Source organism: Ixodes scapularis, unplaced genomic scaffold, assembly GCF_016920785.2.
Source record: "Ixodes scapularis isolate PalLabHiFi unplaced genomic scaffold, ASM1692078v2 PGA_scaffold11__112_contigs__length_91849675, whole genome shotgun sequence".
Classification (NCBI taxonomy): domain Eukaryota; kingdom Metazoa; phylum Arthropoda; class Arachnida; order Ixodida; family Ixodidae; genus Ixodes; species Ixodes scapularis.
The window spans coordinates 37,629,952-37,774,130 of NW_024609837.1; the positions used below are offsets into that span (position 1 = coordinate 37,629,952).

General features: G+C 43.7%; 3 protein-coding genes across 3 annotated transcripts; 2 read left to right on the plus strand and 1 right to left on the minus strand.

Moving 5' to 3' along the window:
* Nucleotides 1–14,890: 14,890 nt before the first annotated feature.
* Nucleotides 14,891–91,554, plus strand: LOC121835050. The gene is made up of 3 exons (XM_042288970.1): nucleotides 14,891–15,403; nucleotides 16,014–16,184; nucleotides 91,426–91,554. Exons 1-3 carry the CDS (start codon nucleotides 14,891–14,893, stop codon nucleotides 91,552–91,554), a joined length of 813 nt encoding a protein of 270 aa, XP_042144904.1.
* Nucleotides 91,555–94,337: 2,783 nt separating this feature from the next.
* LOC120849196 (tubulin beta-4 chain-like) lies at nucleotides 94,338–95,158 on the minus strand. Its single transcript, XM_040221363.2, has one exon. The coding sequence runs from the start codon at nucleotides 95,151–95,153 to the stop codon at nucleotides 94,338–94,340; it is 816 nt and encodes a 271-aa protein (XP_040077297.2). The 5' UTR covers nucleotides 95,154–95,158.
* A 33,288-nt stretch (nucleotides 95,159–128,446) lies between these two features.
* On the plus strand, nucleotides 128,447–130,738 carry LOC115320519. Its single transcript, XM_040215912.2, has one exon. The coding sequence runs from the start codon at nucleotides 128,447–128,449 to the stop codon at nucleotides 129,599–129,601; it is 1,155 nt and encodes a 384-aa protein (XP_040071846.2). The 3' UTR covers nucleotides 129,602–130,738.
* The last annotated feature ends 13,441 nt before the right edge of the window (nucleotides 130,739–144,179 follow it).

A 144,179-nucleotide genomic window follows, 5' to 3' on the forward strand; every position in this document is an offset into this window, starting at 1 on the left:
GAAGATAAATTATCGAACAGGACAGGGATACATAGAAAGAAAGAGTGTGAGGGAGAAAAGAAAGGAGGGAGAGAGAGATGGGAATGAGCGGAGAGCGTCGTTCCATCTTCCCCTGCCTACCTTCTGCGAAGGCTCACACCTACCATTTACGGAAGGGGCTGGGTCCTTCGAGCGTGAGATAGATATAGGCCTAGTTTCCGTGTCGCTAGCATGCTCGTGATAATGGGCCCAGGCAAAAGGGCGCGGCCGGCTTTTGAACGGCGACCACGATCCGCCCTTCTTCACCGCGGTGGTCAATTGCACCCCCCCCCCCCCCCCCCCCCCTTCCCGCCTTTATCCACGCTGTCCGCAGCACACCCGGTTGTCTGAGAACCCTGCTGGATAACGAAATGTCCCCGGTCCTTGACCTGCGCGAATCTCATTACAGATAGCCACAGATGGCAATTCTGAGTCTAGAGATCCGGTGTCCGTGCTTTCTGCGTTGACTAACCTTTAAGAAAACGCGTACCCTGCACTTTTAGCGCGTGCTGCAAAAAGCAAGCGTGGTAGTTCCAAGAGATATCATAGATCGCTTTGAGTGCCAAAATGGAAATTCTGAATTATTCGTTTTTCGTAATGTGTTAAAGGAGCGGTGCAATGATTTTAACACTGAACGAATGTGCAGCTAGTATTTTTTATATTGTTTACTTCGGCATAAGTAAGAGAAAAAGTGCCACCATACCCCGAAATACCTCTATTTCGCTGCGTAATCGTAAAATAAAAAACGCTTTTTTTTTCCCAACCTCCGGCCACATGGTGGCCGCAAATGGAACCTGTGGTGTGATGTCATTCGGAGTGTTTTTTGTAAGTGATAGTGTTAGGCAATTGTAAGCTTGATTTAAGGTTAAGTTTAAAAAAATCTTGTTGTTTAGGCATGCAGAAACGCTTCAAAAGAATAATATTACCGCTAAAAAGGTGTGAATTATTTGTGGCGCCACCTACCGCAAGTCAACAAAACCTGCCGTCGCCGTCATCCGTCGACGCCCTAAGCGCCTACGGCGGCTACAAGAGCAACTCGGACGTTTTGTCTTTCCCTCGCTCGACTGAGTGCGTTGGTCGTGGTCCGTAGTATCGTGGTATCGTTATTGTTCCTGGTGTCTCGACCTCGACTTCGACTTCGACTGCCCGCCGCGTCGCAAGCATCTTACGCTCGACGTCGCTCAGGCCGTCCGCCCATGCCGCCATGTTGGCCGGGAATCGGCGGGAGAGCGGCGAGCCTGGCGAGCCGGCGAGCGCTGGGGAAACGGAAGCCAGAAGAACCCAACCGGAAACCAACGCCACTCCGAATGACGTCACAGGCGAAGCTGGTGCCGCTTCAATGTTGAGTTGAGGGGTGCCAGAGATACCATTTTTTTTCTTTTTTTTAATGAAAACTAGGGCAAGCAGGAAAGAATAGTTTTCGGTCCTTCGTTTTATATGCGGCCGGGATCAATTCCCGCAACTAATTAGCCAAAGTCCGCAAATTGTTGCACCGTCCCTTTAAGCAATAGCGATGATTAACCGTGCTTCTGCAATTGGGGAATGTCCGCTAGTGATAGATACAAAAGTTTCAAGAACGACAAAGGTATGAGGTTGCACATGACGTTAAGATTTTTCGGCACATCTGCAAGTGCGAGTTTCACAGTGCTCTTTGAATACCCTTCCCCCCCCCCCCCCCCGCCCCCCAAAAAAAAAAAAAAACTATGCCATGTGTCAGTGTAGCAGTGCTGTGCCCGTTACCGAAAATAAGTAAAGAAATAACGATACTCGTTAACTTGGAAAAAGCTGACGCGTTACCGAGCTCCGTTACCATTTCTCAAATGTAACGAAATACCAGTGTCGTTACTTGCCATGACTAACAGACGTTAATTTTACGTTAGAGTTTCCTTGGGTTTCACTGTTAATATATGACAGCTGTTTGTAATAAACCGCCTTATAAACTTCTGCAACATTACACTTGTTCAGAATGAATATTTGTTTATTTATTTATTTGAACTCTGCATCGCCGCAGCATTACAGCAGAGGAGTGGGGTAACCATCACATTTATACTTTCGAAACTCGCACGAACAGCACAAGCCAGTAACCAACAATATAAATAAGCAATTCAAAGAAAATTTCAAAATTTCAATCACGCGAATTGTACTAACAAAGAAATTCACATTGCATTGATCAGGTTAATGAAAGATTCACTGCCGGCAGGATGTGTAATGTACATCCTCGAACACGTGACGCTTCGCGAGCGGGATTCGGCCAACTGTAGTGTATATTCTCAACGCGTTTAGCTAGACCATGCTTGTTTGTCTGGGCTCGCCAGAATGTGTAATTTATATCCTCGAACACCTTCGCGAGCGCGATTCGGAGAACCGAACCTTGCCTATAGCACATGCTTGGGAAGAAGAAACCGCTCTGAAAAGAACGACCGGATGCACGCCACCTAACAGACGCAAAATATACCGGGTGATTCAAGGAGACGTCAGGCTCTTTAAATCGACCGGAAAATTCGGTTTCTTAGCCTATCGCGCTACGACTTTCTGCAGCGTTGCCCACAGATGGTGCTTTGTTTTTTCTGTAAAATTTGCAAAGAGCGAACTTACCTGAGAAAAAAGTAAAGAAAGAAAAAGGCTTAGCTCCTATGGAAACGCAGCGACGCCACCGGTCTGCAAACAACACGGCGCCGTTTCACACGGGAGACAAGAGATGGCGCAAGCGGTCGCGACGCCAACTGCCGCATACGAACGAGCAGACGACACCGAGAGTCGGCGTATTTAACAGACAAGGAACTGCAGTTCCTTGTTGTTACCGCGCCTGTTTTTGCTTCTGCGACTGTCGCCGCCCGCGGAACGCGCTCCGCTTTTGAGTCGAAAAGATTGTCTGCCAAAGACGCTGGCTCTCGGCGCCGTATGCTCGTTCGTTGGTGGCGTTCGTTGCGCCATCTCTTGTCTACCGTGCGAAACGGCGCCGTGCTGCTTGAAGACCGGTGGCGTCGCTGCATTTCCATAGGAGCTAAGCCTTTTTCTGTCTACTTTTTCCTCAGGTAAGTTCGCTCTTTGCATATTTTAGAAAAAGAAAATGCACCATCTGTAGGCAACGCTGCACAAAGTCGTAGCGCGATAGGTTAAGAAACCGAATTTGGCGGTCGATTTAAAGAGCCTGCCGTCTCCTTCAATCACCCGGTACATCTACGTCTTTATATATTCAATTTAATTTGGCAAAATGGACGTCCTTCTATTCCTTCATAAACCACCGTCGAGTTCCCAATTAAAGGGCAACTCCGCTTCATTTTTGGTTTTGACAAAAAAAAATGCAGTCCTCTTCACTATCGCCTAGGAAGACAGACAACACGTGAGATATTACGACGTAGTTCTGTGTAAATGTTTTTTCAACGGTCCGGCAATCTTTGCAACTCGCCAATTTGCCGAAATCGGCTGACTCAAGCCGGCGATTTTAGGCGCAATTAACAGCGCAGTCAAGACTACGGCATGGGCGTAGCCAGCATTGAGGTCAACGTCATCACCATTGCCCCCTTTTGCTTGTTTCTACTTTTCCGGGTGAGCGTAGCGCATGTTAGGTCACTCTATATACAGGGTGAAACAAGGAGATACCAGGCTCTTTAAATCGACCGGAAAATTCGGTTTCTTACCCTATCGCGCTACGACTTTGTGCAGCACTGCCCACAGATGGTGCTTTTTTTTTTTTTTTTTGTAAAATTTGCGAAGAGCGAACTTGCCTGGGGAAAAAGTAGAAAAAAAAGCTTAGCTACCATGGAAACGCAGCCACGCCACCGGTCTGCAAACAACACGGCGCCGTTCGACGAGGCAGCATTCTATTTTGCCCCCACAGGTGTGTTGATCATCCAAAATTCTGGGGTGGACCGATGGTTTGACATTGCAGAAGACATAAAAATGAGTGATTAAGCTCCTCGAGCTCAGTGGACCCCTGATACCCCATGGCACCACAGGTCTCTTCAGCTCCTTTGTGTTGTGCTACCTTTTTCAATGCACTGAATGCACCTTCTTTACATTGAAGGAGCTATCCCCGCTGTTTACAGCGGCTTTGAGGAGCGATCGTATTCCCAACAGAGGCGACTGAGAGTTTCAGGGAACATTTTTGCACATCCGATACGGTACGACGGGCCCTCCGGTACGGACTGCGCATGTGCGAGACTTCTGTGGAAGCGCATGCGCAGTGGGTACCGGAGGAGCCACCGTACCGTATGAGATGTGCAAAAACGGTTTCCTAAAACTACCTAGTACCAGGGTTACGTAAACAAATTTGAAACAATATCTTTTTTATATAGCGCTACCAGGACCTTAGGCAGACGGCCTCGAAAATATTATATTTGCATTCCTCGTTGATACGTTTGATCCGCCCTAATGAACAGTTGCTATACCTCTTCCTTTCTTAATAAGGACAGTGTTTTTATTCTTGCAAATATGGTCAAGGTGCAAGCGTTGTTGGAATATTTATTTGTGAACGTATTTACTTGCTCAAGTAGCTGACTGTTCAAGCTTAGTGGAAGAGCCCTCTTGTTTCCAGTGTCAACGATTACACGGCCCGGAAAGCAAGAGCTAATCAGATCATGCATCAATAACACTATTTGTGGGAGTATCTTCATCGATGTCTGCTACAGTATTTCATGAAAAGAGCAGTCAAGGCAATTCCCAACTGTGATCATGGTATATGCAAACTTTACTCAAAGTGTGCATGTTTGGGCTCCCATTGCACGAAAACAAAATTTGTGAACATTCTCGAAATATCCGAGAACAATCGCACATTGTCTTCTTTTGTTTTCACAAACGACATGACAGGAACAACTACAAAGATTTTCCTTCGCCTAATGAGCACAGTTTGTTTCGTCTTTGTTTCGCCCGGATGCGAGAAGTGCTCATTATCACGCCGGTACCGAATTCCGCGTTACCCTTTCTGTGTTGACGACGTGTTCTGGAGTACATTAACACCGCCGTGCTGAAAACGGCTCCCAAAAACAATTCTAACGCGGCGCACAAAGACTGGGGCTCAGATTGCAAACAATCTTTTTGTCGTCGTCGCACCCGTCCAAGTTATTTTTTTTCCTGCTTCCATCTTGTATACTTAACCTAAACCGTCATTTCGGAAGTTTGCGCAACCCTCTTTCCGCATAGTCAACATTCTAGTTTCCATAAAAAGATAATGCAAAAAAGAAACGTAATCAATCCAGTGAAGCAGTATCTCGGGATTTTCATGCTTGTGAGATGAAGACGCTAAAAGATATACTCACAAAAAAAATTAGCAACGCACAATTTAGTAGGAGCATAAATACTTCGCTTTCAAGTCATTGCAAACATGAGTTTTCTTTAGTCTCTTCGGCATCCTTCATTCCACATCGTTCGCGAAGTAATCTAAGGATACATCTTTTCTTATTGTGTTTTGCGGGTTTACGTTTTAATCCTTCACCCTATGCGTTCTGAAATGCAGGCTATTCACGGCGACGCAGAAGTCACGCCACCAAAGCCTCTTAAACCTCGCCACAGCATCGCATACCTGATTTCGCTGCACGTCCAAATCAACTTCCTCCGGATCTTTTCTTTTTTCTCTTCGCCCGTTTACATTCCTTACTTTTCTTGCCGTCGCCTTATTCTGGTGGGTGCCGTATCTGATCATTTGCCTCTTCCGTTTTCGACAATGCCGTTGTTTGAACGTACGCTGTCTGCGTTCCTCGCTAAAACAAGGAGTATATAAAAAGGCGTGCGCAAATTAAAGACACCATAGTTGAACGTGCCGAGTGCTTCACAAGTGAAGAAAATAAGAAATAGGAAAAGGACCAGACACAAATGCAACCTGGTTAGATAAAGGCGAGAAAACGTAGGGTCATGACTAATTCCAGTTTAACATTAATGATGTCGGAATTAAAACTAGGCGAGTGCTGCGGCAATACCGCATAAATGTTTGTACAATATTTATAGCTTCTTGAAATGCAGTTCAGATGTAAATCCCACATAAGCTAGCGCTGGCTTCTGCTGGAGACTGGTTATTTGGGCGAAGGCTGTCCATTGCGGCACGTTTAATAGATGACCAGTTTACTCCAAGCAGCAAACGTGCAACAAAATTCCAACAAGTTTACACACCAAAGACGCCACCGCGGTGACGCGAAAACGAGCTCGAGAGAAAGAGAAAGAGAGAAAAAGAAAGATAAAGGAACTCTTCTTTTTTTTTTTTTTTGTTATTCGTTGTTGCTGTCCGATGACACCGTAGTCCGGTGATAATCTTCTGTAGTTTGTATCACCGGACTACGACTACGAGGTCTGGATAAAATTTATGACACAGTATATCTCATAATGCAATCTAAATTTTCTAAAAAGAATAATTTATGAAAACCAAGCAAACTAGTTGTATTACCGTCTGCATGGGCTTTTACACACCTACAGATTGTGTTAAAGTATCTATTAAATATCTGAGAAATAAAACAGTAACTTTTCGTATAAATTGAACTAGCGGCCATCGTTTTCTTGTTTCTGTTGCTCAGTGTCATTGCTTTTGCAATCAATTTTTTTCTGCCCTCTTTATCGCAAGTCTGAGGTTGAGAATAGAAAGAATACGTTAGTCTTATTTTTTGGTTTCTTTTTGGTGTCTGCGCAGTTATACCGGGGTACGAAAAAAACTTTAACTAAAGGCTTCCGAACGAGAGAAGCAGAGTATTTTCCCGAGAGTTTTGGCATAACTCGCGTCTCCGGCGACGTTTCCTTTGTCAAAGTTTCGCGTATCGAGTCCCACTAAGAGCACCGCCTGGCTTCGCACCCATTGCACGTTTCCGGCTCCACATGCTCGCGAGCAACATTTTTAGACAAAGGAACAAACCCTCATGCACCGAACAACTAGAAACACGAGAATAAATAAAAATGCTGCAACACGCGCTAAGGATTGAGAGCAAAGCAGGATGACACTAGAGACGTGCACGTGCAAATATAAAAGAGAATGCGACCATGATGAACGCCCGAGTAAAGGTTTTTTTTTTGGTTGTTTTTTTTTGAGCACCTATGTCAGTGTTTGTTTACGCGCTTGCGTGCGTTTGTGTGTGTTTGCGCATCCGTGTACGCCTGTGTGTATGCCCGCGTGTGTGTCTGTCTTTTGTTCGTGTGCGTCCCTGTATGTGTGCGTGTGCGTCTCTGTGTGTGCTTGAGCCTGTATTTTTGTAAGCACGTACAAACTCATGACCGGGCTTAAAGGAAAACACACAGACAGGCACAAACACATCGCTCAGATACATGCAATTACGCTGTCAGGACTGGAAAAGTATAAGGATGTTTGCCTCTTCAGTTTAGGTTCACGCAGCATAACATTCTTCAATGGCAGTATATTCTATTGTTCTGATACATACTAAGATCAAAATTAGGGCAGTGAAAGAGCCACAATAAAGGTATAAGAAGATGGGAAATGACGCCGAAACGGAAAAAAGTACCACACCTCTCTTTCGTATTGAAACACAGCTTCTGGGGAAGGTATTTCTCTTCCGGCCGAATTGTCTGGGCAACCCCTATCGCTGGAGCACTCAAATACGGCGACAGCCGAGCTGGAATCACAGTAAGTGACCATCCAACAAGAAAGCCTACTTTTTTAGCCGCCGACGTGCATATTGTGTGAGATCTTGGGCCCTAATATAAACAGCGGGACCTAGAGAGACCCAGGGGCCGTGACATTGCCGCCTGCGGCGATTGGTCGGCGATGCGGAGTTGGCCAATCGCAGCAAATGGCGATGACCTGGTCCCTTGGTCCCACTTCGTCCCGCCGTGAAGAATAAGGCCCCGGTCCACGACGGCCTCGGATAGTGTTCCAGCGGATAAGACCCCTGAACCTAGAAGGTTTCATAAAACTCACTATAAAGGCCATCCGCTTAGCTAAGCACTACGGATTATGGCGTACCATCGGCAAATGGCTGGCGATGATCTTTTGGATATTGGACAAAGAGTGGCGATTCATCGGTCAATGTTAAGCCGATGGCTGATGATGGCCAGTGATCATTGGCCAATGGCTGGAAAGCGGCCAGGCATCGGTCAGCCATTAAGCAAATCTGAATGACCTAAGTGTGTGTTTTTTTTGCAAGAAAGTAAGCAGTTTTGTTTCTTGGAACCAAGAAAGGCGGGAAGCCCAAGAGGTACTACCTTCGCAACATATCAGCACTGTACTAAATGATTCTCATTGCATTTTGTATTTTATGTTGTTCTGTATACGTGTTTTACTTTTTCTCTCACTTTCCTTCGTTGCCTACTCTTTATTTTTTCCTCGTTTATTTTAGGATAAATATACCTTCTCATTTCCATCTTTTTTAGATATCAGCCAGAATTCCTATAATACATCTTTCTTTTACACTCCCCAACTGCCCCAATTAGCACCATAGCCACACCTTCTAATGACGATTAGCAAAAACAAGACAAAATTATATCGATGCTTTAAGCATGGCACTCCGTATGGGCCAAGTATTTACAAAAAAAAGAAGACACCAATCCACACTGTGAAGGTGGTCGGACAGCGAAGCTGTGGTATCACCTGCAGCGATTGCCCACTACACTATATACTCGTTTTATGGTAAACGCCACCAGGTGGTTCTCTAGCCTTTGACGTCCCAGAGAACTTCTGCTTTATAAAAATAATGAAAGAAGGACACCTTCATTACCACCGCTGCTTGAAATGTAGATGAGTCGTTTAACCATTAATTTTCCAGGTGAACGCCAAAAGAAAGGAGCACGAGGTCTGTAAAAATGTTTCAAGTATTCTTGTAAAGCAACTTGCCTCCTCCAAGATATAGTACTTTTCAGTCGAAGGCGCTGGTTAAATCTCCAACTTTGTTGTCCGTGAAGCATTTATGCTTTCTTGCACTGGTGACATAAGCAAGCTAAACAGGCTTGCAAAAAAGGTGCGGCCGGAAGCCGCTTGGGACGCAAGCGGCAATTTATGCCTGTAAACTGGAAAATGGTGCATACCAAAAGATTTACGAAAGAAAAGTTAATGCTCTGAATCGACACTCTTTCTTATATATATATATATATATATATATATATATGACAAACTTTGTACGCTACCGTTGCCGCGGTAGCTTATGCAACCTCAATCTTTACCGTGAAACTTATGCGGGGAGCGCTACGTGCTTATCATCTGTGACGTGGTTTTGACACTTGTCTTGTGGTCTCATTATTAAAACAAGCGTCAAAACCATGTGATAAGAGATATGGTGCGCGCGCTGGTTTTCTGTCGACAATTTCATTTGTCAGCTGCTGTTCTGTCGACTGACACAAAAAAAAAAAACGACCAACGAGTCATAACAGCTTCGCTATAAAAACCCACCATATCAGCTGTGATGAATCGTTTCCACTACTTTGTTTCAGTAAACGCATCGGCAATTGCCTATCTCTGTTGATTACGAAAACACGTGCCGCAGTGGCGGACGACCATACGGCAAACACTGGAACTCCAGTAAACATTCTGCGGCCTTACTATAGCATGTCGCAAATCTTTTTGATGTGAGTGGAAAAAAGTTAGGCCTAAAAATCCTTTTTTCCTTATGCGCTGAAAAAAAAGGCACAGATTACACGGTGATAATCCAGTATGACACAACATAAGACAGAAAAATGTCAAGGCTTCTTTGAGATAAAACACTTGAAAGCAGAAGCAGCGTCGGCCAAAGAGTTTTTGCCGTTTTGCTCACTGTGAATTAGGAAAAAAAAGTTTTTTCACGTTTAAATGTTGTTTTCTAATATCTACTCTCGTAAAGTTTGAATACGATAAAAGCACCAGTTAAAGACACCTTAATAAAGGGTTTCAATGCACTCCGTCGGTTTGGTTTATTTATACAAATATTTTCTTGAGCGCAGCTCTTAGGCGTCCGATTCCGGCTTGAGCGGCGTTGCCATCGCCGTCGTCATCGGCGTAACCGTGAGCTCACGTGACCCCCCGCCCCCCCTCCGGTTTCATGTGACCCCCACTGAGGTCACGTGACCTCCATAAAAGGGGGGTATTCCCTCCCCTCAGTACCCTTCCATCCTCCTCCTCAAGAGCTGCGCTCTAATTCGGCGTTAAAGGGAGTTCTAAACGGCTTTCATATTTGTTTTTCGCCAAAATAGCGTTCAGAACAACCCTATAATAAAGAATGAAAAAAAACACAAAAAAACATCAACAGGAAACTGCCTAATTTATCGGGGAGTCACGTTTTCTCTCTCCTTCATTTACTCAATCTTGTTTTCTATCTCCTGTACTGTTTTACCGTTTTTCTTTTTACTTTTAGAACAACGAGATGCCAGACTTAATAACGGTTCGAGCCTGACCGCCCGATTCCGAGTCAAGAGGTCCAACGCGTCAAGAGGTCCAACGAGTCAAGAGGTCCAATATTGGACCTCTTGACTCGTTGGACCTCTTGACGCGTTGGACCTCTTGACTCGCCGTGGATCTCTTGACTCGTTGGACCTCTTGACGCGTTGGACCTCTTGACCCATATTGGACCTCTTGACTCGTGCCTGAATGTACGTGTCAAGAGGTCCAACGCGTCAAGATGTCCAATACTGGATATCTTGCCTCGTTGCATCTCTTGGTGTGAAATATGCACAGGCAAAGGGTGTGAAATAAGTACAAACAAAGAAAAGAAAAAGAAAAAAAAACTACGAGGGCACCTTAGCTTTTTGCTATAAATGATGTGAGAATGCGTGAGGACAACCTCTGCTCGAGTTATGTTGCCGCAACGGCTAGCGTGCTAGTAGCATGGAGGGCCTAGGTTCGAAACCAGGCAGAGCATGGTTTTGTGCTCACGTGTCTAGAAAGATCACGTGACCAGAGTTTTTTTTTTCGGCTTGGTTACGTTACCAGAGAGGCCACGTTACCACAGATGTTTTTTTTTTAATTGTTTTTCGGTTTGGTTTCGCGACCAGATAAGTAACGTGACCGGAGTTTTTTTGTTTTTATTGTGTTGGGCAAGTTACAAATATATCCGATGGCTTTTTCGCTGATTGAGCCAGGTAATGCTCGCGCATTAAAAAAGCAGAAAACAGAGATGCTAACAAAATGTCCCTAAGACGACTTGCAGGCGAAAGCCCAAACGCCGATGCATTAAAGACAGACAACCTTCCTAATGTGCTGAGTCACCCTTCTTAATGTGCTGAGTCGTCCTCCTCAATGTGCTGAGTCATCAACTCAATTCGCTTAGTCATTCATTGCTTCCAATTCGCCTGAGTGGTCAAGTAAACGTTGTGGTACCTTTCGTGTCGCTGACGTGCTTTCACTCAAGGACTTTGAAGGTCGACTGAACGATGGGACATATAAGGCTTTCGCCTTAATAATGCTGAGAAGAAAAATGTTAGAAAAAGAGCAAAAAGTTAAGCTGTGAAGACTTCCACACGGCAGGGGAAATCTCACGAACACGGGTTGGATACATCGTTTCTGTCCGGTGACGTAATCAGTGTTCGTGTATGACCCGTGATTTGCTTGGTTTCTGAAGCTACAGATACGCGCGCGTTGGGCTGTGGAGATTGCATACTGGACACTGAACTTTTATATACCGGAAATCTTTGTTGTTATAAACTAACTATAATTATATATATATACATAATTTTTGTTACATCATTTTCAATAATTGTAGTAATTGTTTTAATTTGTTCACGTCCCGTCAAAATAGCTTCATCGATATTTTGAAGTCCTTTGTCTTCGAGGAGCTTGAAGAGACAATTAGGCCTGGCGCAGCATGGCGTGTAAAGTTAGTCATTTTTCCGTTCGCCGTGGCCTAGCACTGGACACACCAGATCTATCGTCTTCAGAGATCGACGCGCATTCCGACACAAACAGTTCTTCAATCGACTTAATCTCTATTATCCAATTTTCTAAAAATGATTGAGAAACTAACCCACCATCTTACAATTCCACCCGACTAACACATCGCGTAATTTTTAAACTTAAAATAAATGATATCGAGAAGCAAGTGTTCGGTAATTTGTGTCAAAAGTGCTTAATCATAAAAAAGTTCCGTTTCATGGTTTATTTCACGGCATTCGCAAAAATAAAACTCAGCAAAGGAGTTACATATCGCTAGCATAAGCATTTGTGGCTACTCCGTGTTTTTCAGAAAATCGACGGCCCAAAATAACCCTTCTAGCTTGCACCGGTCATAACGGGTTCCGGAAAAAATGTCCCCGGAAAAAACATCCCCGGAAACAAATGTCCCGGGAAAAAAAGGCTCCAGGTGAAAAGTGATTCGGTGAACTCAGTGAATAAGAACTATAAAGCATAAAATAGTAGCGCATCATATTTTAATTCAACACGGCAGAAAGCTCAATCTACGACACGGCGTGTTAAAAGAGGGCGCGGCTGGTAGCGTTTACGGGAGCCAGAGTTGCGCGTTCATCTCCGTAGCGTCGTCTTTCCTGCACGGCATGTTGATCCCGCTCGTCACGTGACTGAATTCGGCGAATAGCGGCGCCGCGCTCTATTTGCCGAGATCCGATCACCTGAGGAGCCGGATCAAGAGCCATGCAGGAAAGTAGACGTTGCACGCGCGCCGGCGTACATTCCCCTGCTTTTGATCGCGCCGCGCGCTTCGAACGCGCGGCGCCACAATTCGCCGAATTCAGTCACGTGAGGAGCGGATTCCGCGCGCCGTGCAGGAAAGCCAGCGCTCCGGGGGTGAACGCGCAACTCTGGCTAACTCTACGTTTCACCATAGCCGTTTATTGGGAGAGTTTCTACCTCGTTGGAAAGTTTGGCCAATAGGTGGAGCAAGGGCCGCCGCCAGCGCCGAATACTGTCCCCGCGGTTAGAGCGTAAACTAAAAGGAGGACACAGCGTCGACCACTCAGCAGACTGCGACATCACAATATTGCAAACGACATTTAAAGCGTGAAATAGAAGCGTTCGATCTCGGCGTCTCGGTGACAGTTTGCTGTGGGCCGGCTTGGTAGAACAGCGGCTGAGATGAAACTAGCTGAAAGAAAACAGTGTAAAGGCTGGAGCGCGCGAGGTTCGCAAGAGCGAGCTAAATATAGTTTGTCATGCCATGAACCAGCGTTAATATGTAGGCAGGTTGTTTCTATTTAGCTATAAAGCTGGAACTTATAGACAATGTTTCAAACGTGCGGAATGGGGACTGTGCAGTGCCAACGCTGCGCTGCCCTCGTGGCGAAGTTTGGACTATAATAATAAATGTCTTTATTTTGCCAACAGTTTACAGTTGGAAGGTGAAAAGGAAAAAAAAGCTGTAACACAGCTTGACTCTTTCTTCGAAAGGAACTCTTTCTTAAAAAAAAATTGTTTTATTCATTTTTAGCGATCTAGATGTCGTCATGACACGCACCAGCTCGTTTTTTACGCGTTCGCTTGGTGTTGGCGGGAGGATCCGAACAATATGGTCCCGGACAAAATGGTAACAATCGTCACCGCGCCTGTAAATCGTCCCTAGGCTGAGAAGCAACCACACGCGCCCACGTGGTCCAGATCGAGAGTCGTCATAATAAACAGTCAAAAATCTATTTTGCTGTCCTAGTCGTGTCGTGGAAGTGCCGCCAAAAATCTTAAAATGACATACTCAGTTATTTCGATGCTATGCGTCGAATTAGTCACAACTCTTCCGCTATTGTCGTCCGCAGCCACGTGGTTTTCGTATTTGAGGTGCGCTACAAGAAACAAAAAGTGAAACCTTTGAGTCGGCAGAAGGTAAAACGTTGCAGACCAGAAAAAAGAAAATTTTGGCGGGTGGACTTAAACGTGAACTACTTTCGATGGAGTATACCGCAAGCAAAATTATGCTTTCCCGCATACTGGAAGTGGGCGTGGCGAAATTCAAGATGGCAGAGCCGTCGTGAAAGAGATGGAGGCAAAGAGGCGTGGCACAATCGGGGTTTGCAATCCCAGTTGCAATTATCAGATCCCGTTGGCTTTATGAGGTTGAACACCATAGCCGTCACTTCTGTTGCGATTGTATAGCTTATCTATTTCCCTCAAGTTTGCACAAAGAAGCTTTGTCGCTTGGAGAAAAAAGGTTCAAACCTTTTAGCGCTGGGACGCCGCTTGTGTTTGTATTCATATAAAAAAGCTTCGGAACCTCGGAACGAGGATTGTTGTATGTCCGGGCTGTTGGTTCTTCCGGGTGAGGAAAAGTTCGGCCTTAACTTTGCGTTTCTTTGTTCAAACTGTCACCTATCACTTGAACGATAAGGGCTGTCCCATATTCCTTTTGTTTGTTTTCGAAACAGGAGCTACGCCCCTGGGTTTTCTGGCAGAGGTAATTTTTCTGATACTTTGATGAAACAAGGTTTTTCGTGTTTTATTTTATTCCTCTTCTCTATTTTCTGGTTTGTGGGGCTGGTTACACCTCGTGCTGAGTGTTGTCGTTCGCTTTGACCATACTCAATAACGACCACCGCCAGCTTCATTGCCGAACCGTGAGTGAAACCCTCCACTGCTATGTCGCGAAACTTTGGATTGCCTTCGTTTGTACCATCGAATCACCGTTCCAAGTGGCCGGTTATTCAGTATCAAAGTCGTTGATGGGCCAACGTCGTCTTGGAGTTTTCTTTCAAGGGAGTGAATCCTAGAAACCCCGAAGTCAAGTACTACAGGTGCCTCAGCTGCCACCGACTCAGCAAAAAGAAAGATTCTGGCGAGAAGATTCCCATAGCACACCTGACCCTTGAAAATGGAGCAATGATGACGGACCCGGACTACCCAGCCACACCCCACAGCTGCCACCCGGAAATTGACGCGCCAGTGGCGAAAGTACTTGCAAATCGCTTTATGATGGAAGTACGGACAGAGATCAGACAGAACCGAAAGCGCCCGCGAGAGTCCTTCGATAATGCAGTGCTGTCTGTTGAAGAAAGGTTCAGCGAGCAAACCTCTGAAGTTCAGGAGGCCGTTAGAGGTGAAATGGTGACTGGTTACGGCTTCGCATCAAAACGCCGCGCTTTATCAAGAAATCGCCAATTCTCCGTGCTCAAAGGCAACACAGTTGACACAATTCTCCCAGAGCTGCAGATCACCAAGGACCTGAGACCCTTCCTCCAGCTTCAAGAAAACACCGACGGTCGGCGGATGCTAATATTTTTCGCCGACAAAGACGTGGATGCTCTACAGAACGCCCAGTATGTGCTAGGAGACGGCAACTTTAAGTACAACTCAAAGGAGTTCCACAACCCGGGCCAGCTCTACACACTCCATGCGGTCGTAAACGGCGAAGCGCAGCCAATCGTGTACGCGCTCATGCAGGCATTGGATGTACGTGCGTACGAGGTGCTACTAACATGTTTGAAGGATGCCATGATACGAAGGTTTGGGATCATTGGGGCCCTTGCGACCACTACAACTTGGATCTTCGACTACGAGGCAGCGGTGATCATCGCAACAAAGAACGTGTTTAGCACGACCTCTAGCACACCAAAGGTTAGTCTTTTCTTTTGCTCTAACGTAAAAAAGAAGCACCCTTGTATTTCTGCATAGATTTAAAACAGCATTAGAGAGTCAGTGCATTACTCGGAGCGAGATAATTGTTGGTACTTTAACAGTACCACTAATCGAAGCGGCAGCGGTAAACAAAGCGGTCAGGCGCATTCACACTTGCTGCGAGGCGCCAATATGAATGCGTCTTAAAGCGGACGGCTTAAAGCGGACACCGGTCAGCAAAGTATCAAATTAATTGCATTGTTGGACTACAGTGAAAACGTCGAATTTTGACTGCCCCCCCCCCCCCCTGTTTTTTTATCTACTACTTTTTTTTCTTTATTATTTCTTCCGGTGGCCACCTTAGTAATATTTAAGTGCCAAGTATGCTGCTTCATTCTGGTTAATATTTAAAATTATGCACTGGTATTTTTGGTTGTTTCTATCTCATCTATCGCGCTTCCTACCTTCCGTTGATTGGTGATACAGGTACGCAGGATAGCTTTTTAATGAATGCTTGAAAAGTGAAAACTACCGTTACATTTTGAATGTAGCACCATTAAATTTTAAATATAAGCATGAAGTAATCTGTGATGGTCTTTATTTTTTTCAGATCAGGGGTTGTGCTTTTCATTTCGCAAAAGCCATCAACACGAAGCGAGACGAGCTCGGCCTCAGGGGCCTCTGCAACAGCGACACAGCGGTCAACGAGTGGCTGCGGAGGGTGCGCCACCTGCCGTTCATCCCAGACAACTTCCGCCTGGAATTCGCTGCGGATTTGATCGCAACGAGACCACCGCTGGCACCACTAGACGCTGGGCGGCTGCAGCAGTTTGCGAATTACGTAGACGGGTTTTGGTTGTCAAGCCCAGTAGTGAAGGATGTTTGGGGGCAATTTGGGGCACAGGGTCCCCGCACCACTAATATGGTCGAGGGGTGGCATAATGGCCTCCACGGTCGGCTGAGCGCCTACCATCCAGCCCTGGCTGAACTCATTCAGTTCATTCAAGTTTCCCAGTTCACGTCGCAGAACCGAATTCAGGCCCTCTTGAGGGACCCCCTTGCTGTGGCATCGGCACCATCGAGACAAGTCCGGGAAAGGAACGAGAAGCTGCGAGAGGAGATGGCCCTCTTCTCGTTCCTATGTTTCAGCAACGGCCCCAACCTTCCAAGACATTATAAATTATCTAGATAGAGTTGCCGCGTTCGGGCTCCTCGTGCAGTAATTACGAACAGTTCAAAATATAAGATGTCTGTGCATATGTACTTAAGTTGTTTCCTTCTCAACCCTGTGCCTCTGTTCGTCGAATATCTGTAACTGTGCGTTTCTGTTTCAATAAACATTTCTCATAACACCTTGGTAACGTAAAATAACGCCTAAACAGTACCTAACCGACAAGTTATGCCTGCCTTGTCGGACATACTAGGCCGAGACTGAATTATTTTACTTTACAGGGACCAAGAAACTCGTATGCTCTGTTACGCATTGAAAGAAAATTAATTATGTTTTGGGGACTATAGCATTCGGCAACCATTTAAAGGAGCGCCTATCGGTACCTATGATTGCAAGTATTTTTAATAGAGCATACGAGAAGCCGGGACTGGACAAAGTTACCCAGGGAAGTATTTGCGAATACAAATACTGAGATACATTAAAGGGAAGGCTAAACGCGAAATGCTGAGGTACATTTGTATTTTAGATGAAGGGAATTTGATAGCCACTTCTGTAGAAATGGCATAAATGTGTTTTATAACCGAGAAACGGGAAGACAGATACTAAGTTCTACAAGTCCAAAAGATGTCGTCAGGCACTATCCAATATTTAACACTCAAATACATACTGTAAATGACTTAAATTTCGCAAGGACCTAATTTTCGCGGGTCGCCTTCAATTCGCGAAAAAGAAGTACCGCGAACTATTCCGGTAAAATGGAAACACATTGGAGACTATATTGAGATCCCCCCGCGTCACGGAAATTAGAACCCGCGTATTATTCCAAAACTTCAGCTTTCACCTAAATCGCGAAATAGTGAGCCCGCAAAAAGTAAGTCGTTTACAGTATACGTTGTTGAAAATAGTATATGTCTACTTGTCACCAATAGCTATGTAGCAGTTGTATTGTCCCAAATCATTCAAATAGGTCAAACAGTCAGAAACTGTCACAAGCAGCCATTAATAGCAATATAATTATAAACAGAGAAGATAAAACATAAGGCTCGATGGACCTCTTGACGCGTTGGACCTCTTGACGCGTTGGACCTCTTGACGCGTTGGACCTCTTGACACAAATTGGACCTTTTGACTCGTTGGACCTCTTGACGCGTTGGACCTCTTGACTCGAATTGGACCTTTTGACTCGTTGGACCTCTTGACTCGGCTGTCACGTGGCTATTGGACCTCTTGACTCGTTGGACCTTTTGACTCGTTGGACCTCTTGACCATAAGCGTGACCGCCCCACCTTTCATCTGTTGGGGAAGGGAAGGGGGGGGGGAAGAGCTGGTGCTCGTAAATAAGTAATAAATACTGTTCCCGCTGTCTTTAGTTTTCTATCTTATCGCCGCGTCGTCTTTGTTATATCTGAACATTTCTACTCAAACTCTTCCGTGTTTGTAGAGGCGTGGTAAAAAAAAACAAAAAAAAAAACACTTAACTCAAGCAGCGCCTTTTAACCGAGCAGAAACTACCGCTTCATTAATGAGATCTGATTCGGTAAGTATAAGCGTCAGCAAGAACATAAACACGAAAACACAAAGAATAGAAAGGGACATAAACGCCGCTGACTGACAACTAGCCTATAAGTCCTATTCTTCGTCTTCTGTCTTTATTACAATAACGTGGTTCCTGCGAAAGATCTCTGAAAAGGAAGTACTTAGGGTTAAAGACGAGGAAGAATTAATTTAACCTAGTTGTTAGCCAACGGTGTGTACATTCCTATCTCTCCTTCGTGTTTTTCGTGTTTATGTACTAGCCAATGCTCATATTTAACATGTACCAACTGGCTTCACCTACGACTGCTAGACCTGATTCGTGAGTAAGGCCCAGATAGTGCGGTCACATCATATTGTGGTTTCGACAGGCGAACGGTAAGCCTTGTTCGGACTGATGAAATGTCTTACGAAAGACGCTCAGCAGCCGCTCTCTGACACGTGTTTCTTCCCTCGTATGGCGATTCTTTCACGCTGGTCATACACAAATTATCTCTACACACGTTTGAAGCATACATAAGTATGAAGCAGACATGCCGCGAGCATCTTTGTGGGGCGTCTGAAGGTTATTCTGTCACCATGTCTGCAGCGTTCAACGCGACTTTTATATGAATGTTTGAACAGTGTGGCTGCGGCTCGGGATTGTCTAAAGACGACATACGGCGTCTGGCGTCTGCGCTGTGCAATGCGCGACACGCAGCGGAGTAAAACAAAATCATAATTTTTCTGTTTTAAAAAACAACAACAACATAAATCAGATTTATTGCAGTTCAATCAAATATATTCGATTTAGATCAATTTAATTTTACTCAAATCAAAGTACTTAGCTTGAAAATAGCAATTCTTCAAAACTAGCTATATAATCTTTTTTTAGCATTGCAGGTTGGTCGATCGATTCGTCCGGTCACTGATAAGAATGCGGATCAAATGATTACTGTCATTGTAGAGTACAGTTTATTTAACAACTTTTTATTGCTGGAACTTTCGCCATACTAGAACGAAAAGCTTAATTTGTTTTGTTATTTCCAAAATGATTGTTTGATTTTCTTTTAAAGTTTTAACTTGATTGCAACTGGACAATGTACTCTTCTAGTTTTTCATTCTTTCTTTTTGGTTCTGATTTCTTGAAAGACGTCACGTAGCTGACGAAAAAAGTGGAAGGTAGAAATCAAGCCCAAACCTTAGATTTGCTCAAAAGATCCCTTCACTTTGCTCTTGTTCAGCCTTGTATAAGTATTTCTTGCTTGATGCTTCTTTGATTTAAAGTCAAAACAAATGCACATAGCAGGCATGAAATGACCAACAAACGGTAAGTATGAAAGGGAAAGGTTGAATTTAAATCATCATCTCTCGGATATTTGCGCCGTAACCTCAAACTTGCTACACCCTCCGTAAAACGACCAGCGTATGCTGGTCGTTTTACGGAGGTCTTATAAGGTCAAAGCTAGAATACGCCTCATCTATATGGTCTCCATGGCAGTCCTACTTCGCAAATAATCTAGAATCCGTCCGAAACAGAGCCCTTTCTTTTATTTACAGCAACTACTCACCATATACCAGCATATCAGGATTACGCCAAGCACCTAACCTTCAATCACTTTACCCTCACCGCCGAGTATCACGCCTCTCTCTTCTCCATCGAATTTTTTATCGCAATAGCCACCCGAAAGAACCACGGCTATTACCTCCCCATCGTATTTTCCCGCGTCTAGATCGCCTATATAAATTACGTCCAATTCGATCATCAACTGTTTCTCACCAGACTTCCACACTACCATTGGCCATCGAGGATTGGAATTCACTACATCACAATATCGTTTCTATTAATGATACTACTACATTTTTTGAAGCTATTACCCTCTCTTTATCTAACCTACCTAACTACCTTACAATGTTATAATATTGTTTAGTGTTCCATACTTTTCTTTTGTCCTATTGCACCCCCCCCCCTCTCCCCTTGTGTAATGCCCCACGGGCCCTCCAGGAAAATAATGATGATGATGATTATAGTGAAACTGGTTGGACACATATCGCGACTTATATCATAATTATATTCATTCGAATTTTCATTATCCGCCCCAAACACGGCTAGAACGCGATTCGCTATTTTTTTCTGTTTTCCTTTTTAAAATGAAAGGATGCGGCAAAAACTATTAGTGTGGCGGGGAGTGCAAATGTCGGCCTCTAGCCAATAAGGGGAAAATTGAAAACGCATCAGTACTCTGCCAGAGAAAGTGCATTAACGTGCCGATGCCATTTCGCGCGAACCGTAGCGTGCAGTGAGCAGGGACCTATTGTACAGAGGAAAGATTGCCGAAAGACATAGTATGGCAGTTTATATAGGTAGAAAGATAGTGGGAGCAGGGAGGGGGGGGGGGGGTTTGACCCTATCGATGACACGTACCTTCACAGTTTCTTTTGTAAGTTTTTTTTTTTTTTTTAAAGAAGTGGCATTGAAGACAAAGACACACCATAGCCAACAAATATGTGCCCCAGAACGCGTGACCCCAGCCACGAACGCCAGCGGCATCCCCCAAGACCACATTCCCGGCGAAGTCCTAACCAAGTTAAATGCATGCGCCGCAGTTGCGATCTCCTAACGTCGTTGGCCATTTCACCTCTTCTTTGAGCCGCTAAAACGAACGGGGGCTTGTCTTTGTTTCACTTAGCATCAAAGAGAACATTAGTGGATTGCACAGCACGCTGCCGTGATATCGGCTATTGTAGCAGACCTACCTCATAACCTACATGAATATTCGATTCGGCTAAAGTGAGTTGATGATACGATCACCCTCATATTACAATCACATCATACTACCAAATCACCGTAGTAGCGATTCTAGTCAAAGCTGTCTGTAGTCAATATTTTTTGTTTATTAGAAATACTGTTCTAAACACGTATGAAAAATCGAAAGTTAACGAATCGCATGCCGGTTTAGATGCTGTAAGCTGCATTAACTATAGATGGCGTAGGCTCAAAATTCACATTCATGTATAGCAGTTCTTCTAACGAGTATTGCATAAGCGCTCCAAATTCATACCGGATTTTTCGCACCGAAACCTAGCGTTCTCTTGACTGGTTCGGCGTTACCAACGTTGCTGGTGTACAAAACACCTCACAGAATAAAAACACAAACGCAAAATCTTCGGACGAGTGCAAGTGCAACCTTTCTTTGTTGTTTCTTTGCATCGCTCAGTGGCGGATACCGTTATAATAATCACATTGAGTACTGACGTTTTTATGTGCATTTTGTTTTTGCTTTTTATGTGAACGACGCGCAACTGCGATTGAATTGTTTGCACGGGCGCGCACGAAACTTTTGTGAAAGTTTACGTTTCGTATCACGCCACGTTTTTCCAAGAAATGCAACGCAGTGGAAGAACAACTATTCTGTTGTTTCAATATTATTTCGTTATTTATTCCGACCAAATTTTGTAATCGAGCCATTCCGCCTATTTTGTTTAATTCGCAATGTCTTTTTTTTTATTCTTTTTTTTTTAAATGCATGGCCGAACAATCGTGGACGCGTCTCAAACTGAGCGTGGCGAGGCGGTACGTAATATGTGCTTCCGCGCTCGCACGTACAAAAAGTACGCTCTTTTTTCTAGAAACTTGGTGCTGCTAAAAAAAAAATATAAAATAAAAATTGACATTTCGTCCAGGAGTGTTTTTACTTTTCTATTTAAAGGTTCGGTTTGCGATTTTGAAGCGCGTTCTGCAACACATCCCTTTTTGTGTGATCTAGAACAGAGCCATCGAAGTACATATTTGGTTTTAATTTGGGGCTGAATTACATGATCCGGCAGAAACCACCATTGTAAACTTTAGCTGCTTTACAAATAAGTTCAGACTTATTCAATACTTTATATTTTCCTATCGGAGTACTGGTGCACGCAATTGCCACTAAAACAAAGCTTGTCGTGAAAGCTTGTTCAAAAACCAAACAACGCCGTCTTTTGTCAATTTGGACGCCAGTACGTATAACCAATAACTTGATGCTCTCGGCACTTCATAATTTGAGGCACCACGTTGAAATTCGGTCAGTGTTCTGCCACTGTTGCTTGCAAGTATTTTTTAATGTATATGTTAGTCCGCTTTTGTAGGCAGTAAACAATACAAAGCTCTTGAATTTATGATTATTATTAAACAAATTAAAACCAGAATTCGCCTAAATGCATAAACACACAAGCGCCCACTTTTCAACCATGCGTTTATATACGCCAATATTACAGCCTCCTTCGCATAATTCGCCTCTTGGGAGCACGCGAAGTCTTATAGGACTTCATCATAAAAAGGTCTTGAGCTTCAGACAGGGCGCACAGGAAACGTAGGCCAGATGGAAGCGGGGCTTCACCGTTTAGCTTCTCCGACATTTTAGAAGTACATGAATTGAATAAAAGTCGGGAGACAAATCTGAATTGGTGAAGCGAATTTCCTACCGGGATTGCCCAATCTTGAACGAGGGATAGCAGAACACTTGTTGAGAACCTCGGCAAGTGTTAGGAAAGTTCAACCAACGTCGCTCTCGAAATATGTGCGTGCGCGTTTGCCAAAAAATAAAATAAAAATAAAAAAACATTATATTTTATTTTGTTTATTTATTTATTTGTACTCTGCCGAGCCGAAGCATTACAGCAGAGGAGTGTATGTGCATTCACGTGTTTTGCTTTGGAGCAGCGGTATGGGGTTTGTGCTTGCGCAGTAATCGCTGATGCTTTATTGAGGAACTCGCCTTCAGAAGTGCTTTCGGACAGTACTTGAGTGGCCCGCAAGAATTCGAGACTTGCGTTTTAGACGGTTTAATTTAATTTCTGCAAGTTTTCTTTCAAAGCCTCCAACCTGATTTGCAGGGAATAGCGGTTAGATTGAACGAGCACTTCTTTTGAAAACGGAGCTCTTACCCCTACTCTGAAAGTTGCGTAAGGACACTGACGCGACTGTAAACAGATATATGAAGCAGCGTCAAAGACGACAAGGGAAAATGTTTAAAATAAATATTTCGCGAGTGTTCTAAGACATGACGAGGACTGTCTTTAGGTGATCCTGTAGGTCTCACCTGGCCATCCACCTTAAGCTCTCACGTCGAAATGAGATAAATGGGCACCTTCGCGGACTTTCGGATTTCTCGTGGAATTTGGTGTGATTAAGAAGCCACTAAAGAGTTTGATATATATTGTGGCAGCTGAACTTCAAAAGCAAACAATATACTGAAAATGTTCTTTCAAACACGCTTGCAAAAATATTTCTCCACTTTCTACAAAATATTTGTATAGAATAGTGTATGGAGGCTATAGATATTCTAAAAAAAAGTATACACCTTTTTATTCAATATTTATGCCTTTTCGCACGTTGTTTTTTTTCTGCAAAAGTTTTATAAAAATTAGTGCAAAGAAATTGCATGAAAAACAAATAGATTCTAACGACATTTTTGTCCTTTTTCAATTGAAAACTGGCGATATTTTCTAGGAATAAGAGTCTGAACATTACTTTTATGTTAATCCTAATACATTCTTACATTCATTCGGAAAAGCAGCCTCCGCAAGGAGGTTCCAACAGGGTGTTATGTCGCTTCTCCGTATTTCATCTTATTATTCTATCACGTCTAAACTATACAATTTTTGCAGACATATGGCAACAGTAAATCTATACAGTCGTGGTTAGACATATGGCAGCAATAAATCTATACAGTCGATAGAATGTGACTGGATAGAAAGTTAATAGTTGTTAAAATGTGGATAGAATTTTTATAGACTGCTTGAAATATATTTTTGTAAGGGTGTGTAGGCATGCTATTTTCATAAACGCACGAACGTCTAAAATTTAAGAACTAGAAACACAAAGAACAAAAATATCGACATACAAAACTGTGGTGAAAGCGAAGCAACCGCATCAAGGAAAAGGAAATCATTTATTAAAAGAGGAACTCACTGCATTAACCATTTTTACAACTCCTCTTTCTTGGGGAAGACGATGGGATAAATTAATTCGTTGTCAATGAAGAAACGGTTAAAGTGCAGGCGAGCTTTTTTAAGTTATACATGCTGACTGAAACTTGAGACTGTGGTTTGAAAAACTGAAACTCGTGAAGGAGGAAGAACAAGGGACAGACAACGTCTTAAACGTTGTCTGTCCCCTGTTCTTCCCCTTTCCCGAGTTTCCGTTTTTCAAACCAGTTTCAGGTTTCAACCATCATGTATAATTTATTGTATACTGCATGATATTGTCGACAATTCTAGGCTATTTATAACGCAGGTTTAAGAAAGGTTTGGACATAAGAACTAACTTCTCAAAAATAGGTAAACACACTGATGTGAAGTTTATTGGGCAACACATTTAACCAAAGTGTTAAACTACACCAGTACATGCGGAGTACATAGGAACTTTACAGCACACAAATATGAGCAAAACTCTTCTCTTGTGGATTTTTTTTTTTTCATTTTGAAAATGAATTCGACGCTTTTTCGGGCACTCTGATTCCGCTCCTAATTTGGTAGACGAGCGTGCGACTGTACTTTGTTTCAGCTGAAATCCACACGTGCGACGCCATGAGGGGATAGCTCCAATGAGGCAACGTAAAAAATGCGAATCCCTCGGCCTTCTCTGTTCATTGTTGATTCAGCAATTATGGAACACTCCCAAAAACATGACTAAGACCATAATGGTGAGCTTTGAACTTCCCTAATTGATCTCATCACGTCTTTGCGTAAGCTGCATCAGGGATTAAGGTGAAACAAAATATGGAGGCAGTGGGTTTTACTATGGCCATAGTTATTTGATGGCTGAGGATTAGAGTTTCTCGTAATCAGATCAAAATTAATAACCAAAAACACAATCTACACCGACAAAAATTGACAGAACGAAGTAAACACCTACACGTCACGACGACTTAAAAATTACGTGCAATTGTATATTCCGCTATTTATTAATTTTTACTCGTTTAAGCGCCATTTGGCGCATTGGACGCGCGAATGGCGCTGAGTTTGGATCAGTGCAGTTGCTGCTCCGCCCCGTTTTACGGCAGACAGCAATATTTGCGCTGCTCATCGTGCTCTCGCCGCTTCCACTGTAAGTGCCTTAATGTGCTGGCCGAGGAATGCAATGTCTTCACGCAATCCGGAAAAAGAAACTACAAATGCAGCGATTGTTCAAGGCTCCGCGATCCTCCGTCGACAAAGCTTGTCAGCGAACAAGCTGTTGACAGCGGAGCGACGCCCACCGATGGCGAGACAGGATTCAGCATCAACGGAGGGGACAGCGCTAACACTTCATAGGCTGCAATTTCGTCAGAAGTTTATGGCCTGCTGCTGAGGCTTTCGTCTCGGCTAAATATTTTGACAGCCGAGATCAAGCTTCTACGTGCGGACAACAGTGCGCTTCGGTTGGAGATCGCCCAACTTCGCCAGGCGGTCGTGAACCAGACAGCTGCGCAACAAGCAATCGCGGTTTCCCCCGAGGACGCGACACCCGCCGGCTCGCCGCCGGCGAAACCATCTTATGCTTCTGTGGCGTTAACTCCCCGGCCCCCGGCCCCTGGCCCCGCCTTGGGGACAAGCCCGCGATAATCCTGGGAACGTTGGAGCTCAGAGGGCACCGTTCTTGTTGGCAACTCCAGGCAACGGTGAGTCTACAAGCATGGCCCACAACGCGGGTTTCCTGCGCGCCGACCAGGAGCGCCGTCCAAGGCCTCAGGCCTCATTTGGGCAAGCCAAGAATTGCACTGTCAGAGCGGTGCCTCGCCCACCGCCTTCCAAATGCTTGTTTGTTTCCCGTCTAAACCCATCCACTAGCGTCAATGACTTCGAATTTATAGTATCAACTGTTATCGGGGACAAACCAGTGATCTACACGCAACTTAAAACAAAATACCCCACGTATAACTCGTTCCATCTTGCCGTTGACGAGGAGTCGTTGCAAGTGTTGAGCAACTCGGACGTCTGGCCGGATGGCTCTGTTTTTCGCCCTTTTTTTTTTTTTTTGAAGGTTGCCTAGTTCCCGGCATTACGTGGTTGCAGCGGAAAGTTTAATCGAGGGTACTCGTGGCTGTGAATCTTAACGCTTATTATCAAAATGTCCGCGGCCTTAGAACAAAATCGGATGAATTTATGTCTAATCTGCTAGGTACCGATTATGATATTAGCATATTGTCAGAAACATGACTTCATGACGGCATTGCGAATAGTGAATATATTACACCTTCCTTTAGTGTGTTTCGTAGAGATCTTGACTATACTTTTGGGATAAAATATGGAGGTGGTGTATTGATAGCTTGCAAACAATCACTGAATGCACATAGGCAAAATTATTTAGAAACCTATCAAGAATCCGTCTGGCTCGAGATACCGTCTGGTTACGGGTTCAACTTTCTAATTGGAGCATATTATTTCCCTCCGGCTTCAGATGCGGCTCTATTTGTAAGCCACTTTAATTTTCTTGAAAATGAAATCGACGTTACTGAATATCGCGTGCAACAATACGGGGATTTCAATCTACCAAAAGTTGACTGGAATAATGGTCATATTAACAGTGAAATCTCCTGCACACGTCAAAACGCGTCTTGTTTGTTTAACTTCATAAATTTTAACGATTTTACGCAACACAATACGTTCGCGAACTGTTTCGGTAACATTCTTGATCTGGTTTTATCTAACATTCCTTTTTTGAAAGTGGCTCGTGTAGACGATCCGCTGGTCACCCCTGAAGCTTATTATCCTCCCCTTACGGTTTCGTTTTCTATGTTTTTAAGGTTAAGGGTTTCGTCTCGTGCATTACGGTACGCGTACGGCGCTGTCGATTACTTTATTTTATACAAATATTTCGAACAATATGATTGGACTGATGTCTCACAACGCTCTGACGTAGATTCCGTGGTGGATAATTTTACGGCGGTAGTCAATGATGGCATGAACTTGTTTGTTCCCCAGTACACCAACCGTCCAGAGAAGTACCCTAAGTGGTTTTCCAAAGATTTACGATATTACTTGAGATTAAAATTACATTACCACAGATCATATAAAAAAACGAGGCTCGGCTTATGGTATCAAAACTTTAGCATCTGTCGCGAACTAACACAAAAGCTTCTTGCTATAGTAGGTTACAAGTCAAGAAGATAGCGGCAAATGCCCCTCAAAGAGAATCATATATCCCTCCGCCACCTCCGCATCCAATAGCGTCCCGTCGTTTCCGTGACGTCACGGCGAACGCGCGAGGAGGGTCTTGCCTTTCTTTACAGATTTGCTTTATCTTTCGACTTTGACTTAGCATTGTGGAAGCCACGAGAGGGAGGTTAGAGTTTTCCCCCTCCGATGGAAATAAATACGACTTACGGGGATTAGCTTCCCTCTCCGATGGACCAAAGGCTGCTTTCAGGGGCTCAGTTCCCACTCCGATGAATTCAAAGGTCGCTTTCTTAAAAAGTGGGATCGGAGATAACTTGGCACCACTGTGTAGACAATATCTATCCATTGAAGCGGAACAAAACGCGTTTTCAGTGAACTCTTCTTTCGACTGCGGAGGGATTTGAAAACGGCGCATCACGCTTGTGGGAGGAGCTTCTCCTACCTTCTTAACTTGTAACCGATTATAGCGACCAATATCACTACCGCAGGCAGATGGAGCGTAACCTGAACAAGCGACCAGAAGAATTCTGGCGCTATGTAAAAAAGCACACCACGCAGGACTAACAATATAACGCTGAGAAACGGGACAGTTAATGAAACGTCCCCAAAATCTGTTTGTGAGTTGTTTTCGCATCATTTCAGCTAATATTTTTCCAATGTCAACACCCCTTTACCCGTGACATGTAATACTACTTTTGATGACTATTTACCCTATACTAGATTTACAGTTCACGAAGTGCTTTTAGCTATTAAAAAGCTGAATTTTAAACTGTCCACAGGCTCAGATGGTATTTCCAACTTCGTTGTAAAAGGATGTGCCGAACGTTCGGCTCCTGTTCTTAAAAAAGTCTTCAACTTATCGACACAGAGTGGCATCTTTCCAGATAAATGAAAATATTCGATAGTCGTCCCGATTTTCAAGTCAGGTAATTCTGTAGTGTTGACGATTGGGCTAGTTGGTCATTCATATTAGCGGAAAACAAACAGCGCAAGGGCAAGGACAGAGTAGAAGGTGGTGTGTCTACAGCGCTGTGTGTGTCTACCACCTTCTACTCTGTCCTTGTCCTTGCGCTGTTTGTTTTCCGCTAACAGGTAATTCTTGTGATTTTAGTAATTACAATCCTGTTTTTCTTCTCAATGAATTTTCATAGGTTTTTGATACGCTGGTGTACAATCGTTTGGATAATTATTTTAAAAGAAAGTTTGTTTTTGTACAGCACGGTTTCGTTAAAGGCAGATCCGTCGAGACAAATCTGTGCACATTTTCAAATTTTGCTTTTTCCATTTGTTTAGTGTCGGGGCCAAGTAGACACAATATATCTGCATATGTCCAAAGCCTTTGATAAGGTTGATCATGAGTTGCTATTGTTGAAACTCAGACTATGGCCTCAGTCCTGAGTACAATACCTGGTTTAGGAGTTATCTTCACAGAAGGCAGAACTGTGTAAGGGTATCTGGCTTCTTGTCTCGTCCATTCATTTCTATGTTAGGAGTGCCTCAGGGCTCAAACCTTGGGCCTTTGTTGTTTCTTATTTTTATAAACAATTTGGTGTCGTCCGTAAAACACTCTCAATTACTTTTGTTCACAGATGACGTGAAGTTGTTTCGGGAGGTCACCTCAATCACTGACTGTACTTTGCTGCAGGACGATCTTCGTTCAATGGTAGAATGGTGCAGTTCTAACAATCTTTTCTTAAATCCGCGCAAAACAAAAGTCGTGTCGCTGTCGAGAATGCGTCACAATTTATCCTATGTATATGTTCTGGAAATTGAAACGATCTGTCGGACCACGCAGATGCGAGACCTAGGTGTTCTTGTGCACGACCACCTTTTTTTACTTTCTCATGCAAACTTCATTATTAGTCAGTCATTACGTACGCTAGGAATAATGCCTCGCTTAACTAGATAATTTATCACTCATCACTGTCTTTTGAGATTATAAAGTACCCATGTGCGTTCGAAACTAGAATTTGCATCTGTAGTGTAAAACTGCATATCTATAACAGCAAGGGAAAGTATAGAACATGTACAAAAGGAATTTGTGCGCATCATTTACGACAGATATTTTAGAAGAAAGTGTTTTTATGAATATAATTCGATTTCAGCAAAATTAACGTTGGGCACCTTAAATAAAAGGTCTATTCGGGATGTTCAGTTTTTACATAAGCTAATTCATAATGCTAGAGGGATATGTGTCGGCGGTGGTCTGTAGGTTGGATCAGGGAGGTGTTAGTGACCAAATTTAGTAATTTAATGTAATTAATTAATTTTATTTAGTATTTTATTTAGTATTGCAATGTAAGGACTTAGGGTGATTCATTGGCATTACTTTAAGTGTGAATCTTTGGGTCAAAGCGATGAAGAAGAAATATAAAGTCTTAGTTGATAGTCAGCGGTGTGTATGTCTCTGTTTCTCCCTGTCTGTGTTTTGTCCCTATCGTTCCAGCTGACCATTTACCTAAATTATGCGCCAACTAGCTCAACTTCAGCCTGTTATTCAGTTTCTTTTTAGTTATTTGAGCTCCCTTTTTGTATGTTTTAATTCACTTGACCCACGGACTCAGGGCCTTTTGATCGCCACCACAACCTGCCGGGCGAGGATGCTTTCATGCAGCGTCGATAAGAAGATAATGCTCGAAGATGTTCGGCAGTTTTTCGGAGCTGTTGCACCGTCGCAAGGACACACCATACGGGTGACAAAGATACTCCGGTCAGAAACGTGGCGCCAACAACGCCTTCTCAGTGATTTCCTGCGTGCTAAGTGCCCTACTCACAGCGTCTTCAGAAACCAACTGGCGATGGCAAGGTATTCCACAGAAAGCCAGTGGAAATCCTGGTTTCTTCCTGCCCTGGAGCAACATCTCGAACTGCTGAAAGAACAGGTAAAAAGGTGGCCACTCCAGACCCTTGGTGATGTCCATCTCTCAGAAAGGACAACATCCATTTTCGAACAAGGACCGAAGTATGCTGCACCACCACAGCTAGAGGCTGTAGACAAGGTTGCCCTTGTTCGCACCATTGCGTCCCGAGCTCACGAAGAGCAGAAATCACAAATTATCACTGAAGGCATTGAGTGCTTCGCAAGCCAAAGGTGCCCGGCACTTTCAGGCTTGGGCTTTGGCAGCGCGGTTCAAGAACTATGAAGTAAAGATCTCCGGCTTTGTGTCTCAGTTAAAGAAGGAGGTTTCGTAGTCCTTGATACTGGGACCTACGGAGAGAAGGCCAATGCTGCCGTAGCAAAAACCTTCATCCAGGTTGATGGGAAACGAAACAAAAGGGAAGCTTGCCGTTAAGCGGCTGCTTGAAGATCACAATCTAACCAGACTGGGCACCAAAGTGAAAGCTACGAAGGGTGGACACCTTGACGTTTTCTTCTCATCCAAAACACATAAGGTAGGGGTACCGTTTCGTGCCATTGCCTTCGAGAGGAAAACCTGGCAAGCTCATGTGTCAACCTATCTTGCAAAGCACTTGTCTCAGGTGCATTGCGATGACCCGTACAGAATTTCCAACTCAGAAGAGCTTATTGCCTATCTTCAGGAACATGGATCCCAGGTAGTATCTGGATTTTCCATCGACATCCAGGACATGTACTATTCTATTCCCCACGCCAGCCTCATGCCAATTCTACGAGAGACCATCGAGGAACAGGGCGTAACGCCTTTTCAAACCGCAGCAGGGATTAGCATAGACGCCTTCTTGGAACTGCTCGGGGTATATTTAACGGTGACCGTGATCTCGTACGAAGGTCTAGACTACGTCCAAAAAAAAAAGGAATTTGCATTGGATCTAAGGTTGCGCTACATCTATGCGATCTGTTCTTGGCGGCGTGTGGTAGACACATCCAATCCACACTGAACGATGCTAGAGTCAAAGCCATCTTCAGATACGTGGACGACTTCCTGATCTTGTGCAGCACAGACATCGAAAGTGAAGAAAACGGATGCAGGAGCACGATCATGAAAACCTTCCACGAATGTTGCCCCGACCTGCTCTTCGCTCATGAACTACCCGTGGGCAAGTCTATTAAAGGGATACTGAACCAAGGAATTTGGTGTCCATAATAAGAGGCGCACGTTCTTTCCACGAGCCAGCAGCCGCCGGTGTGCTCGAGCACACGCAACAAAAATGACGTCACAGACCTCCATTCGTGGTTGAGATGACAGTGAAATGTATGGGCTTCGGACCTAAGGAGAATAAAGACAAGTTTTTCATCTACACAGTGGTGCCTGGTGTAAAAAGTAAGCGATGAATTGGTCTAACAAGCACGTAGCTTTCACTTGTAGAGATGAAAAGCCTGTCTTTATTCTCCTTTAGTCCGAAGCCCATGCATTTCACTGTCATCTCAACCGCGAATGGAGGTCTGTGACGTCATTTTTGGTGCGTGTGCTCGCGCACACCGGCGGCTGCTGGCTGGTGGAAAGAACGTGCGCCACTTATTATGGGCACTAAATTCTTTGGTTCAGTATCCCTTTAAGTTCCTGGACCTCGCACTTGAGTTTAAGGATGGACATGTGTGCTGGAGGTACGAACCTCGTGTAAGTAAAGGTTTTCTTCCGTTTGCATCTTGCCATTCGAAAACCGTAAAACGAAGTGTTGCCAACACGACACTCGTATCAGCGCTGCGCAAGTTATGCAAACATCAAGCTGACGCTAGCTTTCAGAAGCAGATGGCTTGGATTCGTGACTCTGGATACTCAGGTGTCCTCCATGGAGCCGTATGTGAGACAATATGCAGAAAATTCTCAAGAGGATCACCAAGTACCGAGCGAAATAGACAGTCTTCACGAGAGAACTTCGCAGTAGTCTCCTACATCCATGGTTTCACCCACCGGCTCAAAAAGATCGCTGCACGACAAAATGTCAGGGTGGTGTGCTCGGCACCGAACAGAGGGAACTCTATGTGCCGCACAGTAAATCAGGCCAAGAACCGCCAGTCAACCTGCAACACTGCGCACTGTACTAAGTATGCCATGTGCGAGACCGGTGTAGTGTACAAGATTCCAATGTCATGTGGGAGCTGCTACATTGGGCAGACGGGACGCTGCGTTAATGACAGTCAGGGAGCACGCGGCGTCTGTGCAAGGCACGGGAGCTGGGCACCTCGCAGCCCATTGCCGCACGTGCGGGTGCAGGCCAAGTTTTAGCAGCGTCTTCATTATTAAAAGACACAGAAATGCCTTTGCGCGCGAGATTCTCGAGGCCCTGGCCATTGAGCAAGCCGCCGATGACTGCGTGAGCGTGCCCTCCATCACGGTCAGCAAGAAAGAAAGGCAGTTTTTGCAGTGTGGCACGGCCCCGTGAAAGGGAAGAAGAGGGATATGTGCCGGCGGTGGTCTGTGGGTTGGATCAGGGAGGTGTCAGTGGCCAAATTTATTAATTTAATGTAATTAATTACTTTTATTTAGTATTTTATTTAGTAGTGCAATGTCAGGATTTAGGGTGAGTCATTGGCATTAATTAAGGTGTGAATCTTTGGGTCAAAGTGATGAAGAAGAAATATGAAGTCTTAGTTGATAGTCAGCGGTGTGTATGTCTCTGTTTCTCCCTGTGTGTGTTTTGTCCCTATTGTTCTAGCCAACCATTTACCTAAACTACTCTCCTCACCTGTGTTCACTTTTGCATTCCACTTAGAGCGAACTCTAGAAATCCAAGTGTATTTTACCCAGACCTCATTCGAAACGCATGACCGGTTTCGCGTATCCAACATGTTTTAAACACGCAATTTACTGATGTCGATATTTTTAGTACAAACCTGTCTTTTGGAGAACGATCATTTTGATGCATGTGTTTTTAATTGGCATGTATACACGTTTGTGTGCTTGCATGTCTTTTTTTCACAACTCTTTATTTTGTCAACTCTGTATTTTTTGTGTATTTTAAGTGTGTGATTAACCCAGTAGGCTTTCAAGCTGTTGGTTAGCAGAAGAGAAAAAAACCCATTGATTTATTGATTGATAATTGACACCCCAACTAGTAAACTACTCTTCAAATGCGCTTACATGCTCACAATAAAATAAATCAGTGCTGCCAGGATTATCTAAGGAATGATGATAAAAGTGTCCCGATATTATTTCCCCAGTTGTACATCCAGAAAATGCAAAAGCGCGTGCAAAAAAAAAAAAAGACTTCAATATGCGACAGAGTTGACGGCGAAATGATATGAAGATGGGATGGCTGAAAGAAAGATTATTTTTTCCCTTTCAAAGTGAACGTGATTAAGGTGACTCGTAAGAACGGCAGAACAAGATAACGACAGGTAACATGTAAAAAACAGGTAGTAAAAAAGGTGGGACGTTCAATGAAGAGCACGCAAATATTCATTGAGAAAATCCACTCCGGTTAAATATTTTTATCGGAAACGCCTTATACGCTCACAGCGATCATTAATGAGTTTACGCGGGTAAGTCAGAGGGTTGCTTGGCAAAAAAAAAACAACAGAAAAACCTATATTTATTTTCTTTCATTCGCTGACCTTGCATCGTATAGGATAATTTTCCAAGCACGCGGGCAAACGCTAGTAGCCTCGAGCACGTGGAAGTGGAGAAACGAAGAGGTATATATGTACAAAATATTCGCTAAAATGTAACCAGAAAAAAAAAAAGAAAGGAACGAAAGGAGGTGGGTCTTTTTGCGTAAAGACAATACAAATCCATGAGTTGTGAGTCAGCGCCGAGTGAGTGTATATTTATATACTGTGTGTGGGTTTGTGGGTGTTTCTCTTGTTGTGCGCTGTTACGTTATTCGACACAACACCCCCTTGAATTGTTGACAGGCCATTTTCATTTTCATACCAATCATTCTTGTCGGGAAACAAAAAGGCGCCTTGTAAATTATGACGGGATTCGGACTAATTCTTGTCTCCGGATGTGGGTGTAATTCGGTCGATCAGCGGACGACAAACTGGTCGATCAGCGGACGACAAACTGACCTCCTCCGCCCAGTTGGTCTCTTCACACCGTCTTTTTCTTTATATATGTTTACTATATTGTAGCCTACTTTGAAGCTGCAATATTGTAGCTTACTTTGAATCGACAATAATCGGGCAATGTTGGTGAAGTTAGGATATCGTCTCGTTTCTCCTTTTCTTTCTATTACTTTCCGTTTCATTCTTCCTCACTCACTTTTTTCTTGACGCCGATATTCAGGAATAAATTACGCAACTTATTCTATAAAAACAATTAGACAATATTGTACCCCTTAGTGGTAATCACTCTTTGTAATTATAGGTTGGGGAGCAATCAGGGTGCGATATTTTGTTTTATTGTGCGAATTGCTGTTCAGGACATCCAAGCAACGCAAGTGAATGCGTCAGCACTTCAACAGATTGTAATTATTATGTAACGCTTCGGTCCGCAGTAATAAGAAAGAAAGTATAGTAGCGCATCAGCAATAGAAGACGCACTTCAACTTAAAACACTACTCTCAAGTATGGTTCATACACTTCCGACGGCTTCTGTCTGTGTGACTAAATACCTCTTAAAGTGCCTTTAGGTGAAAAAACACGCTTGTGAGATCTATCGGACAGCGGTGGAACACTTGACATTTGAGTATACTTCCCCCTTTTTTTTTTGCTCATCGTTCTTTTCTTCGTCCTTTTGTTGGCTTGAAACCTTATGACAATGTTACAAACGACACTTTCTAATGAGAATGGCAATCTGGGCTAGTTGGTTCATGATAACTTTCAGGGCGCCGAAAATACACAAGAACAAGATACAAGAAAGGAGACGTGAACAAGGCGCACTCGCAACTAGCGTTTTTGAAAAAACCACTCTCTTATATACTCATGGAAAACAACACAGTCATACTACGTCCGGTGTAGCCCCCTTCGTAGAAAAGTGTGCTCTTTTGCCGATAGTGACACAGACGTGTCACTAATGCAGTCCTTGCCCTTTTCTTTTATTTCGAAGGCCTCGTGCCTTCGATCGCTTAGAAAGTTGACACTTTCTAAGCGATCGTACCTACATATGATCACGTTAATACCTCGAAAAACCTTCGCTCCAGTGAAATGCAGTTCACAGGTCACCTCGTAGATGGCGCCAACGTAGCAGTTTTGTTTCTTGTCGTAAGAGACCGAAAGAACTCGGTCATAAGCAAAACGCAATTTCTTGTACGCAATTCCTTCTACCACGTCATATAAGAGTGATGTACCCTAAGTTGATGCGTTTATATTCAGCTGTTTTTTATTAAGTTACACACTGCAAGATGAACGTTCTAGGCATGCGCGCTTTAGACAGCTTTCATTTTAGTAGTGCACGCAGTGTTTCAACTAAAAAAAAAAAAACAGGGCACAGAAGACTCCACTTATAGCGACGTCTAACCCGGGAACAACGATTGTGACTATACCTGGAGTTGACCGTACGAACACAACGCTGAAAACTTTCTGTGCGTTTTGGAGTTTAACAAAAAACTTGCAGCATCCTGAACCGATTCGGAAACAAAGATAAGCCGATCTGTCTCGACGGCGGCACACAAGCTTTTTAAGTGGGCCTTTCTTTCTTTGGTGCTGTTGTTACGCCGTTTATTTTATTTTATTTTGTAGGCGCCGAATGAAGTTCGAGTTTCTTGCAGATAATGAAGAACGTAAAAAACTTCGTTCTGAGAGAAGTTGGCAACGCCACTAAGAGCGGCCTCTCTTGCTTCCACCTACATGCCGCTCTCAAGATGAAGCCGATCTCAGAAGCCTTCGACCAACAACAAACTCTAAAACAATAAATAAAACACACGAACCCTGAAAGAAAGAGGCAGCCAAAAATGATTCCAGTTGTTCCGGCGTGCGTCGGCTGCCGGGTGAGATGAAACCGCTTTCAATTATGAGAAGAGGGCAAGATACAATGAAGTGAAACTCAACAAAACAAATATGTAACGAACGCGAAAGAGCACCTGGGTACAAAGCGTGAGCTACAAAGTGGCAAAATAAACCAGGTCTCGGTCGGATAAAGAGAGCTTTCCATCCGACGCCGCACCGTGCTCTCAAAATTGATTCTTCGATTGTGTTTTGGTAAAAAGCAGCCCCCTCCTTTTCCTCGCTAAACTAGTCTTCAGAATTGCTCTTCGGCGCAATGCCTCAAACTTTTTTTTAGATCTTAACTGAATACAATATATAATCCACAAAAAATGGATCCGAAAAAAAAAAAAAAAATCAACACGTACACATTTTTTCTGCCCGCCCCCGCCCACAGAATAGGACATTTTGTTCGATTTTACGCAAATATCTGCGAAAGAGCAGGAATATTGGGCGGTAAATAATCTAAAAGAGCGCAAAACGCGCTACAGCATCTACGCACAGCCCGCAGTTTAAAATATTTTAGAAGGTGCCTGCATGCCCAGCAACAGACGGGCGTGGCGTCTGCTAAGTTATACGGTGAACGCTTCGAGCTCGACGGGCAGTATGCGCCAGTGACACTTAACTCATTGGTGTATAATGGCGTTCTAGAGTTTGTTTTCTTAGAAACTACTTGAGTTGTAGGTCACGCGATTGGAGCTGAGATGTACTCAGGTTCGAGATTCAGGCACATTGTATACAAAACTGTAAATAAATAATTGAAAAAAAAAAATTGAAAAAAAAAATTCTTTTTTGCCTGTGCCACACGAGGTATAACAGGTTGCACATTGTTTACAAATGAAATTTGCTGCTGTTAACCCCAACCGTAGCGAAATTACTTTCCAGTTGCTTCCCCGAGTTCCGATCATGCTGAGGTAAAACCTGATTGAATTGCACTAAAATAAATTGAACTAAAGTTTAGTTGAATTTTTACGGGGCAAGCCCGGTAGGAAGGCTGAGACAAAAATGCATTTTTGCCTGACTGCGGCCCCTAACCCCGTAGCTTCCAGCAAGTGCACACAATTGTAGAAATAATGCAAAAACCCAAAATGCGAAGTGTATACTTATTGCAACGCGTGAATGTACCGATTAGACCGCTATACTTTGTCCCATATAGCTCTAATACCGCTCTACCGGAGCACGAAAAAAAAAAAAAAACATTAGTAGAACTATTATTTCGCTATTTGTCCTCTTATAAACCATATAGTTATATTGTTGGTGCACTTTTATGTGTGTTGAGCACTTCAATGAAGACGTCAAACTTATAACCAACTCTTTATGTAAAACAAACAAGGAAATCTTGAAGCACTCAAAATTGTTAATCAAGTTACACGCATTGACATTTTCATTCGCCGCCGCAAAGCAATTCGCACACGCCGCCTTGACCACACAAAGATCTAGCACACGCATTCACACTATACACAAAATGACGCATATAAACAAAACTCGTACAAAATACCGCACAAGCGCGCAACTACGTAGATAATGTAGAAATACTTTTGCTGTGAATGTTGCGCATGCACACACACACACACATTCAGGACAAAAATGAGAAGTGATCACGTCCCAGCAATTAGCGGAACGCGGGACGTCCGAAGGCGAGCTTCTCACTGTCCGGTCGGATGTCTTTTAAATGTCTTCCTCGCGTGCAACCAACCATTTCAAGGGCAAGGCGGTGCCAGAACATGAAGCACCGGTAGCGCTTCATCCCGCTTCCTGGGAGTCAACCGACGCGTGCCACGTCCCTGGCGAAGATTATGCCCTTCCTGCCATAAGCCTGTTGCGAACGTGAGGGCTACGCGCCTCTTGTCCAAATCAGCTTTCAGCCAGGTACCACCTTACCGTCCTCTTCAACGGTATGTACAAAACTGGCTTTTAGTGCATTCGGGTGGCACGGAGCTCAACGGTTCATTGGTCGGTCCAGGATCGTGGACTTGGCCTGCTTGGTTTAGGAAGAGTACGGCAGGACGGTAGAAGGCCCTAACTAGCCGAGAGCCCTTCCGTGTCAGCCGACTCTCAGGACCCGGCAGTATGGGGCTTGTCAAACTCTGATCGAGCCGCCATTTCGGCCCGACTGCCTTCGGGCACACATGCAAACATCCGCCTCCGGTTCTGCGATCCAAACATCACAGTCTGTTGCAGTGATAAAAGTGATAAAAGTGGACTTCATCGGTTAAACCGATGGAGTGCAGATAAATCGTGCAGGACCATGGCGCCTTCACTGTGCGTGATTGATCAGCGGGAATGTCAAAATAATGGCTGGAATCAAATAGCGCAGCGTTATTCCCAGCATCTACATATACAAAAATAACCGGTAAGTCTTGGTTTCGCCTAGCGTAAATGACGCACGGCTATTGGATTAGAACCACGTTACGCATACCCCTATTGATTAGCAGGGTTGGGTGGTACAATGAGCTGTTTTATGACTTGAAACTGAAACGGAATATAGTTCCGCCCAAATCAATCTCGCTTCGCTTCGTCCGGCAAAGAAAGCCGGGCGGATTCGACGTTGATAAAACTGTCTTTTCTGATCGTGGCCGCATGGTAGCTGGCGACGGAGGTAGCTGATTTTAGAATACCCAAGCAAAGCTTGGGTATTCACTTTGAACAATAACGTAGGTAATACCAAAATTACAGTTTTGTTTATTCGTGTAAGGATGAGTTTTTTTTATTCTGTATTCTGAGCTTGTGTGCAATCAGAAAGTATTGCTTTATATTGTCTAAAAACATTTAAACACCTCCCTCTTTACATTGACATTAGAAAGCGCCTCTTAAAAAAAAAACACACCTCTGGAAACCCCCATCTTGTTATCTAACTTGACTATTTATACATTATTTCTACGCTATCCGATTTTTTCCAATTTTCGGCATCCTTCCTTCATCAAACCTGGTTGTCGCTTGCTCCGCATAGCTTTCAACTAACCGTTCTACGTCACATCGATCTCTGCTGATTTTACCGAGCATTCCCTCAACTTCAAAGCAAAAAAAAAAAAAAAAAAAAGACAGAAAAAATTAAGGACGCTGGCCTTATTTTAATATATCTGCTATTTTTATTTCTGGCTTCGCTGATTATCCTCTGTAAATCTTTTTTAGAAAATCTTAAAAGACAAGCAATCATTTGTTTTGTGCAACTTCCTCTTTCCTTCGTTTTGTTTCGCTTACTCGCGAGGGCTGTCAGCAAGCGCAAGCTTTTTGTCGGCGCATGGGGCAGGCACCGGACAGAAGAAATGTACAAATGAACGGAACGGACATCGAAACAAAGAGAAAGAAACTAACTGTTATGCGAGAGATTTTCAGAGAGTACAGTCGTGTCCGCCGCGGGTGGCGGGACCTCGGAAGGCACAAATGCCGATTCCGGTCAAGATAGACCGTGCGACAACTTTTCATGAGTAAGTCCTTGCTGTCGTGTCCAGCGGACAGTTTTAATCTTTTCGTAACGGGTTTAATACTAGACAGGTTCGTTTCGTGTGCGGTGATTCAAAAACCTCAAACACCCTTCTCGAATTCGCGTTTACTAATGCTTGTATTTTGCTTCGTTCATTGTGGCAGGTGGGGGCGTTTTTCGATGTGCACGGTGTCGCCGTAAACAAAAATTTACCATTTTGTTTTCGCCAGTCCAAAATAATTTACACCTTGCCGTTCTCCGCCAAAATGTAGCGCAAGCAATCCGTACCAGACGCTAAAATTTGAAAACTGACCGTTAACATATTCAAGGTTATAAGCAATCTTCGAAACACTTTAACCAGGCAATGGTGACTGAAGAAGCTCACGAATAAATAAGAATGAATGGTGTCCACTACCGGCAACGGGCCCTATTTCTTTATTGAATGTTAAAAATCACATAACTTTGGGATAAGATAACCGTTAGCTCTGAAACTTTGCCACCTTGTATCTTGAAACTTTCGCCCAAATGAAGCAAGCGCTTCATTTGGGCGAAAACTGAGCGCTCGGCGATACATGGGTTATGTTAGCGGTAAAAAAAAAAATAAACACACACACAAACACAAAACAACGCTGTGAATATGGGGGGGGGGGGGGGGGTCGCTACAGAGCTTATACTCAACCCTGAGAGGCTTGGATAGGTAAACGTGAAAGTGTCAACCCTTCCATGTCGAGAAAAATAAAATAAATACTATTTCTCGTGGCCAACGCTGTTTTCAGTACAAAGTCGAGGCCCCATAGATGTAGAGCCTTGGAGCAAAAGTTTAAGAAACGCTGAGAGTAGTTTATAAGGATCATCAGTTCTTGTTTCGTGATTCGCCCTTTGGCCTTTTTGACGTCTAATGCCACAATCTAACTTGTTGTGAAGCGGTAATAAAATGCCCGAAACTAGTCACGCCCCGGTTTTCTGAAGTTGAAACTTTCACGGCCCATGGGGGGCGCACTAAGTTCCCCTCAAAGCGGCTGTCATCTGGATGATCGTCGCAGCACTGCAGTACGAGGTTGGATCTGCCAGGCGTAGTGCTTTTTGTTTTGTCAAATAAGAGCGTTATAATAGCCATACCTTACGCTTCCACGTCGGGAAGGTGTCAAGCGAGCACTCTCATTCCGAAGCAGATCGCCCGGGAGCTATTAGGAGCGCAATTTTCACACCGCGGTAACCATCATCGCTGAAAGTTACGAATTAGCTGGACAAATATCCACAATATAAAATTCCCTCCAGAGCACGCCACGGGGTGGGACTTCGAGTTAGGGAGGCCCGCGTTAGAGTTTCCCAAACAGCTCGATAGGAGTCACGTGGTTTATGGCCCGCGTTTGCAACACGAGCTGCGAGGAGGTGAAGAACCCGTCGGTCGTCTGCTGGTGCGTCCACCTTTTTGCCAGCTTTCGTCCCCGCCTCGTGAAAACGCAGCGCATGCACACTTGCGACGAATTGTCGAGAGAGGCGTCCGCCATTAAATTGCAAACGCTCCACCAGAGTTTGAGACGAACCCTCTCTACAATGTAAGCTCTCTAGTTGGAGTTCGCTGAGCTAATACGCAGGTCGTCACAAGGGAACTGCCAGCCGGCTGTGCAAATCTGGGGACGGAGGCAGTGGAAGTTGACCTCAGACCGAGAGACGTGACAGCGACGCTTGCCCGGTATACCCGAAGCCGCCACCGGGAGCAATTAGTGTCCTGCGACGGGGAACGGCCGTGCTCCGGGGATTAACTCGGTTGCTCGTCGCGCCGTGGTGGCAGGCACCGAAACCAAACAAACCTGATCAGGAGGACGAGTGATAGAAAAGCTCGCCAACAATTTCTCCGGTAGTCGTGAAGCAAGTGAGCTTGTTAGCTAAAAATACCAAAGGGGGTAGGGTAGCATCCGGCAAAAAAAAATTAGTGCACCTCTTTTGACTGTTTAGTGAACATTCTACTGGTTGTCTGCGTAAGCCTTCCATGGATCGATTTTGGCAGCCTGGATTATGGTTCTAAACTTCATTTTACTTACGAGAAACTCGTCCCATCTGCCACCTGTTTTCTAAACCATCTGTTTTTCTCCTGCTTGCGAAGTTTTCGAAGCGAAGTTGGCTAAATTAAAGGACTCTTCATAGAGTGCGTCCCTAATGTGATTTCTTTCTTGTTCTTGACAAACAACCCTAGGGGAATTAATTTGGTTTCCGACTCTAATAAAAATATTTCTCCAATCAATCTTAAGCATGGTAACATAAAAAACAAGAAAAAACAACAACAACAGGAATATGAGCAAGAAGATGTTGGCTATTTAATGCGAGGCCGATATCGACCACTCTTTTAAGCTATATTTAGCCGTTGTAACGTAACCAGAATTTTGCATAGATTTATTTTGTCCATATAAGCAGACTCGATCGCATTTGTAGTTTCAGTGGCCAATTAATAATTTCACGAGACGAACAAGAGGAATTGAAAATTGATTTGTAACAACTGGTGCCGTGGTCGGCAATTTTTCAACTTTTGGTATACTCTTTTTTTAAACATGTCAAACACCCCCCCCCCCCCCCCCCCCCCGAAGAAAAAAAGAAAAATAGATTGATTTTAAGTGTATAAATTAAAATTTTCCCGAAAAGAAAAAAGCGGGGCTCTGTTTTTTCGTGTTTCTTTTTTTTCCTGCAAACTACGAACAAATGCGGTATCATTACTTTTCTTCTGCAAAGGCTATGCTCAGCTGGTTAAAAGGCGACAAACCCTTAGGCACGTAACTAAAAGCCAAACGTCTCCACATTCTTATTTGATAGTAGAACGAGCCTGTCTACACTCAATTGCACAAATGTCTGAAGTAAACCCAAATGCACAGGTTCGTGAGCATAGTTTATCAAAGTGATTTCGTTTGTCCGAAAACTCGTACAAAAAAAAAAAAAAAAACACTTTCCAAAGCCACGCGCTCCTTCCCATGCCTTTGTCTGTGCAGCTTTAATGCCGGTTCTCACATGCAGCGAAGCGCTGATGTAGCGCGGCTCAAGTGTTGTCAGCCACTTGTCGTCTGCCATGAGCAACTGTATTGACGGTGCGATACAAAGCTGATGAGCGCTTCCGTCAGAAGGTGCTTAGCGCAAGGTCAGCGCTATGTTTGTAGCGCTCCACTGCATAGGTGAGCAGGCCTTTAGTCTCCTATATAATGGGAAGCCCGTCATACTGACGGCGAAAAAATAGAGCGCCCGGCGGCTGGGAAAGAAAGAGGAGAAGCGGCAGAACGAAGAACGCAATTGTAGCGCAGGAAGCGAACTCCCATCAGTGCCAGCGGGACTAGCGGCCTCCCCTGAAAACGCTTATGTATTTTCCTTTCTTTTTCACTTTATTAGGCACTTTTAGTTGGGCGTACGCAGGAAGCTTGCGTACGCAACCTTCGGTGCGTTGCGTACGCAGCAAGTGGCGCGTCCACGACACTTTTAGTTCGACGCGTTTGACGTGCGTTAGCGTTCTTCACACTGGATATATAAAACAAACTTGCAGATGCTTAATAGTGTATTTTAGCGCCATCTAGCGCTAGAGGAAAGAACTGTTTTTTCAATCTTTCAAGTGTTGACCGAAAGTAGCCAAGCCAAGCCGTAGGCTTAGCCGGTTCCTTCGTTCTGTTGTACGGTGATTTATCGCAATGCCTCCAAGAGGTATCTTGTCAAACCCCCAAGTTGCCTCTATGTTGACGTGATCGGAGATCGACGATCTTGTGACGCTAAACGTGCGACCGCAGTTACGCAGCTATTTCACGCTGGACGAGTTGGAATACAAGATGAGGTGCAGCAGGGAGTCCGAACTCCTCAGGTACCGCTTGCCTACCCGAACCGTTGGTGCGACCTCGAGCAGATTTTTGGACGGCATTCGTCCGTAATGTCGAGTGCTGTCAGCAAGCTAAAAAGTCATGTCATAACCACCTTGAGACACCTCATCGACGACTGCAATATGCACAAGGAGCGGCGTCGTTTCCACAGCCGTTTCCCGTGGCAGCGGCCATCTTGAAATGCGCTCTCGTTCGGCCGAGATCTCGCGAGACCGTCCCGCAGTGGCCCGCGGGACCCGCACGCAACGTCTGACTGCGTGCGTACGCACGCCGTCAATCCAACGTTACGTTACGTTCTGCGCAGGCGCACTCGCGGCCCGCAACGTTCCTGCATACGCAAGCTCGTTGCGTACGCCCAACTAAAAGTGTCTATTATCCTTTCACAAACACGGTAGTGTCGAGGCAATGTTGAAAGAATGCGGCAATGATTGCATGGAGGAAGAGGAGAAAAGTGCTCGCCGCAACACATTTCTTCTCTCCGAAAAGAAAAAAAGAGAAGAAAAGTACAGGAGTGTTTTTTTATCTCACCGCTCGCGCTGTGGTGGCGCCACCAAGAGATCCCCTCCGTGACGCTTTGGGAATCTTCTTTCATGTCTCTCCTCTCCCCTTTTCGTGACAGCTTCTTTTAGGGCTCTGACAGGCTTTCTAGTATAAAGGAGGCTATGGCACTGTAGAAGTTTGTGAGATGGAGTATAACTCTTCTGTTTCTAGCGAAACGCCACCTTCTTTTCTCCAGTATCTTTGGCACGTCGGGCACGGCCATACAGGGCACGCCGCCGCTTCTGGTCACGTATCTCCACTTCAGTTCCTTCCTATCTCTTGAGAGGAAGCAAGGGAATGCCAATTAAAATAAAACAAGAAAAAACAAGCAGAACTTTGGATGGCGGAGTCTGGTTTAAGCTACGCCACATCCCATAGGGTCATTCTGCAACATGAACTTCAAGTAAATATAATTATAAATTGGAACTTAACGAAAAAGAAATTCTTAGATAGCAATACAGATCATACTCAAAATAAGCGCATAGCTTGCTTTATTTTTTCACGTTAAACCGCAGATGCAGTTAGATTAAGAAGACTGACCGCCCCGTCCACCTAATATCTGCAAACAGAATGTTTTCTTTGACCGCAATACAGAAAGCAGGTTAATGAAAAAACAGTGATGAATGAGCACAAGTTATATATAGACAAGCAAAACCAGGATACATCGAAATAGAGTTAAAAATAAATCTCAGGATTTCTTAAACAACATTTCTATATTGTTTTCGTAACATTCAAACATCAACAAAACATTTTCGGCACGAAGCAGTTTTAGGCATATAAAATGACATAAAAAGGGAGAAATAAAATAAAAGAGAAAGACAGCAATACGAAAAATAATTCGAATGAAGATTAAGTGTGGCGTTTAGTTGTTTTGGTAATCTTTCCCAAAGTCCGCCTGTAATTAGCCATGCCTCCAATAAGAGATTACACCGAGAAATCAGACGAGAAGCGATGAGTGGACGATAATCATAATAATTATGGTAAATCAATAGGCTGCCTTTTGATGAGCGTTCACGTCGTCCCCGGAGTTTGACCTTCAAGCCTCGCATCAGCAGACCTCAATAAAGTCCACTCAGTACACCAGTTCCTTACCAGGGAAGTTGCTCGATATCCGATGGAACAGATCGTGCCATTAAGCCCATGCCCTAATCGAGTGCTCCACCCGCTCGTCCACGCGTAGGTCCCGCCTCCTTCGTCCCGACGTCCCTCGAACCACCGAAACCCTCCCTCGGTTCGTCGACGCAGTCCACCCCTCCTCGGCCCCCGAGGTTTCGACCGATAAACCCCAGCACGCCCCAGTGACGGCCTTCAGAATCCAGACAGCGCAGTGCCGCGGCAGGCATCAGATCCCCCGGACAGATGAGAGGTCCACGATCAATCGTGGCACGAATTATAACCTATCCCTCCTGCGGACACCACCACAACCACCGTCGGTCATTCCCTTTAAAAAAAAAAATGTTTACAAGTTTTTTTTTTTTTTTTTTTTTTTTGCGTTAAGAGGTTATATATTATTGCTTTGACAATGCCCCCTAAATGAATGTGTTGTGACCTATTTACATTTATCCGTTTTTTTTTTCATGGGGGTTGACAAGTACATGATAATTGAAAACGAGCGTGTTGGTGAATAAATACAAATACTTGAAAGGATAAAACATCGAGGACGGAGAGGGAATCAGGACTTTCAACTTCTTTTAAGATGCTATTTTTTTGGTCTCCGTCCTCGTTGTTTTATCTTTTCAAGTATTCGTAAGTATATGATGCTTATATATAATCTGATTGAAGCCTGAGACAATAGCGCAAAATAGAATCAAAATTGTTGCAGTTTCGAGTTACGTAATTCATTGTTTTTCTCTCTATAACACTTAAAAGGAACCCCTTGGAGCCTCACAAAGGCAACTAAGGTGATGTTTATAGGCGTCGCTTTACACTAAACTTAAGACCAGTAAACAAAATCACATGCAACCTTATACAACCTGAGTTTTATTATGAAGTTAGTTGACCAGCTTGCTTATGTTTAATATAACGCGAATTAGTTTTGGGACACCGTACGATTTAAGCTTTTAAAAATACCTAATTACGCGCCGAACGTGTATTTTTTCTATAATGTTAGGACTGCCAATAAGCTATATTTAATATTAATGCCACAAAACATATCTTGACCCCCAAACCTATTCGGTATAAAACCATTAGAAAAATTTTGGAAATTCTTGTTTTCACGTTAGAGATACCTAGGTGTTTCTATTCAAGAAATCATAGTTCACTAAGAGCGTGTATTAAAATTTCATTAATCTTTCGTACTTGATTAGCTAAAAAAAGAAAAAAAAACCTTTTAGGCGTTTTTGTTTTTTACGGAACATATTTTTGTTATTAAAATGAGTGTTTTTCGTTAATATCTTTTGAAAATTTTTATATTGAAGATCTCCGGGGACGCAAGCAGACGACCAAATAGCTTCCGCACACGGTAAACGGAAGGATGTCTAAAAATAGCGCGAGCACCTTCTGGTCATGGCACTTACTGCGTGCACTTGTAAATAAATAAACAGATCTCCCTCTGTCCTTCGACCTTGATTAAGGGCAAGCTCGGCTTTCGCAGTGGGGTCCACTCTAAAGTCTGCGACAGAAGTACGCCCTTTGTGACTCAAGCCAGTGTGACAAGACGAAAAGAAAACAAATGTAGGACGTCAAAAAATCAGCTTTCTCTTTTCCTTTTTTTTTTGGGGGGGGGGGGGGGAGGGGAGGGGGAGGGGGGGGGGGCTGGCTTGCTAGTATGAAGGGACGCCTTGCCAGATACTCAACAAAGAGTGAGCTGCAGCGATGAATCAGGGCCCGCAGATCGGCATGCAAATAAGACGAAATTAATCCCTGGATAAGGGGAACAAGAGAGACAAGGAACATACACAAATCTCAATATACAGCTAGATGACTTGCGCGCGACATAAAAAGTCCGCTAGGTCCGACCTCTCCATTTTCATGATGCGCTCTACCAACCAGCTCGCTTGCACCTTTGCATTTAATTGAATAATAAACAAAAGCAAATAAGCATGGTCGCTCCGACCCTTTTTTGAAGCCCGCATCATAAGGGTGGTATAAATACCGCCATTTATGTTTATGCGAGTGCTGAGGTTTAAGTTCTTCTTAGTTAATATATGTTGCTATTTCGAAACTTTCAGGGGGTTCCTTTTTTGCTTCTTTTTCAAGATTTAGTTGTCTTTTGTTGTGCTTTGATAGTGTTTTGTTCCCTTAAACAAATCCAGAAGTTAGGCAATAAGACACACAAAAAAAAAACATTGTTCAGTGGAGTGGATTCCGAATAGAGAGACTGCAGCGCATTTCAAATAAAAATGTGATATTTCAGTTTAGTTGGAAAGCTCACAGGCAGTAGGCTTTGGGATCGTTTAAGTGGTAAGCGTCCGATGATACAACTCGAATTATCGAAACCTTTGTAAAAAAAGGCTATAGAGTTTTATAATAATAAAATGACTCCCTTGCAAAATCGGTTCTTTTCTACGGCTCTTAGACAGGCCTTTCAAAATACAATAACAATATTAAAATAATCAAGTAATATAGACCTAAATATACAATAAAACGGCAAGCTCTGGAAACACTTAGAAACTAGAAGCTCAAGTGAACGAATAGCATCATGCAACTGACAGGCAAAGCCGTTGCTGCTGTTCTGCAGATACTTCGTCGTAGGCATGATTCAGGAGATATCACATCAAAGGCGGAAATACGAAAAAGAGGGGAAAACACGGCACGGAAGTCTTAGAGTGTCAAGGTGTTGACTGGTACCAGGAAATAATTGGAAGTTGTTCAACCGGGCCGCCTGGGGAACGAAAAGTCAATTAAAACACAAGATTCATGAATTTTTTTGTTTGTAAATTTCGTAGAAAATTGAGCGTTGTAAGTCTGCTGAGTATTCGTCGTTAAATTTCGGAATAATGGGGAGTTGTAGTAGACAATTTCCGCAGCCCGGTAAGCACCCGGTTTGCCCTCCGTAATCCGCCACAAGACCTTGAACTAGGCAGACAAGGCTGGCGGCGCATATGCGCAGCGGCGGCATTTTCTTCACAGATACCGTAGCGGAGGAGAAAAACGGCATACTACAATTCCCTAATATACAGGGTGTCACAAAAGAAAATTTACACGGTCTTTTATACCGCAAAAATAAACTAGGCATCACCGAACGCTAATTCTCCGCCCAAAGGTAGAGCTAGAGGTCACAACCAGATGCCAAAGTTTCAGCCCGATCTGATGACTTAATCAAAAGTTATAAGTTATTTTCTGAAAATTTCAATGGGAAAATGGCGGCCGACGGAGTTTTCAAACACATGGGGCTCTATGGCACCAGAAACCGAAAACGGGCAAAAATGGGCACCATTTTCCCATTGAAATTTTCAGATAATGACTTATAACTTTTGATTAAGTTATCGGATCGGGCTGAAACTTTGGCATCTGGTTGTGACCTCTATATCTACCTTTGGGCGGAGAATGAGCGTTCGGCGATGCCTAGTTTATTTTCGCGGTAAAAAAGACCGTGTAAATTTTCTTTTGTGACACCCTGTAGTAATAAGCCCGCTGACGCTTTAAACTCCTCCCATGAAGCCTCAAGACCAGCGTTGCCAACTCAAAAATTAAGAACAGGCAAAAGAATGCCGGGAAACCACAAAAAAATGATGCATATCTTTCGCAGGGGAAATATCACGTCTTAACCCTATTTACTGGTATAATTATTGTGGAAACAGCACGTTTATAGAAAGAATCTTTAAAAGGAAGCTCTACCTTTTTACTCTAAGTGTTTCCATGCATAGGGCGATGTTCACTGCATGCTCGCACTCTTACCAGGTGTTACCAGGTGTGTTGTTTGACTTGATATGTCGATGCACATTTTCCTAGTTACGATATTTCATCAAATATTTTGTGGCAGAGTAAAGCTTTAGTGATTAACTTCACATGATATGCAAAGAGTCATGTTTATAATTTGGAGTTCCTTATCGAAACTCTATGTTTATTTATACCGATTAGAAAGTTAAGTACACAGTGGTTTTCAAAACTAAATTGTCGTAGACAATAAGTATTTCAATAATTTGACCTTTGATGGCGGGAATAGAGGGTCAGTCCTAGTTTTATTTGGTGCGTAATATTTATGGCTACATGTTGACCGTTGAATTTAGAAATTTTACAAGGAGGATTAGAACGTTACTGAACTCACGTCCTCATTGAAAAGTTTGCAAATATAATATACATTTAATCGTATCCGATATTTCTGCCTGTCATATATTCATATGCCTAAAAAAATGTAAACTTCTTTATTTTTTTTTTTACGACACGATTGTGTGTTTATTGTAGATGCTTCAAGGCATAATTTTGTTCCTTCACATAATCGATCCTCAAATCCAAAACAGTTTGCTCATTGAATACAAAGAATTAATTTCAGTTTTAAATAACGATTTCGTACTATTTACTTCTCTAATAAATGATTACATCAATAAAAAATAAAAAACTTCGTCCCCGTTCGTCTCTGACTTGTTGCTGAACACTGTCGTAATTAGAGTATTTCTAATATAACACAGTGTATATATAATATAAAGAAAAAGTAAAATAATATATATTTTTTTCAATAAAATAAGAAAATTAATTTTATTATACGGGTATGTTCCACTGGTTAGAATAGTCAAAACCAAATAAGAAAATTCTATTTCAGAAATAAATTTCCATAAAATCTGAACTTTCTAAGGTTGGCTTCTCCTCAATAAGTCTCATTCCAAGGCAAAGAACGGTCTCCAGGAGCGGCCGCCAGGCTCCTCAAGGAATGCACAATTATTCCCGGTTGTTCAGTTTCCCCTTTATGAAAGAATGTGAAAGAAAGAACGCAGCAAAGTACTCCCATATGTTGCAAGATGCGAGTATACTACTGGAAAAGTATTAAAATATCCAATAAATTCCACACCTATTATCGATTTCAGTTTTAAATATTATCCTCCAACTGCATAATCGGAACCCTATACTTAAAAAAATAACCCAGTTCCAAATGTCGAGAAAAAGAAAACGCTCACACACGCAACGTTTTGCTTCTCGAGGTTGCTGTGTAGAAGAAACAGAATATCGTAAACATGAACAGTGTTCGGTGTTACAGGGAGTTGTAAACGGCTTTCACTTTTTCTACACTCTTGTGGCTCGTTCGATTTGGGTTTTCATTACCCAAAACGTTTTTTTGGGGCTTTTTTCCTTCAAAAGAAGAACACGCTCTCCCTGGACGATTGGTGCTCTCGATCTCTTTATTTTTTCAAGGGACAGCGTTTCTGGCAAGATAGAACATTCTAAAGCAATTTCTGGTGATAATGATTTTTTTCTTGACGTAAAGAACAATTTTATTTGTGATAGGCACCTCTTATTTAGGAGAGTAGGTTTCTCCCGCAATAAATTCGATGATGCACTTCATAATAACACTCAATTATTCTCCCTACACTGTGACATTTATGGACCATGTAGGCAAAAAATGCAGACCTGGACCTGTGGATATCCGCATCCGATCCGCATCCACAGCCCCTGTCACCCGAATACAATCCAAAATCCACAAAATCTTATTTTTTTCTCTTCATCTCCCACTTTACTGTGGATATCCGCGAATGATTCACTGGTGATCCGAGGGTATGCAGGGCTCTACTTTTTTATTTCATTATTTATTTAATAACTTTGCAGTATCCGCTAGGGCCCCGGCAGGGGTGTGGGCGTATAGTACTTAACTCAGGACATAAAAAAAGAGAAAAATTCAACACAATGAAACAACACTTTAACACCAAAAAATAGCAAAAAAAAAATATATATATATATATATCAAACCGTCAGTCTCTAGAGCTCGTAGCTGTCCAAGAAAGTAATTCGGTGATGAGCTGTCAACCATATCTTTAGGGAGTCCATTCCAATCAGTTATTGTTTTTGGAAAACAAATTAGTTTTTGAAAATGTTATTGTTATTGCGATATGGTTCCAGAAGTCTAGCGTGATTGAATCGCGTGTCACGACGTAAAACAGGTATTAGGTAGAGGGAAACGTCACCCTTTATGTGTCCACGGTAGAAAAAGTATAACAATTAGAGTCTCATGTGTTTTCGACGTAAATGAAGATAATCTAATTGAAGTGTGTCTAACATTTGTGATGGACTGTCTAATCGCCGGAATCTATTGCAAGTAAATCTTGCTGCTAGTTTTTTTTTTCTAGTTTTTCGATGTTACTTTGTGTGTATTGGTCCCAAAGCACGCACGCGTACTCTAAATGTGGCCTTGCTAATGTTCTGTAAGCGCTAAGTTTAACGGAGGGCGGGGCTAACAGTAGCTTTCTTAGAGACCACAGAGTCTTGAGTGCAGTGGAGCACACATTGACAATGTGAGTGTCCCAACTCAAGTTTTAGTAATTGCCACACCGAGGTATTTTACTTGCACTGATTCCCAAGCCTAACGCTGCCAATTGAGTAAAGAAATGTTTTTACTGTCTTTTTGTTTGTCGCTCGGGACTGTACATTCATCCAAATTTAATGGTATTTGCCACTCCTCGTTCCACTGGAATATGTTTTGCTGTGTTCCGTTCAGTTTAATTTGATTTTCACTAGAATATACTTCTTCATAGGCCACACAATCATCAGCAAAAAGCCGCATATTAACGTCTTAACCAGCAGTTACAACTATGTCATTTATATAAATAAGAAATCGAATGGGTCTGAGAACTGACCCTTGCGGGACGCCCGATGTGACCGGCAAGGTACCTTAAGAGTGGTGGTTAATTTCTACATATTGGGAGCGATTCGTACTGAGAAGATGGTGGTGTTTGGAGTAAAAAATATTTGTCATGTAGGTAAAAAATTACGCAATGTGATACCAGCTGATGTAGTGATTGAGCACAAAATAAAATTACAAAAAAAAACAAAAAAACTTTGAGAATAACTGATTTTTACGTGTGCCCAGCAGTTCCACACTAAAATGCTTTTGCTTCTTACGATAAGGTTGGGAGACAGACCAGGCGATGATCTTTCTAGTTCATGACGGCGGCCAGTCGGAAAGGAGAAAGAGAGAGAGGGAAGGCATTCACCGTGGTCTATGCAGAATAAATTAATTAAGCAATTAAATATGTACCGGACACAAAATTACGTTGTTCACGTCATAAAATAGAAAGTGTAACATCCTGTAGAAAAATGTGTTTCCTCTTTCAGCGGTTTTTTGGAAAACGGCAATTGTAGCACGCTCAACAAAAGCCCATTTTTCGTGAGGATTTTTTGAGCCGCTTGAGTAGGTCTTTTTACACTGCGTAATATCTGAAAAATTTCACGTTAATCGGATTATCAACTACACTTGTTTGAAATTAAAATGAGAAGAAAAAGAGAGAAAAAGAAATAGATAGGACATTTTTATAGTAATACATACGTCCTTTCGGGCGCTCGAGTTTAAAGTGAGGACATAAACTGCTTCTCAAATGTAAACAACTTGGAGAGTGGAAAAAAAAGGAAAATTACTGTTGACGGAAACACCTAGAAGGAGGACATTACTTTTTCTTTACAAGAACGTATATCCTAGAATCAGCGTTCAATAGACGTTCCGAGCGCAAAGATTATTGGTTTTGAGGAATATAGTGTAATTTTGGGCCCGAAGGACCCAATATAATTTATGGAAGTAGATGTTTTATTTCCCAATATTTCATTTTATTGACACATTTTCACTAGAAATACTATATAACCATCGGTACAACTAGGTTCAGCGCTATGCTAGTTTAATGCTAATATTGCGCTAGCCACGTCGCAGAACCCGTTTGAGCAGATTGTCGTTGAAGCGCCGTTTTACTCAGCATCACACTTCGACATAGTAAAGCAAAACACATAAGAAAAGACAACGTTGCTCATTCATTTGTGGAAAAATTGCAAAATCAATTAGCCGCTCGCTCAGACGAATTAATAAACTGGATCTTGCCCGATTTCGTTTTAGGGCACCACCTAAAAAGATCGCCTCTGGTACCCTACGTGACCGTAATTGCTTCTCGAGGAACGTTCTCCTGATGGCAGAGTTCTTTTTTGTACCAACACAGAGGTTTATTTTCAAAAAAAGTATTATGACGCAACCGAATTGACAGAATTACTCCCGTCGAAACACCCACCCACCGAGGAGTAAAGCAAACTACCCGAAAGCCAGAGGTGCTACAAAACGGCGCCTTAAAAGCAGTCAAGAACCTAAAGTAAATGCAAAAGGAAACGAAAAGACAAAAGGTGCAATGCACTAACCGTGCTCCTGCGACACCTTGACAAGGGCGATTCACATTTCGGCCCCATTATACTATTCGTTCGTTGACCAATAGGGATATGTAACAGATGGCTTTCAGTCTGCCTTCGTAATTTTTTGCTATTTTATCTCCCTAAACATCTTATTTTGTTTCATTAAACGCAGCTCGATGGCATCCGCATTGCTGATCTGTTTTCTGCCTTGGAATCATTTTTTGCTTGCTTTATCCCATATTTCTGTTTTTGTTGCTTTTATTTACTCATTTGGATTTCTTGTCACTCCCCAAGCCCTTTGTCCGCGTTTGTACTTTAATCCTGCACTTCCCCAATGTCACAATCATCCCTCACTTTACGCACACACGTCCCTGTGAAATATTTCTCTCTATGTTTGCGTTACCCGCCCCTTTCCTGTATTGCTCGTAGTTAACATTTTTTTTTTTATCGCAGCTAGTTTTTACATCTGCGTCTTACATTTTCTGAGCTGCAAATGCACTCTCTTTATCTCCGCGTTTCGGGTGCTTTATTGCCCACGCTTGACGATCGCGCTTTCCATTTCCTATTTTTCTTTATCCTACGTCTTTTTTTTTTTAATCACGACCTGTTTGATGTCACTAAAGCTCCCGTTGGTCTATTAAAAATAAAGAAGCGAAGCTGCTACAAAAAGAAAAAGAAAACTAGAAAAATATTTAAGAAACCTCACAAGAAAAACAGACAATGGCGGATCTCTGAATAAGTTGGATAGAACCGGCAGCAAAGTCACGAAATGACAAACGTGTTTTTCCTTTCGTCTTTCGCGTGAAAAAAGGAAAACTAAGTAGAAAAGCAAAAAGGCTGCGCATTCGCTCGCGTTTTGGGCGGATGTGCGACGTATTCTAAGTAAATTCACACATCTTTTTCGCCCAAGGTTCTTGTTTTACAGTTCCACTTCCAGCATTGCCTTTCTGCTTTTCGCAGTGTCGTTTGTCCAGTTCTTTCGGTCGGAATCCTTACTGTTCACATTCTTACGAAATATTTATTTTTATCGCGGTCGGCCCAGCTTATTTGTATGTCACACTGACACCCTTTGTCTTCTTTGGCCGTTGTTTGCCACACTCCGCACAGAAGGGAAGGCTACAACACACTCTCGAGACGCTTTGCAGCACATCACTTAAAAAGTACATATGACGGAGCTCGCGGTTTTTTGCTTATATGTAAAAGATGCTTTGATCATGAAATCTGTCCCAGAGAGAAACTTTCTCTAAGCTTCAATATGCTGTGAGCGTCTGCTAGCTCTTCAAAATACACTGGATGTTGAACTTAAGTAATATTTGCTACGCGAGAGAGTGCGTCAGCAGCAGTGTTCTCCTGGCCGCTGACATGTTGGAGATCGACGGTAAACTTTGAGATAAAGGAGAGATGCCGGATCTCACGCGCGGTGTAGTCGCTGTGGTTTCGATGAAATACAAATGTCAGGGGCTTATGATCGGTCTGAATGTGGAAGTCCCGGCCCTCGATGAAGTGACGAAAGTGTTTGATGGATAGATACACTGCTAGAAGTTCCCGTGCGAAGGTGCTATACGTTTGTTCGGCCTCTCTGAGTTTGTGTGAAAAAAAATCCAAGCGCCTGCCAGCCAGAAACGTTTTGTTGAAGAACCGCGCCAACAGCTACGCTTGATGCGTCTTTGAGGAGTCGGAGTGGTGCGTCTGGGGCAGGAAGAGTGAACATCGCGGCGTCAACAAGTGCCTGTTTCGCTAACGAAAAGGCAGACGCTGCACTTTCGCTCCAATTCAGAGATTCCGAGGCTTCCGTTTTGGTGGCGAGAAGGTCAGTTAGGGCTTTTAGTAACTCAGCACACTTCGGCAGGAACCGACGATGGAAGTTTAGTAGGCCCAAGAATTCACGCAACTTTTTTAAAGATGTTGGTTGAGGAAAGTCACGAATGGCTGTGGCTTCGGTCTCTAAAGATGTGATGCGTTGTAGGGTGATGAGGTTGCCCAGGAATTCAATGCTGGTCACGCCGAAAATACATTTGTTGGGGTGGATGACCAAACCGTAGTCGTCAAGCCGGTTGAAAAAGGCGCTCAGATGTTCCTTGTGTTTTGTCTTCGATGCGCTGGCGACCAAACTATCGTCTAGGTAGGCGAATACGAAATCTAGGCTCCGCGTCACGTCGTTGATGGTGCGTTGGAAAGTCTGAGCGGCATTCCGCAAGCCAAAGGGCATTCTCACATATTCAAAGAGGCCAAAAGTTGTAACGATGGCGGTCTTTGGCATGTCTGCAGGCTCCACCGGAATCTGGTGGTATGCCTTCACCAAGTCGATCTTGGAGAAGATCTGGCATCCAGCCAGATTCGCGGTGAAGTCTTGCATGTGAAGCAGTGGGTATCTGTCAGGTTGAGTCTCGGTGTTCAAGGCGCGATAATCACCACATGGTCTCCAGCCGCCTGCATCGTTCTTGGCGACCATGTGAAGAGGCGATGCCCAGTTACTCGACGATGGACGAACGATTCCAAGTTCGAGCATGTGGTCGAAGTCGAGATGAGCGATGGCCACGCGTTCTCCAGACAGTCGAGGAGGACGCGCAAAAACGGGAGGGCAAGAGGTAGCGATGTAGTGAGTGATGGTGTGTCCGACCGGCGACTCTCTTTGTGTGCGGTCTTGTGATGTTCGGGAAATTCGCAAGAATTTTCTTGTACTATGATGACGGCGAAAACGCGCAAATTGCTGTCGTCGCGGTGGTTGAAAGCACGCCATTCAAAGAGAGATGTGTGGTCAAGTCAATGATGCGCCGTGAATGGATGCCTACGGCAAGGTCGTAAAAGCTGAGGAAGTCGGCGTCCAGGATAGCCTGCTTGATATCGGCGACAATGAATAGCCACCGAAATGTGCGCCGCAGTCTGAGGTTGAGTGTGACGGACCGCTGACCGTAGGTGGCAATAGCTGAATTGTCGATCGGATGGAGCGGGGAGGTCTTTTGATTTCGTTGTCGGTCCAAGGAAGAGGCCGGTAGTGCGCTGACCTCGGCTCCAGTGTCGACAAGGAGGCGATGGCCAGCTATCCTGTCTACGACGTAAAAGAGGCGACTTTCCTGTTGACCGGTGCCATTTTTCGCCGCCAGTGCCCTATCATCTAGTTTCCCGCCCTAGAGCAAGGTAGGGTGCCCTTGCGGGCAGCGTTTCCGAAGGTACGATGGTTCCAGCGCACACCCGAGGTACTGTTGTCCTAACCTGTGTTGGAGGAAGTGCGCCCCAGGGAACGGAGGGGGAGAGCTCGAGCGTCGATGGGAGCGGAACAGTGGTTGGCGATACCGCTTCAAAGGAGCTAGGGTAGTGAGTTGACGGCTTAGAGAATCAATGCGGCCTTCGATACGAGAAAAGCTTGAGTCTTGCATAGTTGTTGGTGACCGAGGAGTAACGGTGCTGATGCCAGGGGACCTCGAATAGTCTGCGACCTGGTCAGCAAGCTCAGCGAGCTTGTCTAGTGATATGTCTTCTGCATCCACTAGCACCAGAACCATATTCTGCGGAAGACGTTGGAGGAACAACTCAGGCAGGAGATGGTTGTTGGGGTCCTGGTTTTAGTCTCCCAGCAGCTGGCGCATTCGGTGGAGGAGTTGCGAAGGACGTCGGTCACCAAGTTCCTCTGTGGTGAGAAGTTGTTGCAGCCTGCTGCGCTCCTAATCAGGCTTCCGGTCAAGGACGGCTGCCTTCAAATGATCGAAGGGGTTGACCGGACCCGGTGTGGAGAGAATGCCGGCCAGTTCCTGGGCTACGTCGGCCGGAACTGTGCCTCGACTTGCATGAGCCATACACGGGCATTTTGGACCAAAAAGGCGGGAGCCGAATGTTCTGAATCGTTGCCGTGAGGACAGCGTCGCCGTAAGGAACGTTTAATGGGCCGGCGTGAGCCATGGAAAAACAGTAGCAAGGTGGAAGGCGTGAGTCCCATACCGGCTCACCAAATCTGTAGGAGCTGGATTGGGGGCAACAAGTAGAGACAGCGGTAGGATTCAAACTGCGTTTTATGTGCCCGCGCCGCGCGAGCCCCGCCTTTTCTTCATCTTTTTTCGAAGGCCGGCTTGTGCTGACAGTGAGGGTCGCTATAGGAGCAGATCTCTCTCAATGCCATGAACTTATATTTTTTCGTGCATTTCCTCCTGAATGGTGGTCACTCCGAGCGCGTGATACAACTTTTGACTCAGTCGTAATGTTGACCCAAGAGCATTTACAACGACGAGAACAAAACGAAAATACAACCGACAAGATAATAAAAAAGAAGAAAAAAACGTGTTTTAGGACCTGCGCAGTCCGAAACATTTCCGAGCATTTTTAGGTAGAGATCTTTCCGTGCTTGTTTCAGAGAGCAGCTCTTAGGCGCCCGTATCCGGGTTGAGCGGCGTCGGCGTCGCCGTCGGCGTCCGCGTCGGCTAATGCGTAACCATCCGCTTTGCATTACGGGACGTCCTAGTTCCCCCGCTAAATTTAGCGGAAAAACTAACGTGATGCTGAGGTCACATGACGCCAATTTCCCCGCTAAATTTAGCACGGAACTTTTCGCTAAATTTATCACTAGATTTGGCGTCAAATTTAGCAGGAAATTGAGGGAGCTAGAGAGGAGGAGGGGGAGGAGAGGCATACCCTCCCTTCAAGAGCTGCGCTCTAATTTCGCGTTAATAGCATTGTAAGACTTTCTCTTTTTTGATGTCGTTATATTCTCTTCCTGCGAAATCTCTTTTACTTTTTACTTTAGGCGTCGTATAGGATTCGGTGTTGTCTGTACCCTGTTTGTTTGTGTCTATCTGTGTCGTTCAACAACAAACAACAAAAATCAACTGCTGCGACACCCGAGCGACTTACACAGTGAAGGCTTGTTTGTTAGTTTATTACTTTGTTGCCTTTCTTTTCCTTTTTTTTTTTTTGGGGGGGGGGGGGGTATTTTCGCGGTTGTTTCGCGAGTCCTGCTCTTCAACTTTATGTGCGTTATTTATTGCTTGTTGAGATCTCTGCAGGTCGTCTCGTTTCCTGCACCGCCGCCGCTGGGGACCGTGAGCAGGCAGACGGTATGTTGCGTCGAGCCCGATCTACGAGGCAGGAGGACCTTCTTTTGTTGCGCAACTGTTGCGCGTCGCCCGGAGGCAGTGAAATAACGCAGCAACGGTTCGTGCGGGTAACCGTTTTTTGTTCCATATTACACCGGTTAGATACCCCTTTTGTCAAGCTCTTTCAACTAGACGAAAGAGTAAGTTTACAGTTTTCCCGAAGGGACAGTTGTGAAACTTCATACAAAGGGGACACAAAGGTTAAATTGTGCCCGCTTTTGCAATGAGTGAACGGCGAATGCTTTCTCGCATGTGTGCGCAAATGTGTTTGTGCGTGAATATTCAAAGTGGCGGTGAGCCCTTTAATTTTAATAAATAATGAAATGGTCACCTTTTTTGTATTCACAGACGTGCCGAATTTGAGGGGCGCTGAATGGGTTACTACGAAGACAAGCATTATCCCACACTAATTTGAAATATTCAATAGGGAAAGTAAAAAAAAAAGGTGTAAACTTTTTGTTATTCTGGGATTACCCCGCAGTGCCCGAGGGCGTTACAGCAGGGGGGTTATAGTGCTGAAAAGAACAAATCTTCATTTTCACTGCAGTTTTGCAGCTCCAAAAGCCCATTCCCCTGTTTTATCGTTAAAAAAAATACAAAAAATAAAAAAACCTTGAGTAGTGGGAAAGACCCAGAAAGTTAAAATCTTTCTTAATAATTTTAATTTATATTAATTTTAATAAAATACTCAAAAGAGAGGAAATTCAGCTGTTTTCTTTCTGACCTAAAAAAATCTGCCGTTTTGCAACATGCTGAAAAGCAACCACACGGGAAGATCAAGAGGACAGCCGAGGTTTCGCAAATAGTCCGCTGCTTATTAAGGGATGGATAATTTCGGTTTCTTATTGGAAATAGGGACAACTTCAAGATTTCTGTTGACTGTCACAAATCGGAGAACGATTGTTGCTATACGTTGTACCGCTGGAATTTGCCGCAGGGTGGTCAGTTTCTTCAGTGCGCCTTCCGTCGAAGCACTAACCCTTTTCAAAACATAATCTTCGTGGGCATGAAGCGTGTCATCAGATCTGTGTGCGCGCCATATACGCTAACGCAGTGCTCTTGTCCTTCACAAGATCAGAGTAACTGTCCGAAGAATAACGAACTCGTATGTTCCTAGATGGCGCGCACTTTCTAAAAGGTTGTATTCACAAAGCTTCAATATCATGTGTCTTTGTTCTTCAGAACGGCTGAACTCAATGCGGAGTTTTAGAATAGCACACACAAAGACTTGCGTCTCCGCCGCTGCGCAGGCTTCGAACGCTAACTGCGGTTTGGGTTTTGGATACGCTATGTTAGCATACGCTATTTTTCGGAAAGTGAGCGCGTACGCAATGAGTCCTTGCGCTCCTCCAAGGGGGATTAGTGATAAGAAGTTGGCTAAAGCCAAAAAGATACCACGAGCCCAGTTACAAAAATAGCGGCTCTCAGGATCGCGACTGCGGCCGCTTTGGCGACGTCGTGAGCGCGATGTCGGCGGCATCCTTGCCATTGCAGTTTTCAAGGCTGGACGGCAATGTGCTGCACCCCTAAGGGAGGTGAACGTCACAAACGGTTCGGAAAACCCAGTAGGGTGGGCAACGATCGCTGGGAACATGCCGCTTGCGACGCGCGAACATATGTCGCTGAAGGCACGGTGTACGAAGGTCAGTACTCGAAACCTCACTTGATGAGGCGACTAAAGAGCACAGGACCGGTCGACCGTTTCCGTCGCATTCTCATATTTAAAAGAGTCTGAAATGTTACGCTAGACAAAAAAAGGTTCTTTTTATTTAAGTGAGAGCTCTTTTGTGTGTGAAATAAAACTTGTTACTGTATCTTGGCGGCATTGGAAGCGCGATATGCTTGGTCTTTTGATTCGCGGTGAAAAAACGCTTTTGTAAAACTCCCTCGCGTAGCGTGCGCTAACGCAAGCGATAATTGTAACGTGTGTGCGCACTAAAATTACATATTTTTTTCTAAAACTCTCTAATGTAGCTACTTGTCTTTGGAAACTTAAATTTAGCTTCTAAAGAGTCTGTACTTCAAGTCAGGCAAGCCGTCCTGGCCGCGTTTTTGGATACACTTGGGGAGTAAGTCAGCACGCCAATATCTGCATTCGGCTCGGCGACTGTACAGGGACGTCACAACACCTGGTTCATAGAAGGAGAGAGAGGAGGGGCGGGGGAAGGAATCGCTGCTTCGGTAAACACGCTATAGTGATTCACATGCGAGATATTAGTCGGATTTCAGGTTTGCTTACGTCTTATCGTGCAAGTGAATCTGGGAGGTGACATAGGCTGGTGCATGAAAACTGTGGCGTGTTTACCTAATCATCGCCCCCACCCCCTTGCCCCCCTCCCCCCCCCCCCCTCCCCCCACCCTTGTGAAGCAGGTGATGTAACATCCATGGAAACTTGCCAAACGGAGTGCTGCAATTGCCTTGTTGAGTTACTCGGGAAGCTTTTTCGAATACGCTTCCCGGCCTGTTTTAATTCAAGCGACCCGTTAGGGCCGGTAGCCGTCACTCGACCTGTTGAATGAATTCCTAGGCACCTTTTCGAAATGCAGTTGTCCACGGACCTTATGATCAGAGATGTCACCTACGAACATTAGTTACCGCAGTCGAGCTCGCAAGTAACTGTAACGGTGCCTGATGTCTACTTCAAGCCACGTGCCATATTAGAGTTTGATGAAGGTTGTTTTGGAGAACAGACTTCTATAGTCACTAGGGCAAGCTGGGTGTGGCGAATCCTGGGTACTTTATTACGGCTCCGCAGCCAATCAGATTGCAGCACTAGCCAATAAGGACGACAAAGGTCCAATCAAGAAGCAAGAACAGATTGAGACGCCCTAAGTTTCTCAGGTTGTCGGTGGCTGTACCACAGGTGGTCCTCTTAACCTCGCAAGAACTCGCAGATCTTAAAATAAGAAAGTGATAAAGGAACAAATAGACAAACGCTAAGGTAAGTAAGAGGTGAGACCACGACCGAATATTGACAGAGCGCACGATGGGAAGGGGGGGGGTGGGGGGGGGGGAGCGCGAACACAAAATAGAACGAAACAAAATTTGGCAGCAACCTTTACTTTGATTTGTACTGTAAGGCATGATCGAGACGCTGTATTTGAGAAAGAATCGTTTTTCACAATTTTTTTTTTTTGTTTTAAATTGAATGGGTGTATAGGTCCCATGACGTCAGGTCATGCAATATACTTTCCCGCCAAATTTAGCGGGGAAACTGAAGTGGTGTATACCTTGTAGGGTTCCGTGTTTTCGGATAAATAAAAAAAACTCCGAAAAACACTTGCCGGCAATATTTTGGTCAATTCAGATTTATTCGATAAACTCCGAATGTTTATGCACCACTCCCACTCCCCCCCCCCCCCCCCCCCCCCGCACACCACACACACACAATTTTTTTTTTTTTTTTACAGTTTGTGCAGCGCAGGGTTAGTAGTCCTGGGAAAATGCCACCATAATTATCTTTCAAATCTCGGACCGTTGTCATAAGGAGTCTTACGTACTGCTTGCCTTGTTATGGTTGATTCAGGGAAAGAGGTCATTGTACATTCGAGTCACGACAAAAAAACACTCTTTTGGTTTCCAGTTTCGGCTACACGATTTGTGATTAAGAGAAAGGAGAGGGCATGTTTTTTTTCTAACAGTGAAAGCTATGGACCGTAGAAATTGTATAAAATATAGAAGAGGGGCGGCTGAAACTTCTTTATAACATTTTTAACCACTTCACCTCACGCGGCGGCGGGCTAGATTGATGGAATAGCTTGGGATGACTACGAGCTTCCCAGCGACTACCTCCGGAATTTTTTTTTTATTTTAAGTTATCGACGTTTATCAAAACAACACTTGTGTGCGACTTTTGTCGTGGGACAAATTAGCATTGACATTGACAAAGGCGCCAAGGCCAAATTAAGAAAAATTAATTGATACAAGCGCGCTTTCTTTTCTATCTAGCATTCGTTTACATCCGGTTAATATTCACTGTATATATTCATTTTTAATAAGAAACACTGCTAAATTAAACTAAAAATTTCGGAGAATTGGGAATCAAACAAATATAAAATTTGATCAACTTCGACTGTTCGGTAAAAATAAACTCAGAAAAACACCCTCCGAATTTGACGAAACATAAACTCCGAAAATACGAAACCCTATGTGCAAGTGACGTGACGTCAATTTTTTTTTTTGCTAAATTAAGCTGGGAACCCGAATTTGTCTGAAGTCACGTCAGGTTACGTGACATCAATTTTCCTCCTAAATTTAGCGGGGAATTTGAATTCCTGTATAGGACACGTAAAGTCGATTTCGCCGCAAAATTTAGCAGAAAATACACGAAAGGACAGACGGACAGGCGGGCAACCTTGTGGGATTGAGTGGTAGCCTTAAAAAAAACATTTCACGCTTTGATGAAAAGAAAACCCGAGAAAAAAAATTAGAAAGAGGGAGAGCCTAAAAGCCCTGCGTACATGCTTTATTAAATTTCACTTAACACGACGTCGCCGAGAGGGGAGCGGTATTAGGCAAATGCCTTTCCGAATCAGGACCCCGTACAAGTGTCCTCACCCCGCCACGTCCGTCAGGGAGGTTCAAGAAGGGATATCTTTTGGTGCCGTGGCAGTCCTTCGGGTAGTGCGTCGACGAGAGATCGAGGCGCGAATAACTTGAGCCTACTTATGCTAATAAGCCTGTGAGCCCTCGGCTCATTTACGGCATGTTGGGAGACGTGCACTTACCACGCCGTCTGCGTCTCGTCAAGGATAGTTGATGAGACAGAGGGAGCGGCGTCTTCCTGGGTAGCAAGAGGTCTTTAGAACGCAAAGGGACCGCCTCTTCAACGCGTCACTTTATTCGCTTGCACAGAGCTTAGATCTTTCTCATTGAAGACAATTTGGCACGCTACAGAAAAACCTCGCTTAAGCCGTGGTCACCGTGCTTATATTTTTATTAAAAAAAGCATCCTGCATACAAATTCGATCGCGTGGCACCGCGATATCCGTGCTTCGAATGCCGCATGGCAATGAGTTTAAGGATAAACTTGGACACGCGGCATTTGAACCACGGAAATTTCGGTGACTCGTGTTTGCAGACTGTCTCTTGTATGATGTAAATGGTGTGTGACTGCGACTTTAAGAAAGCAACTGAACAACCAGAGGCACTCCATTGGGAAACGTTGAGTCACGAGGTACAGTGTTTCAGTGTTGCCTGAAGGCTGTGACTGCAGCTAGTGCAACGACATCCTTAGGCAGAGCTCTTGACATAATTAGTGAGTAATATCATTTTATTAAAAAAAGGTTCCCACATTTTTTGGGGATAATATAGCTCGATTACGCGTCTGGCAACTAAGTACGCTTTTATTTTAATTCTTGAACCACGTATGTAACAAACCTGGCTTTCGCGTGCAGCTACGCAAAAAAAAATGTGTGTATTTAACTTTAGGACACTGGTGTGTAACTATTTTTTTTTTTAATTTTTAGTTGTTATGCGTTTTGTTTGTTTTTGCAAATGTGTTTAAACATAAATTGGCGCACTAGCCGCGCAATGTTGCTTACCTCTAGAAATCACTGGTAGATACGCTGTCGTGGCGGTTACCGTCGGCGTCGGCGCGCTCTCTACTGTTGTAGCCTGGATCCACCTCACTTCAAACCCAACCAGGATAGACAGCACAAACCGCCGAAGGATGGGCCGCCCAAGCATCGTGTTATCCAAACATGCCACGCTGACAGGTCACTCACGAGAAAACGGGAATACACTGGCACGACGTTGAGGCACAGTATTCCCAGCACCTGCCCCTATCCCCCTAACACCAAATATATCAACACCCACTGTACCAGGTGTGACGATAACCCACTCAAAACAACCAAAAGGTGTCGTGTGTTACACCAAATTGAGTCGATTAATTATCCAGGCGCGAAATCGCTGGTGAGGTTCTCGGAGGTCGAGTGCGTCGTCATCGGAGGACTGTTTTCCGATGCGTGTGAGTTGTTCTCGCAGGGGTTCCCTTGGAGAAATCCGAGTTACGAGGGCCAGCCTGCCCCTGCGGTCTCCCGTATTCCTCAAGCACGCCGGTATACTTCGATTCGCTTCCGTAAGAGCAGCACTCCGAGATCGTCTTAGAGCATAAGAATGATTTTATCCGCTGCATTTCTTTTTTCTCGCCCGCTCCTTCTGATGCAAACTTGGCAGTCCGCGCACGACGAATGAACGTCAACGTGCGACGTTTCCGTGGCCGACGACCGACCGAGCGTCTTCCCTTGGCGGCGTCACTGACACACTGCGATCGATGTTTTGCGGAATCGGCGCATGGCGGCGCCATGTGTCGGCGTTCGGGCAAGGAGGAAAACGTGAGGTCACAGCTGACGTAGCTGTGCCGTCATATTCGCGGGGAGCCGCACACGGCAGATGCATGGAAATGCATTACGTGCGCGGACGAGGTGGTGGATGTTGATCAAGTTGAAAATTACCCGAAAGTGTATGGAGGCGAAACTTGTCGAGCACTTCGAGGGCAGTTGAATTAATCTTTCTACATTTTACGTCTCTAAACAGGGCCACAAATATAATACGAGGTTCTGAGGACCACGTTCAACCTTCGCTACTTCCAAAACCCCATTAAACTTGGCACCCTTACACGGGACTACCAAGCTGTGCTGCTTGCTCCATGCGATACACGACTTTATGAAAGACAGTCACATCTTATGAGCTTCACCATTTGTCTCCCTGTCTCAAATCAACGTGCCAAAATGTACATTCCGGATGCGGCTTTGCATGCCGATCACGCCCGGCGGAACGCGAGCACCTCATGTAGAACCCCGTAACACTGGTCAACCACGCGCTTGCATCAATAAATAAACCTTCGGGAGTTACCCGGTTACCTCAGAGCCTACTTCTTCGAGTTAATCATCTTCACCGGTAAAACCAAACTCCTTTCCTGGCTGTTAACCTTCACTATGATGAGGGAACACTGCCGCGAAACATTCGCCCATGGATCGACGGATGCCGACTATTTCCTGCCGTGTATGTTTGTGAGTGTTTCCGTGTGTAGCACGCTCTCTTTTTGTTTCAGCCCCCAACCACCTAAGCAGAACAAGATATGACGAGGCGCTTGTGAATATATATTTTTTTATTCCTTTTGCCCCTTACTTCTCCGACAACACCTCTCCTCTTTCTTATCACGGGGACGACGGTGTGGCGTTGTCAAACGTGCTTGGTACGCCGGGTGGCGCAATATCAAAGGCGGCGAACAAGTCGAAGAACACCATGTCAAGCTGCTGGCCATCTGTCGTTGGTCGGTTGCCAGCTGCGTACCTTGTCTGTCATGCGGTAAACGAGCCGCATTTGTGTCGGTTACACCTGTGTCGTATTGCGCTATGCAAGATAGCAACGTGGTGAAGTGAAGAAGTGCTCGCGCTACCAACACGTGCGCCCGGGACATCGTTCGGAGCCTTTGGACTGTAAGGACTCGCACTGGACGTAGCGAAACGTAATGTCGTTCTGATAATTATGTCGGAAGATTAAAACGATACAACACCTTCGCCCTGCTCTCGTTTCAGTTGCTGGCAATACAACTGAAGGGGTCGAATTGTCAACAAAGCACCCACTACAGCTGCGTGCTCACGCTGTGGATATTCAGAGGGGCACTCGCCGACAGCTTAAACATCGTAGGGTGTGACTCGCATTTAGAATTTTATTAACGCTCCGTAGCCGCAGAGATGCCGCCACTAGTCAATAAGAACGCCCAAGATAAAGTCACGAGGTAGACGTTTGATGATAATAGTGCGCGCCTTGCATTTTTCACGCTGTCGGTTCAGAAAAAGCATTCAGGCAGTCCAATGGCCGAGCTTCCATTGCCCTGCAGGAGGCGGGTGTGTATAAACCTACGAAAGGGAATCGATACGTAATGAAATCTGTGCGAAACTGAGTAGGGCAGGAATGAATAGGGTCACGGCAGTCAGCTTTTAAAAAAGGTCAATCCCCCTCCCCCCCCCCCCCCCCCCCCCCCACCGAAGCTCTCCGTATTTCCCAGTGCCGGCAAATATACATGTCTAGCCAGTACAAAATCAAGTTTCACTTTTAATTTTATTGTGTACCGTATTCTCGACAGTTATTGAATTAGTTTTGATGTAACAAAGCCAAAGCGCCCCAGTGAATACCGGCATTGAAAAAGTACACCTTATTATTTCAGGACGGCTAGAGTGCATAACAAGCTCGCGCCGACGTCGCCTTTAAAAAAAAAATCGCATTTGGGAATGGGCACATGCGACGACGCGAACTTTGGCGATTTTATCCCATTCTCAATTAACCTGGTTGGTTTTCATAAACGCCGTTTTCTCGAATTCTTTTCCGCATTTTTGTATGCTCTCGTGAAAACATCAGCAGGTGCGGCGATCCTGTGCTTAAAATGCAAGCGCACGGTCTCTTCTCCCTGAGCAGAACTAAGTGAAAAATAAACACTTAAAAAGGCTCGAGGTACACCTAACCACTTCTTTTGAGTTGTGAATGCGAAAGCACGCACGCCGCGCTTTGCTCCCTTCTTTAATCTGCGGCGTAAAACGCGCTGACCTTGGACGTAGAAAGGTGGAGCCGCTGCCTCGCGGACACGCAGCGCCATCGGGAGAGCGATCGTACAAACTGTCGTGTGCCTTACGGCGCGAGGAAGGAACAGACAGCAACGTAATTCCCAGCCGAACGAACCCCTTGGTCGATTCCATGCGCCTTACAACCGATAAGAGGCGAGCGAACGCGGTGTTCACTGATAACGCAACAGTGTGATAACACAGTCAGGATGACACCACGCAAACTGGTGCGCTGCGGCCAATGGGAGCCTTGTCGACGCGCGCCAGCCGATGGGACCGAAGTGTAAAAGGTGCCATTGGCTAGCTTTGCGCGTAATTTCCTTAAGGTGCCGTTTTGCATGGTTTCAAAGCTGATGACGTCAGCTTGCTCCATGAGGCAGTTAATGATTTCGCAATAAAAATTAAATATGCTTAACAAAGCCAACAGCCTCCGTTTATGGGAAGCTTGTGTGAATGTTTAAAAAAAAAGAATTAAGCATTCAACGGCAGGAAGTTAAATCTCTTTCCTTTTCATTGAACGTTTATTTTTTATGTTGCATGTTTTTTATGCGTAGTGTCGCTGTCTCTTGATGCGAGAGAAACGTTACCAGCACAACGGCTATCTCGTTGAGATATTCAAATCAAAAAACAAAAATGCGATGAGATGAAAATAGAAGAATGAACAGAATTCGTTTTACTCTCGAAGAAAAGTTGACTGGATGATAGCTCTCCTCGTGTTTCTTATTCTGCATCAATCTAGATATGCTTTCCTCTTTTCCTGATTGAATTTCGAGACCCCTTTTCCGACACCTCTCGGGTTGCTTCGGTGAGAGCCCTTGCTTTACTTATTCATTCTCTAACGTTCTATTCCATTTCTTTATTTTCTATTTAGTCGCATCATTTCGTATGCATTACTTTACTTTTTCATTACGCTTCGCCGACGATGATACCGTTCTTTCAGTGTGTAGACTATGTTTAATGGGGTCGCGCGCAAGCAAACACCTTTACAAAATGGGACTTATGTAAGATTTGAGTACCATAGCTTTCTCGCGCTCGTGTGCACCTTATATGTAGACATATATATTTACATTCTGGCGTTCCTTTACGCTCAGTGTATAGAATGTTGACATTCCCTTCTGCCCGACGAGGAACTACACCGTTTCTTCTTTCGTCTTGTCGAAAAATATAGACAAGCTTCTTATACTAGTATTCACCTCAAGAATAGTAGTAAAAAAAAAAAAGCCTGCCTCCTCGCGAGTTGGTCGAATTTCCTCCTTAGTGTTTTGAAATAAGATATAGGTATAAGCATTGCTTAGATTAGCTTTATGTTATTTTCTCAAAAAGTACACGTTTCAAACCCCAAAGGCATCGCTTCTTCTTACGACAACCAAATCTCGTGAGGACTACTTTGCGCACTCCATCAGTAATGCGTACAAAAATTATTTTAGAGCGCAGCTCTTAGGCGCCCGTTTCCGGCTTGACCGGCGTCGCCGTCGGCGTAACCGCGCGGTGCATTATGGGTAAATTTCCCCGCTAAATCTAGCGGAAAAAATTTCCCCGCTAAATCTAGCGGAAAAAATTTCCCCGCTAAATCTAGCGGAAAAATTTCCCCGCTAAATCTAGCGGAAAAATTTCCCCGCTAAATCTAGCGGAAAAAATTTCCCCGCTAAATCTAGCGGAAAAAATTTCCCCGCTAAATCTAGCGGAAAAAATTTCCCCGCTAAATCTAGTGGAAAAATTTCCCCGTCAAATCTAGCGGAAAAAATTTCCCCGCTAAATCTAGCGGAAAACTGTCCCCGCTAAATCTAGCGGGAAAAAATTCCCCGCTAAATCTAGCGAAAAAATTTCCCCGCTAAATCTAGCGGAAAAAATTTCCCCGCTAAATCTAGCGGAAACAATTTCCCCGCTGTAGCGAAAAAATTTCCCCGTCAAATCTAGCGGAAAAAATTTCCCCGCTAAATCTAGCGGAAAAATTTCCCCGCTAAATCTTGCGGAAAAAATTTCCCAGCTAAATCTAGCGGAAAAACTTTTCCCGCTAAATCTAGCGGAAAATATTTCCCCGCTAAATCTAGCGGAAAGTTTCCCCCGCTAAATCTAGCGGAAAAATTTCCCCGCTAAATCTAACGGAAAGAATTTCCCCGCTAAATCTAGCGGAAAAATTTTCCCGCTGAATTTAGCGGAAAACTTTCCCCGCTAAATCTAGCGGAAAAAATTTCCCCGCGAAATCTAGCGGAAAAATTTTGGTCACGTGACCCGGGTGGTCACGTGACCCCCTCCCGAGGTCACGTGACCTCTGAGGGGGCACGTGTTTGCCCCCACGTGACCCCACCAAGGTCACGTGCCCTCGGGGGGGTCACGTGACCCCCCCCCCGAGAACACGTGGCCCTCAGTACCTTCCCCTCCTCCTCCTCAAGAGCTGCGCTCCAATTCGCTGTTACAGGGAGTGGTAAACGACTTTCACTTTTTAATGCGACAACGGGTTTAGTTATCATAACAAAGCAAGAATTTGAAAATTTTAAGTTCAAGTACGTGGGTAAGACACCAAGTGTGTGCAAGACAGAGTTGACTGCTTTTTTTGACGCCGACTAAAGGCGTGCACCTTTCTCTTGCCAGATTCTCCTTTCATTTTCGTTTTCTCTTTTTTTTTTTTTTTTGTTGCTTTGTGCGTAGTTTTGGACGGACTAATTAGAGATTTGAATTCGGGGCTTGATGTTTTATTGTTATTTCCAAATTATGCTTTCTTACTTCCTTTTTTTTTTCTTTGCTCGCATTATTCATTCCAGCGTTGTCAGAGAGCTATAGTTTACAGTATCTCTGCAAACATCCCACTTGCTACACTAATCATCGTTTTAAAACAGGGTACAAAGTGAGCATGCCGAGAGTATAGCAAGCTCGCGGCAAAACCCTTTTTGCCATACAAAAGTTGTATTTCAAAATCGGTCATACTAGGTGTAGCGATGTCTTCGCTAGACGACGTTCTAAAAGCCTTGCCGACACAAAGTACAGAAAGCTGTTAGGAGGGAATCGGTACACGTAAAGAAGGCGGGGTTAAAGAGTAACATTCTGTAGGGAGCGCAAGGAAATGCTTGGAGAGATTCGGAGGAGTGGTGAGGAAACAAATGTAGAAACCAGTCAAGGCCATGAACATTGTCTTTTTCCATTTTTTTTCCACGCAACCTGCTGGCCGCTGCTGGGAGGTTTCGGTTGTGGGTGGTTTTCTTTTCCGACTTTAAGATGAACCGTCTTACGTCGTATGCCCGTTGAGCACAGGGTTGTCGAAAACGGCACAGGGAAGCCACCATTGATTGCCAGGTTGGATAGATGCAAAATATCCCAGTGGCTTTTGGGTGCCTAAATGACAGACTTCTTGAGCACATGAGTGAGGTCAAGAACCGATCTCTGAAATATTAGGTCGCTAAACATGCGCAGGAATGCAATAATTGTTTGCCTGATTGGGAGAATGCCATGATGTGAACCAAAGAAAATGATTGTGCAAAACAAGTCTTGAAGGAGACAATCAGAATAGCGTCCGTAGGAAATCGTATCCGTCAATTGTCAGAGGTTTTGTTGTTGTCATATTTTCTTTTAGCTTTTGAGGATGGTTTTATTGTCTGCTTTAACAGGCGGCAGTGTTGTACATGTGAACGGATTTATGAGGGTACGTTTTTAAAACTGTGCTATGTTTTGAAGTGTTGCCTGTATTATTGTTTTTTTATGAGAGGACGTCTCTACCTTAGTGGAAAGTCGCAAAAACGTATGCGAATTCCGGGAGACGTATGTTTGACGGTATACAAACGGTTGTGTGAATAAAGTGTAGCAGCTACGTCTGAGACGTTTTGTGTTTGTCCCCTTCTTCGTTCGTTGTCTTTGTTTCTTCTTCGTTTTCTTTTTCAAATGTTTTTTTTTTCTAGGCATTTATTAAGTAATCAACGGATGCGTGATAATAACACCATTCGATATGGTATTTTCAGTTGGGCTATTCTTCGGAATGTGTATGTAGAAAAAGAAATTGGAGCAGAAAGGACAGCGACAAATGTCGAATGAAATTTTGACCGGATTGAATTTGCATTCTCTGCTCCCTCAGTTTGGTGAGTTTGGAACCAAAATAGCATTTGCATCGTTCACGTAAATTTACAGGCTTGTATTAGCGCAGGCGGTTTGTAGAATCCGCTGCGATTTGTTATGAGGTGAAACGAAGTATAAGATGAATGCTGTGTTAATTATTCCTAAACGCTACGAGGTGCATGCCAGGAACGCAGTGGAGAGGTGTATTGTGCGAATGCGAATATCGACGCGAGAATCACTAATGTCCAAACTCGAAACAAATAGGGACGAACCCCGATGACGGCTTGCTGCATGGGAAATAAATAGCAGCGGAGCTCGGTTCATCTTCGCGATAGAACATAAACAAGATGTAGAGAAGGAAAGAAACCTGGCACTGACAAAGTGCCATCAGATTTCGAGCAAAAACAAAGTGGAGATAGGTTGGGTAGGTGCGTGAAGGGGGGGGGGGGGGAGGGGGAGTCAGGGGGGGGGGGTCATTAGATCAGCATAACTTATCCTACGATAAGGAGAAAACGGTGCGCTTTCAAAAATAGTCGTCATAAATTTGACGCTTTCTAAATTTCCTCCGTACTGAGACCTGCATTGTATCTGTGAGAGAGCGCAAAGTAATTGCGCAGCATAAGCTAGACAAGCCAAACAGTATAGAATGCAAAATAGAAAATAAAGTGTTATTGAAAAATTAAAGGTGAGGTGCGTGCATGAATGAATAAAATTATTATGTTGTTTTTGTGGTTCGTGTACGTGCTGCTTTCTATCGTTGAATGTTTTTCACGGCACTAGAGGATGCGGTGGCGCGAAACGCCCTAAATCAATTTTGACCAGTATTTTTTTTTCTACTTCTGTGCTCCTGATAATAGTGAAAAAAAGCACAGAGAGGATCGGTGTCAAAAGAAGCGTGGCAGTTCGCTTCTCCTATCTCGGAATCTGTTTCGTGTCGCGGTGGACCTAGCGACGTGATTGGGTTAAGCGGGTTTTCGGGACAGTAGAAGTGTCGACCTTTCGAGCGCTTCAATTAGAAGTCCTCGCTCAGAGGAGGTGCTTGTCTATTACTCTTAGTTGGCAGCGTAATCTCTATTAGTAGTTGGGAGACATTCATTCATTATGCATGGGGGGGGGGGGGGGGGCGAAAGTTTGGTTTAGTGGCTTCAAGATCAGGCGAAGGACTCCACTGCTTGCCTTTCCGCTCAAACGTGTGCGCGTGTCTTAGAAAACAAGTGGCTGAAAAGTGTAAAATTCCTTCCAGCCTCTTTTGTTTTTACTCTGGTTTTCTTAGTATATTACGCCATACAATAAAATACATCGTAATGAAAAGATAGATATGAATTAGTATATATATATATATGTATGTATTTGCATCTCACTGCTTACAATTGTATTTAAAGTTTTACCTACAACACCGCTATCAGTGAGGACAGTCTTAAGTAACACTTTCTATAAATTAAGACTTTCGCCGTCTAGAAGGCCCCTTTTGCTTGAAACTAACAACTACTTTCTTGTTTTTCAGTTGAGCTACGCTAAGGCATGCGCAGCTGGCGCACAAAGACCTCCGTGATATGACTCGATATGGCTACGCAAGGTATAAATGAAATCGGACAAATGTCTTATTTTTCGTTAAACTGATTAGCTGGTTTTTTGGCACAATTCTATTCCTTTCCTTGTCGTAAAAACGTGAAATGGTGGAACTTGAGTCTCTAAAAAAAAAACAACGAAAATATATATTAGCTTTGAATTCAGTCGGTTTCCTTTATTGTATAAACAAATATAAATTAATATAAATATATAAAACAACAAAATAAACATTATTCAGAGTGCGTATGCCCCCTTTCCGTGCCCAGTTTGCTGTAACCTTGGTTTTTATTTTGCTGCGGAGTATGAACTGTTTTCCGAGCACAGGCATTATCTTAACCTTTTTCAAGGTCTGAGTAAAAATAAAAGAAACAAAGTAAACAACCTATTTTCCAATGTCTAACATAATTTTGAAATATTGTGGCACTTTATTAATTGGTATTCTTAATTTCTGTGAAATGTTCGGTCTGTTAAATTTTTAGTATTCTAAAAAAAAAAAAACTTACTTTTTAGGTTCTTGTGTTAATTGATTCAAAACCCAGCTACATTTCGACCGGGGGAATATTGTAAGAGCTACCCTAAACAAAGCTAAATGGTCTCCACAAGTCTTCTTCTTTTAGTTAAGGACTTTCTTGGTACACAGATTTCCACTGGCCTTGAGTCTCGATTGGCACAATTCCGAGAGAAGATACCACTATCACCGAACTGTTCCGAAACACGATAAGACATTAACCCAATGCAAATCTCACAAATGGAATGCGGCTATCCTAGTGCTCATTTCATATATATATATCTCACGATGCTAGCTGCAAGGGCAAATGAGGGGAGATCAGTGCCGACGGCACTTCCCCTCTTTCACATGGACAACGAAACACGACATGTGTGGGGCGATGCTTCGCGTTTGCCGCCTTCCACGCTCCAAATGTCGACGACTGATAATTTCGAACTCTGACAAGCGGTGAGCGGTGACAGCCTATCTCTCGTCCTCTGAATGGTCTTTCAGTTGTGGGTGCACACTTTTTGGGCGAGTAACTCTATTCCCCGACACTGTATCGATTTACCCGACGGCGTTTCGCTTCGTGGGTAGTTTTTTTGTTGCTTTTTTACTTGTTCTCTTCGATAACATTGGCATCTGTGCCATCATTAGAGCGCGTATTTTTTTTTTTTGCTGAAATATTGATTGTGTGTTGTTTTCTGTCAGTATCCCTTAACCTTACATAAACGTGATGTGTACCGCACCGCACGAGATCGCGGCTTTGAAACGTGTTTCTGCGGAAAGAGTGGTCGCGCAAGAAAGTCCAATTCTAAGTCCACGACATGCAGCCTTCGCTGCCCCGTCGGCTTAAACGTGAACTTCTTGACTTAAACAGCGCAAATAAGTTACGTAAGGAAGAGACTACTTATTTGCGCTGTTTAAGCCAAGATGTCTATCCAACTCGCCCAGCAACTCATTTTGGTTAAACGTGAACGCATAATAAAAGAGTGCTCCGATATAGCGCATATGTTTCTAACACATTCTGGGGAGCTGAGAGTTTAAAAAAGAAAGCGTCGTCAATATAATAGGCTTTACTGAGGATTTCATTTTATTATAGTAGCGATTGTGTGTGTTCCGAGCTTAAACTCGCCAACGAGAGGACGTAACGAGACGGTTTTACAAGGTGGGCATTTAGATATGGCTGGTTTAGCGAGGAACAAGCTGCACATTTCCTATTTACTCTCCACGGCCCGCTGATTTTTGCGATATCAACGAGCAAAGATTGTTTGCAAGCCGCAGCGGAAGTCGGTCGTTGTGTACGTTGAGTTCTAACGCGAAGCATTTCCGATACAGCACGGTGTTCTTCAAAAGAATTACCCCGGTTAAGCACTCTCTATATCAGACTGTTACGCACGGATGACCTTGATTGAAATTCGCAAAATTAAAAAAGACCCCCCCCCCAAAAAAAAAAAAAAAAAACCCTAAAAACATGTTTAGAGTGAAACGTTTAGGGGCATCTGTCCCCTCTTAGTAAAGAAATATGTCGCACGGTTTTGACATACGATAAAACTTGATGTGATTGAAATAGCGCAAAAATATAAACGCAACTAAAAAGCCTTTCAGATGCGTCATTAAAGAAAACAAAACTAATTCGGAGGATCGTTACAATACCAGACGATGTTTATTCGTTTCCACTTACAACGTTCATAGAAGCTCTTTTGGCATGGCCGGATTTCAAAAGAGTTTGTGTATACCATAATCGGCTTCACCGTCTCGAGCGGTTCTCCGCACTCTATTTAATCTCCCGTATTATTCGAATGAAAGATCCAAAGATGCGCGTTTTGTGTTGTTTTTCATCCGAGAGATCGAAGAAAGGTGGTGCAACTATACTCCTTGTAGTAATAATAAGCCAAGTGGGAAAGGGTAGGGGGGCAGGGCACGGGTAGTAAATCACTACCAGCTTTGTTTCAGAATTATGCAGACACTCGCTGCTGGCTCCCGCGAATCAATAGTTGTTTCGGGATGCGATTATAAATAATGGCGCCAAACAATTGGCTATAAGAAAAACTCGAGATCGAGGATACAATACAATAAAAAAAAATATTATTCAAGAACTTGTGGCCATGGGAGTGGAGTGTGTAGGATTAAAAACGAGACGTAGAAAACAGAATGGCATCAATAAATGAAAAAAAAAAGACTGACACTGATCTAGTAGGCAAACAAATAGAACTAGAGAGAATGGAAAGTAACGATGACAAAAAAATAGAAAAAAATTGTGGGAATGAACTGTAGAAAGAATTCAAAAATTTATTGAGGGTGCTGGAGAGTGAGAGTGACTAAACTAGAGGTGCAAAGAACACGGAAATATATACGTACTGTAAAGGCGCACAAGATAAAAAAAACTTGGAAAAAATCAATTAAAACGGAAAAAGAAGATATAAAAAAAGATACAGAAGATACAATAAACCAAAGAAAGGAAAATAGGAATGGGAAAGGAAAGGCCCAAGGTTTTTAACAAAAGAAATGAAAGAAAGTCAGTAAGAAATACTTACATGCGGAGAGGAGAGTTAGAAAAAATGAGAGAAAGAAAGCAAAAGATAAAGAGTGACGACTTTTAATTAAAACCGCATCCAATATTTTCTGCAACGCCTCCGCTGGATGCTTGATGGCGAGACAATTAGCGGAATGGGCGACGTAGTTCTGGGTCGTATCGAACGTTCATTTCGGTACCGCAACGAGCAGCGAACGCGTTTTCTATGGGCGAGAGTTGCAGAACCGGTGCGCAGACTGGCGGAAATGCCATGTTTAATGGTGCCTTCGACTTATAGCCCGAAATAAAACTACCCCGTACAGCAAATCTGCGCTGTTGTATTTTCGAACTTTTTATTTGCTAAGCGCGATGTTTTGAGACTCAAGCCTCACGTTATTTGTTCGTGTGCTTTCTTCCGTTCGAAGTTTAGTCCGGGTGGAACCAAGCACAATTTACTAGTGCAGATGGATGCTGGTTGATACGTAAAAATGCAATTAGCAGTAGCACCAACTACTTACAGTTGAAAAGGTTCTTTGATGAATACGGCTAGTAGGAAATCGAACGGAGGATTGAGTATATGCTAGTGCAATTTCCAAATGAGAAAACTTCAATGCCACTTCCTTAAAACTTTTGGGGCACCTGCATCAAAAAAATATTTGTAGTAAACGTAAATAATTAAATTGCAGGATTCTAACTTATTTTTAGTGCGCAAGAATGAACTTTCTAAAATTTGATGGTCCCAATTAAGTGAATTGAGGCAAAATGGTATCCGCAGATAAACGCTCCAAAAAAGTATGCACGAACGTCTTTTTGAAAGAATATTTTCTTTACCCATAACAATTCAAATACAACTTCTGGGAAGCAAAAACGGCAAAAATATTAAGGAGCAAAAGTGTGGAGACGAGAGAATTATCAAGCATTATAATCTAAGCTCTGATATCACGATAAATAAACTAGCGGACAAGACTGCAAACGATGCAAACTTAACGTTGGTTATACCTGTGAGGTTTATTAATATTTCACTACTAACCTGCAGTGTTTCGACTTGCTCCTTTAAGCCTGTTGTTTACCCGACCACTACAATAACGAGTGAATAATTGAGTATTATGCCCCGCAAACCAAACTTTAATACGTCGAACGGAGCGAGTGATCGCGATGCTAGTATGGACATCTTCCATTACGAAATTGCGACTCGCACCCAAAACTATCCGACAACTGGAAGCCATCCCGCATTGTTGCGTCGGCCTTTTGGATATAGTAAAGAGGAGAAAAGAGGGTTGGGGGGGGGGGGGGGGGGGACAGGCTTAAACACGAGCCTCGTAGTTTGGACACCGAGTTTGGGGTCCGTAATAAATTTCGGTGTCGAGCTCAGTCGTCGGAGAACGTGTGTATTTACATCACGCTCGCTTTCGAAATGATCAAAGGTTAAAAAACGTAGACGTTCAGGCGGCGCAGCTAGCTTCAAATTGTGGGGCGAGCCGGCTACGACTACGAGCGGCATGATGATAAACTTCTGGCGCTGGTTGATTGGCTCTATTGACTTATGTGTTTGGCAACAGTCGGACTTAGGGTGAATTGCCATCGGTTTTGCCTTAGTTATGAAACGTGAGGGTCAAGATGTCTTAGTTAATTAAGAGTTGCATGAGTAAACCTGTCGCGTTATAAAAGCCATAAAACACGAAAGTGTTTTTTTTTTTTTTTTTGTAAGGAAGTACTTTTTTCTTTCGTATAGCGATATTTCTTGCCCTCTACACTAACGTATCTATTCGCCGAACTCGACTTTCTTTACATTCTCTATCTCACCTGCCCCACACGCACTGCGATAGGTTGGCGGCGATAACCATCTAAGTTTTTCGCGTCACCCCCGAACGCATAAAAAGTAAAGATTGCCTGTGCTTCCCATGAGTCATCACAAAGTACGGGTATGTGGAGAAGCTACATGGGCTATTTTCACTGAAAACTTAAGACACGCAGGGTATGGCGACTTACGTTCTCGCTCCTTACTTCATAATTGGTTCTTTGTCTTTATTTTTGAAGAATACAGCAATTTGATTGGATGAGGAGCAATAAGGAGATGCTCAGAATTTGCCATGCTCTGCGTTTCTGAAACTGCCAGTAACTATAAGGAGGCAGCTTAAACTATACACATTTTACTCTGCAAGAACAAAAAAAAAAAAAGATTTATGAAGTAGAAATTAACAAGTAACTTAAAACACTAAAACCCGCTATACTTTACGTACCCATTTCAACAAACAAAAAGTATCAGTAAAAGAAGCTCGCCGCGAGATGCCTGAACATTTCAGCTTCCGATATGATGTGTCCACATCCCCGATGGGGACCCACCCATCTGTCTTGCGCCGCCAGGAAGAGAAACAAATGGACGAGACGGGCCTGCGCCTCTCATCACATAACTGACTAAGCGAGCGTGAGTGGATGTGGACTCCGCCCCTGAACGTTGGCCTATCCCTATCGCAACAGAGATTCGACGTACGGAATGTTGGAGGCCGACAGAGGGACCCCAATGATTAATTTACTAGGAGGGCGCTGTGACACGTACCAATATCACCGACATAGAAAAAATACACCGGGTCTCTTTCACGCAGAGATTGTACAAGGGCGCGTCGTCGCTCTCTCGTGAAAGATGCGACTAATGGTTTGCCTCGATTGTTTTGATGCCGAGCAGGCGAGCCTGCCTATAGCTCGAAGACGTGTGAAATCGAACGGTTTGCACGTCATTCGATAGCAAAATGACACAAAATTGTTTGAAAGAATTTTCTATAAAAGACGCAGATTGCCTTGCTTAAGGATTTATTTCAGATTGGTGCAAAGATAGTTAAGCGGCGTCTATTTGATTTTCTCGTAAATGTATGGTATAAATGTTGAAATTCCTTGCGTTACATTTTGAAGATGACTACAAGGTTTTTGCGCACGCTACTTATACGTCTTTTTTTTTTTTTGAGTGACGTATTTAAAATTGGGTAAGACCACTTTTCGTGCTTTTAATTGAATGGACCAATCTCAAAAGACCGTCTCGATAATAGAGTCAAGCAGATAAGTCATCATACTAAGATTCAAATTGTTGACATAGCTTGCCATTATATTATGTGTAGACGGCGCAATTAAATCTGTTTCACTGTTTTCGCGTAGAAGCATTAATACTAGTTCGACTAGGGAACGCTTTTGAAAAAGGTATGTTGAGTGCTGATACGCATATGCTTCACATAAATAATAGCAGACAAAAACATTCAGCGGTAAAATAAAACCGGTGCATCAATTGCACTCAGAACACCATACAGATGACTTCTCCGAAATGTGGCATAGTTGCCAACTGTCAAAATTCAGAGAAACATGGAGCAAAAGAAGGAAGAAACGAAAATATTAAACTATCAAAAGCCACTTCTTGGGTGGTAGTTTGTGCCAACCTTTATGAAAAACGCTGTTTTCAATAAATCTTGCACAAAAGAAAAGAAAACACTAGATGAATGTTTTCTCCTTGTTGAGAAGAGTTTATAGCTGCTGTTTGCGCGGCAAAAGGCCACGCTCTAGAAATCGTGTTCAGGATTGAAACCAATAAAGGTCGATATGGGAAGGCCAACGAATTCACTATGTTTCCCTATACTGCTGGCATTTCTCCCTTTCTCTTTCTCTCTGTCTGTCTCTCTCTCGCTGCAATAACGTGGTTATAGATGGAGCGGCCGTGTCGCTGCGGTCGCCACTACGGCTCCCACTTGGCGGGCAAGGGAAAACAAAGGAAAACCCACTTTGTCCCTAAAGCATTCCTTACTTTTTTCTATTATAGTTTTATTGTTGCTTTTTGCGGGACCATGTTCTTTCCGGTCTCAGATTTTTTTGTGTTTTCCGTCCATGGCGCCTGGGAGTATGTTCCACTGGCCCGTGAACAGGACGAAGGTGCTGGTAGGGCAAGGAGGCTTCCTTCTTCATTGCAGACCGGCTCGGAGGAATGGCACACTATAGTCGGTTTCTTTTTACCTCAAGTACGTCTGCGTGTATAAGATATAGGCAACGAGTAAAAAAAAGTACAGATCTATATTAGATCGGTGCCTGGAACACCTACCGGAACATTCAATTTCGCGTTTGGAGTAAGTAAAAAAAAATCGGATTGCAGGTTTCAGACGCTTAAGCCTGGCATATACTTTATTGCGTCTAGTGCCAGCGGTCAACCAAGCGAGTTGTTTGAGCCAAGCACAGAGAAGACGTGCTGCTTTTTGTGGTGGAAACACTGACCAATATGCAGTTTGTTGTTTCTAAAAATGACACTAATAAAAAAAAAAAGAAGCCGTGTGAGCTACCCTTATGAGGTTTGTGCAGATGGGTTATACGACCCGGGACACATAGTGTATGGTGCTGATGATTAAAATGGTGTCGACTAATTAAGTAAAACTTGTTAATTAACTTTGAATTCCTGAAAATCGGTTAATGGTTCCGGTCATCGAAAACCACTAAAAGAGTAATTCTTAGAAAAACTTTGAGCGAGTGAGAAGCGTAGTAATACGCGAAAGTTACCACTGGTGCTGCAGGTTTAAGGCTGGGGCTATAATAAGAGACTAAAAAATCCCACTGGCGCGTTATCGCACCGGGAGCCTTGCTCTTGTTGTGCTAGTGGTAACTTTAGCGCACTACTGAGGTTCTCACACGATCAAAGTATTTCTAAGAAATTCTGATATAATGGTATTCGATGGCGCTCAGCAAGCCTCTAGTTGTAGCCCTACGCCTATTTTCACTAATTGTAAAGTTAATTCACAAATGTTGCCTAATTAGCCTACTGATCGTTACAATTACCCCCCTAAACAATGACCCGTTGGCCGTATATAACTCACCTGCACAAGCACATAAATGTAGGTTTCCCTTTTTATGTAAGCAAATCCGCTCAGGATTAAAAAAAAACGCCCTTTAGTTATTTGTTACTAAGTCGCGTACCTTCTACAAGAATGCACTTCTCACTGCAAAACTGCCAATCCGTTTCCAGTCCTCGAGTTCAGTCGGCTTCTGCCGAAGAGTTCATCTTTCCGGGAGCGACACAAAGCTAGTTCCGATCCGCGAGTCGCGGGTAGTATGGCCGTGCCGGCGGAAGCGGTTCCCTTCGAGACCGAGGAATCGTTTAGGCGAAGCCCGGGGGCACCATCGAGACGGCGTTTCCGAAGCAAAACGGACGCCAGTGTTTTGTTCGGGATACGAGAAAGCCGGGCAGCTCGGGACAGTGGCTCTAATTAACGCGTTGTGTCTGGAAACTGGACTCCTTCCGCTTTGCGTCACCCTAGTCAGCGTCTTGCATGTTCCGCAACGTCCGGATAGAGCAGCGTCCCTGCGCTGAAAAAAAATAGTGCTTATGTTTTATCGATTGAGTGGAATCGGTGTGGTGTTTGAGGCACGAAAGGGACGCATATTTCATTCCTTATGCCTAGGACACACTTGTTATACATCGTACAAAAGGCAGTCTGCATAGATTGCTTGAGGCGTGTTTTTTTTCCATGTTTGACAGTCACATTGATCGTTCAAAACTCTCTACAGGCATGTTCAAAAAATATATATGTGCGAGGCATTCATGCTTCTAAAATGCATCAGGCGTGCCCACTGAAACTTGTTTCATCATGTGTGCAGTGAAACTCTGTGCCTTCTGTATGACATTTCAGCATGTGTGACTTCACCTTTAAGAACTTTAAGATGTTTTCAAGCTTACTTATATTTAACTGTGCTTACGTTACGTTTTGTTGGTACAAAGGTAGTGTTGATAGACTAAAGCTAGTTGGAAGGTTATCGACGTTATAGGCTTTCCAGTCTAATATGTTCTTTAAGTTTTTGTTAGTGACACAAACAACCCCGAGTTTCGACTACTACGCAAGATGTGGTAAAACCCATGAGCTACACAATCATACTATGCCGGTTTAAAGTGCCGCGGATGTGGCAAAATATCGTGAAATATCGTTTCTGCCGCCAAGCGCGTGTCGCTCGTGTGCATAGCGCGTGCAATTGCAAGTTTACCAGGTATATTCCCCCGCACTGACACCCGTTGTGACGGTTTTTTTTAATCACAAGAGTGCGCGTGCATAGCTTTGATAGCGCTGAAGACGTGCTAGAGCAGAGATTCCGAAAGCTCTGGATATGACACCATCACGGTGGAAGAAATACATTTAGGTGGTGACTCCGGCCGCTGCTCCCGCGGGGAGCGAGCGACCAGATCGTCTTCGGAGCTAGCCTCAAACCAGGAGCATACTCTGTTTCACCTTATGATGTACCACAGGAAAGGCTACAAGCGCGAGCTCCTTGCTGTGGGGCACATCTGGGCGGCACAGGCTCTTGTGACTTAAGAGCGGCTGCCAACGCTATGAGCTAGCGCTTCTAGCCTTCGCTGCGGTACAACATAAGGTGAAACGGAGTATAGTTAGTTCCGCGCCGCCGCGGAGGGCCCTGAGGTCTGAGCACCGTGGGTATGTGGTCTCTCCTCAACGGTCACGGTGTCGGGGACAAAGCTTGCTCGGCTTTTTCGCGGTGTGGTGGTGGTGTGAGGCCAGTGGCTGGCCTCATGTTTTGCTTTGGTGCTGTGTTGATCACAGATGCCACCATCGTGCACGAAGGTGAATCTAAGCCCGAAGAAGTTATGCTGTAGGGATGGGAAAGATGTTATTCATTCCCAACTGCAATAGACCGATCCCACTAAGCCCACGCATGCGTGACGCTGCCATCACTGTAGTTCTTAGAAGGCAGGCACCAGTTCACGAAACAGCTCGTACCGCCTCATGCTCTGCTCGCGCAGGCCCTCAGCGGGGTTGTCGCGCGCGCAGAAAGACTATATCTTCCACGATGCATGGCGGCAGCGGTGGCGTAATAAAACTGGCTGTGAGATCGGTCTATTCGGGGTACTGGAACTGCGCAGAGCGAGTGTCCTTGTTTAAAGCTCAATGGAAAAACGCTCGCCTGGAGCAGTGGCGTCATTCAATCCCTTAGGGCCGATCTTAAATTACTGCCTAATCTCCTGATCTCCTTGACCAAGTGAAGACAAAACTTGACAGTCTAATTTCTGTCAAAGACCGGGAATGCAAAGATGTCTGACCAGAAAAGGCTGAAGAAACCAAGGCTGTAGACTGCATACTATATTATGTAACTGAGTTTTTGAGTGTGAAAATGAAAAAAAAAAAAAAGCTACACGCTGCCCTGCATGCCGATCCGCTTGCAGCATCGACAAGAACATTTCTGATGAAGCAGCACTGACAAACGTGAAGAACAGACGAGGCCTTATACACCCCAACAAGAACCTTTTCCAGCTACTGAAGAAAGTGGAACTGTTCTTCGTGGAAAATAAAAGACACCAGACCGTCCACTAGGACACAATCGACAGTGTTCTTTACACATGCACAATAACATTTCCATACGCTGAACACAAAGAAGAAACAATTGCTCAGTTGCTCCACTGCTACTTCAGCATGCGAATGCGACAGCACTGTAAGCATATTAAGCATATTACGATGAGTAGGAAGAAACAGGCTAAAGAAAAGAAGAAATCAGCAAAGCAGCGCTCGTCTTAGTTTAAGAGCATGGGCGAGAAACACGGGGTAAAAACTTTTGTGTACATATTAAAGTAATTGTCAGTTTTTTTTTACCTGTAAGACGGGGTGACACCACATTGTGAGAGTATAGATGAAAAGTGATTTATGTCCTATAACCGCTACTATTGTTTGACTTCCAGTCACTATGTCATCATATGCAGTCAGTATGCCATCATACTGCGTCATCATTTCAGTCACTATGTTATTATAAATATAATTTTTTTCTGCTCATGAGGTTTGTATGTTCCACAGTACAAGCTGACATTGTATGTATGAACTATTTGTAATGCTATATTCTTTATGCGCATGTAAAGATTTGTTTAGGTCCCACTATGTAACATTATTAGATTTTTTAAAATAAAAAGGCAGGAGCAGGATGAAAAAAAGTCACCCGACCTCCTATAAAGCTACGCAATGTGTGTAAACAATTTACGGAACTGTTACCAAACATGCTGTTCAACAAAACATGCGAGCACGATCCGGCTGTTTACTGTAAATTACTCCAAATTATTGAAGGCCCTGTAGATTATGTCGGGAAGTTTTGTATTTGAACGATTATTTTTGTCACGTTAAGTCATCATCGGAATGTTCTCGTTTAAAAAAAAAACAGGAACCGCACGGGAGAAAAGGCGATCAGTGCCAGTGTGCCAACATAAATTTATCATTTCACTACACAGTACACAGGAACCGAGTAAAGAATGCCTAATTTCCTTCAGAAGCCCTCTATACAAGACTTCACAAGCCCCTTTATACTTGAGCGCCATCTATCCCCGTGCGAGTGAATCGCGCTCGGTGCGCCGAACATAATGTGGTTGCCGCGTGAGACAGAGAATCATCACCTAAATGTTTCTTCCACCGTGGACACCACGCTCCGGGACGAAGGGGCTTCAGCGTTACATTCAAAATTATTTTATACAGCCACCGTGCACTAAATTGAAAAATAATCTCGATATTCGTAATCATAAAGGCCAAGTAAAAAAATTAATGTTTTTTCTCAAATAGAGACCCGCGTCAGTTTTCTTTAAAGGGACCATGAAATGATTTTAAAATCAAATTTCATCCACCGCACGTCGTAAAAGTTGTGAAAAGAAACACAAAAACACAAATATAGGGAGCCAAAAATATTATTCGCTATAGAACTTTTAAAAGAAAACTGGACTCTTTTGCGCCTTCTTTCATTCGAAAGCTCTCTGCCTTTTCACTGCGATGCATCCGCGGAAACGCAGCACGTCAGCCGAATCCACGTCGCCTGTTGGGTAAGAGCCTACCTCAGCAGCACCGCGATCGTAAACAATAAATAGCCGGCGAATGTTTCCTAAAAGTTTCGTTAAATAAAATTCAGATCCACATTTTGTAGCATATTTAGAGATGTGACGAAAATTGCCAAATTTGATAATGCTGAGAGCCAAGCGCCATCTATCGTGTGGTACACAAAGCAGGGGCGGTAGGGCCGACGTGCCGACAGCGTTGGGCTCAGTTACTTGGCCGCGACGTGTTCTTCTCGCGCGTCCCGACTTCAAGCAGCAAGAAAAAAAAATACTTAAAACAGACCACGACGAACAAGAACGCTGGATCCGCAAACACCCGAGAAAAGCCCGAACAGCCACAAATTCACCGACCCGCGACCAAGCGAAATCGGCAGATAGGCCTAGCAGGCACTCCGAAGCAGGCACTCCGACTCCGGCGCAGCGTTGCTTCGACGGTACTTGGCCAAGACCGCCTGCCCACGACCGGCTGGCGTGCTGAATGGAATATGCCCGCGAGACCCTTGTGGACCCTACCCGTATTTTGATCGCTGACCTCAATTTTAGATTAAGGGGTGAGGTCAATCTCTTCCCTTTGGTTTCCAAGGCAGTGTTGACGAGCACTGTCGTCAAAAAGGGTCTCTCGTCGATTCTATCTTCCTATTTAGTGTGATAATAGCGCTCAAATAAACGCCGTATAGATTACCTTCGGAACACGGTATGTACGCTTTGTTATTAGTATGCCACTTTTATTCTGACAGACTGCACGTCACTGTCGAGCTATAACAGTTCGTGGGAGCTACGTGCAATGCCGGTCCAACCTTTCTTTGCCGAGTGTCGCGTCAGTATCGAGTTGCAATCGTAAAAGATCGGTGCCGAAGCGCTTAACAACAGCGCGAATACAGCACTTCCATTAAACGCGCGCGTTCGCTCCGAGTGTGAACAGGTATTTACGTGGCTCTTGCTGACATTCTCGTAGTTCAAACGTATCTTTTTTTAACGTTGGCTCGCTCCTACATCTCCGAGGCCGCGAAAAACGCCGCGGCCATTTGTCTCTATCAACGTCGCTTTGCAAACGACTGACACGGGCCACCTTTTACCAGCAATGACAGTTGGGTTGACTTCTGGAGTCTTCACCGGAAGACTCGCCGCACTTCCCAACAGGCATACCGGTGTATGGGACTAGTCCCATGCGGTCGCTGTAGCGCAACATATCTAATTGAATCCCGTCACCTGCGATGTGTCCATGGCTATCGCGGCGATGAGAGGCGCCGATTCAGAAAATACATCGGTGACATCAGCGCCATCAGCGCAGTAAAACCTACCGGCACATCGCCAACTCACCGCCGCTAACTGCCGCTAACGCTCCCATCCTCCTACTGCCGAGAGAGCTTCCGGTTTCGGAAAGAGGGTACGTCACGACCGTCAAAGTTACGCCGCAGCTTGTTTTGCGGTCAGTTGGAGAAAAAGAAAAAGTCGATATTTCATTAATTTTTTGTGTGAAGTTGATAAACCGAGACGAAAACGGATGCCTGTTCGGCATTCAGTGAACATTAACGGTTTAATGTAAAAGTTATTTGGCAAAAGTAAAAAGGTAATTTCATGGTCCCTTTAATGAAGTATAGCGGAGAGTGCCCAATACTCAGAGAATTTTACAGGGCCTAAGGTATAGTGGAGAGCGCTGTCTTCGGAGGCTTACTATCACCGAGATGGCAGCCGATGTCGCAATCCGAGTAAGCCATAGAAACGGCATCAAAAGTGCTTCGTCAGAGAGCGCTTTGTCTTCGGAGGTTCGCTATCACCGGGACTACATTCTTAATCTCGTTCCGCTTAGGTTCCAGTTAGTAACCGAGACGTTTTTGCAAACAAGTTCTGCTTAAATAAGGAAAACTGTGTTCCATGCACTTATTGGTTTATGCAAAAAAGTGTTTCAAATGAATTGTGAATGTAGTATATAAAACAACGTCCCACATATTGACATCCGGAGAGCTGTTCCACATACAGTAAAAAAGAATGTTATAGGAAGCGGTGTTTCATGTATTGACATTTGGAACAGCATTTAAGATAAAGTATGTCTGGTATGTTCCCGTAACTTTATTCCAAATATTTCAAGCCATTCCTGTGAATCATTATAGAATGTAAGTTTATAGATTATATGAAAACAAAAAGCTGCAAAAAATACTTCTGGCTACACGAAATTTTCTGGCAGCTATGTTTTTCGCGCTCTGTAAGAGCAGGTAGGATGAAATCTAAAGATCACAGTACATCACAAGATTAGAGCGACCAGAGCTCTAATTTATACCGGCTAATTTTTTAGGACAAATCTGAAATGACATACTGAAAAACTATTGCGACAATGGCAGGCTTCTAAAACGAGCCATTGCAAAATGTGTTTGTTTTACTGAACTTTTGGATTTGTCAAGCCACAAACGATAGAACAGTTGAATACAGTTCCTCTACTGGTATGAAGGATTATCAGAGTTCTATATTTATTTCTCCCTGTACTGACAGAAAGTAACGATGACAGCAGCACGAACTTTGGAGTGAAAAGTGTTTTCCTTGCAGCTTGTTTTTTTTATTGTACGTAGTGTTTACAGCAAGATTCGTGATGGTCTTCAAGTCCGACATAAAGACATCCAGAATATTACGTTGCTTCATTTTGGTCAGCGACAACTGCCCTGAGTGAATGAATGCACATGTAAAATAAACACCATAGCACTAATTCATGCGTACACGAGTGTCAGACACATTATTAATTATTTTACTGATATAGCTAAAACCTCACTTAAAGCTCATTTATAGTTGTCGGAGCTTCGAGATGAGACCACTGGGGTTCCGGCACCAAACTTGGCACTCAAATCAATACACATTTTCATTCGGTGATTTTGCAGTATCACAAAGTGCTTCAAGAAGGATTTTATTCGTCGGGGCTTAAAATCGCTACAATATAAGTATATGTTTAAAAAAAAATTCCAAACGAGGTTTTACAAATTTATTAAATCAAGATCGGAATGAAAAATCTCGGATCTAGTGCAGATCTGAAACTGGGTTAGGTTTAATCTGAGCAGGTCGTTTTTCTTTATAGACTAAACTTTTTTTCTTTTTTCTGATTAATTTTAAATCCAGTTTCTATCAGGCATTTTTAATGCTGCCTTACTTTCATCCAGGGCTCTATACCAAACCTAGCCTTCGGTTCCAGTGATAAATTACAATCAATTCATCGTCACATTTGAATCAAAGCGGTGATGCATGCACAATACAGTCCGCAATACACAAGGACAGAGAAGGCTGCAGACAAACCGAAAACTCCTCTCGCCCTACCCACTGCCTCTTATGTTCTGAGTTTCTTTGCGCACCGTATCACGAAGTAGCTATCGCAATGCAGAATTTAACAGGGCATCCTCTAGTACGGAATACCAATATGCACTGGGCGGTTCGACACTGTAAACAAAATCAAATGACAAGTCGGAACTACATTTAGGCTCATCAAACACAGGTGCGATATCTCTATCGCGATAAGACTTTTAATAACACCGACAGCGCCATTTTTGGCATACTTTAAAACTTAATAAAATGACCATATCAAGAGTAAAATGTCAAAAAAAAGGAACACAAGGAATTTGTTTTAAATTATCTAAAAGTTTAGTATACTGGCATACACAACACCCAATTAATGCCGCAAAAAAATTGCGCCAAAATGAAACTGCTTTGTTGATCGCGAATAAAACTGTGAAACACGCTTGAACTCTTCACGCCTCGATTATATATGCCATACACGAAGCTTCTCTGCTCACTGAACACAATAACGCAAACATTAATCTCTACACCGACTCAGCCCAAGCACTTCGCAACATGGAACACAGGTTATTGGAGCCACATTTACATGATATCCTAATGGACGCCTACACCCGCAACAACAACATCAGAGTCACCCTGCGCTGGATACCTGGCCACGCGGGTATTGGGGGAATCGAGCTGGCACATCAACTCGCCCGCGAGATTAACTTCCGGGCTCCCTCGATCCCCTGGCCAAACCCAACGTCAGCCGACGACGCCGCAACTTACAAAAAGCAAATAGCTGAACACTACAAAAACATTAGGAAAAACCGTACCACCCTTCCCAAACCACACCCCTCACTTAGCACCGAACAAGCACGTATTCTCCGCAAAGTACAAGCCAACACACTCCTCACCCCGCTAATGCTCTACAACTTCAGGTGGCAGAAGACAGCTCACTGTCCCAACTGCCCCGAGGTGAGGGCTGACACAGAGCACATACTCTACGCCTGTAACACTGCGCTCAACTCTCCCTACTTCCCGTACCCATCCCCTGCCTCCTGGAATGCTTGACTCAGCTCGGACTCGGCGGACCTCCAATGGGCCCTGGCGGAGCAAGCGCTCCTTTTCACAAGGCCGTAGTTTTTGGCTTTTAATAAAGTTGTTCTCCTCCTCCTCGAATAAACACCCATAAGGCGAATAGCCATACCAACGGTGGATTAAGCATTACGGCCATTGTAGACAAAAACCGACAGAAACAAAGCAAATCTCCGTCGCCAAAAGGCTTGTGCGGGTAAAGCGGGTACTCACGATGAGAGAAAGGAACTCCAAACATGTAATCCGAGATCAAAGATCACACCGCCTAATCACAAGTGAAGCTGTTAGAAATACTCAACGTCGAACAGCACAAACGCATCATGCACCGCAGTGGCCCGGAACAAATGCCAAGTCGGAGGATTCGCTTGACGTGGTGACCATTTCATCATCAAAACGGAACGACCGTAACCGCTGAACCTGTCGGCACGCGGGCGCGCGGACGCTCTGCATGCTGCAGCAGGTTCCTCACCATGTAACAATGCGCAATGCCTGCTTTCAAAATTCTCCAACCGCTCGAACCATACCACAGAAACACATAAAAAAAAACTTAAGCATTCACTGGAACTATATTCGTAGTCGCAGGAAGGGCGTGGTCATCAGGTTCACTTTTTCTTGTGTGTTTTGCTGTTCTTGCCGGCGCCTCTCTGAACGTTGGCCGCCTCCTTTGGCGTGTATTTGTTCTTGGTTTATTTGTCTCCCTTTTGCTCGGCCTGCGCGAATGTGCTGCCAAAGGATTCTAACTGGAACGAAACATAAGTAAAAATGAAGAAGACAATACACGTTTCTCAAGGTTTGGACTGAAACAGATTGGCCCGAAAGTGCAGCAGGGTAAGCGGAACGACAGCCTGATCCGCATAACGCCTACGAATTCCACATAACAAAAAAAAAAAAAAATAATAATAAAGCGAACAGAACTTGCGCTTTATATATATTACCTCATCCACATAAAATATTGACTTGTTCCAGAAAGAATATTTGGAACGGTAATTTAACTTGAACCTCTGTTGAACCAGATTAAGAGTGTACAGCCGATGCCACAATCCGGTGAGGCAACGAAACGGCTCCTCAAGTGCGTCGTCAGAGTACGCGGTGTCTTTGGAGGTACGCTGTTACGTTTACATCGGCGCTTGAGCTTTCGCCTTCAAGTGGTCTTAAGGATAACATGAAAGGCCCTGCGATTTGTTTTTTTGCAGAAAGGGGGTGGGGGGGGAGGGGAGGTTGGACTGAGTTAATTTTAATACTTCTTTTTCCCCGGCTACATCATTGCCCAGAGAGGGAGGGCGGAGGGGATGAGGGCATGGTCCTTGGTCATTCGGGGGCGCCCGAACCCCTCTTCGGCCTATCGGGAGCTTCAACCGAAGAGACAACCCGTTGACTACCAAGACCAAGTAACATTCACTCTGTACTAGGGCTCAGTGTTGGCACCGGATGTATCGACCCTCTTCTTTGCAGGACCCAAAGGCACGACAACTCCGGTGCCAATCAACTCGTGGAACGACGTTTCATCGAAAGCTGGTTAGACCGCATGTGACGTCTGGAATCGCGCCACGACGCAATCATACCGCCAAGTTTGTGCATACGATTTAAAGTAGCAGTGAACGCGCGATGGTGAAACCGCGCCACGGCGCCAGCATACCGTGAAGCCATGGTTTTGGATTATGAGAAAGTGATGATGAAACGCAGATATGCATTTCAAATTTATTCATGACTTGCAAGCTCCTCAGGCCTCTAAACCAATTCTGACAAATGAGCAGCAGCCTGTTAGTTCACAGATATGAACGGATTAAATTGAGTGGCTTTTCAAATAAAATTGACGGCTTTGGGATAAAATTGGTGATAACTTGGATTAAATAATTTGTTCCAGGATTAAATTGACGACCACTTGGATTAAATTGGAGTACAACTAAATTAAATGCAGGAACCCTCGGATAAAAAAAAATCTGGCACTTGAATTATTATGGGCGAAAATACCTGGAAACTTAAAGGCGTAAGTCTGTTAATACCATGAGCTCGTGCCTGGAGACACACTTTCACGCTTTCTAAAGCAAAACAGAAAGAAAAAAGAAAAACGGTGCGAACGAAACTGTGTTTATCACAACATTATTTTTTGCTGCGTCTAGTACTTTGAAACATGACTTAACAGCTAGCTGATAGTTTTGGGAAATTAAAGTTCCTGTCATGCAGTGAAAGCTATTAAGTGAGGAGGAGTGGAAGAGCGGGAAAGCAATGTCCTTTATTTTAATAGCACAAAAGTTACTCTAATCCTAATATGTTCAATGCAACACATTAGAATGAAATATAGGCTTGTGGCTATGAATGGTTTTCCTTCGCTGCTAAAAAAAGACACTTTTTCTTTCTTAAAAGCATGTATCAAAACGATGCAATCTAATCACATCACTGAGCATTTTACCATAGAATATTTATCAAATCAACCAAAAAAAGGATGATTTCATGCTATAATATTGTATCTAAAACAAGAGGAGGCTGATTTGTGAGCTTGATTTCAGCCTCCATGAAAACGTAATTGTAGTAATAGCTGGAAATAGCACGACTTACGGCACGCACTCGAACTGATTGTCCTAGAACGGTGTTTGAGTTTTGAGCTGTATTGGTCACAGGGCATATGCTAGGTCGGTACTCACTGAGGCTGACCCACTTCAGGAGATATTAGACTTAGAGTGGTTTTCGACCCCGGGGGATTCACTCTAGCTAGATTGGCAAAGAATATAACAAACTGACACAGAGGAATATACATGCAATACTTGAAGATGAGCTGTATTAATAAATAAAATAGAAAATAAATAAATAAAAGAGCTTGTGAGTTTTCCCGCGTAGAAGCACTGACTAAAAAAGCAAAATTTAAAAGATGATATAATGTTCCTATAACTAGACAGATATCCCGTTTTAGGACCACATTTATTGCAGAAGACTCGTGGGCATGAGCCCGGAGGAGGAGTTCCAGCGTTCTTCACGGAAGGTGGCTCTGATGCACCCGAAGGTCCATAGAGCCATTCAAGAACCCTTCAAGTTCAATTAGAAGTGTCAGGAGTGTTTGAACTATCGCTTGCTGTAAGATAAGAAACGTAAGATAGGGTCCTCCCACAAGGGCCTCTTCTTTCCACTGAACAGAGCGAACGCTGCAGAGGAGGCAAGTGGAAAGGAGGATACCACTAACCATGGTGAGAAGAGAGAATTGGGCCTCGCTAATTAACCTGGGACGAACTATGGGTTATGTTTTCTTTTCGTTTATCTATTCAATTTCGTTGTTAACACTACTTACCCCCATATGTAGATTTTAGTGTTGAGCCAAGAGGCTTTATTTGTCATTCATTTTAGTTATTTTTTTCCAAGACAAGTTTAATGATCATTAACGATCCTTCTACCTAGTCAGCTGGTACTATTCTTTTAGAATATAACTTAAACATTTTGAGGCAATAAACACTTCGAGTTTCATTACAATGTGTTTACTGCAATTATTCAATACAATCAGGACCCTATAGTGCAATTTGGACGTTTGTTCGAACCGTTTTCAATTTAGAAATATATTTTCCACGTGATGTGTGCTCATATTTCAGGCAACTACCAAAGTTCCTAAAGGTGCATGTTGCAAAACCGGACTTAAAAAAAAAACCTGTCCTCTGATGCAAAACATTTACAGTGTTTTTTCCATCGTAAAAATAAACTATTCATTGGCGAAAAAAAGTCTGCTCTCAAATGTAGCATCATCAGTTTCTACCATAATCTAATGTTTCAGAACTAGCCACATTATTCAAAAGATATAAGTGATATTTTGAAAGTTTTAGTGGAAAGGGGGTCTCGTTCTTGTAATCTCATATCGTTCATCTTCATTCAATCATGGGCTACCATTTTTCTATATGAAAATTTCCGAAAGTCACTTATAACGTTTGAATAAAATAATGATAAGCTCTGAAACTTCACCGTTTGGTACAGACTGCTTGCTCTAAGTTTGGGTGCAATCTGAGCATTCGGAAATGTGTAGTTTATGTTTGCAGTAAAAATACCACAGCATCTTTGAGGGGACACCTCGTACAAAAAGGTCAGTGGGCAGTCACATGCAAAAAAGAAAATTGGTCTAAACTCTTTTCCAACATAACGTGTGCTGTATTTGAACATGAGGCACACTTCCCGTAGCTATCAGCCAGCAGCACTTGTACAGCCATAATGAAGTACGGGACACGTGCGTGCTAGCCTTTATGGAACATGGCCCGTACTAAGGGATTATGGTACGTGTTTCGTAATTCAGTGATATGGAACATCTTGTGGCAACAAGGTTAGCAGAGATATGTCCCGTACTGAAACTGTCCTTTTTCTAAGCGTATAAAATAAGCTCAACGCCCTGACTTTCTTAAAAGAGCACGTAGTTTCTTTCGTATTCAGTTTTATATAAATATTTCTCGCTTGACGATTCTTTTTTTATTTTAAATACAAAACGAATGCACAGAAAAAGAATCACACATTAGAGAAGCGGTAAATAAAGCAATATATTCTGCAATCGGGATTATTCTCTACTCTGCTCAAAACATTGCTACTTCGCCGATATGGTAATTTTTACTTAAATACTGCAACCCAAAATCCCAAGAGACAACTGAAATCACTAAACGTAAGCAACGCACAACTGCCTCATTTATATTAACCCCAACTCCTAAACCACAATTGAAAAAATACACGGATTTTCATGACCTTATACAGGGAAGTACGTACATAAAGTGTATACTCGTCAAGTCCTCGGTATTACAGGGTACAAGAGTCTAGAGGAGAGCTGTGTACTTAGACGCCGTCTCCGACGAGAGCCCCGCAAATTCTTGGGAAAACAGCAGAGCCTTCCTAAATCCAGGTCTGCTTACCCTGCGAAAACGTAGCAGTCGCAGTCGGGTCAAAAAAAATTTTTTACCCCCCCCCCCCCCCCCCTCGTATTCACAGGGATGGGGGGAGCAAAAGGCAGGCCTCTCGAGAAAACGTTTCAAGGCGTCGTAATAACGTTACAGAAGTACGCGTTCCCGCCAAAAGCTACAGAGTGCATCGGCTGAGTGTCTTTCGTTGCGGCGAGTGCTCGGCAATGGGATAAGAAGGCTTGTTGTGGACGTACGCTCCTTCATCGCTCTCTTCTTTTTGTGCTGCTAAGGTAGACGGCGGCGGTAAGAACGACAGAACCAGTAAAAAGGAGACCCCAATCTCTGTGTGCTGCTCGGTGCGTGTGGGCGATGGAAGTGAAAGGGGCGTGCAACATGGCGCCGGAACAGCAAGCGCGTTTCAGCGTGAGTTTTGTCTTGATATCATTTTTTTTTCGCAATTTATGTTTACATGTATCAGGTCTGATTTAAAAAGCGTTTCAATATTTCCACGAAAATGAACAAACTTGAAATTAAAAGTACGGGCGGTGGCAGGAAATATGTTAGGTAAATATAAATTCCGGAGTGGTCGGGCGTTTTGCTTCACGGGCAGTACGCGTCTGGGCGAAACGCTTCTGGGCGAAATAAAATTGATGCACCGGTTTTTCTAGCATAAACTGAATGAGGTTTCTCTCAAAACGTTGACCCGCGTCATATGATCCGGCGTTAAATCTCGGGTGCTGCTTCTTTCATCGTATATTTTCTTTCATACGCACGATGTAATATCGGGCCCGAATAAACGCGAGAAGCCGAACACGTGGACATCAATACTTGCTGCGCCAAGTGGTGGCCCCTGGAAATTTATATAACTGCGAAGTGAAATAGGGGCCGCGAGGAAGTGCGTCCTACTAAATATTTTAGTAGATAATACATTTTATGCCTCGAAAATCCAATCGCCTTGTCGCTGGCATCATTTGCGTCTATACCAGTGGAGGAAAGCCTTGCGACGGAACATCGCAGTGAACTGCTCCGAGATTCTTTTAAACAGCTCCTGGATGGCAGTGCTGTTGCCAATGAAGGTGGTAGACATCTTGAGGCCACGGGGCGGAATGTCGCAGACGGCGGTCTTGACATTGTTCGGGATCCACTCCACGAAGTAGCTGGAGTTCTTGTTCTGCACATTGAGCATCTGCTCGTCCACCTCTCGCATGCTCATGCGCCCGCGGAAGATGGCAGCCACCGTGGGGTAGCGGCCGTGGCGCGGGTCGCAGGCGGCCATCATGTTCTTGGCATCGAACATCTGCTGGGTCAGCTCTGGCACGGTCAGGGCCCGATATTGTTGGCTGCCGCGAGACGTCAGGGGGGCGAAGCCGGGCATGAAGAAGTGCAGCCGTGGGAAGGGCACCATGTTCACTGCCAGTTTGCGCACTACGTCCAGGACAGAGTCCACCAGTTCCGCACCCTCTGTATAGTGGCCCTTGGCCCAGTTGTTGCCGGCACCACTCTGGCCAAACACAAAGTTGTCTGGCCGGAAGAGCTGGCCAAAGGGTCCAGACCGTACCGAGTCCATGGTTCCCGGCTCAAGGTCAACAAGGATGGCACGAGGCACATACTTGCCACCGGAGGCCTCGTTGTAGTAAACATTGATTCTTTCCAACTGAAGGTCCGAATCGCCGTGGTAGCTGCCGGTTGGGTCGATGCCGTGCTCGTCGGAGATCACCTCCCAGAACTTTGCACCGATCTGATTTCCACACTGGCCAACCTGAATATGGACGATTTCACGCATTTTTTGTGTTGCTGGACGCGCGTTGACTCGCGGACTTCTCCCATGAATCAGGATGCTGCCACTTAGCGCAGTGGACAGCCTCCGAGGCAGCTGTCTGCTGTTTTGGGGAATCAGGGAACTCGGTGTGTAGGTGGAAACTCTTTCCCTCGGCAGAGCACGACAACGTGGACTGCACGATGCGCATGTCTCCTCCCGGAAGCGAGTTGTGCCCGCTGCTATGTTAATATTTCTTGCTGCAGACGTGTTATCTAGTGATTCAGTGAGTAGAATGCACTCATCTATACTTCTTTCCAGCTTAAGTCCAGACACAACCGACGCTACGAGTTGATGGAACCAATCAAACAGAGTAAAAAACAGACCATCATGGTGTTCGTCATGTTTCTGTACGTGTTCTATTATGGCTAGAACAACCATAAATAAAAAAAGCCCTAGCGACTTGCGCCTTTGGCACTGCTTGTTTCGTCCCGTTACCTCGTAGCGTCGAATGTGTCTGGACTTAAGCTGAAACGAAGTATAAGAAAGTATTTGATCATACTTCGATCTTTTTGACATTTTCGTAGTTTCGCCACACCTATTGCCGCTCGCTCGGCAGGTGCCGATGAAGAAAGCGTCACAAAAACGAGGACAACTGAGGAAGCACCTTGTTGCGCGTTGCCTTTCCTGCTGTTCCGTGTCGAGCGAGTGACGATGCCCGGGGACGAAAGAAACTACCAGCGTAAAGCAGGCGAAGTGCCGAAGTTAGGGCTGCACTAATCGACGGTCAGAACATTTTAAGCACAACGGAGCAGGACGCATCCCGGGAAGCTTTATCAGTTCCCAGGGGCCTCCAGGAGGAGCAGAATTTATCCAAAGCGACGCGTTCTGATGTTCGCGCTTTATTCGGGCCCGATAGTATATAAAACTTCATCTGTATCTATCTACAAAACGCAAACATACAATACGTTAACACTTGTTTGGTGAGAACAGCGAAAAAAGACGTAGGAGCAGGACGAAGAAACACACAGACAGGGCGCTGACTTACAACTGGAAGTTCATTGCTCTGTAAAAGATAAACAAACACAGAAAGGAGGAAGGGAGGAGAGCAAGCAAAGCAAACCAAAAACATTCGGCATTAGCCACGCCAACACGCTCACACAAACCTGTCACCCTTTTTAACGAACTCTGCCTCGTCATCTGCAAGGGCAACGAAAGGAGCGCTCATACACGTGTCAGTTTCGATAGACTCCATAAGATACGCTTCGTCTGTCTCCATCACAGTCTTGGTTTTGTGTTGAGACAAAATCTTTATATTATGAAATGATGGCGACCAGCCATACCTATCACAATGGAGCTCTAGGTTCCCTGAGGGCGAAGAACGCAAAGAAAGCGAATGCTTCCTTGCCCTTATGTTTACACACCGCCCAGTCTGACCAATATACACCCGGCCGCAGGACAGCGGGATCTGAATCCGGCCGGGTGTATATTGGTCAGACTGGGCGGTGTGTAAACATAAGGGCAAGGGAACATTCGCTTCCTTTGCGTTCTTCGCCCCCAGGGAACCTACTGGTCCATTGTGATAGGTGTAGCTGGTCGCCGTCATTTCACAGTATGAAGGCTTTTTCATGACACAAAACAAGACTGTGAGGGAGATAGAGAAAGCGTATTTCATGGCGTCAGTCGGAGCTGACACGTGTGTGAGCGCTCCCTCTGTTGTCCTTGCAGATGAAGAGGTAGATTGTGTTAAAAAGTGTGGAAGCTTTGTGTGAGAGCGTGTGGGCGTGACTGATGCCGAATGTTATCGGTTAACTTTGTTTGTTCTCTTCCCCTCCTCCTTTCTGTGTTTATTCTTCTTTTTGCAGAGCACTAAACTCTCAGTTGTAAGTCAGCGCCCTGTCTGCGTGTTTCTTCGTCCTGGTCCTACGTATTTTTTGCGCTGTTCCCACCAAAGAGTATGTACCACCAACTAGCCCAGCTACATGCCTTGATGATGCTAACATTTGTTTTCAAATGGCTTCTACTTTTACTTATTTTATTTACAAAATACCCCACAGCGCCGAAGAATCGGAGCAGGGGAGTAAGTTTCACAATTGATCAATACCATCAGACACATATCAATCGACCAGCGCAGGAAAGTATACTTCAGCACAGTATGTTTCAGTAACATAAATTAAAATCATCCACACGTCAGCATGCGACATCACAAGTTGAAACGCGATGTTAAGGTACACGGCGGCGTTAAGAAGGGCCTCAATGTGTGTGACCTCAATCTTATTGATCGATTAAGTATTTCTGGTCCGGGTCCCACAGGGCGCTTTAAAACTCTAAACGGGGTCCCAGAAACGCACGATATACAGCTTCGTTTAGAATTTGGGGGAACTATGCGTAAGTTTCGAATGACTAAACTAAGAACCCTACTAGCTTCATTCAGAATCCTATTTATTTATGATTAACAGACAGGTCCTCAGAAAGAATAACACCTAAATATTTAAATTTAGACACCGTTTTGTAGCAGGTCCCTTCCAACGACGTAAGAGGAATTAATGCTGCTTTGTGTTTTACTAATTGTGACATGAACGCACTTTCCTGTTTCTAATCTTAGTTGCCAGTTCGGGCACCATAGACTGATGCGATCCCAGTACTGTTGCAACAGTGACACTTTGGTTGTATTACTAATTGTTTTGCAAATTACACAATCATCCGCGAATAACCTAACATTAGCGAAGGCACAGGATGCTCTAACAATATTGAAGACTAAAAATAATGGTGGCTCCAAAACCGACGCCTGAGAGACACCCGATATTTCATCTACATATTTATATTCCTTACTTCCCTAGGCGAAACATTGTTTTCTTTTACTCAGGCAGTCTTCTATTCATGTGAGTATTGTATTATCAATATTAAGAGAACTGATTTGATGTAACAATCAATGAGTTAATCAATCGATCAATCAATTTTATTTACATGATCATCAGATAGTGATGTGGTTTGCAGAGGCAAAAAGTCAAAACAGTTTTGACTTTACAAAGCCTCTGCAGTCTTACAATTGGCATACCGTAACAAAAACAACAGCAATCAGGGAAAACCGAACTACAGTGACATGGGATGGCAAAAAGAAAACACTTATATGATCAACACTTACCCTATATACTGTATTTTGCTGCTAGATGAAGGATTTTGTCCTTATACACAAAGAACGACAGCATCTAGTGACTGGATGAAGACAGGGAACAAAATATATAAAACGGATGCCTTTATAGCTCACAAAGACAATTTACTTTTTATTTGTGAAAACAGAGTTCTCCAATTTGATTTAGATGTACGTTTTCAATGTTTGACAAATTATGTTTTTCAACTTTATTTAAGACAAACGGAAGATTACAGCTTAACATTTGAAACCCATAGTTCGTGCGATTAAAAAAAAAGTTTCCAGCGCTCCCTTTCCCTAACGTCACGAGGTTTGAAAATGGAAGTTAAATTTGAAATACAAGTAAAAATTATTTATTATATTGAAGGGCGAATCTATATCGTGTGACTTGGGCATACACATATGAACCAAGAATAGAAGTTAAATGCAGCTCTTTGAATAGAGAAGGAGTGAGTGTATGTGTCAAAAGACAACAAATGGTAATAACACGATCAAACGCTTTGCAAAATTTTTAAAATTTTGTCAGTTTGCAGTTTTCTTTCAGTTGCACTAGCCAAATCGTGGAAGTTCAATTAACTGGGGGAGCAAAAAACGTGTTTGCAGAAACCATGTTAATTTGTAGAGAAAATGTTGTTATCTTCCTAAGGTTTCATAACATTACTATACAGATATGTCCCAAGGCCTTTTATAATCTATAACTCAGTGAAATAGGACTATATTTTCTACATTTTATTTTTATCCATTTCTGCAAACTAGTACGACATACGTTTTGTTTATTATTTAGGCAATTGACCAGTTTCAAAACTTCGCAAACAATTTTATACAATTTTTCGACGCTATACACGACCAGGCTTTTAACACTGTGGAAAATACCTCATCCGGACCAGATGCCTTTCCCACCTATAGGGAGTCTAAATATCCCCCCAGGGGTAATGCGACGGGAGTCATGAGGTTTTGTAAATCATCCGTAAACAGTGGCAGATTTTTAGCCATCCCTGTCCAAATATATTGACTTAGAAGTAGTCACTGAAACAGCCAGCTGTCGCAGCACTTCAGTTATTAAGCAGGGAACAGATTTGCGAAAAAAAAAAAAAAAACGAATTTTGTGCGAAAACCGCACACGAAAATCGCACGGCAGCTGGGCTCCTTCCCTTGCTCCTTCCCTTTTCCAAAAATCAGGAGCGGTTTGAAAGATCTGCAGCGCCAGATATTTTCGCACGGCGCCTCCAAATTCGGGGCCGAGGAGCTCGGTGAGCGAAAGCCCGGAACAGGACGGAACGGAACGATACGATCGGCTCGCAACATGGCGGCTCGCGCAGCTTTGGAAGCAGCGCAGGCAACATCGTATGCCATCCCTGCGTTCTCATCTCAACCTTCGTAGAAAACCCCTTCTGTCTCTATCATATGGGTGATGGTACAAAGGCTTGCGTGGCATTCAACGAGGTTTTAATAGCTGAAGTTTTTAAGAGGCGCGCAATATGGGACGCCAGTTCGCCAGACTCCCGAAGAGCCTCCTGAAGTCGGAGCACGAAAACCGCAGTGCATTGCGATTTCCGCGCCGCGCATTCCACCTCATGTGGCTCGTCTTCCGAAAATCGCAAGCTACGATTTTCGCAGCCTCCAATTTCTCTCCGATTTTCGGTTCGTTTTTTTTTTTTTTTGCAAATGTGTTCCCGGCTTTATTGTAAGAGATAGAATCAGAAATGCTGGGAATGCCAGTTGACTGTTTACGCGTGTCCGTAGGAAATTCCAGAAAGCTTCCTCATTTGTACTCACTGCCCTTGCTAATCAAGAAAAATATTTATCCTTGCCATTTTGTAAACTAATTCCAGCTCTCCTAAACGATGCTCAAGATTGGTGCATCGGTTCTTTTTTTAATTATTATATCCTGATATATTCTTATATCCTTGTACTGACCGTTTTGTTTTCTTCCCTTGCCAACAATCAATAACTCACGTCAAATTTATCTGGCACACAGAGAAAAGTCCCTCAAAATTCAGTAATAATGTGTGTCTCAATTTTTTTGCCGTTGCTAAAACTTTTGTAGGTGTCCGTTTGTGATACAAAGTTTGCAATATTCGGGCCTTTTTGATTAGAAACATACTTGTATATTCTATGAACCCTCTTCATTTCACCAACAAGCACCTGCAGCCTATCCCAGCAAAAAGCCTTAATCAAAATTTTAGTTGTTTATCAACTCTCATATGGATTACGGTCTTCAATACCATAAGAAAATAGGAGTTTGTATTAGGCTTTGATTTTTTTCAAATCGCCTAGTTTTCTAGCTACGCCTTACACGTTTTCTGAGTGAGTTTGGTTATAAACTCATTAGGCTGTATGTTTAAACGCTTGCATCTTAGATTCCAAGGACTCGATCCTGGCCCCAAAATTGCTGATCAGGCTATCCAAGTTTGCTTGTCTTCTTTCTATGTCGCCCAATTTACTGAAGGTAGTAGCTTGACTCTCTTGTACATTCTTTAAAATGGAAGTCATTTCAGTGTCTGGGCCATGATTTTTCTCAACATCACCTGCCAGAATCTGCAGCTTTAGAAAAAATACTCTTATTGAGAGGAATTACATTTATGCTCTCTGTGGGAAAAGCAAAAGCCACAAAAAACGGTCATCACCACTGTAGCAGGGAACTTTTGCCCTTTCCTGAAGCAAACAAAAGTGCCTGACTACACACATGTTGGCGCGATGTCTGCCGCATTTCCCACTGAAGGTCTAGAGGGGTCATTTTGCAAGGGGCATAGAAATCATCTGATGTTTTCGAACAGACGTGACGTAGATGATCATGCCAAAAGTGATTGGCGTTCCAGCAGTGACGGGGCACCTGGATGTTTTCGGCGAATGGATCATGAAAGTCGTTTTGCCTGCGCTGCGTGAAATCACCGATCCCAAAGAGCAGCAGCTGAAGTAAAAATAAGTGCCTGAATACACACATGTTGAAGCGATCTCTGCCGCATATTCCACTCAATAAAAAATCTCAGTGCGAAAATCCGCAAAATAAATACTATTAGTACGTCTGAGCTCCAACACGTTCCCTGACTAGACACCTAGAGACATTAGTCTAAAAAAATAGTATCCGCCACTGAAGTAACAATACATATAAGAACGTGTCATGTCATTTAACTTTAAATAAACCGATTGTCGGTAGGGAAGGGCAGAGAACGAAACGTAGGTACGAAACATTGAATGTGTACCCTAATCGTTTTGGCCCCTTATCCTTAAAGATCGCCGTATATGCTGTCAAAAAAAGATACAGGTTGGGCTGCAGATATTGGTTCTCTTTAATAAAGAGAACATAAACGCAACAAGCGCGATGTTTTAAACATGATTCCAAAACCCCGAGACTGCAGGTAACGACATGAGATACGTTTTCTTTATTTAGTGGAACCAAATCCCCAAAGCAATCTGTAGATCTGCTTCTTCTGCCGCAACGTCCAGCGAACATGTCTAGCTGGGACGGCATGGAGGCGATAGAATGAGGGAAAGCAAAGATAATTCACTCATGGGTCGGCGGTTGTCGCGATGACAATGCGGGTCGATCGGTCCTTTGTTACCTTTTGCATCCCCCCCCAAACACAAACACACACAAAAATCGTCCCAACAAGCGTTTCAGCGTTCAATCCATGTTCACCGTAAACATCAAAACAAATTTCGCTGTCGGAAAGTTAAAAAAAAAAAAAGAATCGACTGAGAGTAAACGATAGGAAAGATGATTGCGGTCGAGAGTAGGGAAAAACGAAGTAAGGCTCGCAAATCTGTATATATAAAACCAATACAAAAACGTGTAAAAAACTAGTGGAAGATCCAAGAGCCCCCATCATTCTAAGACCCCGAGTCTCGCGGAAAGACCAGAAATCCGCTGCGACCTTTCGCAGCGGTTTTCGCGACTCCGTCGTCGCGGGAAGTGTTGAAGAGAGACAGTGTTATAAGACGGGCATTCGCTTTCGAGCAGGTACAATACGTCTAAGCTCGCCTCAAAGAAACAGGTGTTATACTTGTTCGTGAGCGCGTTGGTAATGATGTAAGTTTAGAAAGAGTTATATAGGTAAAGACAGGAGACGGGAAAACACATCTTTCAAGTTTCAACAAACAAATGATTTATTGCCGGACGCTTCGCCTTCGGAATTGCACTAGCCAGTTGCATTCTTACTGCATGAAAAAATGTGCTAGGGCGCTAACATAATGAAAATATAGACACCGTGCGTTAGTTGCGTTTTGTTTTTGTTGTCCTCATTCTCACGGTTGAATTCTTAAACGCTACTGGACTAGAAACTTTAGTTGAGGCCGGTTTTGCACAGTTTCAAGTAACATCTCAAGCGAGAACAAATTACGTGAATGAGTCTAATTAACATATAAGCCAATATGAGGTGAAGTGTAAACCTTTCTATGTGATAGGCCTTATATAGTTTATATAAGTTATAATAAGTTTATTAAACAAATCATTTTGTTAATAGCGCGAAGCGTAACCTACTCAAGATGTATGGCAGTGTGGCATTAGGCGTTCAATTTTACAGCGGAGCTGTTAAGGGCTAGGTTCTCCAGGGTCGTGTCCAACAGCAAACAAATGATGACACGGAACTCTGGACAGCTACCGCCATCTATGAGCGACGGTAGCAACCAGATGATTGGTTGCTTCCGTCGCTCATAGATGATAGCAACCTTTCTTCAGAGGAAGAAGAACGGGAGCGGAACGAGCGGCGATGTGCACAGCAGCCCGAATGGTTCCGCAATCTCCGCGAGGCCGCTATTGGCTTAAGTTCCACTGCGTCGAGCGCTTCAGACTCCCTTGCGAAAAAAAAGCTTGAAAGCCATCGTCAAGAATAGAAGCTACAGATCCGCTGCTCTTCCTTCTTGACCAGAATGGAAAGGCGGAAAGTTTTTTTCAGATCCAGCGATCTCAATCAACTCAACACTCTAGCGAAAGTTGTCTCGAAAACGTTAGGTGGAACTTCCACGCCGGATTCGACTCGACACGACTCGGTAACAAAGAACTCTCACGCAAATGAGCCCGGGTAGTGAGGGTAAAGGAAGAGGTCTTTCGATTCTTTGATAATCGAACCTGGCAACAATGGGCTTCACGGTTGGCCTGCCTCGTAATTAAAGCTGAACAGAAGACGCAATATGTCCCTCCTGTCTAGTCCTGTTTACGTTCCGCGGCGATTGTGCCGGGTCAAGTTTACACAGGTTCGATTTACTTTATTAACTAACTTCCCAACGATTCCATTGGTTTTCATTTTACTTGTTTCTCAACGATCATTGTTGCGAGTTTGTTTTCATCCCTGCTTGCTTCTCCCTGCTCTGGCATGGAATGCTTCAGTATGCGATCTTCCGTTTCTATGATTTTATCTATCGAATTTAGTTATGGTAAGCCCGGTGAAATTGGGGCTAACCACAGTTCGTAATAGTCCAAAAAGTTTGCAAGCGAGAGAAATGTTTTATTTAAATTTGACGCTCATTTTCCCCAGGGATACGTTTATGCTACTTAATTACGCAAGCTCGTCTGGTGTCACATTGAGCTTGTTCACTCCACTTCATCAAGCACAGTTTTAATTAGCCGCTGCTGGGGGGAAACATAAAAAAAAAAGATTAGAAATAATGGACATGACGAAAGCTAAAAATGAACGAGCAAGGATATTGAAGTAAATTTGCAGATGCTTAGGTAATCATTTTGTGCTCTAATTGAAAATCGTTACGGGACAATCTTTTGTTAAAGAAAACTCAAGCGGTTTTTGTGTATTTAAAACAAAAACCATAAATCGTCTTCATTTGGACTCCAGGATCACGAATATCGAGATTACTTTTCAATTTGGTGCACGGAGGTGGCAAAAAAATTGTTTTCAAAGAACTGCTGAAGCCCATCCTTCCCGCAGCTGACTTCATCTTAAGAGCTTTCGGAATCTCCGCTATGGGACATCTTCAGTGCCTATCCAAGCTATGTACGCGCACTCTTGCTATGTTCAAAAGAAGTAAATAAAAGTAACGACTGGTGCCTGTGCAGGAGAACACACCTGGCAAGCTTGCAATTGCACGCGCTGCCCACACGAGCGACACGCGGTTGGCGGCCTAAAGATCCTAGTATGAGGTACCTACTGGTCAAAGGTTTTTCGTGTTTAGTCGTATCTAGTTACATCTTCGGGGAAAACGAACGTGATATTCAGACTCACGGGATAAAAATACTTTAAAATTTACCTAGAACACTAGTGCTCTCAAGAATCTCTTTGACTTTTTTTTTTTTTAAGTCATAAAAGTTTACTTCAATTTGATTAATATGATCAACCAGCGGGGCGTGCCGAGGTAAAGAAGAGGAAGAACAAACATTGGTGTTTTGGTTCTTTCTGCGAAAACTTGCAAAAAGTTTCTTAGACATCCCCAATAGGGCGAGAGATTCTAAAACAGATCTTGAGAATTATAATGTTTGAGAAACAAATGCTAAAACTATTGTAGGCGGTATCATTCTCTGTTAACCAGAATAGGGATTTGCACGACTTATTATGTCTCCCTCTTTTATTGGTTCTCTCGGTACATCCTCAGCTGCCTAACACTTCAAAAATATATATATATATATATAAATAAACTTCTATGGTTTTTTTTTTGCTACTTTTTAAACTATCGAGGCACTCAGTCTTCGAGATCAAGTGAAGAGAGTTCTACAAGCTCACTTGAGATCTATATTCCGTTTCGTCTTATGTGTATGCGAAGGCAAAAACTGCACAAGGGCGCTCAACATTGAGTGGTTATGCTATACAGCGCATTCCTAATGTAAAAGGGTCGTCAAGAAAAGAAAAGAAACAAAACATGTTTTATTTTGAAGTATGAACTTCGGTAGTTCTTATGCTGAAATGATAATAAAAAAAACGTATCGGTTTGCAAAAAAAAAGTTACTATGCGGCACCGTACGTATGCCACTAAATGCAAAAGTGTCCTCACTGAATGTTACACTAGGTTAATTCGTCTCACAGGGGCATTAGTTGACACTTATTATAGGCAGAGAGAGTTGCGACGAACGGAGATACATATGCAAGTATATGCTGCATGTGCGGTAAAAGGTGACATTGCCCATGTCGATGGGCACTTAGAGCTCATTAGACGCTGATTACCCGACGAATTTTTAAGCATGAAATTTTTCAGTGAAGAGGTATAAAAACAACTCATCGAGTTACGTCTCGCACTTGCTGCTTGAACGTGCAAAATTTTTAATAAATAAGAGGCGTCGAAAGCGCGACTGTCGTTCCGTGTGTAACGCGCCAAAATCAAGCGCCCGAGAGAACTACTCAACTAAAATTAACATACACAATTATTAAAAAAATACACTTACAAGGGTGCCGGCTAAGTCGCTGTTAAAAAGACGGCGGGTACGCGGAAAACATTTCAGCTCAACCCCGCAACAACCGCATGAACATCGCGCAAATATTTCAGATACGACCAGACGAATCTCTTAGCCGTTCCAACCAGGACATCCTTTTGAGCCGTACAGTTCGATTGGTTGACATCCGAAAGCCTTTCGGAGTCCGAGCGATTTGCATTGAGCCTGACCGGCGACGAGGATGAAAGCGCATTTGAGCGGAGAGGACGCTCGTTTGACGTCAATACCTTTCAGTGAATACCGGCTTTTGAAGTGACGCGTCTTGAATGCAGGATAAGCGAACGTTCGAATTCTCCTGGCGGGTGTCAGGAAAAAGCCCGATTTTCCGACACTTGTGACAATGAGCGCCCTAATGCTTTCAACTTGCGAAAGTTGCGCCAAATGAGTTTCAACGAATCTAATATTTAGAAGCGCTCATGGGGCACTAATTATGATGTAGTGATTCATTTTATGCAGTTGTAATGTTGCAACAACACTTGAATGCACCGGCGACTTTATTAACTGAACCAGAATTTTGATGTAAAACGTGCTTTGTCTTCTTAGGGGGGCCGGGGGGGGGGGGGGTTAGATATTTGTTAAGCCGCCTGTTAAAGCGATTCTTTTGGCTGAGCCAGGTGATGACGTCCCACCCCCTAGATCGACAATGATTGTCTGGTTCTGTTTTTGGAAGAGGGCCAGGAGTTCAAAACCCGGGTCAGCGTCGGTATCTCCACTGCAAGAATCCATGTCGAGTGTGCATGCCCCTCGTTAGGCAGTCACTATACCAACCGATGAAGAACGCCGAGACCATAGACGTCAATCCCAAACAAATCGGACTGAAACCATCTGTTTCACCTGCATCACAATTGCACAGCCATTCGCTATGCATTTCTTGGCAGTTCCTATATAATTTCTTCTTCGGATTCCTAACGGGTATCAACGACCGTTTTCTTACTGCATACTAAAAACCCAAGCTAACATAGAGACCGCAAATGAAATACACTTGTAGTTTTAAATATGACGACATAAACATGTTTGTGCTATGTTTAGCTTCAACACACATTTGTGCACAGGAAGCCCTGCATAATTTACTCACATTCCAGGTATCAAAATAGCTCCTTTCTTTTAAATGTGCCAAGTACAACGACTATAAGCATTATTCGCGACGAGCTTTATAACTGGTATGGGGTGAAGGATTTCTTTCCGTATCAACAAAGGGGGTTCTAGTAGTAATATTTTTTTGTTTAATGATCGACACTCAAGAGATGATGCGCCCAATTCTGCGTGCGTGCGCAGTATGCACCTAAATGTAACTATGTCAGGATTGTAATTGACTTACTTGCAACATCTGAAAACTCTGTAATCCTAGTTTTTTATAAAAAAAAAATTCACTCAAAGTGTTAGAACCTAACGATCGAAATAATATTCTAGGAATTTTCAAAAACTTATCAGCGGCACACGACCGCAAAAATTAAAAAAAAAAGAAGACCAACCTTCCTGTTTTCGTTTACTGGAGCAAACTAACTGCGATAAGTTGGCGACTGCAAAAGTACAGTGACCAAGGACGAAGCGTTGCGCTTCGATCGTCTCTCGTTTGGTCAATGCCCGGAACTTGCTAGCTCTCCAAAGCGATCCCTAAACAATCCGTTTTCTATTTGAATTACGCTTTTCAGCGAAAACCTTACGACGTCGATCGGGTGTCAGCCGCCAATATTACAACGTCGGACCGCAGAGTTGTAGCCGATGGATCGAAAACAGCTAACTATATATTCTCTGCTGGGACAATACATTTAGTCGCAAGTTGGATTGCCACAATATCTCGCTTTTTTATTTAGTTATACCTGGGTAAATGTCACCCGGTCTTGGCGTTTGTAAGAGTTAATAGGCGCTCGGAGAGCATCAAAAGTTGTAAGATAGTATTATGTCAAATTTAGTTATAAAACAAATTGAACCATAGCAATTTGTGGGCCTATCCTTTCTTTCTGAATAGGCCCTGAGTAAGGATGCTGAGCTGTTGTATGATAGTACTTATAATCCAGATGTATTAGAGCAAACAATCAAATATGTGGAACCTGTAGTGGCGTCGCTAGTTTATAAACATGTCATACGAATTTTGTTTTGAAAATAAACAAGAGAGAGTGAGAGCTTGAAAGTCTATCTGAGCTTTAAGCCTTGGTCGTACTGTTTAGTGATGCTTAATACGCAACGCTTCAGTGCAACGACATTCTCATAAAAATTATCAGTGAGTTTGTAATGTATTATTTTGGAATACATTAGAAACTCAATAGAAACTCAATGATAATTTTTTGTAAGGGCTTGCCCTTATTGTGGCTTAAAATCATGATTGCCAGTTATTTGAAGTTTTATCTGAAATCACAAGAAACGCTTTTCCGCCTTCCACAAATATTTAAGCAGTTAGCGACAAAGCAAAGAAATGTTACATAAGCTTCCTGGCAGCGAATCTAATGCTGATGAAGTCACACTTTTGAATCATGACGATCGGCAGTTGCGTCCGCTCTGCACAAGCACCAAAATGGCGGCGCCTACAACAATGTCGGGGTACATTTAGGGGCTCTAACATTGCTTATACATCATGCCAAAAGCAGTCCGCATACAGATTCGAACGCGAGTCACCGCGACGTCCGTGTGCTTCAAGTGCCCAGGGCAATGAGTTCAAGGAAAAACGTGGCGCGCGGCATTCGAACCACGGATATTGCAGTGACTCGTGTTTGCAGACTGTCGTATGTGTAATGTATAAGCGGTGTGACCACAGCTTTAAAAGGATACTAAACCGAACTTTTTTGTGTCCATAATAGGTGGCACACGACCTTTCCATGAACTTGTACCCGCCGGTAAGCACGAGCACACGGAACTAAATTGCCATCATAGTCCCCCATCCACGCTTAAGATGACAGTAAAATGTATGGGCTTCGGGTAAAAGGATAATAAAAACATGATTTTCATCTCTTCAAGTTAACGCTACATGTTACGCCAATTAATCGCCTACTTTTTACGCCAGAACCAAAAGAGAGATGAAAGCCACGTCTTTATTTTCTTTTTGCCCGGAACCCGTACATTTCACCGTAATCTTAAGCGTGAATGGGGGACTATGACGTCAATTTAGTTGCGCGTGCTCGCGCATACCAGCGGCTGCTGGCTTGTGGAAAGATTGTGCTCCACTTATTATAGACAGGGAAATGTTTGGATCAGCATCCTTTTAAGATTTATAAATGAGTGTGTGAGTCTTTGCGTGTGCGTTGTGTGTCTTTGTTACATTCAGGAATTCACAAATATAAAAATAACGACTTCTGTTCAGAAAAAATGTTGTCGAGGCTGCCAGCTCTCCCACAGATGAAAGATGTTATGCGCCTCAAAGTGTCTAATTAACGACACGAAAGTGTGTCTGACGAAAGCGTCGTCGAACGTGCGAAAACCGTCGATGATTGCGTTGGCGGGGAGTCGGTCAAGTATGCCGCGCCGTTCACCCAACGGCCGCGCAAATTCAAATGGCGGTGGCAAAGCCTCCTTTCGAGGGAAAGCGCACTTCGGACTGGCAATTTCGCCCGAGGCGAGCGAGTCCTCGTCGGTATCGTTCCTTTACTATCTGCCGCTTCACTGAGACCTTTGATGTGGTTCAGATATTTCGGAAGGCGTGAGACGCCAGAAAACGGCAATGAGCCCGCTGAAAAAAGTGAAAGGTGGTTTAGCAATACGGCATGCCTATTGCAGCTTCATTCAACGATTGGAGGTAAAATACTCTGCTTCATGTGCTGGTAACATTGTTTTTATCAAGATTTATATTATGGCCTCGCGCTTATAGCGCGCCATGGTATGAGAGAGTGAAAAGAAGTGCATATATAGGAGTTAGAGACTTGGGGGCTTAAATAGGATGACGCTCAATAAAACCGCGAAGCTCGTATGTTCGTCTTCGGTTGGTGTCAAAAGCAAGACCCTTTGTGTATAGTCCTGCTGCCCCTAAATATAGAAAGCGGAAAGTATACATGCAAGGAGTCGTTTAATTTGCGACACAACTGTGCAATATAAATATTACAATTTTAATAAAGGCAACGGAAGTGCCCTCCGTAGTTTAAGATATTCATTGGAAAATGGCCGTACTGCCAAACCTTTCTTGTAATATCTTTATGCTCTAAAACCTCACTTTTGATGACACACAGCGGTCGCACTGCGCCATAGAGCTTCTTTTAAACTTCCCCCAGGCCTGAAGCCTCACAACAAATTTATATCAATTTTTTTTTATTCTGTCCATGCTGTCGTAGTCAAGCCGGTTTCTGCTTGGCTGCATAAGCTTTGAAGAAACTGCGCTTCCAAACTTTTGCGATAGCAGGAAATCCCGTGACAAATCTAGGTCATGCGAAGCCGGGTCAAGCCGGGAAAAGCCAAGACATTTCCGATATCCTGTAGTAAAGGAAGAACTCTCCAGACGCATTAGACGGAGCTACTATTAATTCTGTCGAGCCAGGTTAACTCATGCCTTTTCTAAGTAAGCCTATTAAATAGAGCTACCTTAAACCTGTACATATGTACGTAGATTAGAGTAATACATTTTACTGTAGGAAGCGCGCCGAGCATTCAGACACTCTCTGAAAGGTGTCTGGAAAGAAAATAACGTTAAACTCAATGCAGAAATTGCATATCACTGACGAAAACAGTCTTCGTCTGTGTCTGACGGTGAGATCTTGGATAATATTTTGGACTTCCAGAAAAGTATGGTGCTTAAAAATGGCTTCTTCTGCATATTGAAACAAGTGGCACCGAGGGGATTCGCAAGTGCTTGTAGACAAGTAGAGTACGCAAATAATAAAGGAAGTTATTCTATTTGTAATTTGTTTATGCTCACTCGTAGCATTATCAAATAAACAAGCTGATGTTTTAAAACATTGGTTCGTTAGGTCACGTGCGCGCAGAAAAAATAAAATGGTTCAGTTTCTCGCTTTCAAATATTTGGGCTGCTTCCACAGCCAACACGCAATCCAGACAAGGCCAAGCGAACTCCAGAGATCCACAGTAATTTGTAGAATTCATGATGTATGGAGGGGGATGAGGGAAAACTAAAATGACGGGCAGATACAACATTTCGGGGCTGCGGGATTTTTACGATTTTACAGTTTTTTTTCCTATTTTTATTGGAGCAAAGTAGCCATTTCTACAGGTTAAGTCAGTACTACCTAGACTTATCTTTCAAATCAAGGTAGAAGCGTGAAAGTTGACGAATGGCAAGTTCATGCCAAGCATGGCAAATCCAAAACAAGGCAAATCGAGAGCAAGCCAGGGCAAGAAAACACGTACCTAGATATTTTATTTAAATTGATATCTGCCTTTGTTATGGTCCCACAGTGAACCCAGTCGAAGCCACACATAGCCTAAACGTCCATAGCTATTCCTAGTGGAGCGGGTTAGCTGCGTCTGTTAGAACAACAGTCAATATCACTTAATTGGGGCAAGCCGGGCCAAGTCAAAACGTTCACGCGCAAAACTGTAGGACAGTTTCATTGTCGCATACAGTAGTGAAGCTAGTTTCCGACAGCGACACGACGGGTTTTATCAAATTAGCTTAATCTATTGATAGAGTAATTGATATGTTTGCCCAATGGCTAGCGTGCTGGTCAGAGCCGTCCGCGGGGGTCGATGCGACATAAAGCAAACGTGCTGCTCGATCATCACATATCCGCCATTTTGAGTCAGTTTTGCTGCGGTCGCACTGCGCCTGGTAATGGTTAGTAGTACCTGAAGCATCGACTGGGCTGTTCCTCGGGGCGGGCGTCCGGTTATCAATATTTGGGTGGTTTTCATTCGACGGAGATAGAGGCGGCGTGGCGTCCATCTTATCTACAAAACCTGGTTTTGTATTTCTACTAACGGGGCTTAGTTACGTCCAACGTTTCAAGTGCCGCATTTCGAAGAGCTGGCGCCACATTGCGCCTCTTTGTGGTGCCTGTGGTGAAATTACATTGTAAGAATTGTCTGCGCGTCTACTTATCCGCAAAACACTCGAAGAGCCAATCTCTGCGATCTACGGAACCAGCTCAGCGAATGGTGAGGTAGAACATCTGTTTAGACCTAAAAAATAAGTCTGCATTGTGGCATTACAAAATTCAATCATGACGCTTTGCATTGCGTAATGACAAAGCGCAGACTTAATTTTTAAGTATAAACGGATGTTCCGCTTCATCATTCGCTGAGCTGATTTCGTAGATCGCAGATTGGCTCTTTCAGTGTTTTGCAAGTAAGTAGACGCGCAAGCATTTCTTAGAGTGCAACAGCGATTGTAAATAAATAAATAAACCAGACGTTCTCCCACAAGTCGGAAGTTTTAAGTGCACAAGAAGAAAGCAGACATGAAGATATCTAGTTGTCCGACCTAGTCCTTCGGCTTTTTAGCATCTCGATTCTTCCATCTCGATAAAACCTTTAGAAATCGTCGCATCTACGCACCGTTGTGCGATTAGCTAATTTCAGTGGGGCGAGATTACGCTAATTGGTGAACTGGTCTTGTATAAAATATGCTCAGTGAGTTTATTAGTATAACAAGGTATGAACATATTTATATATGCGCATTGATTGAAAAGCATGTCCGCTTATTTTTTGGGGTACGACGTTTGTTCGCATACCACCATGCTTCGTCTGTTCACCAGGTTTGATAGAAAGTCTTTTGCTAAGGCATCGTGTTATTCGAAGCTCGAATTTTCTGCGGAATTCGCTACGTATCTTTATTGTATAGCGCCGGAACCGTTGTCTATAGAACATTCCTAAAATATGCATCTGGCAGGTGCCATTTTAAGTGTTCGTGCGTTTCATTTCTGCTTTGCTCGCATTAAGAACGTTCTCGAGCTTGACTGTGATCATCACACGTGATTTTGTATACAACGGATTGGTGTATACTATCTTGGCTACGTTTTTCCTTGGTCAGTTACATGCGTCAGTCTCCTGCAAAGCATAGAAATCTAAGAGGTATTTAGCGAGGCTGAAACAGAACCAGCAATCTGTTGCTCCACAGCAACCCATGTTCTTTTATTACGCTCACTTCTGATGAGTGGAGTGGCAGGAAAAAGTTTTTCGCACCAAGGCACAAAAAAAAACTAGGCCGCGTTTGTGCTATTCAGCGGTGTTTACGGTACCTGGCCTGGTAAACAAATCAAACCAAACTTTTTTTCTGACAAATTGGTTTTCTATCGACCCGTTACCCTCTATGCTTCTTTGAGCATTATCATCTAATTAGCATTATCCTCTCTATCCTTTTGAATAACACGGCGCAACTTTCATGACGGGCTCATCAATAATTTGCGAAACAAGTACACGAAGACAGGTCGTAGCATTTAGACACAAATTAGGAGCAGCGGTAGGGTCACATTTTTCCTGTTTGCTTTTTATTTTTTATCTTTATTTACTACTGGTCCTATTTTTGCCTCACGCGGTGCTTTGTTCTGTTTGCGAAATATAGCTGGCCCGATACTTACGTGAGGTCGGATCGTAAATTAAGCGGTATTTTAATTGTGCCCGTGTGTTTGTGTAACAAGGAAAGGATTTCCTGAAAAAATAGGGCAAGCGCTCCACGTCTAGTGTTAAATAAATAACGCGAAAGTATTTCTAGTTCTTTTTTCTAGGCGCATGTTAAAAATGACTTATTTGTGATATTGGTCAAATGTGACTGCATGGCGGCGAGTTCGAGAGCAAGCTCATATGCTTTGATGATCAGCTTTATTTTGCAACTGGTGAATTCATCGGTGAATCTCCCGTTTATCGACGACTACTATTAGATTAGGCCTGTTATGCCTCTACTGTGCCATTTCAATCTTTTCGGTGTCTATTAAAGGAAATATCTATAGAAAGCACGTTATTGGTAAAATACCGAAAGCAGAGTTGACGACAACATGTTAATGGCTTGATACCCCCGAAGCGAAGCTCTTCACCGATCGGTTGCTCTTTCGTAGGCGAACATCACCAAACAAAACTTGTAACAACCTTTAAATATTTTGTATTAAGCGAACCTTCAGCTAAGTGTCGTTAACCTGTTTTGAGTTTAGGCCGTCATTGTCGCTTTTGTTTTGCATTTTTTGGTGGAAAGACTGCATCTCTTAGGTCCAGGTTTAACACAAATCCATTACATTCCATGACTTTTTGGACCTTTGTATGCTGGAATTAAGTAATATTGTTTCAGACAGGGCCATCGTACCTGATTCGGAGGGCCCATTTACAATCCTAACAGAATTGTAGATAGTGTCCCGTATTTTATTTACAAGGCATCTTAAACTGATTAGCCTCTAATTAAATGTGTTTAGGTGTCAGTTCCACACAAGAGTTGGAATGAGTAGGCTACGGTAACAAATCTGTGTCGTGATTTAAAGTTACCTAACCAAGCAATCTCAACTCTTCGGGCTTAACATAATTTTGAGTTCTCGAAATACTCTCTTTTATAAAGCGCTAGGCCGTTTGAAGTGGGCTTTGACATTATAGTACATCTTATACTGTTACATTATAGTAACAGTATAAAACGTTCTTCAGTACATCTGAAAACGCCAAAAAAGGTTCCGCAACGCATTAATAGTCGCCGCTGCACCGTCTTCCATGAACACTATCGGGAACTGGCTTTTGCTGTTTTCCGTGAAAGATGTTCAGTTGAATGGAAGTTAGACATAATAGACAAGGCTGACGCCATTTGTTCCGAAACGCAGAATAAAATCTCTATGATAGAGCAGATCCAAAAAGAGTCCAGCACTCTTCTTGCTCAAAACGACGCCTAGCTTTCAAAACGCCAGCCGATTTGTGACATTGCGATGCATGGTTTTCCATCTTCACGCGTGCTTAGACGGGATTGGTAAATTTAGGAGATAAAAAACGGGCTACATTTATCGCTGAGCTCCATATATCTATCCTTCGCGTCAGCCTGCTTGTCTCCCCTGCGTTCCTGCGTTTCGTCGCTGTGTTTCGGTAAGGCAAGATGCAAAAAAAAAAAAAAAAAGATAATTTTTTATACAAATGAAGAAAACAAAAATGAAGCCCCCCTGCTGCTTTTGCCTCGTTATCAGGAGCTCCGTGTGCGCAACAGGATTTGGGGTGTCTACTGAAGCAGGAAAACGGAAACCTCGAGCTAAAGCACGTCCTCTCGAAAGAGTACGCACACACAATGGAAAAACATCACGAGAGTCTGGAAGAAAAAGGCGGCCGCTGAGTTGGTACTTTCTACGGTACAAGAGGCTCCGCTTGAAAAAGATGTCTGCCGGCGTGCAATAGAACTGCATCCTTGTGTGCTCGCGAAGACGTGATGCGAATGGGGTTCGCGATGGAGCTGGGCGGCTTGGGTTGACCCGAAGGTCCTCAAGCGTCGAGTTGATTGTCACCCGAACATAGAAGGAAAACAGATTGTGCTATACGGTCGCTTGGAACAAGTCTCCAACTGGACGGTCGACACGGCTCCTCTAACGAAATGTTTCCGATGTGCCAGCGAAAATTTCTGCAAGAGCCGACAGATAATATTTCTTCGAGTGGCCTCAATACTGGTGTTTGAGTGGGGAAGTTCAGGCTGAGGCCGACAGACGCAGGTGGTGCTCTCGTCACGGCGTACGATCCTAGGGTGTTTACATGTCTCTCTGTCTCAGGCTGAAGACATTCATTGTCGCCCTGAATGCGCCAGCACGTGACGCCCTCGCGCACTCGGTGAGTGACTTGGGCGGTAAAATGGTGTCTATGCCTTAACCAAAGCTACGCGCTCGAGCTGAGTGACACTGGTTTCAGCGCACTTCAAAATGAATAAAACAAAAAAAAATAAAATAAAAACGATTGGGCGGAAAATTGGCTGAGATATTACAACTCAAGCAAAAGCGCGCCTGTGTATGAAGGCACTCTAGCCGTTCCAACCCGTGCCTGCTGGATTTTATTTGAACTGGATGAATACAAAGCGATCCGAGCGGATCAGGTAGCAGCTGTATTCACGTTTGCTGCTGTTCCGCTGCCAAGATTGTGGCGATCACGAGAGTTACGACGTCATTGGGATGACGCACCAAAAGGCGCCGTAATCAGAACCCATTAGCATCAATCTCTGCTCGAAGAAATCGCTTTAAGTTTTCTTTTTTTCGCGCTCCGCCACTAAACGGAATGGTTGGGCCCCCAGCACTTCTCACATTGATGTTATTTGCGATTCTGTTGATGCTTTCAATTCTCGAATATTGTTGTAATTGACATAAAGCGAATTTGGAAATAGAAAATTATTGTCTTTTAGCTCTGTATAATTTACTTTGCATAGTTATTATCAAAGTTTAAAACTTTTTGTACCTGTATGTGTATTTCTTCATGCAAATAAGGCTCAACTTTTTAATTATCTCTCAAAGCGACTTTTTCTATGTACTCTTTTTTAACTCTTTTTTGGGCCAACGTTTTGTCTGCAGTATGCTCTAAATTAGGCATATGAAACAAAAGACTCACTAAGGAGACCAATCGAAGGCGCATTCCAGGTTGAGACAGGGCATTCATTAAATGTAAGCTGAAACACTTCTTTGAAAAGTGCGATAAAGGTTGACTCTACCGTAGTTTTACCCAAAAATCTAAATATCACGTTAGTGTTCCCCGATGGTGTAAGTAAACGCCAAAAAACACGAAAAACCTCCTTCCAGTCGTGGATAAAAGGATTTTTCGGCCGCCATTCGCGTGTCGCTCTAAAGGCGTGCGTGCAGATACAAGCTTGCCAGGTGTATTCCTCTACACTGGCACCAGTCGTGACGTCTTTTTTCGTACTTTTTAAAAATGGTAAAAGTGCGCGTGCATCGCATTGATAGGCGTTAAAGATGCTCCTGAGCGGAGGTTCCGAAAACTCGTTCGGTGGCGTAATGTTCCAGGAAGGAGGACCTTCAGCGGTACTTTGAATATTATTTTCTGCACCCTCCATGAACGTTATTAAAAACAAAAACTTAATATTCGAGATTTTGGATGTCAAACAAAGACGATTTAAGTGCTTGCTCAAATACGAGACTGCTTCGGCTTATCTTAAAGCCGAGAACAGAAAGCGTGAATGGGTCACTCAAAGACATGCCAACATTTTTGCACGGACATTACACCACAGACAATGCAATGGCACTTTGTTAGTAGAGCCCTGCATATCCGCGGCTTATCCGCGGATATCCGCAGATATCCGCAGTAAACTGGCGGATGCGGATAAAAATACATTGCTTCGGCAGGTTCATTGGCGCGACCTGATAACTGCAGTGCGTTCAGGTAGATAACTAGAAATAATTAAGTTTTCAGAAGCGAACAACTCAAGGATTCAAGACTCTACAGCACTGCGTAAACCATGTCATGTTACTGCAGCAGCTTGCCTTCTCCTTAATTCCCAGAAAAAAATAAATGTACCGACCAAGGTTTCTATTGAGTAAATCAAACTTTTTGTATCGTCAATTTTCTCCAAAAAAATAATCCTTTTTTTTTTTCGGAACAAAAAACAAGTCGGACCATACAGTAAAACTTTTTTGACTAGAAAAAAAATTCAACGGCAATATTGAAAATATGTGGTTGCGTCACTGTTTGTTGCTTCAAAGCCCATCAGCGTAAACCTTCCTAATCTCAGGATTAGCCGAACGTGGATAAGAAGATTAACGACCTGCAACAAACTACTGGCGGCGCTCTCCTTAAAACTCGCGTGGATTTTTCCGCTTAATTTTTTAACTTAACACAGGTGGGCGTCCAAGATAACAGTATCTTCCGCGCGTTCAAGGACAAAATATAAATCTTTTAAGAAAATATCTATAATAAGAATGTGTAAAAATTGTTATTTTACTCATCAAGAAAAGACACGTAACCGCGTGTACAAATACACATATTTTTTTTTTTTTTTTTTGATAGGCATATATATAATATACGGAACATGAAACTTGCAGTAGCGGTTACTGTGGTAGAAATGGGTGTCTCATATATAAAGGTTTATATTTGGAAAAAAAAAAAAAAAACTTTTACTGTATATTGCGATATTCCGGCATTTCAAAAAAAAAAAAAAAAAAGGTTAGAAGATATTTATTGGGCAGTCCTCGTATTACCTGATAACAAAACGGTTAGTGACTGACTGATGATATTCAAATCTGAAAAGAATTAAAATCTGCCTTGTTATATTTAGTGGCAAACTATAGCTAGCAAAAACCGAAACACTAAATTATCCTCCCACGTATATACGAAAGCAATGCACACCCGTCACTACCTAAACCTCTCTTCAGACTGCCGCACAGCTCACAAATCCTCGGTGGTGTCGGCGCTCCTTCGACGTGCCCTAACAGTCTGCTAGGCAGAGAAGTTAGTTAAAATATAAGTTGATTTTATGGAACGAAACCTCCGACTAAACAACTGCCCAACAAGGTTGGTCAAAAATATATACAAGAAATGACGGCACCCTCGTACAGTCAACCACACAAAGACCTGCAGCGGCATGTGCGCCCTGTACCTCCAAGGTACGAGCGACGCCCTCACCCGTGCACTGAGATTGAACGGCATCGCAATTACGCATACGCCAACCTCAACCGTGGGCCATCATCCCCTTCTTCCAAAGGATCGTTCCCTCCAAAATAAAACTCCAGGAATGGCTTACAGAATTATCTCTGCTGAATGCAAAGCCTCGTATGTGGGGGAAACAAAAAACTTACCCGAACATCTTCGGATAGATAAGTATGACGTGAAGAAGGGCATTAAAGGCCGTTGCCTTGAATGTCCTTCATGCTGAAAAGACTGAAATGAAATGCTGAAATGACCGGCCACATCATTTCCTTTGAATACTGTTACATCCTATACAAAGAAAAAAACAAGAAGAGACGGCTCTTGTTATAATTCTGGTCTATACAAAATACAAAAAAAAAACCTGAACCGATCCACCGGAACTTTGCCAAGCAACTATATACACTATTTGAGATTTTTTTACACACGAAAGCATAAGAGAAAGAAAACAAAATTGACAGAAAGATGATAACAAGGACAGGTTGCGACCTTTGGGCCCACGTATACAGTCACCCGTGAGCAAGGGGCATAGCCGGCTTGGAAACGCTAGGCACGATGACAAAATTGGTTAGAGTTTCCTAAATACTCTTTACATATTGCTTACTACATTATAGTAGAGTTCCGTCGAATCCTTTATATTTAAACTAAAGCGTTCAAGCGCAACAATGCCCCTTTGAAGTGAGCGACTGAAAAAGTGAGTGTCTAACATACGCCAACTGGTCCAGCCACAGTAAAACAACTCTAGGTCAGGTATAAAAGGCACGTCTTATTCTTGCAACTGATTGTATGCGAAAAGCAGGCTTTGTTTTTTTGTCCTCTTTTTTTTTCTTCTTTTTACTGAATTCACAAGACCAGAAATGTTCTACTGAATCGCAGAAGCCTAGCTAGTAAGCCTTTTTGTTTTTAATTTGCCTCACCCATTTGGAAAACTGAGTGCAAACCTGGGATAAAAATGGACTCGGCAAGAATAGTATATAAAATAAAAATGACAGTATTTGAGGCCCGACTAGGTCGCTTATAATTACTTCACACTCCACTATCCATATCATTATACACAAAAATATATTTGCACTTTTTCGGGCGTCCTATTAATAACTATCTTCTGCACAAACGCTCAAACAACTATATTTACATGTGTTTTTATGCGCTATTTTCGCACAAGCGAAACAAAAAAGTTATGTCAGTATCTTCACAAATATACATATTCATTTATATAATTTTATTTTGTTTTGTTCGAGCAAACGTGCAGGGACGTTGAGGGATCTTGAAACGCTTAGACCACTATGTTTTCACTCTTATTAGATATGGCGCTGAAGGTTCAAAATTTCAACTGAGAGCATAAAGTAAAAGGCTAATCTTTTGACTCACTAAGATTCGACGAAAGACGTTGACACGTGCCGAAATGAGGCTGTCGTTAAATAAGACATATTACTCGCTGCATCTGAAACGGTTTGTAAATTCTTCAGCATAAAAATATCCACGTCAACCCGTGTTAACAAATTCTTCGCATTAGGAAAGATACAAAATGCCACACACAAGCATAAAATTAAGCCCTATAAAAGAAAAAGTCCGGAAACCCAAATTACCTTTCTTTTCACTTAGGCCTGAAATCTTGAACGCGACATTGTTTTACTTATCTTTTGGGTATGTTTTTATATTACCTAAACGAACCACAGCCTTTTTATAAGAATAAAAGCGAGATCAAGAGCGGCTATGCAAACATAATTGGGACGAAACACTCCGCTAACGAATTTTCCTCTCAATTTAAAGGTATACTGAACCGAAGAATTTAGTACCTATAATGAGTGGCGCACGTTCTTTCTACGAGCCAGCAGCCGCCGGTGTGCGCGAGCACACGCAACGATAATGACGTCAAAGACCCCCATTCGCGCTTAAAGGGACACTTAAACGAAATTTGAAATTTACCAGTCGTGTTAAAAAATAAGTTAAATATTATGCACAATATCCGTAAATGAAAATTGGGCGTTTGCATTTTGAGCCTGGTGGCTGTATTTTTTGTTATAAACGGCCCACTCTGGCAAGCGCTGGGAGAACAGCCAGCCGAGACCACGTGACATCCAACGCAATCGTGACGTAGGTCGTCTCAAGACGAGCAAAGCTACGGCAAGGCTGACGTCGAGTGGATGGCCGAGTCGTTCCAGCCACCGAAGCGGCTGCTTTTGTACGAATTTTGAGTGACGGGTTAATCTTCTATAATCTTGTAGAGGGACAATAGCGACCTCTGGGTCACACAAAAGGGATTCTCGGGAAGAGAGGAGTTCTCCTTTCCCTCTTCTCTCGTCGTGGCCGGGGACGAAAGAGGAACCGTCACTAGCTGCCAAGGTTCCTAGACGGGCATTACAAATGAGGCGGCAAGGCTGAAGTCCATGGAGCGAATTATGCGACGAATAATTGGCGAACGCCACCCGACAACACGCTCGCATTGCACGAGACGTAGCAGCCACTGTGGTGATTCCACGCGCAGAGTAAAAACCGCCTGGCAAAAGTCGTCGATTTTTCGCAGCATATTCGTCCCATGGAGTTCAGCTTTTAGCGACGTCCACCTGGTGCTCTTTGCTAATCGTTTAATTCCTTTTAAAACTCCTTTTCGTGACCTTTTTAACAAGATATTGGTGTGTTCGATGTGATTTTGCTCCTTTGAACACATATAGACTTAAGAATAAGCGCCGAAATTTGGTTGTAGCCTCCCTTTAAAAGGAGAGTGAAATGCATTTGCTTCTGGCCAAAGGAGAATAAGGACGGGCTTTTTATCTCTACAAGGGAAAGCTACGTGCTTGTTAGACCAATTTTTCGTTTACCTTTTACACCAGACACCACCGCATAGATGAAAAACTTGTCTTTATTCTCCAATGGCCCGAAGCCCATACATTTCACTCTCATCTTAACCACGAATGGAGGTCTTTAACGTCATTTTTGTTGCGTGTGCTCGCGCACCGCGGCGGTTGCTGGCTCGTGAAAAGAACGTACGCCACTTATTATGGACACTGAATTCCTTGGTTCAGTATCTCTTTAACACGCGCGAATAAAAGCAAAATAATAAAGAGGTGCATGTACTCTCTCCAGTTATCCAGTATTACCAACTGCTGCCACTATATATATATATGAAACAAATATACACCAATATAAAAAGAAAAAAAGAAAAAAAGCGAGAGAGGGTAGTTTGCGCGACGCAAACCTAAACAAAAATTAGGAGGTGAACAAAGGGATAAACTTAAAAAAAAATAAGGATATAGCACAAAACAATAACTCTAAAGCACGCAAAGAAAAAAAGAAACGAATTTGAACGCGTGGAGAGGGATTGTTTTGGAGGCAAGACAATCCCACGTTTATTCGTAAGAGCGCTCTTTGCGAGGGCCTGGTTAATCGAAAGTATCACTCTGGGCATGAACCGAAACTATGTCGATTTACATGCTCCGTTCTTCCTTCCCTCGCTCTTAAAAGCTATTGCATTACATCCTTACGAGCCGATAAAACGGGAACGTTCATACAAACGAGCGTCCTAAATAAACAAAAAAAAAAGAAACACGTTAAAAATACCACAATCTAAGCAAAGGTACACCCGCCGGCAATATGAAGGTGAACACCTTACCTGGTATCTTGCCTGTTTTACGGCTTCCTAAAACTATATTAACCCTCAACGTCTCAAATGGTACGTGGCCAAGGGTCTAAACTCTGCGTTCTAGCCCTCTTCTGAAACAGAGCTTGTTCCAAAACTTGCACGAGCGTCGAAAGCAAGAGGGCTGTTCACCTTCATATCGCTCACGGGTGCACACACACATTCACACGAATTCAATCCTTTGACGTCACACCATGCGGTGGTGTTGCTGTTGGTACGCGCAGTGCATACACATGAACACTGTTCCAAAATTTATTTGATCTTCCTCCAGGGTAAGGGTTTTGTACCTTGGCGTTTGAAAGCCTACCCACGTCCTACGTTGCTCCATCCGTGTTGTCGCAGGACACGACGCGCCGGAGTAACTCGGATCAATTTGGGCAAGGTTTGGAACACTGCCATGGTGTGGGCGAACGCGGACTTGTCTGCAAACGGAGTAATGGTGTAATAGGCACAATCGAATTCGAAACAAGGTTTCGTGTCGCGACTCCGTCATGGTGCAGATTGGATGGCCAGTCCCACGGTGCCACACTTTTTTTTGACCGAAATGTGTATTTTCTCTGGAAATTGAGGTCCCTACAAATTCGGAAAAAGGCAAGGTGGAGCTTAACTTGACCTTTTGCCAGAGTCTCGGAATCGTGGCATTAATTCGCCAAGCAAGTGCCAAAGTTAGGCTTCACTTTCGGCAGTTTTGCAGTTGTCGGGCATTTTGTGAGCCTAAATCGCGAAATAAGTGCCAGACTCAAGCTTCACTTCCGGTTGTTCGATTTGCGCGTGGCAGGTTTGAAAGAATATTCCCAAACGGATAGCAGACTCAGGCTACATTGCCGGTACTTCGGTTTATACGTGGCACCTTTGGCTAAAGTCTCTTACTTAGGCAATTATTTGGCGAGCCAAAGAAGAACCGTAGAAACACAAAACTTTGTTCGACGATCAATGGGATTCATCAGGTATAAGTCCGTTAGCATTTTTATTAGATGACGGGATATCCCGCAGAAGAAAGCCGAAGCGTGGCCTCGGCTTTTTTCCGTCGTCGCTCTTGGATAGGGTCATCTATATTCCTCCTGGAAAGAACAGCATACATCGCCGGAGCAACAATTGAGCTGGGCCGCATTCCAAGGCGGCGTGGCACCTGCTCGTTTCTGGCTCCGCGCCAGTTGTGCGACGCTCGTATTGGTCCGAACCGCTGACGTTAGCGCGCCTATCCCTCTCCCTCTCTCCCCGCAGTCCTGGTAAAACATTGAATCTGTAAACACGATACTTCAGTAATGAGAAGTTTCGAAACTCTATGAAACATGTAAATAAAACCGAGATGAGACCGAGAAAATCAACAGTTGGTATTATAAAAATAAGAAAGGAACTAAATGCGAAAAGGAAATAAATAAGAAGTCGGCATATTTACAAAGTCGGGATCATTTTGAAGTTCCTTGCAATTGGGTGTCATCGCAAGGCTGAGGTTTGGTGTGTTTGTTTGGGAGAGGCAATGACGGAAGGTGTACTGTGTTCAGGCGTCGGTGTGCGTGCGGTTTTGGATTCCTCTTGGTCCTGAATTCGGAGGCCCCTTAGCGTGCCGACGACGTACTCATAAGTAGTCTTCTGATAACGGAGAAGAGGCGGCATTTTTGTAGCCCACAACCTGGCAGCCCAGTCCTGGTTAGGACGTGTCCCAAGCGCCCAGTCCTGGCTGCCGGCAGCAGGTTGTTCTGCACTAACCCTCTCGTGACCTTCGCCACGTCAGCTTCTTCTCTTACCTTCCCTATTCTTCGAACAATATGCGCATCTTCACAGTAACCCCCATTAGAGTTTCGTTTTTTTCACAAAAATGCACACACAAATTGTTGAGAATATTTTTCTCGATATAGTTTGGAATGTTCACCAAACACAGCACCGAACATATTCACGTCACAACAAGATCAAAAATACGAAAGTACTCAAGGGTCAGAACCATTCCTGAACAAGACTTACAGTTGTACTGAATCATAACTAATCACGCTATTTTGCACATTCAAATGTGCAGAACTGGCACCACAGCTCCTCTTAACTGAAAACTGCATTAACCTCCAAATCTCGGTCACTCTCATCGGTACATCAAAATGATTCAAAAAGTTAAAGACATTGCTCGAAAGTGATTGAAAAATAAAGATCCGCCATTTTCAGTGTGTTCTAGCAAATCATACGTCAGTCACTCACGAAAAAAAAAAAGATATTCATAAATAAACACGATACTTATCATCCAAGAAGCTTCACTAGAACGCGGTCGACGCTGGTAAAGTACAGGTATCACTGTTCTATCAGGCTCGTAACATCAAATCGGTCTTGTGTAAAGAAATGTTCTACCCCCTAGCCAAGGCCTTCGAGCAGCCCAACTACGGGTGTACGCCAGCACAGTGATGAAGTCCTACTCGGCATGCACTTCTTGTGACTTCTCGGAGTTAAGCCTAGCGTCGGAACACAGAATGCAAGCGGCCTCACTTTGCGTGCAACCCACTTGTCGACGAGATGTGAGTTCTTTTCGTTATACTCTTTTGTGGCGCCATCTGCTCGATTTCGCGCAGCGTCTCACTCGCTTCCTGGCGACGTATTTGGGTCCGAGTGGCTTTTCTTGACTAGCCGTTATAGGATTGTCCGAGGCGTTAACCTTCTTTTCTTTCCTTTCTTTACACCTTCCGTGCTCTAGCGAGCTCTGTCAACATTTATACGCCGCTTTCTGCGACTTCCTCCGCGCCTAGCCTTACCCTGTTCTGAGCGTATTCTGAAGCGTGGCATAAGCTTTCGTCAGGTTTGAATGCCTCTCGCCAATGGCTTGTCGGAGTCGTCAGCGGTTTCTCTCAACGCATTCGCCTCTTGCCACATCGAACGAGAGATTTTTTGCCCCTCGTTCTTAGGCTACACTTTCAGCAGTCAGAGGCGCTTCGTTTGTGGTTTGCAAAAGACTTATCCACTATACTAAGCGTTGGCATTCAGCCTCAAAATGTGTCGTTCCCGGGAACCGTTCAGCTTTTAGACCGTAGCTCTTAGGCGCTCGTTCAAGTGCTTTGCGGCGTCGCCGTCGCCGTCACCGTCGGCATGACGGTAGTCGTTGCGCTTAAGCAGTAGCTGGTTCTCCCAGTTTTTATCAGTTACAGTGTTTCAATGCTTTGATGAGAATACATCTCCGGCGACGCTGAAGTGTCGTTCTACTGACGCGATCAAAGAAACGGAGGTGTTGTGAGTCAGGAAGGGTGAATCTAGGATTCCCCTCCCTCTTTTAAAGCGCAGCCCTTTGGTGCCCGTTTCCGGCTTCAGTGGCGTCGGCGTCGCCCTCGGCGTCAGCGACGGCGTAACTGCGCGATTAATTATGGGGAACGTCGCATAATGCACCGCGCGAAACGTCACTCGCGGCGTTTCGGCACGCGCGCGGTACATTATGGGAAACCTCCCATAATGCGCCGTGCCGAAACGTCACCCGACGTTTCGGCACGGTGCGTTATGAAACGTTTCCCATAATGCACCGCGCTCGTGCCGAAATATCATCGAGACGAAAAGTCACGTGACGTTTCGGAACCGCGCCGAAACGTCGCGTGACGACGCGCGTTTTGCGCGTGAAAAAAAAAAAAAGTTGGGCAGGTACGGATGAGTGTGGGGGGCATACCTCCCCTCAGTACCCATCCCCTCCTCCTCCTCAAGAGCTGCGCTCTAAATCGGTGTTACAGGGTGCTGTAAACGTCTTTATTTTTGTTCTCTGTGCTTTTAGAGTTCCAAGTTTACATTGCTTTCTGTGCCTTCCCGCTTTGGTAACCTCCGTCCTTACGTTCGGTTTGTACAGAATTCGAGAGGGTTCATCCAACGAACCGTATTGTGCTCGCTGGGTGAAGAACATCAGCAGAGTTCGACTAACGTGTTCAGCGAATAACGCTGCTGTACGGTCATTTAACTTCGTTGCTTTTCGGATTGCCCATTTGCCTTTGTAGCAATAGACGCATACTCAGCTCAGAATTAAAACGTGGCTGTTGAAAAGCTTCTGTACACGTTACTCCTCAAAAGCAGCGCGATACCGTTTCTCGTTACTTGGCCTTCAGCAGAAACTAATTACGCTACTCGTTCAATTTCTAGAAAAGTAACTAAATACGTTTCTAGTTACAGAAAAGTAACAAGGTAAAAGTAACTCGTTATGTACATGTCTGGCCAACAGCCCTTAACCCGAGCCACCCCGAGTGCCCAACCTGCATCCGCAGCTGCGAACAACTCGTTCGTTCCGGGAAAACTCTGCGCCATCTGAAATGAAAAGGGTACGAATTCGTCGCGGGTGATTCCCTTACAGGGCTACTCCGGCGATTCTTTGAGCTACAGCCACTAACCATATTTTTCAAACCCCGGCCTTCACCCTTTCCGGTATGCTATTTGCTAGAAAATCGAGAATTCATAATAGTTATTGTGAAATCGGCAAATGAAAATGTCGCAAAAACCAACGAAAACAAACCAACAACGCGACCAAAAAAATCCAAGCGATTTTTTTTGGTCGCGCACCAGTCACATAGCTGTGGATGGAGACTTGTGTTTGTCCTTTGTCCCTCTTGTTCCCCTTCTCAAGGGATTATTTTCGTCATTCTCGCTAAGCTCGCTTCCACCTTTCCATTTCAATTGCATTGTATATACATCCGAACTATTCAATGCCGCGACGTCAGTGACAGACGGGCTTGCCAGTCGAGCAAGCAGTCTTAAAAATACTATGCTCTGCATTTTTTTTCCGTGAATGCGCGAGGGTACTAGAACGATCTTCCAAAGCAATCATTTGGCACCATGAAACTGGTTGGAATCAGTTGGGAGCAAAGTCTTCATTCCTAACAGTAAACCCTAGCCTTCCGCTCGCGTAATGTTTTTTTTTTGTTTTTTTTTTTTTGTCGCCGATACAGTCTTAATTTGAAAAACACGCTGAGGACCAAAATTGCAAAATCAATAGCATCGAGAATTTTTTTTTTTACCTAGTATTTAGGATATTATTTTAACGATGTTTGTTGGTGTGTTGAGCAAACTCTTTGGGCAAATCGGGGACAATAAAAAAATCGCCAGGGTACCCTTTTAAGCGTTGAACAGAAGTTCAATCAGGCGTAGCGGAGGACCAAGTGCAAAAACATCAGCTTACTTTTAAATCCGAGCACGCCAAACGGTCAGGCGAAGTTTACACAGTTCCATTGTCCGGTTTGTCGATGCGCACATACACACCCACACCCTCACAAATCATTCATAGAACTAAACTGTCTGGCCGTAGCAGAACCATAAACATTAAGGGCGAAGCGTCATAAAAAATTGCAGCACTTTTTTGCTTTCCTCTGACCGTCGCCGTGAACAAAGTGAGTGGCAAGATAGCGTTGACTGGTGCATGCTGCTGACTTAGAGGTAGATTTCACGTTTCGCAGAGCTTGGCTGCGCTTCTTGCTGACAAAGGCTGTCGACAACAAGGTGACATGCTGTGGGGCTCTCTTGTGTTATGGTGCGTTTACACTTGCGAATTCACGGGAGGGTTTCGCGCCAGCGACGAGCACAATTGGGAGCCTAGAGGCGAAGTCCGCTCATCACTGGCGGAGAATCTGGATCGGTTCGAATCCAATATGTCTGCTAGTCGAAGCGTTTCTCCTGACACAAGCCAATCGGCGTTTGCCGGAAGGGTTGTTGCGCGGTACCTCCTTCCAGCTTTTCCTGTTTGGTTATAGCAATGGCGTAGCTCAAGGCCCAGTAACCATTCACCTGCCAGGACGAGAAATGAGGCAGCATGACCCATGGACGAATCACCGCCGCAAATGGCACCGCTGCTTTAGTGTATCCGGTATCTCCTGCTACACAGCGTGTAGGACGCACAGGGAATAAATAGTCGTAATTTTTCAAGAGCGTGATCGCATAGCTAACATAATCGCCCATGTCCATGTTTCAATAACCGTCGCCTCGTTGAGAAACGTCTGCTGAAGGAATAAAACGTACAGTGCTAATCACACTTGTCTATAACGCGCGAGCGTGCCGCTTTCTCCGGGGAGCGCTAGACTGGTGGCATTCGCGGAAACTAAGCTAGTCACGTGGCGCAACATGGAACGGCCCGCTCGAGGGGTGTCCTGCCCATTCTATCAGCTTGATAAGCCATAAAAGTAAAGTGCTTTATGACATATTTTTGTTTTTTGATGACGACATCGTTGATACGCCTTCATGCTTTAGTTTGTTTATTGTTCGAGCAATGATGTTTGTAAAAAGCGTGCGAGCAGCCTTCCGCGTTCGCCGCCAGCTGATAGAGTGCGTAGGACACCCCTCGAGCGGGCCGTTTCATGTTGCACCACGTGACTAGCTTAGTTTCTGCGAATGCCACCAGTCTAGCGCTCTCTGGAAAAAGCCGCACGCTCGCGCGTTATAGACAAGTGTGATTAGCACTGTACCTATCTTACGACGAAAGGAGTGGACACGGCAACCCAGCCGTGATGATGTCGCCTAATGTACCACTACTCATGCAGGTTTGCACTTGGTGCCTACTCATCGCTTCGGGCCAAACGTCGTCTTCATCGCCTATCGGATATCGCGCTGACATCGCTCATCTGCAGTTGCTACACGTGGCCAACATCTACAGCGCACCCTTCACGGGCACGATGACGTCAGAAGAACTTCAAGAAGCAGCGCCACCACTGCCTATAAAGGAAACGCAAGCGGCTGCGGGCGTCAGTGGACACGGCAACCCAGCCGTGATGATGTCGCCTAATGTACCACTACTCATGCAGGTTTGCACTTGGTGCCTACTCATCGCTTCGGGCCAAACGTCGTCTTCATCGCCTATCGGATATCGCGCTGACATCGCTCATCTGCAGTTGCTACACGTGGCCAACATCTACAGCGCACCCTTCACGGGCACGATGACGTCAGAAGAACTTCAAGAAGCAGCGCCACCACTGCCTATAAAGGAAACGCAAGCGGCTGCGGGCGTCAGTGGACACGGCAACCCAGCCGTGATGATGTCGCCTAATGTACCACTACTCATGCAGGTTGGTGATAGAAAACATGTTTTTCACAGCGATTACCTCTGTTTGATTGTGTTGCCGTGTCCACACACAATTGCAGCTTGTGTACGCGATTGTTTCTCTGTAGCAGGCCTGTTGCTCATACTAGCTGGAGATGTGGAGGAAAACCCTGGGCCTATTACGCAAGAAATGTTTAATGATATGATTCGGACACAAAAGGAGATCCTTGCTAAAATTACTGAGGTACAAGTAAAACAGACTTCTTCGGAAGAAAGTATGCTACAAATGCAAAACAGGCTACTTGCGATAGAAAAAAAACTTGAGAGCGTAGGTGAAACTGAGAACAGGCTTGCTAAACTTGAAAACTCTGTTAGTGGCTACGATGTCGAAATAAATACTCTTGTAAAACAAATTGATGACTTAGAAAATCGTTCACGACGAAATAACGTTATCGTAAGGGGAATTAAGGAAGAGTCTTCTGAAAACGAGGATGTACTAATGAGGAAAATCAACAATGAGGTGTTTGACGCTATACTAGGTCAAAAACTGAACTCTATCCAACGTATACATCGACTTGGAAAAAAGATGACTGGTAGAGATCGCCCTGTAATACTTACAGTTGGGGATTTTAAAGAGAAAATGGCTATCATGAAAAACAGTGTCAAACTTAAAGGTACCCAAATTAGCATCAATGAAGACTATTCCAAGAGGGTTGTTGAGCTTCGAAAGAACCTGTGGAATTCAACCGCAGAGCAGAGGAAAAACGGTGCCAAAGTCAATCTAGTCTTTGATAAGCTGTGGCTTAACAATGTTCTGTACGCCTGGAATGAAGTCAGCAATGAGAGATACAAGTGTCGCGTGCCACCGGAAGCAAATAACGAGTGACTAAAACAAAATGATTCAGCATGTTTTAAAATATTAAACATAAACGCCAGAAGTATTGCAAACAAGGTTGACGCGTTCGAAAGCATAATGCTAGAGCACGATCCTGAAGTGGCCGTAATTACCGAGACATGGCTTCATGAAAATATCTTAAACTCCGAAGTTACTCCACCGAATTATTCAATAATAAGAAAAGATAGAGAGGGAAGGGGAGGCGGAGTTGCTATTATGATTAAAAATAACATCAAATTTGAAGTCCTTGAGGAAGTACGGGATGTAGAAGCATTATGGATCAAGACAAAATTGAATAACCGTACAGTTTATATTGGTGGCGTGTACAGAGCCCCGAATTCGCCAGTTGAAATGCTGTTAAAACTAAGGGGCTACATGGATTCCAATTTACGTTACGGAGACAACATTTTGTTACTGGGAGATCTTAATTTACCTGGGATTGACTGGTCATCATATTCTCATGGAACGGCGGAAGTAGCTAGTTGCGATCAATTATTAGAACTTGTATTTTGCTATAACTTATCCCAGGTGGTAACAGATTACACTAGAGTATGTTCAACAACGTCAACAATTTTAGATCTAGTTTTTGTTTCCGAGAGTTTAAAACCATATTTTTCGAAATGTGAAACCGAAGAAGGCCTATCCGATCATAGGATGGTACTCGTCTCATTGAATGTTACCCCAGAAAAATCGCACAGTCATTCAAGAAAGATGTTTTTGGATTTTAGAAGTGCTGATGATGTAAGCGTACTTGATTGCCTTGAACAATCGTTTGATGATTTTATGTTTCTTTACCAATCAGATGCTAGCCCAGACACGTTATGGGACTATTTTTCAAGCATGACGTTACGGTGTATTGAGCGATTTATACCAAAGCGCCCTAAAAAAATCGCGAACAAAAATCCTTGGATTACAAGGGAAATAATCCACGCAAAACGACAACTGAAGCGGAGACGAGCGAGTTCACATGGTACAGGTGTAGAAAAAAAAACTTGCATTCAGCGATTGAGTCGGGAGCTGAGGCGTCTAGTTAGAGAGTCTAAAGAAAGGTTTTATAGTATAACACTTAAAAAATTCCTTAGCGAGGCACCTGAGAAGTTCTGGCGGTACGTCAACCCTTCGGCTAAGTTCCAGCAGCATGCCTCTGACCCAAAAAATGAAAAGCAGAGTGTTGAAAATTTTAGCACCTTTTTTTCATCCGTTTTCACCAACGATGATGGAAATTTGCCAAGCTTTAGTGATTATTCCCACAATCCTCCCATCAATAACTTAGATATAAGTGAGCAAGGAGTTTTTAACCTTCTACTTAACATCGACTCAAAAAAGAGCCCAGGTCCAGACGAAATTCCGAATGAATTTTTAAAAAGGTATGCTGAGTGGGTTTCTAAATACCTTACTATCATCTTTAGATTGTCTATGAGTAGCGGTTCTTTTCCCAGCGCTTGGAAAATAGCAAAAATTATTCCCATCCACAAGAGCGGTAGTGTTAATGACGTCTGTAACTTTCGCCCCATTTCCCTTACTAGTACATGCTCAAAGCTCCTTGAACATATCATATCTAAACATCTACTGGCTTACCTTGAAAAATATGACATATTATTTAAATCGCAGCATGGTTTCCGCAGAGGTCTTTCCACGACTACCCAGCTCATAGAAACTGTTCATGATTTCTCTCAAAGGATAAACTGTCGTGGTCAAACTGATGTAATATTCCTAGATTTCGCAAAGGCGTTCGACAAAGTATCTCACCCCAAATTGCTATTGAAAATCAGTGCTGTTTTTAAGAATCCAGCCATCACGAAGTGGTTTTCCTCTTATCTTTCATCACGGAAACAGTACGTTAAAGTTGGGGGTAGCAAATCCACTATGTCCCCAGTTGTTTCAGGCGTACCCCAGGGCAGTGTCTTGGGTCCTCTTTTATTTTTGATTTACATTAACGATCTGCGCAATGACATCTCGGTTCCAATCAGACTATTCGCCGACGACTGTGTGATTTACAATAAAATTGAAACATCGGCTGATCAAGTCGAATTAAACTGTAACTTAGAAAAAATTAAAAAGTGGTGTCAAAATTGGCAAATGGTGCTAAATCCTGAAAAATCTGTCTTCATGTCTATTACGAGAAAAATAAATGTTTTGGCTTATAATTATTGCATTGCGGGTGCTGAGTTGGAGAGAGTTAAAGAACATAAATACTTAGGCTTAATATTTACTCCTGATCTAAAATGGAACACTCACATTGATAACGTATGCATCAAAGCTAATAAAGCACTGTGGTGCCTTCGACGAAACCTCGCTATTGCAACTCCTGAAATAAAAAGTCTAGCTTATAAGACACTGGTAAGACCCGTCATCGAGTATTCTAAAATTGTATGGGACCCATATACCGTCACAAATTGCAATAAGCTGGAGAAAATCCAGCGACTCGCATCCAGGTTTATTTTTAATAAATACAGCCACGTTCATTCCCCCACAAAATTATGTGAACTTGCCAATCTTCCTACATTTGAATCAAGAACGAAGTATGAAAGGTTAAATTTTCTTTTTCAGATTATTCATAATTGCGTAAAAATAAGGAAATCCGAGTACTTTGAAATTTCCTCCACCGAATCCTCAAGACATCGTCATAGCATGTACATTCCTAATCCATCTGTTAAAAACGATTGCTTTAAGTACAGTTTTTTTCCGAGGGCTATTAAAGATTGGAATATATTACCTGATTCTGCTGTGTCATCTATGTCGCTAAATGAATTTCTGGACCGTGTCAGTGATATTATTGTATGTGCTACAAACTAAAACCACTACAGCTTGTGTAAAGAAATGTTTCACAACTACGAAGTGATATTCGTTTCGTAAACTGCCGAAATGACGAAGCCTCTCAATATGTCTGTAACCTTTGTGTATGCTTGCGTGTAAGCGTACATGTTTGTTTGTTATTGTCCTTTTTTTTCTCCACCCCTGTAATAGCCCTGTGCAAGGGCTGACAGTATCAATAAATGAATGAATGAATGAATGAATTCGCGTGGCGTTCATTTAAATTGTAGATAAAAAAGAACAGCTTTTTTGTGGTTGTGGTTCACGCTGATTTTGTAGTAAAACCGGGGCTAAGTCGTAGGAGCGAAGTTTGTTGCTCCTATTGATCGGGAATTCATGGATATCCGCCCCTCGAGGGGGAAATAGGATCGCTCCATAGGAGCACGGCGCTGTCTTTCCGCTGGCGCCCCAACGTTGTTCCAGTGGCAAACCAACGCGAGTGTCATCAGAAGTGTCCAAAACCAAAGCCGAAGGACAATGGACATTCCGAGTACACTGGCGACACTCAAAAACAATCCCAACTTATTTTTTGTTTGTCTGTGTCTTTGTGCTTTTATTGCACAAAACCGAAACCTCCACATCTCTCTATTCCTCGGCTTCATGGACGCTTGTTTCGCCTCTGCGTCACGCAGACCCGAAGAGTGCTTACTTTTGGCTGGTACAATTCCCTCCTTTTGTTGACAGTACCCTTCCTTTGCTGAAGATACGCTTAGCAGCTCATTACCAACCACGCGTTGGAGACTGGGCAAGAAACCATTTTAACCCTCCTCGCCAGCACCCAGGCTCAGACTGCCGACTATCGATTTCTCCATGTCGCTTTTGCTGGGGCTTTTTTCTTTTCACACCTGTTACTATACTTCACCTAAAGCTTTATTCCAGAAGGATGCGTTGTCTTCTTTACGCAGAACCAACATACCAACTTTTTTGACAGAAAAAAGAAATTACCGAAAAAACGTTATATCGAATGTGGTGCTTCCCCCAAATGAAGGGGGTGACTCAGATAAACTCGTAGTAACAATAATATAGCGAAGATTAACCCAGAAAGGGGAATAACCCATCATTTTCCCTTCATTACAAAAAAGTTTGTTTTTTATCTACTTCCATAGTCTTCAATCCAGATCATTCCCGAGAGAGTTTACAAAGGAATCTCCTCTCTTTCTCCTCAGAATTTTCTTCTCGTCTCTCTCACAGATTTACGTATTCATCCTTCACCTTGCGCTGTCTTAATCTACGCGTAAGAGATCCCCGGCGACGCAAGCGTCACGCTATCGGCTCCTTAGCTCTTCAGAAACATTGCTAGACCTATCACTGACTCTCGAGGCCCCTTTCTTTAGCCCCTTCCACTTCATTATCTTTGTTCCTTTACTTCCTTGATTAGGTCTTTGTCTCTTATTGCTTTCTTTACATGTTTCCAACATTAACGGGCGCTGTCTTTCGAGAGCCAATCTCTTTCGTCTTCGTCACTGTCAGCGACTTGAGCAGCCTGTCTGCTTCCCCTGCAAAACAAAGACCTAAGGCAGGCAGGCCCGGGCAAAGATGCCAAAACTCTATATAACGGGCGCTTTCCGGTTAACATCAGAAGAATAAGATGTACTTGACAGTAATATATCACGGTTGGATGAGTTTTTCGCTTAATAAGGAAGCGGCGGGACCTGTCAGATTCCGCTCGAATAACTAACATGGCATATTTCTGACGAGTGCGTGTTGGTGTAATACCACCTAGACTATGACGTAACGCTTGCACGTTAAAGTCATTCATTGTCAGTGAATTCTCACCCTGATCTAAGCAGAAAACCCAATTTATTTTATAAAGTGACGTTGCCTAGCGACATCTATTGGCGTCACATCGCACTTACATTGCACTCGATGTGTGATTTTTAAATCGGGTTGGGAATGCGTTCACGGTAAGGACGACGCAAGGTTGAAGTGATAAAGCAAAAAACACTATTCGTTGACTTCATCATTTTATTTCACTTTTTAAGTGCATCACGAAAGAAACTGGCGAACACCCCGTACTCTGACTAACATATCTCCATTTCAAAATACATTTTTTTTTTTTTTTTTTTTGTAATTTAGTTTGACTGAAATAAGCAGTTTCCAGGCCCGATATTGGCAGATCAAACAATTTAAATCGACTTCCGGTGGAAGTTCGAAAGGGGAATCGTTTCGGATATAACATCTATTCGAGGCCGCAGTGGGGGTCAAATATATAAATGTCTTGCTCTTAGATCAAATAAATAGAAATAATATATTATTGTCGCAAGCTTCTGCTTTGGCAATATCATCTGAATTGCCATACCGTATAGCGACATATTAAGTTCTTTCTGCGGTTGTGGGAGTGAGATGCCGCACTGCTATATCTCCCGGTTGCTCGTTGCCGTTTTGAATCTGATCGAGAGTATTTTTCGTCAGGATGTAGACGTAAACAAGTTCGATTGCTTCCCTAATTATGACATATTTCTTTTCTTTTTAAATATTTTGTCGGTTTTTTTTTTCTTGAGATATATATTGGACTTCGATGTTTTACCTAAAGAATCAAGATATTTACCTGGAAACGGCGCCTCGCCAAGGCAGGCCGAGAGCGCCGAGTTCGACGTGTCGAAAGGACCAAAGGATCCTTAAATACTATCCCGTTACATCTCCATTATCAACACACAAAAAAAAGGTTTTCTTTTTTAAATGTTTAGATAACCTGTTTTCGTTTGCCTTTCTTGGCATGTGGATAAACCTTACCGATTTCCATTGAGGCCACCGGGGCCGTGCACGCTGGCACGACGGACGCGGTCCGCGCATGAAGTACACCACGTCGATGTCCAATCCTGGGAACATGGTTCGGGCGAGCAGCGCCCACGACCAAAACCACGCTGCACCTAAACTGATGGGGATTTCGAGGCCGGGGTCTAACCTGCAATGATTGGACGATCCGGTTCTTTTGTCGGAATAGCCGCTGTCCACAATCTTTAATTATGAAAGTGGTTCCCTTCAGAGGGATGCATGCACCGTACATCGAATGCGCCACAGGGGGCGCGTATAAAATCCCCCTAACGTGTGGAAAATCTTACGTTGAACAAACGGATAGATGCACGAGTGACCGTGTAACAAAGCACGCACAAAATTTAAAGACAAATGACGGGGCATATTTGGCCGCGCACTGCAGGGCCTGAAAATGTGAGCCACGTTTCGGCAAAACCAAGATTATCGGTAGAAGCAGAATTCAAAGAACACGCGAACTGCAAGAGGCATATTATTTAAAAAGAGGGGACCCCAGTGCGTGAGCGACACGTCAATAGCATTGTATAATGCTGAGATTCGTTTTTTCGATAAATATATGTAAACGGGGTTATGCTCTTGTATCTCGCGCATGTGTAGCCTGGGGGACGATAAGTGTGCCAGATGTATATATATATATATATATATATATGTACCTCCATCTTCCTTTCCCAATACAGTTGTGAGTAGCGCCCGTGTTTGTTTTCTATCCTGTGTGCGCCTTCTTAACGCTTTTAACTATGGTTCAATACAGCCAACACTAATTAACTAGCCCAACAACAAGTTCTTTTGCAGTTACTTAGTTTCTTTCTGTGGTGTTTCTTTCTAGCAAGAATATTATCCGCTTCCGTAATGTATGCTTATTTTAAGTTCACTGTCACTTGTTGCTGCCGCAATTATCTTTAAATTATCGTGCTCTAAGTAAGCCTATAGTTTATCGACTATAGTCTCGATGGCTGAATACCGAGACAATAAGGAAGCCCTTTCACTCATTTATATGCTCTGCTTCAGGGAGAACTTTCTCGGCTCAATCAACCTGGCTTGATATGGTACGCGGCCGGTAGCATTCAGTTATTTCACGAATGGTCGGCGTCTGAATGAATGAATGAAGTGAGGCGCCAAAACAACGAGGACACAAGGAGAGAAGTAGACAGGACGAGGCTTCTCTCGTTGTGTCCTCGTTGTTTTGGCGCCTCACTTCAAGCATCTACAACCAACTAGCCCAACTCGCCGTTCTAAGTCTGAATGAATGCCAGAAAATTATAATTCCGGCTTGAAAGCACCCGACATCAAATTTTGAGCGAAATACTTGCACAACGTGCGACGAACATTAGTCCAACTCACACCAATAAGATTGTGTTCGGACACAGCTGCCCCTGTTATGTTCATACGGCAAACTGAAGTGACAGCCACGACAAAATTACCGATAGTCACAGCTTCAGTCAGTCAGGGCTTGGCGAATCCAGATAATCTCAGTATTGTTACTCAGCCAATGAAAATGCCATATTGACCGATAACAACTGTGAGGAACCAATCACGACGAAGAGTGGACATAATTGGCAACGCCCTGCGCTTCTCATGTATAGTCAGTGACTCTAGACAAACGCGCTGCGTATGCCCTGTGGCAAGCGACTGTAATTTAGATGTGGGGATGACGCCGCTACCGACAAAACACTCACAAATCAAGAATAAAAATGCACAGCGACCTTTATGTTTGAAGTCTTCTAATGCACGAAATGATGTATTTGAGGAGCGATCGTTCAAATTTGTCTAGAAGGCACTAAACAGTCATTTTGGGAGTGAAGAACATATATACACAGGGGGTCGCACAAAAAATTTACAAGGTTTTTTTCGCCGCTAAAATAAGCTAGGCTTCGCGGAACGCTCATTTTCCGCCCAAAAGTTGCCCTAGAGGTCACAACCAGATGCCAACGTTTCAGCCGGATCCGATATCCTTATCAAAAGTTATAAGGGATTTTTTGAAAATTTCAATGGGAAAATGGAGCCTGTTTTCGCCCGTTTTCGGTTTCTGGAGCCCATAGAGTCCATGTATTCGAAAACTCCGCCGGCCGCCTTTTTCCCATTGAAATTTTCAGAAAATCACTTATAACTTTTGATTAAGATATCGGATGGGGCTGAAACTTTGGCATCTGGCTGCGACCTCTAGCGCTACCTTTGGGCGGAGAATAAGAGTTCGGCGATGAACTCTCATCATTTGCGGTGAAAAAGCCTGTAAATTTTCTTTTGGGACACCCTGTAGTTTTTAGCTTCCCGTTGAATTTCACAGAGAAACTGACTACTGACGTTAGTTTTCCCGCGTAGTTTATCAGAAAACTAAATTGGCATATATATATATATATATATATATATATATATATATATATATATATATATATACACACATATATAATATGTCAGGTCATATTTAGAGGCAAACTGAATTGGTTAATAGATCACGCGACGTCGATTCCCCCGTGAAAAGTAGCGGTAAATGCATGGACGGACGGGCGAAAATTTTAGGATTAGGAGAGTTTGTTAAAGCGCATGCTTTAATATGATAGCTGGTAAGTCTCATCGAGGCGTGATTGGCTGTCGCAGCTACCGCTTCAATCGGTTGTCGCCAAAGCGAGCTAAGTCCAAAAAACATGCGGTAGTCGATCGCTTCATCCTTCCAAGCAACGAAAACGCTGGAACCCTCTCGTGTTGATTCATGCCTTGGCAGCTTCGAGCACTGGGATCACAAGCAATAAAAAAATAAGGTAGAGAAATGACGACCTTGGATACGACCCGATCGACGAGCCCAGGTTTCGCAATTTCTTCCCGTCGAGCTCTTTCTTCACCAAAGAAGCGGTACCCGAAGACAAAGAAAGCTTGCAGACAAAGCATATGCTCCCCAGGGCACGTGACCTTCAGCGAGCAACAGAGGCGTCGTTCCCCAAGACCGTATTCACAGCGCCGTCTTAATCAGCCTGAAAGCACACGCGGCACTCGGGAGTCTCCGTTCGGTGTTGTCCACGATCTTCGTGTGCACCGCTTAAAGCGGACGAGACTCGCCTTTGTGTCACTTTGCCACGCAGCAGCAGCAGCAAGTGCAGATTGTTTGGCATTTAGCAAAAAAACGTCGGCTATTGTGATATCTTTCAACGACAGCTGTCAAAATCATGCGACGCAGCCGCATGCAGATGACCCAATATTTAAAATTTGTGCTATGATATCTCGGCTTGATTTGTAATCACCTGTGTGTTTTTGCCCACAGAGGTGTGTAGTCAGTTTCTTTTTTTTTTATTAGACACATCGTTCCGAACACGGACGGTAAATGGTAGATTACGAAATCCCAGAGAGAATGATGATGTAACATATATTAACGGAACGAGCTAGTCTGATAAAACCGATGGATCCATGATATAATAAAACTCAGGGAAATGTAATGGTACGTGTAATGCCGATCAAGCTTGAACTCTGAAACTCGTAGCTAACTGTACGGATCGATGGTTGTGCTTTCGACCGATGCAACGATGCCAACTTCGTGTTTGCAATAAGAATTAAAGTGAAACTAGCGTTGCGGGTCGATTCGTCCTTGCATAAGTTAGAAGTACACAACGCGTCTTGCGATGTTAATATAATTTATTTCACGCACACGGAGCCGCTGAAAACTTCTGACAAATCCCAGAACTTGTTCTTTTCATCCCGAAACAACGAAGTTTCTATTATCATGATCATCCTTATGCCCCTGGTTGTCGATACGGAACACAGCAGATGCCATGGCCGGCATTTGTGGTACTACCGGAATTGTAAATGTTCCAACAATTCCGGTTAGCTTTAAAACTTCTTTTTCCGCCAGGGGGGAGGGGGGGGGGGGGGGTGCAGTTGACCTTTACTTCCGTCCTTGGACTGAAGCTCGAAGCGTGCACGTCACGCGAGTCAGAACAGCTCCTTACACTCTGTGCTGACTGTCGTCAAGGCCCCAAGAAAGAGGAAGAATCAACAACATGAAGGCGAGGAGAAACGCCGTGCTGTTTGCGTGGTTGGTGTCATCACTGGCAACGTACGCTCCCCAAATTTAATGTAATTTTTTTAACGTGCTGGTTTTTTCTTTTGTTTTTTGCCGTGCACGGCATTTGCTTTGTTTTGTTTACACGGCCCTTTTCTCGGTCGTGCGCGATGCTTTCAAGAGATTCAAGCTTCCGTTTCGTGTTGCGCCGCGATCAGCCCAGATAGCTAAGACAGAACAGAAGTAATACTAGTGCTACTATTCCGTCTTTTTTCCCTCTGTGGACATTGCGCGTCCTATGTTTTTGTTTTGCTGTGTTTTAAAGCGCAGCTCTTAGGCGCCCGTTTCCGGCTTGAGCGGCGTCGCCGTCGCAGTCGGCGTAATCGTGAGGTCACATGACACCCATGAAGTCACGTGACCCTGGTGACGTGATGTGTTCTCGGTGAGGTCACGTGACCACCTTGAGGTCACGTGACCTCATGGGTGTCATGTGACCTCACGATTACGCCGACGGCGACGGCGACGCCGCTCAAGCCGGAAACGGGCGCCTAAGAGCTGCGCTTTAAAACACAGCAAAACACGGTGGTCACGTGACGTCACGTGACCACCGTGAGGTCACGTAACCCCGGTGTGGTCACGTGACCCCCGTGATATCACGTAACCCTGGTGACGTCACGTTACCTTCGTGAGGTCACGTGACCACCGTGAGGTCACGTAACCCCGGTGTCGTCACGTGACCCCCGTGAGGTATCGTGACCCCCATGATGTCACGTAACCCTGGTGACGTCACGTTACCTTCGTGAGGTCACGTGACCACCGTGAGGTCACGTAACCCCGGTGTCGTCACGTGACCCCCGTGAGGTATCGTGACCCCCATGATGTCACGTAACCCTGGGGACGTCACGTTACCTTCGTGAGGTCACGTGACCACCGTGAGGTCACGTAACCCCGGTGTCGTCACGTGACCCCCGTGAGGTATCGTGACCCCCATGATGTCACGTAACCCTGGGGACGTCACGTTACCTTCGTGAGGTCACGTGACCTCACGGTTACGCCGACAGCGTAAACGTGAGGTCACATACATCACGTAACTGTGACCTCACGGTTACGTGAGGTCACAAAGGTCACGTGACATCACGAGGGTCAGTGACCTCACGGTTACGCCGACGCCGCTCGGAGGGATGAGGAGGTGAGGAGGAGGCAGGAGGGGTATACCTTCCCCTCAGTACCCTTCCCTCCTCCTCCTCAGGAGCTGGGCTCTAATTCGGCGTTACAGGGAGTTGTAAACGACTTTCATTTTAGAACGCAGCTCTTAGGCGCCCGTTTCCGGCTTCGGTGCTGTCGGCGTCGCCGCCGGCGTAACCGCGCGGTGCATTATGGGACGTTTCCCATGGTGACGCCACACGTGACGTCACGTGTGACGTCACGAGTGTCACCAGTAATATCATAGATTACGTCACCGCGCGTTGCATTATAGGTAAATTTCCCCGCTAAATTTAGCGGAAACATTTCCCCACTAAAATAAGTGGAAAAGTTTCCCCGCTAAATTTTGCGGAAAATTTTCTCCGTTAAATTTAACAGAAAAAATTTCCCGCTAAATTTAGCGGGAAAATGTTCACGCTAAATTTAGCGGCAAATTTTCCCCGCTAAATTTAGCGGCAAATTTTTCCCGTTCAATTTAGCGGAAAAATGGCCCGGTAAATCTGGCGGAAAAACTTTCCTGCTAAATTTAGCGGAAAGAAATTCCCCGCTAAATTTAGTGTCAAATTTTACCCGCTAAACTTAGCGGAAAAAGTCTCCACGCTAAATTTAGCGGGAAATTTTCCCCGCTAAATTTAATGAGAAATTTCCCCGCTAGATTTAGCGGGAAAAACTCTCCGCCAAATTTAGCGGAAAATTCTCCCCTAAATGGAAGGCGAGCAGGAGAGGAGGAGGGTCATAGCCTCCTCTCCGTACCATGCCCTTCTTCTCCTCAAGAACTGCGGTCTAATTCGGCGTTAGAGAGGATTGTAAACGTCTTTAATTTTGTTTCTCCATGTTTCAAACCAACATGCCAATCGAGTCTGTATATTTCTATCTATTTTCGACATCTGTTTGCATTTTTCCTTTTCAAATGTTACGAAGAATCGGCGCAAAGCGCAATAGAACAGTTTGTAGGATAGGCTTCGATACACAAAACAAATATAACAAAGGCATCGGAACGCCAGTAAAAAAAACAAACATCGATGCACTTTTTTTATTATTCACGCGTTGAGTATTTTCTTGAACTGCGGCTGGTCACGTCTTTTTTTTATGGTGGGCCAGAATAGGCGCAACGAAGCGGATATTGCCGTTGACTTGAGGATGAATGGCGTGAGCCCGCAAAGAAAGTGTTTTAAGTAAAGGGCGTCGTCTTTAAAACCTCATATTTTTATACCAGCGTATCCACGCTCTCAAATGCAAAACAAACATCCTGCCATGTTTTTCTTTTTTTTTTTTTGGTCAATGAAGTTGCCATATATCGCTTCATGAGGCTGGAGATACAAAGAATATTTTGATGCAAAACTTAACTTGATAAAACTTGAGGCACCACGTTCAGTATATATACGTGTGTTACCGTGTTTCCCTGTGAATATTTGTTTTTGCCTTCGTTCATATTGGCAACGCATCAAGCGAACCTTGTAAACCACATTAATTTTGTTGTTTTGTGTTATGAATATAATAATTTTATCGTGAAGTAGTGTCAATATTTGTATATCTATCAAAAATGAAGGATACAAGCCTAATACTATCATCGTCATCATCATCATTTATTTTTTCTTGAAGGCCCAGGGGACATTAAACAAGGGAGTGAAAACTCCAAAAAACAGACGAACAACACAAATATTTAACATTAGAAACACGCTGCAATCTGGGTATAGGATAGAAAAAATAAGGTAATGGCTTAATCAACATTAATAATCTAATGTTGGCATAAATATTATTAAAGGAAGAAGGACAACATTTTGAGTTCTGGACAGCTCATTCGCATCTTGAAAAGCCTCCCTGTACGAATGATACAGGTTGGGGAGAAAACTAACAAGTTGTAAATTAGGACAGAATTGGGCCTGTCTCCGATCGTGAATGCAAGTTGGTTTTTCGGTGGACGTCAACTTTAGACTCCTTTCTTACGTTCTTTTCAAACGCCTCCCTCTCTCTCCAATATTGTCAACCACTCCTCGCCTTTTCCCCTCTCCTCCCTGTACAATATTGTCGCTTGCTCTTAAGCTCCATTCATCCGGGAATGCTGGCGGAGTTAGAATGACGTTACCCTCTCTCTTTCGCGTTCTTTTTCGTTTGCGATACCTTTTTTCCCCTGTACTGTTTCTATTTGCCTTTCTTTTCTTTAGGAAAAAAAAACATTCCGAGTCAATTAAAATGCTTTGACGTACGTGCTCAAACAGGTAAACAAGTAATTATTTGTATGCAAGTTTAGTCGGCCGGAATTTAGTCTGCAATAAGGGACGTGTGTTGTCTTCCCCACTAAAGAGACATTTAGCTCTTGCTATATAAGCACACGACTAAGGTCTCCAACGTGCATCACGCATTAGTGATTCACGACGGCACGCTCATTCGATGCATATCAATACTGTTATTTACTTCAAGACCCGTAGTAAAAAAAGTCCCGCTCCTCGCAGTGCATTACTTATTTCCCTTTCATGTTCCGAATTGAGTTCTATGTATGCGTGTCTTAAGTTAGCTTTTTGTTGTTTTCTAAAGACGTACACATTTCAAAAGGGAGGAGCATCATTTGTTCTTTTGGAAATTGAAGGTTTTGATAACTATATTGTGAAGTGAATGAATAATGCTTACATTTTTCAAATCTTTCCATTTTTATCTTGATGTGACAACGAGTATAGATCAAAAAATGGCAGTTGGAAGGCCCAGAATCCTTGGGCGTTCGATCCACGCACTCCAAACTCCTGCAGTAGCAATAACACCAGAAAAATACGCGTTTCAAGTCGCTGCAGTGTCGATTTGTTTACTCGCAGATTTAATGTCTCCCTGTTTGGTCATCATGCTTTGATGGCAAAATTTTCTAAATAAAAGAACGGGCCAATTAGTGACGCAGATAAAATCTTAAGAAAGGAGACTTACAAGTTATGGGACAGGAAGCAGATACCTTTACGAGTGTAAAGAATCAACCCTAGACAGTTGGGCCCAGCGGCTCATGAACAACGATTATCGTGAACCTAAAAAAGTCACGCAATATTCTTTCCTCCAGCGCTATATTAGTCTTCGTTGCCCTAGTTATTTAAAGCAAAACACTACAGATTTGACTTTGCTGACTAACAGCAGCACCGAATACGTGTGGGATTACGTTGCGGGCATACGTTTGGTGATGATAAAATCTCAAGGGTAGATCCTAACCTTAATTTAAAATATATGGCTAAATTGGATAGCTATAAAAAAAATATAATGGTTCATCACGAAAAAAAAAAAAGACATGCAAGAAAGGTACCACTCCGAACCTGTTTCTTCTAACCGAGAGATATTTAATTTAATGTAACAGTTATGAACGGGAATTATGGTGTACTCATTTTTTTATTTATTTACACTATAAAAGCTGGAATACTCCGGGCACGTTCACAATGAAAAGTTTTCCCTGTAATCTCTCTATATAAACACTTATATGGGGTGCAGTATTCTAAGTTGAAAGTCGGTCTTCACTTACAGTGACGTCTTAAACATTGAATGTCGAACTTCACTCATAGTGATATCTTAAATCGGTGACAATATCTGAAGTTGACTCTAAGACTCTCGGGCGTGTATACATTTTCACACACAATGGACTCTAACAAAAGATTATAGTGACGTGCCTTCCCCAGAAATGAAGATAAGCCGGTGCCATCTTACTGCCCCGCGCGCGCCCCATACTTAGGTAGGCCTTTTTGTATTTTTTTTTGAGCGGTAGCTTTGTAGTTTTGCTTTGTTTTCTCTGCCAAGGCACCGACTAAACTTAGAATTTTTTTGCAA

Excerpts from the sequence above, each read along its gene's own strand:
- LOC121835050 (XM_042288970.1), top strand. The coding sequence starts at position 14,891 with ATGGTGACTGGTTACGGCTTCGCATCAAAACGCCGCGCTTTATCAAGA. Across the intron at positions 15,404-16,013 it reads CGACCTCTAGCACACCAAAG|ATCAGGGGTTGTGCTTTTCA; the intron begins GTTAGTCTTTTC and ends TATTTTTTTCAG. Across the intron at positions 16,185-91,425 it reads AATTCGCTGCGGATTTGATC|GACCACATTTATTGCAGAAG; the intron begins GCAACGAGACCA and ends ATCCCGTTTTAG.
- LOC120849196 (XM_040221363.2), bottom strand. The coding sequence starts at position 95,153 with ATGCGTGAAATCGTCCATATTCAGGTTGGCCAGTGTGGAAATCAGATC.
- LOC115320519 (XM_040215912.2), top strand. The coding sequence starts at position 128,447 with ATGATGTCGCCTAATGTACCACTACTCATGCAGGTTTGCACTTGGTGC.